General features: G+C 38.3%; 2 protein-coding genes across 7 annotated transcripts in view; one reads left to right on the top strand and one right to left on the bottom strand.

Moving 5' to 3' along the window:
- Positions 1-21,219: 21,219 nt before the first annotated feature.
- LOC121876296 (endoplasmic reticulum aminopeptidase 1-like) lies at positions 21,220-92,500 on the top strand. Of its 3 annotated transcripts, none has more exons than XM_042381344.1 (18): positions 21,220-21,607; positions 48,318-48,473; positions 49,563-49,760; positions 51,559-51,710; positions 55,731-55,864; positions 56,303-56,474; positions 56,622-56,847; positions 59,471-59,654; positions 60,982-61,201; positions 61,541-61,708; positions 62,645-62,876; positions 63,230-63,413; positions 72,219-72,245; positions 81,056-81,277; positions 82,816-82,965; positions 83,517-83,639; positions 83,760-83,982; positions 88,817-92,500. In XM_042381344.1, exons 1-18 carry the CDS (start codon positions 21,517-21,519, stop codon positions 88,994-88,996), a joined length of 3,042 nt encoding a protein of 1,013 aa, XP_042237278.1. In that variant the 5' UTR covers positions 21,220-21,516; the 3' UTR covers positions 88,997-92,500. The 3 variants fall into 3 exon arrangements, with proteins under 3 accessions (XP_042237278.1, XP_042237279.1, XP_042237280.1); XM_042381346.1 differs by lacking the exon at positions 21,220-21,607 and adding an exon at positions 35,230-35,521; XM_042381345.1 differs by lacking the exon at positions 72,219-72,245 and having other exon boundaries at positions 21,222-21,607.
- Positions 92,501-105,854: 13,354 nt separating this feature from the next.
- LOC121876155 (synaptojanin-1-like) overlaps positions 105,855-142,741 on the bottom strand; it is a 45,350-nt gene continuing 8,463 nt past the window's right edge. For 2 of the 4 annotated variants that reach the window (XM_042381092.1, XM_042381094.1), the window contains 21 exons: positions 142,718-142,732; positions 140,807-140,946; positions 139,704-139,855; positions 138,102-138,266; positions 136,862-137,015; positions 135,171-135,344; positions 132,875-133,048; positions 132,522-132,752; positions 130,994-131,150; positions 130,133-130,315; positions 127,347-127,507; positions 126,135-126,282; positions 125,137-125,282; positions 118,122-118,259; positions 115,695-115,890; positions 114,605-114,771; positions 112,381-112,395; positions 110,420-110,605; positions 109,967-110,129; positions 109,267-109,481; positions 105,855-109,085 (listed from right to left, as the gene is read on the bottom strand). In XM_042381092.1, coding sequence (XP_042237026.1) covers positions 108,312-109,085; positions 109,267-109,481; positions 109,967-110,129; positions 110,420-110,605; positions 112,381-112,395; positions 114,605-114,771; positions 115,695-115,890; positions 118,122-118,259; positions 125,137-125,282; positions 126,135-126,282; positions 127,347-127,507; positions 130,133-130,315; positions 130,994-131,150; positions 132,522-132,752; positions 132,875-133,048; positions 135,171-135,344; positions 136,862-137,015; positions 138,102-138,266; positions 139,704-139,855; positions 140,807-140,946; positions 142,718-142,732 — 3,854 coding nt within the window. In that variant the 3' untranslated portion in view covers positions 105,855-108,311. The remainder of the gene's footprint in view (positions 109,086-109,266; positions 109,482-109,966; positions 110,130-110,419; positions 110,606-112,380; positions 112,396-114,604; positions 114,772-115,694; positions 115,891-118,121; positions 118,260-125,136; positions 125,283-126,134; positions 126,283-127,346; positions 127,508-130,132; positions 130,316-130,993; positions 131,151-132,521; positions 132,753-132,874; positions 133,049-135,170; positions 135,345-136,861; positions 137,016-138,101; positions 138,267-139,703; positions 139,856-140,806; positions 140,947-142,717; positions 142,733-142,741) is intronic. The other 2 variants (XM_042381093.1, XM_042381095.1) reach the window with 2 other exon arrangements.

Below are 142,741 nucleotides of genomic sequence, written 5' to 3'. Positions count from 1 at the left end.
GAAGTTACGTATTGCTCTGTCCGTGACCCGTGGAAGGATAGCGTCTGTGACTGGGATGAATGAGACACACTGTAAAATTTAGACACTTATATTCCCTCCAACACTACAAACACAATCAAATAATGGTACACCAATATGCGCACCTCTTAACTTAAACTTTAAACACTACTCTGGGGAATAAAAGTTATACATGACATAGAAATTATTAGAAACACAGGCAACAATAAATTTGAAGTATTAAGAAATGTTGCTCGCCCACATGAACAGGCCTTAAGGCTTTCAGCAAAATAATATCACTCAACAAAATTATAGCACCCCAACAGGTGTACACTTCCTAACCTAACCTAACCACTGCTCTGGGGAACAAGGTTATACCTGAGATCAGAATTATGAAGAATTAGAGGCATTAAAAGAATCAAATCACAGTATCACTCTGGTTCCACTTAATGGCACAAACATTCAAAAAAACACTACTATCAAAATTATTTAAGAAATATTAAACTACACACGTCAAGATAATATCAGTCTGAGGAATGGTGTTAACTACACCCGTGATAAGGAAGATAAAATGTTCCTCTAGGTATCTCCTAGAGTCCTAGACTCACGGTCTCAGTGTGTGACCATTAATATACTCAGATAGCCTCAGTGTACTCCCAGTGCGTCCATGGGCAGGAAGAGAGTGAGCCAATCAGACCTTGCGCAGTTGAGAGAAACTTTAGCTTCCCGTTAGCAAGAGGGTTTCACTAGCTGCTCGGGACATGTGGGGTTGTGCACCGGAGTGGTAAGAACTGATCACCCACTGCTGATGCTGGTCCCGTGTCGTGTTAGTTGTCGGGAGCACTCGTTCACTCAAGAGATCCTTTGCTACCCCGCTAAACAGTGACAGGCCTACACTGATCGGTCCAATGGCGACAATCGCCACCCTCAATCATCAACGGCAGTCAATCTCTCGCAGTCAACTCCGGTCAACTCCAGTCAAGTGGGTTCTGACGGAAACCCTGAAATGAACTCACTGTTAGCTCTAGTTTACTTTATCACTGCCCTATCTAACCCTGTCTGAGATCGAATGAGACTTACTTGTTATACTGCAATAGCGCAGCACAGGTGACTAGGCCACGTGACTATTTCTGATGGACGCGCGGAACGTCTTGTCTGTGTGAATGCTCTCCGGGACTGGGCCTAGCCAGCGTCGCGTCTCCTCAAGGCGTTAGCTTGGTCCTACGTGATATATTTACCGCCTAACTAATAACTCCTTGGGACACCCGTAACATTATTCAGACTGCTAAACGATCTATAATAATTTCAAATTCAATAATAGTCCCTTAACTTCATGAATCGCATCATTATTAATTCGGTAAATCACATTTAATATCATATAGGCCTAGTTCCGCAGTCTCTCGCTACGAGCAGGCAGCGCTCCCTCCCCTCAGATGACCTTGAACGCTCAGTATCACTCATGGCGGGGCATTTGAAATTACTCTGAAATTTCTGGATATATATATATATATATATATATATATATATATATATATATATATATATATATATATATATATATATATATATATATATATATATATATATAAATATATATATATATATATATTATATATATATATATATATATATATATATATATATATATATATATATATTATATATTGTTACGAGTTGGGGATTTAGAATATAGTTATACGTCTACCAGATCCCAACAGGTAAATAAACAATAAAAAAACAAAGACAATCGGACTATAAAGGGTAGACAAAGGATGCGATTTTCGTTGTATATAATAGAGTACCATAAATCCCTTTAACAAAATATTCAGCTTATAAATTCTTAACCAAACTTAACCTAAACATTAACAGTATATACATATTAATACAACATAAACAATCTTGAAGCAAGTGGACGTGGGGAGTTAATACAAATACAAGTACTTAAGTGAGGAGCTGAGATATTGACGAGTAAGGCTGAGTATTGTAGCATTGGTAGTCACTGCACGTAGGTTTAGAGGATAGATGATCCTGTGGTCATCTTCCCAGAGCCAAGTCCCTCTCCTCGAATTGGAGCTCACAAAGAAGACTTGGGAGGAAGTGACGCAACAACCAGGGATATGGAGAAGGGAAACCCCCTGAGTGGTAACTAAGACAGTCATACTCGTGTCTCGTTCCTAGATGGCGTTGCTCGTGGTGCTGGGTAGGTAGATCAGGACAATAGATGGCGTGGTTCGTGTGCTGTAGGCAGATCATGACAATTGATGGCGTGGTTCGTAGTGCTGGGTGGAGGGTCGTAAAATATATATATATATATATATATATATATATATATATATATATATATACTTATATATATATACTTATATATATATATATATATATATATATATATATATATATATATTATATTATATATATATATATATATATATATATATATATATATATATATATATATATATATATATATATATATATATATATATATATATACTTATATATATATATATTATATATATATATATATATATATATATTATATATATATATATATATATTTATATGGTGTAAACACAGGAAGATAACACAGCTTTGTAATTATTTAGGTGAAGAGAGAGAGTACAAGCAGGAGATAGGACAGTAGCAGGTGATCTTGCTATGTCAGACACATGTTAAATGACCCGCCTTTCACCTGATCACAATCTTCTAATTAAAAACCAGCTATTACCAATTATGCTTGGTATGTTTAATAAGACTAGATTCTATGATGTTCTACTATCAATTGAATTACATGGTAATATTGAGGAGGTATTATCTCAGTCAATGCAATGCTGTTATCCTCAAATGAACAAACAGAGCATTGATTCTGGCCTGTCCTAACACTGTATTTGTGTTGTTTAATTCTAGTTGCAAGATTTTTACCTGTCTGGCCTAAGTAAAACATATTACATTCCTTGCAAGGAACTTTATAAATGCAACCAATTGTGTTGTTGGGGGAGTTCTTGATTAACATTTGTTTAACAGTGCATGAGTTTTTAAATGCCACATTGACGTTCCAGGTTTTTAGCTGTGCAGGAATGTGTGAGAAATTTTTGTGAAATGGTAATATTAAGATATTCTTATGGTCATGGGTGGGCTTGGGGTCAGTTCTATAAAAAGTTTTCTTAGTAATGTTTAAGCATTTGTCTATGAAAGATCTAGGGTATTTAAGGTTTGAGCCAATATTATATATATATTTGTATTCCTCATCGATGAATTCCGGACTGCAAATTCTCAAGGCACGTAAAAACATTGTTGAAAATACTGACTGTTTGACTTTATTATGTTAAACAAATGTTAATCAAGAACTCCCCCAACAACACAATTGGTTGCATTTATAAAGTTCCTTGCAAGGAATGTAATATGTTTTACTTAGGCCAGACAGGTAAAGATCTTGCAACTAGAATTAAACAACACAAATACAGTGTTAGGACAGGCCAGGAATCCAATGCTCTGTTTGTTCATTTGAGGGATAACAAGCATTGCATTGACTGGGATAATGCCTCCTCAATATTACCATGTAATTCAATTGATAGTAGGAACATCATAGAATCTAGTCTTATTAAACATACCGAAGCATCCAACATGAATTTGAGTAACGGCATGTACAAGCTGGACAATTTTGTAATTAAGAAGATTTGTGATCAGGTAAGAAGGCCGGGTCACTTGACCATCTGACCTGACCACCAACCGTTGTGTGCTATTTAAAGATTAGTAAGGTCATTACCTAATACCTGACCATTGTGGACCTGGTCTCACCCTCCTCTGTATATATACACCTTGATTTGTATTACTCTCTCTAGTCTGTACTCACCCCTGAAGATGTGAATTACACGAAAGCGCTTGGGAACTTCGTGTTTTCTTCTTTCCTTGTGGTTATCAGCATATACCTAGATCACGCGCACCTACAGTGATTTACTTGCATATATATATATATATATGTGTGTGTTTATTTTACCCTGTAGTTATATGTTGTATCAGTCACAATGTTTGTTCTGTCTGGGTTTCTTTTAAATCTCTCGGTATATACGCCATCCCGTCTCTCTCTCTCTGACATTTCTCCGCTACGTACGTCCCTTTCACTCTCTCCAGGCCCAGGGCCTTGAGTCAAATGAGTCCTCAACACAGACTAGCTACAATAGACTCTCACTAAGAGCTAACTTCATTCTTCCATTTCACCGTAACCAAATTTGTTCCTCTTCCTTAATCTACCTGACAAATTAATGTCCTCCCAATAATTTTCTTTACAACTATATCCATACACTTGACAGACAGAGAGAGGGGGGTGCGGGGACAGACACACTTACCCTCCAAAGACTCCAGTACTCTTTGTAGTGAACTCTTCCGTTAATGATATTATTTGGAGGGAGCCCATTGACGGCCTCACGCACCCTGCACCGAATATCTGAGGCAGAAGTTCAAAGCGTGTTGAAGTAAAAGTTGAAAACGTTCAAAGGTTTGCGAGACTCTTGGTGATCTTCAGACAGGCGATGAAAAGAAAATAAACAAACTGTGTTAGCTGACTCCAATTTTCTGATGTTAGGAGTAAATGTTGTTGTATAAACTGCGGCAACTGTAATCATGTTTAATGACGAAGTGTAGCAGAATTTTAGTATATTTTCGTCCCATTGTGTTAGCCGGACCACGTGAGTCTGGACGTATTCTGCAGTTTCTGGATATATATATATATATATATATATATATATATATATATATATATATATATATATATATATATATATATATATTGCTAAAATCACACGGGAAAAGGGAAACAACGGAGCACCTTAGCTTTCGTCTTTATTCAAGACATCTTCAGAGGCAACTGAAGGTGCTCCGTTGTTTCCCTTTTCCCGTGTGATTTTATCAATATTTATCTTATCCACGTTTTCATTGTAGATCTACATGATATATATATATACTGTTTATATATATATATATATATATATATATATATATATATATATATATATATATATATATATATATATATATATTAACATTTTAAGTCGTACTGATGCTTTTGAATAAACTCGTTGAGTCAGAACCAGCCCAGCATTTGCTGACTTCATACAAAATGTGAACCTAATCAACCAGTTTAATATAAAACACTTTACTGTACACTGATGTAAAGGCCTCTGAGCCGGTTGGTTAATTCCCAATTAACCAGGTTGGTTCACATATGTTATATTGGGCTTTAGTAACGAAACCCAATTGAAGTTTCTTGTTTTATTAGAAAAGTATTATGTTTATATGATTCCTAAGTGTAGATCAACCTTAAGTTCCACTATTTATGAGTGTGATGAGAAAGGACGGCGTTTATGTATATAAACGTTAATCAACGTCCGTTCGATATTAGTTGGCTGTTAGTGACTGCCTGAAGGCACAAGTCGCCTTGGTGCGCGCTTACATAGATGCTGACATATGGGCTTCTCCCTCTTGGGAAAGCTACGGTTCACGTGTTCAGTTCATGTCCTCACAGATAGTGGAAAATTACATGGATGAATCTGAATATAAATCAGACGTAAATAACCCATTTATATAATACTTCTGTTGATGAGACAGGGGCCATTACATCGCTCGGTCACCACAGGCCAAGCTCAGTGAGGCCTAAATAAGCTCACAGAGTACAGTACATCCTATACAACCCTAACCATGTTATAAACATAGGTGTAGATACTAAGCTGGGGATTCAACGACTGTAGGGGTTTTATCTACTACAGGGGCCCTATACTTTAGTCTCTTACGGGTTAAAATGTTATGTACAACTTTCATTTTGGATGACTCTGACTTATAATAACAAAACAGAAACATGATTGCCAAAATTAACATAGTAGTAGGAATTGTGAGGCCAGGTATAGCAACTTCCCGTGATAAATAAAATGGCAAATTATTATTCAAATCAGCAAATTTTGTCTCCTTCAATGCAATGACCTTTAATTTCTCTGAAAGAATCTGAATATCCTTTATAGTGAAATTCATGACAGGAAGTGGAATTAAAGCAGACTTGAGTTTTAAATTTAAGGCAAAGTGCTGATGAGTAGGCAAGGTCCGTAATGAACCACAAGTGATTTCACAATAATCCAGAGCCTTGTAATGACCTTTCACAACTAGTTGCTTAACACCATCATGGCATTTTAAAATAACAGTAGTTGTATTTGGAAAGAATGAATACTGCACATTGTGTTAGATGAGCGTGAAGCACAGTTTTGACACTAACTGGCCTATAGCTGCATTGCGCAAGTGCTGTGCATACATTGGTTTGTATGACTGCCAATTCGCATATTCCCTCTGCAGCAGGAATAAACGCCAACATATAAGCTGGACATACGTGTAGGTGTAGATATGACGACTTACACCGTGACAGTACCTCAGGATCCTCTAATGCCAATAAAGAATAATCTTCATCTATAAGGAAAAGTTCTTTAGGCCTATCCAGAGTATATAGTGTGTCGTTAACAAACCAGGGGAAGGGTTCTAAATGCCATGCATTAAACTGATGTTGCCCTCTCATAGGGATGTGGAAATCGACTCCAACAGAGGGTAATAATATTCTACCTCATTATCATTAAAAATAGGAGTTAAGTGATACTGCAACTTGGCAATCTGTAAACCATCAAGAAGCGTCTGCACAGGCACAAGCTTTGCGTCCGCACGCCCTTTCCCTGCATCTACTATGCTGTCAATTAGTTCGGTATTACAGGTAACAACCTTCTGAACTGAAATTTCCGCAGCATGCAAATATTCTGTGAAATAAAGGAGCCACTCTAACGTCGGGATTGATTTCTGTAACTTATTAACAACCCTCGATACATGGTTAGACTCCGATATTATCTCATTAACTTTTGACTCTAAAGCAGTAATCGCATGAAATGTTTGAGAGATAACGCGATTCTGCTGAGATACAGCTTGATCGACAATGTTCATTCGGTCCCCCAATTTAGCTACATCGTTGGCCGTTGCCGTGCCAAATAGAGTGCTTTGGATAAGACCCACAAAATTAAATAAACCCCTTTTTCGTCGTGTCTGAGAACGCACTTCATTTGCAAGATCAACCTCAGACGCTGGTATGCTTTTTCCAACAGCAACGAGAAGCTTGCGAAGGTTCAAGAGACGAAGGTGTACAAGTTCAATAGTTTGTGAAGCCATTGTCGATAAGTTAGTAGCTGAACTGAGACTCTGTAGGATGTCCAATGCTAATTGTAGTTGCGCATCAGGGGCGGTGCACATATGTGTGTGTGGTACACGTGTACAGCAGTAATGGCTCTACACTTGCCTCACTTGTATCCATGTATTAATTTTCCATATCAAGTCAGTGCATTTATTTTCTCACTCCCTCTCCCTTGTCTCTCTTCTCCTCCCATTCTCTCTCGTTCTCCCTCCACCTTTAAACTTGAAAAAGATGATCCTTGAAAATGGACCAAATATCTTCATTAACTGTTTATAACTTGGTTTTTTTTTCATCCAATAAGAAGAAGCCACAACAGGTGTTGAGGAATGTGAGGTGATGGCTGATTTATATATCGTAATCATTACGGTGGACAAGCCGCTGCTTCGTGTTTCTAACTCTAGACCATGCAGACCTACACGAGAAGCACATTTTTGTCCCCAAAACCGTCACGTATGTCACAAGTGCTCCGGATGAAATCGAGTTGCCAGAGTTCGTCAGTTATATTAACATTGTCAATACATTCAGAAGATTTTCTCTTCAAATCTTTTATTATAAGCATCAGTCAATAGACTTCATACAACAAGTAATAGTTCAAGTTGTTGTTTTGGGGGGAGGGTGACCTGTACTATAGTGTTTACAGACTGTACAGAGCGGCTGACATAGTAGTTCACTTACAGGCGAGACACAGGTGCGGAGACTAACGTGACGGTCCACTCAGATGTTTTGCTGCCTCAGGAGATAACACACTGGTGACTGCCGCCTGTTGAAGTGAGAAACAGACATTTACCATCTAATGAAGTGAAAACGAGAAAGTTGTGTCTTAGTGAAGTGAGAAACATTAACATCTAGTAAGGAGAAATAAATGATCCTATACAACTGACTTGATAACTTTTCACCAATAAAGATCCATTTTGATGATTCGTTTAAAGACAAGTTTATATATCGACAAATTCAAAAAGAAAGGAACTGAGGTAAGACTTTGTTTACCCAAGTCCTTCATACGACAATAATGGTCAAGTTTTATTTCGTCCATACGGTCACGAAACATTCTGGAGACATTATAAAATAAGTGTAGCGGCGACCAAGAAGGCACACGACATCGTCTCAGTGTTGAATCGATGTTAAAATGACCTGAGTGTTTTATTTCAACGTTTATTGCATGTTGAAACGACGTGGAGGGCCCGCTGAGAGGGAGCCACACACAAAGAGAAGAGATAGATGTAAAAACCTTCAGAAAACGTAACCGGAAGAGTCAGAGAGACGCAGAGAGTTACTATAGTGAATATTCAGATATTAATAAACTGTGGGTGACGAAAATGTTATCTAAACAACAGAAACATAAATAGAGAAAATTATAGTCATTAGATCAATCGACATTTAATCTATTCCAATTAAAATCTTCGGCGAAAAAAAAACATTACTGAACTATATCCATTTTTTTGTAAACATAAATCTCACGGTAACTACTAATGTGTAATAATAATAATAATAATAATAATAATAATAATAATAATAATAATAATAATAATAATAATAATAATAATAATAATAATAATAATAAACGGTTTATTAATGGAGGTGCAGCCGGTGGCTGAAAATATACAGACTTACATTTGATTTAGACATAATGATATAATATGCGTTTAATACATTTACAGGGCTGTACAGTACATAAATCAGGAGTTGTTTATTATTTTAACAATAGATGGGATGGAGCTATTCTTATATCTATCGGTGCGGGCTCTTATGGGCTGAATTTTGTTGCAGTGGCGGACTGCACGAAGTGGGTGGGGGGCTGCCGGTGGCAGGAGGTGGCGATGACGAGTGTGGTGCATTAGTTGGCTGCCAAACCTTTCCAGTGCTTGGAGGTGGAGGTCACTGAGGGATGGCATTTCCAGGGTGGAGAGAGTGTTGATGTAGCCGGAGTATTCTGCGCCGAGCATGATCCTGCAGGCTCTTTTCTGTACCTTCTCTAGCCGACGTTGTTGGAGTTGAGAGAAGACGACCAGGCTGTTGACGCATACGTTAGTTTGGGGAGAATAAAGGCGTTGTAGATAGTCCTCAGCTCAGACCTAAGTCGTTGTAGCATGTAGAGACGGTACCAGGCTGCCTTCACTGTGTTATTTACATGGGCCTTCCAGTCCAGTTTGTTGTCTATAGTTACACTCAGGAGTTTGGCAGACTGCAGCAGCTGGAGAGGATGGGCACCCACTGTGACTGCTGGGGCTTGCACTGGAGTGGTGGCGGTATTGATGGGCATGACTACGGTTTTAGTGTGGTTGATGGTGACCTTGTTCTCCGTAGTCCATGCCTGTAGCCTGTCCAGGGTGCCTTGTAGAGATGAGTAGTCTGGTGCGGTGTTGTCCACTGAAACCCCCACAGTGCAGTCATCCACGCACTTCCACCTGTGAGGAGTGTCCGATAGAGCGTCGTTGATCAAGATGAGGAAGCACAGCAGTCCCATCTTGGTCCCCTGGGGAACACCATAGGTGAGGTGTTGGAATGTGGAGACCGAGCCCTGATACCTCACTGCCTGACGACGTCCACTCAAGAAATCAGTGAGCCATGAGACCAGGTTGGTGGGCAGCCCTAGTGCAATGGCCTTGTTGATAACAGTGCAGTGATCAACAAGGTCAAAGGCCTTCCGGAAGTCAACAAGGGCAACGGCCAGTGATGTCTTACGTTTCTGCAGGTTTTTGTGCAGAAAATCCGGAAAGGTCACTAAGCAGTGTGATGTAGAGGAGGTCCTCATATTGTCAAATTGCTGTGGATCAATTGACTGATACATTCTGGCAAATGCCCACTCAAAAACAAAGTCCTCACAGAGTAGACTGGGTATGAGGGTAATGGCAACTGACCTGAGGTCGTTAGGGGACTGTGGGGCGGTGACCTTGGGGATGGGGGTGACAAATGCGGTTTTCCATTCATTATTGCATTTGCTTTGTCTGAGGGATGCATTAATAATAGAACAGAGGGGGGTGGCAAGTTCGACTGCAAACTCCTTGTATATTTTGATTGGGAGGTCAATTGGGGTCGTGGAGCGTTTGGATTTAAATTTCAGGAGTTTGTTGGCCATTTCATATGGTTGAACACTGGGAGGGGGGGAGGGGGAAGGTAAGTAAGCCGGGAGGAGAGTGAGGTCAAGACTGGGTAAGGTATGACATATGGTAGCAAAATGGTGTGTGTGTGTGTGTGTGTGTGTAAAGATGACAAATATATCAAGTCGAGGAGCTTACAAATACTGAGACAAACATACAAACAAACGGACACACTTCACACTCTACAATTGCTACTTCCTCAAAACACTTATAGAAATATTAGGAAAAAATACACGAATAACAACTAAATACGTGAATGACTATCTATATTATACACATGTGCTATATACGTGATGCACCTATTTCTATACACCTCTGGTGTACTCGTATATGTTGTGACGTATTACCCCCTATATAAGTGTTACCGGGATCAGGTTGTCCAAGTGGAATATTTACGTGTCTCGGGTAAGTGGCTTATGAAATTTACACAGTTTACACGAAACAATATTCTTTTCCTTGTTTTAACCATTTTGTTGCAAGCGAGGTCAAGTCAAACCCAAAGGCGTTTTACCGCTATGCAAAGTCGAAATTGAAAACGCGAGTAGGAGTATCAGACCTGAGGCTGGTGGATGGTAGTTATGCAGATTCTGACCAGGATAAAGCTGAGGCATTGAACAGCTTATTTTCCTCGGTGTTCACAAGAGAGGATGCAACTAACCTTCCTAGGTTTGAGGACAGACGGTTCGACACAGCACTGACCCACATTGTGTTCACAGAAGAGGGTATTAGAATTAAACTGTCCAGGCTAAAGGTCCATAAAGTCCCGGACCTGACATGGCGCATCCCAGAGTGCTAAGAGAGTTGTGCAACGAGCTTGCAGAGCCCCTGAAGATCCTGTTTTGTAAATGCCTGGATGAACAAATGGTCCCCAGCGAATGGAAAGTGGCTTATGTGAGTCCTTTCGTCACTCCACAAACAACTATAGACCGGTGAGCCTGACCAGCATAATATGTAAAGTACTTGAGAGTATTATCAGAGATGCCGCAATGGAACATCTAATACGAAACAACCTTGTAAAGGATTGCCAACACGGTTTTATGCCGGGGCGCTCCTGCTTAACACAATTGCTCAAGGTATTGGATATTTGGACCCATATTCTGGAACGGGGTGGTAATATCGACAATATTTACCTAGATTTTGCCAAGGCTTTCGACAGTGTACCCCACGAAAGGCTGAAAATCAAACTGGAAGGGTACGGAATTCGGGGAAATGTCCTAGCGTGGATAGAAGACTTTCTACATGACCGCAAGCAGTGTGTGGTGATTAATGGCACGAAATCGTCATCTGTACCTGTCACAAGTGGGGTACCACAGGGCAGTGTATTGGGCCCGCTGTTGTTTGTTTGTTTCATAAATGACATGCCTGACGTTGTACACTCCTCCATACAAATGTTTGCCGATGACGCCAAGTTATTTCTGGAAATTAAGAACCAAGCAGACTGTGAAGAGCTGCAGAAGGACCTCTGTGGGCTCCAGGAATGGTCGAAGAAATGGCTGCTGAGATTCAATGTCACGAAGTGTTAGAGGATGCACCTGGGGCGTACCAACGGTAAGGAGGCGTATCATATGTCCCAACGGGATGAAGAAACTGCACTAGTTGAGACTGTGTGTGAGAAGGACCTAGGTGTGTATGTTGACAATGAGCTGAAGTTCCGGCCATTGCGAGAAGAAGGTAAATCAGGCAAATAAATTATTGGGTCTTATAAGAAGTCGTTCAGATATCTAGACGGTCCGTCTCCAAGGATCTTCAGGAGTGGAGTTTCATCTGGAGTACTATCACCCCATCTGGTCCCCGAGATATGCTAGAGACTGTCAGTTGGTTGAAAATGTTCAAAGGAGGGCCACCAGACTGGTGCCTGCATCGGCACCTCAGCTACCCTGAGATTGGAGCGCCTGAACTTGCCTAGCTTATACTACAGACGGGCATAGGGGACCTATTGAGGTGTATAAGCATCTCAGGGGCACTACTCAGTTGAGTGTCCTTACTTGAGCTGGCGGACGCTCGCCCCACAAGGGGTCACAGCTCAAGATTGAAGAAGCCGCAAGTCCAGAAAACTGTGAGGGCAAATTTTTCGGAGTGAGGTTGTAAACTCTTGGAACAATCCACCAGAGAGTGTTGTGACGGCACCGAGTGTGAGCTCTTTCAAGACAAACTTGACCAACACTGGAGCGGGTTCAGGTACATTCAGGAGCCGGTGCATGCCCAGTATTTGCCAACAGTGCGTGACAGAGACGTGACCGATGCCCGAAGGCTAGCTAGCCGATTAGTGGCGAAGAGGATAAAAGTATAATCTATAATTCGTTTCGCTTTATAATAAAAAATGAATTATATTAGGTCCTCAGTAACTTGGAATTAGAAGGAACTAAGACGTTTAAGTTTTGATGAAGATTAAAGATATTTGGGCCATTTGCCAGGAGTTTACTCTGACCACATGATCACACCTGCCACTGTACTGAGTCAATAAAGAGATGTGTATTAGCTGTTGACCCATTACAAGATAGTGTAATGAGGTTAGTATGGTGATATGTGGTGGTGGTGGTGTGAGGGTGTGGTGGTGGTGTATCTGTGCCTTTCATCACCATGCACAGTAGGAATGTGGTGATGCTATTATGTACACCAGTGGTTCTCAACCTTGTTTGCCCCATGCACCCTTTCACCATATGTCAGAATGTCATTCCCCTTTTCCAAGATTGTCTGCCTCAAAAGTGCATTCCAATATATGCATATAATACTGAAAACCTTTATTTTTTCCATATTAGTACATATACATTTACAATTACATGGATTATTTTTATAGTGGAGTTTACAAATTAAATGCCAATTGAAATGTTGATGGATTTATAAAACTTGAATAAAAGTAAAATAGTTTATTTATAATGAATTACTTAACAGACCAAACTGAAGCATAATGCAATAAACAAAAAGTTCAATAGAATACCAGGATATTGTAAATTTGTAATTAATTTTATTCAGATGAAGATTAAATGAGAAACCTGTGATTGTTTCTTCGCCATTCTGGGATACGCGGAGGAGTGCTGAAAGGGCACAACGCAGGTCATTTTCACTCTCCAATCTACTACGTTGCTTGTTTTAATTTGCAACAGAGTTGAAAAGCCTGACTCACAAAGATATGTCGACACAAACGGAAGCAATGCACGGATAGCTCTTTCTGCCACTTTTGGGTAGGAATCGCACATCAAGGGCCAAAATTCTGTGATTGATCATCGAACATATCTCTTGCTCCGAATCAGTTCCCCTGAAAACTGAATTCTCTAATGGAATTTCCCTGATTGAGAAGCCACTGATGTACACATTTACCATGGGTGAAGCCATGTAGTGTGTGAGGTGGTGGTGGTGGTGTGTGGTGTGTGGTGGTGTGTGTGGGGTGTGGTAGTGGTGGTGTGTGGGGGTGTGGTGGTGGTGGTGTGTGGGGTGTGGTGGTGGTGGTGTGTGAGGGGTGTGGTGAGTGGTGGTGTGTGGGGTGTGGTGGTGGTGGTGTGTGTGGGGTGTGAGTGGTGGTGTGTGGGGTGTGGTGGGTGGTGTGTGGGGTGTGTGTGGTGGTGTGTGGGGTGTGGGTGGTGGTGGTGTGTGAGGGTGTGGTAGTGTGGTGTGTGAGTGTGTGGTGGTGGTGGTGTGTGGGGTGTGTGGGGGTAGTGGTGTGTGAGGGTGTGGTGGTGGTGGTGTGTGAGGGGTGTGTGGTAGTGGTGGTGTGAGGGTGTGGTGGTGGTGGTGTGTGGGGGTGTGGTGGTGGTGTGTGTGGGGTGTGGTGGTGGTGGTGTGTGGGGGTGTGGTGGTGGTGGTGTGTGAGGGGTGTGGTGGTGGTGGTGTGTGTGGGGTGTGGTGGTGGTGGTGTGTGTGGGGGTGTGGTGGTGGTGGTGTGTGGGGGTGTGGTGGTGGTGTGTGGGGGTGTGGTGGTGGTGGTGTGTGGGGTTGGTGTGGTGGTGTGTGAGGGTGTGGTGGTGGTGGTGTGTGAGGGGTGTGGTGTGGTGGTGTGTGGGGTGTGGTGGTGGTGGTGTGTGAGGGGTGTGGTGGTGGTGTGTGTGGGGTGTGTGGTGGTGGTGGTGTGTGGGGTGTGGTGGTGGTGGTGTGTGAGGGTGTGGTGGTGGTGGTGTGTGAGGGTGTGGTTGGTGGTGTGAGGGGTGTAGTGTAGTGGTGGTGTGTGGGGGTGTGGTGGTGGTGGTGTGTGGTGTGGTGATGTGTGGGGTGTGGTGGTGGTGTGTGGTGTGGTGGTGGTGGTGTGTGGGGGTGTGGTGGTGGTGGTGTGTGGGGGTGTGGTGGTGGTGGTGTGTGGGGGTGTGGTAGTGATGTGTGTGAGGGGTGTGGTAGTATGTGTGTGGGGTGTGGTGTGTGTGTGAGGGTGTGGTGTGGTGGTGTGTGAGGGGTGTGGTGGTGGTGTGTGGGGTGTGGTGTTGTGTGTGAGGGGTGTGGTGTGGTGGTGTGTAAGGGTGTGGTGATGGTGGTGTGTGAGGGGTGTGGTGGTGGTGGTGTGTGGTGTGGTGAGTGGTGGTGTGTGGGGTGGTAGTGGTGGTGTGTGAGGGTGTGGTGGTGTGTGAGGGTGTGGTGGTGGTGGTGTGTGAGGGTGTGGGTGGTGGTGTGTGAAGGTGTGGTGGTGAGTGTGTGTGAGGGTGTGGCAGTGATGTGTGAGGGGGTGTGGTGGTGATGGTGTGTGGGGTGTGGTGTGGTGTGTGTGAGGGTGTGGTGGTGGTGGTGTGTGGGGTGTGGTGGTGGTGGTGTGTGGGGTGTGTGTGGTGGTGTGTGTGTGGGGTGTGTGGTATAGTTGTGTTGAGGGGGTGTGGTGGTAGTGGTGTGTGAGGGTGTAGTGGCGGTGGTGTGTGAGGGTGTGGTGGTGGTGGTCGTGGGGGTGTGGTGGTGGTGGTGTGTGGGGTGTGGTGGTGGTGGTGTGTGAGGGTGTGGTAGTGGTGGTGTGTGGGGTGGTGATGTGTGAGGGTGTGGGTAGTGATGTGTGTGGGGTGTGTGGTGGTGGTGGCGTGTGGGGTGTGGTGAGTGTGGTGGTGTGTTGATGTTAGTGGCACTCGGCGACCTGTGGTGTAATGGTTCGATCCCCGGGCAGGTATGAAACTATGGGCAAGTTTCTTTACGCAATTTGCCTCTGTCTACCCAGCAGTAATTGGGGACCTGGATGTTAATCGATTTGCGGATCAGGTTCTGGGGTAATACTAGCCAGTGCAGTTGGCGGGTTGTCGGTCTTCAGACAATTCCTTGACACTGGGTCATGCAACTCGTTAACTTCGGGTGTGGTTGTTGTGTTCACCCTTGGGCCGGCCATCCTCGTTACACGAGGGGCAACCATTTAGTGGCACTCAGTGGCGGATCCAGGAACATCAAAAGGGGAGTTCCAAGAAGTTGTGGATGGGGGTTACATGGCGAGCATGGCAGGCTACCAACTGGGGAGGGGCTGTGGCCCACCCAGCTAGGGGAAGGGGACTGTAAGCCCCCGCAGCTAGGGAGGGAGGACTGTATGCCCCACCCAGCTAGGGGAGGGGGACTGTAAGCTCCCCACCCAGCTTGGGGGGGGGACTGCCCCTCCCCACCCAGCTAGGGAAGGAGGGCTGTAGCTCCCCCTCCCCCAGCTAGGGGAGGGGACTGTAGCTCCCGATTCTTTTTAACACTGACCAATATCATGGGCAGTTTGAGGCCATTTTGAAGCCATGTGCACTTAATATTATGAGATATTCTGAGGTCAATAGTAGTTACTTTTGTGATACAAAATCGCCTGAGTACAATATTGCATTAAAGAAAACGTATTGGAATTTTCTGAGGAAAAGGGGGGTCAGGACCCCCCCTGGATCCTCCTCTGAGTGGTGGTTGTTTTGTGAGGGTGTAGTGGTGGTGGTTGTTGAGGGTGTAGTGGTGGTGGTTGAGGTTGTGGTATTGGTGGTGGTAATGGTGGATTTGTTGAGGAGGTGTGGTGGTGGTGGTGGTTGAGGGTGTAGTGGTGAGGGTGGTTGGTGTGGTGGTGGTAGTGTTGAGGTGTAGTGGTGGTGGTTGAGGGTGTAGTGGTGGTGGTTGAGGGGTGTAGTGGTGGTGGTGGTGGTTGTTGAGGGTGTAGTGGAGGTGGTGGTTGTTGAGTGTGAGTCGTGGTGGTGGTTGAGGGGTGTAGTCGTGGTGGTGGTGGTTGTTGTGTGAGGGGTGTAGTGGTGGTGGTTGTTGGGGTGTAGTGGTGGTGGTTGGGGAGGTGTAGTGGTGGTGGTGGTGGTTGTTGAGGGTGTAGTGGTGGTTGTTGAGTGTGTAGTCGTGGTGGTGGTTGGGGGTGTAGTCGTGGTGGTGGGTGGTTGTTGTGTGAGGGAGGTGTAGTGGTGGTGGTTGTTGAGGGTGTGGTGGTGGTGGTTGAGGTGAGTGGGTGGGTGGTGGTGGTTGTTGAGTGTGTAGTGGTGGTGGTTGAGGTGTAGTGGTGGTGGTGGTGGTGGTTGTTGTGTGAGGGTGTAGTGGGGGTGGTTGTTGAGGGTGTAGTGGTGGTGGTTGAGGGTGTAGTGGTGGTGGTGGTTGGGGGTAGTCGTGAGGTGGTGGTGGTGGTGGTTGAGGTGTAGTGTGTGGTGGTGGTGGAGGTGGTTGAGGGTGTAGTGGTGGTGGTGGTGGTGGTGGTGGTTGAGGGTGTAGTGGTGTGGTGGTGGTGTGAGGAGGTGGTTGTGGGGTGTAGTGGTGGTGGTGGTTGAGGGGTGTAGTGGTGGTGGTGGTGGTTGAGGGGTGTGGTGGGTGGTGGGTGGTGGTTGAGGGGTGTAGTGGTGGTGGTGGTGGTGGTGGTTGGGGGTGTAGTGGTGGTGGTGGTAGTTGAGGGTGTAGTGGTGGGTGGTGGTTGTTGAGGGGTGTGAGGTGGTGGTGGTGGTGGTTGGGGTGTGAGTGGTGGTGGTTGAGGGGTGTAGTGGGTGGTGGTGGTGGTTGGGGTGTAGTGGTGGGTGGTGGTGTTGGTGGTTGTTGAGGGTGTAGTGGTGGTGGTGTGGTGGTTGAGGTGTAGTGGTGGTGGTGGTGGTTGAGGGTGTAGTGGTGGTGGTGGTGGTTGTTGAGGTTGTGAGTGTGGTGGTGGTGGTGGTGTGGTGGTGGTGGTGGTTGAGGGTGTAGTGTGGTGGTGGTGGTGGTGTTGAGGGTGTAGTGGTGGTGGTGGTGGTTGGGGGTGTAGTGGTGGTGAGGTGGTTGAGGGGTGTAGTGGTGGTGGTGGTTGGGGTGTAGTGGTGGTGGTGGTGGTGGTTGTTGGTGTGAGGTGGTGGTGGTGGTGGTTGGGGGGTGTAGTGGTGGGTGGTGGTGGTGGTGGTGGTGGTGGTGGTGGTGGTTGAGGGGGTGTAGTGGTGGTGGTGGTGGTTGGGGTGTAGTGGTGTGGTGGGGTGGTGGTTGAGGTGTAGTGGTGGTGGTGAGGTGGTGGTGGTGGTGGTGGTGGTGGTGGTTGAGGGTGTGAGTGGTGGTGGTGGTGGTTGAGGTGTAGTGGTGGTGGTGGTGGTGGTGGTGGTTGAGGGTGTAGTGGTGGTGGTGGTGGTGGTGGTTGAGGGTGTGAGTGGTGGTGGTGGTGGTTGAGGGTGTAGTGGTGGTGGTGGTTGAGGTGTAGTGGTGATGGTGGGTGGTTGAGGGTGTAGTGGTGGTGGTGGTGGTGGTGGTGGTGGTGGTTGAGGGTGTAGTGGTGTGGTGGTTGTGAGGTGGTGGTGGTGGTGGTTGAGGTGTAGTGGTGGTGGTGGGGGTGGTGGTGGTGGTGGTGGTGGTGGTGAGGTGGTGGTTGAGGGTGTAGTGGTGGGGGTGGTGGTTGAGGGTGTGTAGTGGTGTGGTGGTGGTTGTTGAGGGTGTAGTGGTGGTGGTGGTGGTTGAGGGTGTAGTGGTGGTGAGGTGGTGGTTGAGGGTGTAGTGGTGGTGGTGGTTGGGGTGAGTGGAGGTGGTGATGGTGGTGGTTGAGGGGTGTAGTGGTGGTGGTGGTGGTGGTGGTGGTGGTGGTTGAGGGTGTGAGTGGTGGTGGTGAGGTGGTGGTGGTGGTGGTTGAGGGGTGTAGTGGTGGTGGTGGTGGTGGTGGTGGTGGTGGGTGGGTGGTTGAGGGTGTAGTGGTGGGGGTGGTGGTTGGGGGTGTGGTGGTGGGTGGTGGTTGTTGAGGTGTAGTGGTGGTGGTGGTGTGGTTGAGGGTGTAGTGAGGTGGTGGTGGTGGTTGAGGGTGTAGTGGTGGTGGTGGTTGTTGAGGGTGTAGTGTGGTGGTGGTGGTGGTGGTTGAGGGTGTAGTGGTGGTGGTGGTTGAGGTGTAGTGGTGGGTTGGGGTTGGTGGTGGTGAGGTGGGGGTGTAGTGGTGATGGTGGTGGTTGAGGTGGTGTTGGTGTGTGGTGGTGGTGGTGGTGAGTGGTTGAGGTGTAGTGGTGGTGGTAGTGGTGGTGGTTGAGGGTGTAGTGGTGGTGGTGGTGGTGGTGGTGGTAGTGGTGGTGTTAGTTGGGGTGTAGTGGTGGTGGTGGTGGTTGAGGGTGAGTGGTGGTGGTGGTTGTTGAGGGTGTAGTGGTGGTGGTGGTGGTTGAGGGGTGTAGTGGTGGTGGTGGTGGTTGGGGTGTAGTGGTGGTGGTGGTTGTTGAGGGTGTGAGTGGTGGTGGGAGGTGGTGGTTGAGGGTGTGGTGGTGGTGGTGGTGGTTGAGGGGTGTAGTGTGGTGGTGGTGGTTGTTGGGGTGTAGTGGTGGTGGTGGTGGTGGTGGTGGTGGTGGTGGTGGTGGTTGAGGGGTGTAGTGGTGGTGGTGGTGGTTGAGGGGTGTAGTGGTGTGGTGGTGGTGGTTTGAGGGGTGTAGTGGTGGGGGTGGTGGTGGTTGAGGGTGTAGTGGTGGGTGGTGGTTGGGGGTGTGTAGTGGTGGTGGTGGTGGTTGAGGGTGTAGTGGTGGTGGTGGTGTGGTTGAGGGTGTAGTGAGGTGGTGGTGGTGGTGGTGGTTGAGGGTGTAGTGGTGGTGGAGGGTGGTTGTTGAGGGTGTAGTGGTGGTGGTGGTGGTTGAGGGTGTAGTGGTGGTGGTGGTGGTTGGGGTGTAGTGGTGGTGGTGGTGGTTGAGGGGGTGTAGTGGTGGTGGTGGTTGAGGGTGTAGTGGTGAGTAGTAGTGGTGGTGGTGGTGGTGGGTTGAGGGTGTGTGGGTGGGATGGTGGTGGTGGTGGTGGCTGAGGGTGTAGTGGTGGTGTGGTGGTGGTGGTGGTGGCTGAGGGTGTAGTGGTGGCTGAGGGTGTAGTGGTGGTGGTGGTGGTGGTTCAGAGTAAGCACGTGCCTTCACCAAACCATAACAGTTGCCTCTCACTCGTAGTAGGTACAGGGTGTTACCAACGTTCAGCTCGTCCATATGAATGTACAGTACAGTGAGTAAAATGGACTAGCTGACGACACTCTTCTCACGTCCTCAACGCCCTCGCCCCCAAATACATCAGGTCCCAAAACCCAGCGAGGGATAACAGAATGAGGTGGAGTGGAAACCTAAGATTTTAAATGGGTGAGACATCGTCCATACCAGCCGTGACCTGTGGAGCGTGAGGCTTATTGATCTAGTTACCTGGGAGACTACTTTTATGATGACGGGGTCTCTCTCTCTCTCTCTATCTTTCGCACTGTTTTCTTTGTTATGCTCACTCTTCATTTTCACTCACCACCACCAACACCACACCTTCATCCAACCACCACCACTACACCCTCATTCAACCACCACCACTACACCCTCATCCAACCACCACCACCACACCTTCATCCAACCACCACCACTACACCCTCATCCAACCACCACCACACATTCACCCAAACCTCCACCACACCCTCGCCACCAATCTCCAACACCAGTCCCAGCACCACCAACCTACGCACCAGCGACTCAAGAATACTTCTAACTTTACTCCATCCATTACTTGCTTGGCTTGTTCTCTCTGAAGACGATTTTTATAGAGCCGAAGCGTCAAGAAGAAACTCCAGCTCTAACTTATTGCCTCCATACAACCCTTCCTCACACAACCGTCTCATAAAAACACATCAATGCTTTGTGTTCCTTCGCTGTGCGTGGCCGTGGTTTTTATTCAAAAGACAACCGAAATTTGGTATGTTTATGTTATTGGGGATCGGATTCACTGAAATTTGTTATGTTTATGTACAGTCACCCAAAAAAGGCCTGTCGCGAACCACGATTTAGACTCGTGAAGCCGAAGCATTAGACACTGATACATTAGTCTGCCCATAAATGCTTCGGATTCAAGAGTCTGAATCTCGGGGTTCACGGTTCGCGACAGGACTTTTTTAGGTGACTGTACCTTCGTCAAAACAAACTCGGGCAACGTTGGGTACCCCAGGTAGTGTATTATAGTCGTAGATTAATTTATGTAACAAATACATCTAAAATATAATATTTTATGTTGGTAAGACAACAGAACATAGTACGGTAATGATAAGGTCACGATGGAATAATATGTTCAGTCTAGCTGAGAACTTGTTAAGTCGTACCTCAATTAACTGCTAGCTAGTACCTTGCTTAACTGCTAGCTAGAACCTAACTTAACTGATAGCTAGTGCCTCACTTAACTGCTAGCTAGTACCTAACTTAACTGATAGCTAGTGCCTCACTTAACTGCTAGCTAGTACCTAACTTAACTGATAGCTAGTGCCTCACTTAACTGCTCGCTTGTACCTCACCTAACTGCTAGCTAGTACCTCATTTAACTGCTAGCTAGTACCTCACTTAACTGCTAGCTAGTACCACACTTAACTGCTAGCTAGTACCTCACTTAACCTAACCTGTCCCAGATTTATTAAATTTCATAAACCGGACCTAACTATTCATAAGCAAAAGAAATCTCTCTCCACTGACACCATGTTTGACGTATATGAACGTACTCGACCAGAATGTGAACTGACCTGCTTTTGGAGACCCATATTAGCATCACTTAGGTGGGTCTGTTTACTTTCAGAGTTTGTTGGAGTGAAGAAGACACAAGTCTCCCTAAGGTTCAGACAAGTGTAACAGCTGAACCTTGTATTCGAATTTTTAAAACACTGATAAGTGGACTTGATAGACGAGTTTAAACCTATTCATGTGGACCTCGAGTTGGACAAGTGAACTGAGAAACTCAGAGCTAAACTAGTGGGAATAGTTCTTACAACAAAACCTAGAATAAATGGGCAATTATTTGATAATCCTAGGAACCTGACATTCGACCTTAGAACTTAGCATAAGATTGTGGACTCGACAAACGAGCTTAGAAAACAGAGTTGTGTGATAGAAGGAATTCAAGATGCCTGAGTCTACCGTCCTCTCCGAACTTACTCACGTTGACCCTCCCACAACTAACTACAACACCTTAAAGAATGAAGAGGAAAACTCAGGTAATTACACTATGTTTGTTTAGCCTTATGCTTAGCAGCAACAACGCCTTGCTGCTAACGCTGCTGCTTGCGCCTTATATTTCGCCTTGCGTCACAGCGAAAACGTGGATAACCACAAAGAAAGAAGAAAACACGAAGTTCCCAAGCGCTTTCGTGTAATTCACATCTTCAGGGGTGAGTACAGACTAAGGAGAAGTACAAATCAAGGTATATATATATACAGAGGAGGGTGAGATCAAGTCCACAATGGCCAGGTAATAGGTAATGACCCTACTAATCTTCAAAAAGCACCGCAGCAGTCGGTAGTCAGGTCAGAGGGTAAGCTGACCCAACCTTCTCACCTGGTTACAAATCTTCTTAAATACGAAATTATCCAGTTTGTACATACCATTACTCAAATTCATGTTGACGGATTCGGTATGTTTAATGAGACTAGATTCTATAGTGTTCCTACTGTCAATTGAATGACAAGGTAATATTGAGGAGGCATTATCACAGTCAATGCAATGCTTATTATCCCTCAAATGAACAAACAGAGCACTGGATTCCTGGCCTGTCCTAACATTATATTTATGGTGTTTAAGTCTAGTTACAAGATCTTTACCTGTCTGGCCTAAGTAAAACATATTACATTCCTTGCAAGGAACCTTATAAATGCAGCCACCTGTGTTGTTGGGGGAGTTCTTGATTAACATTTGTTTAACAGTGCATGAGATTTTAAATGCCACATTGACGTTCCAGGTTTTTAGTTGTAAAGGAATTTGAGAGAAGTTTTTGTGAAATGGTAATACTAAGAGATTCTTAGTAATGTTAAGGCATTTGTCTATGAAAGATCTAGGGTACTTAAGGTTCAGGCCAATATTATAGATATATTTATATTTCTCATCAATGAATTCCGGGCTGCAAATTCTCAAAGCACGTAAAAACATTGATGAAAATACTGACTGTTTGACTCTCATGTGGTGGGCAGAATAATAATGAATGTATGAACACACATTAGTAGGTTTCCTATAAATACTGAACTTATAGGTGTTACCTATTCTGTGGGTCAGACAGTCTAGGAAAGGCAATTTACAGTCATGCTCTAATTCCACAATGAATTTGATCGAGGGGGCTAAGTTATTAAGTTGTGGCAGGAAAGCTTTTAGGTCCATAATACATCCACTCTCGCCTGTATTAAGCAACCTTTATATGGAATTCTTTGAAAAGAAACTATTAAGTAATATTTTACCACCCTCAGCTGTCTGGTTTGGATATGTTGATGACGTATTATGTCTCTGGCCATAATATATATATATATATATATATATATATATATATATATATATATATATATATATATATATATATATATATATATATATATATATATATATATATATATATATATAAGATTGTGGAGGTGTGGCAATAAATTTATATTCAAGAGATAAGATATTTATGTGTGTTGATCCGTGGTACAAAGGAAATCAGAGTATCTTATTAAAAATTTGGACTGTGTTAAATTTTTTTGAAAAATTTGTCACTAGTACAGTTTTTATGTTGATTCTAATTCAACTCATTTTTTTCCGGAAGTAAATATTTAACATTTTATTGGCGTTTGTTTGCAGGAACATTGTCTGTTTTTGCTGTTGAATGAAAATGGTTGATAACCTACTACAGCCGAAACTTTGTTGACCCAGGCACGGGCGCAAACACCCAAAAAACTGAATCGTGGAATGCTGCCAAGCGCAAAAACAACAAACAAGCCGGTACTCATCGCCAAATGTTGGATGGGTACCTGTGCGAGTTTATGTGGCAAAGGGCAAAATTTGTCCGAGCTTATGTTACACCTGTAAGTCACAAATAAAACATTTTCGCATTTAAAATCAGTACGAAAAACTATCTTTATTGCAAGTTTCAAAAGTTGGAACACAGTCCAAATTTTTAATAAGACCCAATATTGTTTTATCTGTTCTCATTTACGAGAAATTAATAAATTACAATGAAGATATTTCAACTCAAGTTAAAATATTTTCTCTTATTACCTACGAAATTTACCGGGCACACCGAGGGAATGCTTACAATATACATATATAAAAAAACAATTTTGTTATATAAATTAGTGTTATAATTTACCCATATATAAGGATCGAGAATAAATTACAATTAAAATTTTTTAAGCCTAGTCAGAACAATGCCACCTCGCACTTCCAATCTTCTTAATAAAAATTATTTCATTTGGTCATTTTTTTAATACGTTCATGCATATGATTCATTAAAGACACTAGACCGGACAAATTTCACATGTCAGCATGGAAAAACTTAATGTTCTGCAATATTTTCTTGAGAAAATACTGCTCTCAGCGCTACGCAACAGGAAATTTGAAAATATCCTCTGAAAATTTTGTTTTAAGCTCTGCGAACTTTGGTTAGATAACCAGGAAACTATAATGGGGCCCGGTGTTGTAGCTGAGTGGACGAAAGGAAGTTTGGAAATTTTAAATACAATCGTGGCCGTGAAGTGAGAAGAGTACAGTACAGGATTAGGTGTTGGTGAATATAGAACTGTTTCAATACCTAAGATCAGGATGAACCCGGCCAGGCACCATACCCCATACCCGTGCCACTAAGGGCCTGGTCCTTCGTGACGGGAAAGGCGTTGACAAGCTCGAGAAAATGCAAAATAAAGCCCTCAGAATTATCCTAGGATGTCCCATGAGCACTAAAGTACTTAATATGAGGAAAGAACTAGGTATACCCAAAAGGAAGATAGAATAATTGAAATCAACCTCATGATAGCCCTTAGGCTTCTGCGTGGTGATCCTGATAACATTGTTTCCTTAAAATTGCTAGAATGTATGAACCATGGGACTGGTGAGTCTAAATGGTTCCAAACTACAGCTACACATATGAAGATGTTTGGACAGACCACCTGTACAAAGTTGAGACACAACAGCGCTTCCTGCCAAACTGGCGGACAGTTCCCTTCGATATCACAATACCGACGTATCCGCCTAAAAAATTAATTATACAAAGCATTTATCTCCAACACACTGCCAAATTGAGAGCTCTTGAACACATACACACTCTACAGACTGATGATAATATCACACAGACCATCTACACTGATGGATCTCTAAACACCGCCTGTGGGAGGGCTGGAAGTGCTATTGTTGTGACTCAACCTGACAGTAATATAATTGAGAAAGGAGTTAGAATTAACAACTGGGCATACACTCTGCAAACTGAATTAGTTGCCATACTCACAGCTATTAAATTCATTGAAACCACTGTTACTGACAGTCTCATCATCACTGACTCTCTATCCTCAATACTTGCCCTTGGTACCCTCGACTCAGGTTGTCACGCTCTTGTCTCTGAAGCCAGACACAAATATGCGTGCCTTGTTGACCGGGGTGTCAAGATCAAACTGCTGTGGATCCCCTCTCACATAGGCCTCATAAAACATGACAGAGTTGATGCCCTCGCCAAACTCGCGTCTAACAAAGACACCGTTGAATACAATTTGGGTCTGTCAAAAAGAACCCTTAAAACTGTAAAGAGGAAAGAACTTATTGATGAGTTTGACGCAAGTAGACTAGTGCAAACAGGCACTAGTCGATCCATAGTTTACCATGATGAGATGTATCAAGTGAAATATGTATATGGAGCAAGTAACAAGATCACTAGATTACAAGATGTTGTAACCGCTAGATTAAGGTTAGGATATAAGTACCTCTGGCAGTATGTTCCTCAAGCAGATGTAAACAAAACTAAATATAAAGTGAGTGGCCATACATATGGCCACACACCTGAACACTACGTCCTCGACTGTGTGAAGATAGAACCTTTTAGGGACAGGTCCAAGCACACTGTGTGTGAAATGGCACAACACTTCATCTTTAATGGCAAGATAGCCGACATATTAAGATTGTATCCACTTTTTTGCACTTAGTAACTATATCAGTTCTCATGTACAGAACCAAATACACAATGTGATTGAATACCTCTCACGCAAATGTGAATAACAAAGTGTGAGGCCAGACATACTGCCTCACACGCCTGTACTCACGCATTTGTGAATAAATTACCTTTTATGTATAGAACTAAACAAATAATGTAATTGAAATACTGTGTAACATTCAGTGCCATAATATCCTGACAACCGGGGTTAATTATTATGACCCGTTGTAAACTCTACTCTGTAATCCTTTTGCGCTACCGCTCACAGGATGAGTGTGGGGTGCACAATAAAGTAGCCGTTGTAAGCAGCAAAATCAAAATCAAAATCAATAAGGGCCATCTAGGCGTGAATTTGTTTAAGGTGTAGAAGCTGTCACCAACTCAACAACCACACCCTTAAGTTAACGAGATGCATGACCCAGTGTCAAGGAATAGTCCGAGAAGACCGGACAACTCGCTAACTGCACTGGCTAACCATTACCCCAGAATACGATTCGCAAATCGATTAACATCCAGGTTCCCAATGGACGAGTTGACGGTTCTGGGTAAACACAAGAAATACACTCTGCCACGTCCGTAGAGTGATACGGTATATATAATTTGTAATAAAAGTTTGAAATCCTGCTATAATAGTCGAAATAAGTTTATTTATCTAGAAACAGGACCGCCATTTGCAATAACGTCACACCCTACCCTGCAGATGACGTAGGGGTGGAGATACGAGTCAATGTAGAAGTAATGACATTGTCTGGACTTTGTTTTGAGAATGCCTGATGCTAGGTAAACATGGCAACGGTGCTGTTACTGTTTTCATGATTCACTAATGAACCACTGGTATATATCATCATATATATTAATTAATAGGAGAAATTTTACTTTAGCTACCATGAGTATTTGGATGTTTAGATTCGAGATAGGCTATATTGGGTAAATTGTAAGTTTTGGTCATCTCTGTACTGTACTTAGACATGCAGACTGGTTTTTTTTCTGATGGTAATCACTAGTTTTGAGTTACTACCACCCCCTTACCGATGTATGTTAAGCTAACCTTATAACTCATCATACCCTAACCTAACATAACCTATGATCTGTATTTTCTTAAGCAATCGAAAAATGTTTTGTGATAGAAATCATGTAGAGATAATGTGTCTTATTGTTTAAAGTACTTAATCCCATAGTTGGAATCTTAAGGTTCCCCAGATGACCCAAACCAAAATAATACCAATATTGTTTGGAATGTTTATACTTTGAAATTTGTTGTATGGTCAGTTAATATCCATTGAATTAGTTTATGTGTGTATGTATATTATGTATGCTGTATGTATATTATGTATGTTGTATGCATATTATGTATGTACTCCAGTTATATACATTATTTATTCAGCCTAGCTAGCAGCTTATGGTAATGTATTTGCCATGTCACCACACGCTTAGATAATGTGCCTGGCGACATCTGGAAGCTGCTAATGTATCACTTGCCACATGTCGCCTGAGAGAGATCAGTTGACCCATAGAGAGAGTAAGGGACGTACCGGCTCTTGTGTTGTACCTCTGTGCAGATCCAGCAAATAAAACCTACAAAAATTCTACAGGTGTTTGTGTTCGCTCCTGTAGTTAGAACTGAATGCCTAGAACATGTACAATGTGCTTAGTAATATTTATATATTTAAAAGAGTATTACTGTGTTGCACAGTAAAGCACAACTAATTATCTAATAATATTTATTTAAAGAGCCGATCAGCCGAGAGGGTTGGACAACTACATGCTAGTAAATACAGGCGATGATACTTGAACAGTAATTTATTTTAACCTAAAAATAAGGTATGCCTGTATATATCAACTTAATACTCACATCAAAATGATGTTCATAACAGTAGATGCAGTATTCTGACATGGGGAAGTGCCGTCGAGCAGCGAGCCACCATTTCTTTCTTATCTTCTTATCTTTCAGTACGGGGTGGTACTATCGACAATATATACCTAGATTTTGCCAGTGTACCCCACGAAAGGCTGAAAATCAAACTGGAAGGGTACGGAATTTGGGGAAATGTCCTAGCGTGCATAGAAGACTTTCTACATGATCACAAGCAGTGTGTGGAGATTAATGGCACGAAATCATCATCTGTACCTGTCGCAAGCGGGGTACCACAGGCCCGCTGTTGTTTGTTTGTTTCATAAATGACATGCCTGACGTTGCACACTCCTCCATACAAATGTTTGTCGATGATGCCAAGTTATTTCGGGAAATCAAGAACCATGCGGAATGTGAAGAGCTGCAGAAGGATCTCTGGGGGCTCCAAGAATGGTCGAAGAAATGGCTGCTGAGATTCAATGTCACGAAGTGTAATAGGATGCACCTGGGCCATACCAACGGTAAGAAACGAGATGAAGAAACTGCACTATTTGAGACTGAATGTGAGAAGGACCTAAGTGTGTATGTTGACAATGAGCTGAAGTTCTCGGGACATTGCGAGAAGAAGGTAAATCAGGCAAATAAATTATTGGGTCTTATAAGAAAGTCATTCAGATATCGTTCAGATATCTTCAAGAGTGAAGTGCTTCCCCATCTGGAGTACTGTCACCCCGTCTGGTCCCCGAGATATGCTAAGGACTGTCAGTTAGTTGGAAATGTTCAAATAAGGGCCACCAGACTGGTACCTGCACTTCGGCACCTCAGCTACCCTGAGAGATTGGAGCGCCTGAACTTGCCTAGCTTATACTACAGACGGGCAAGGGGCGACCTAATTGAGGTGTATAAGCATCTCAAGGGGCACTACTCAGTCGAGTGTTCTTACTTGGAGCTGGCGGACGCTCGCCCCACAAGGGGTCACAGCTCAAGATTGAAGAAGCCACAGGTCCAGAAAACTGTGAGGGCAAACTTTTTCGGAGTAAGAGTTGTGAACTCTTGGAACAATCTACCAGAAAGTGTTGTGACGGCACTGAGTTTCAACTCTTTCAAGACTAGACTTGACCAACACTGGAGCAGGCTCAGGTACATCCAGAAGCCGGTGTATGCCCAGTACTTGCCAGCATTACATAACAGAGGTGTGACCGATCGTCCAAGCGGCTAACGAGCCAATCAGAGGTGAAGAGGATAAAAGTAAGTAAAAGTGTAAGAGCGGAGGTTTCTTCTACTCACTCTGCCACCCTTATCTTACTTACTTCTCTTGTTCCTTGGTTCTTCAATTGTTCTTTCTACTTACTTCAGTTCTTTGGTTACTACATAACCTCAGTTCTTTGGTAGCATGTCGAGGGTCTAGGCACATGGGTATGGTAATTCTGATATCAAGTCACTTGGACGGAAATAAAGGTGAAATACTGCGGGAAAAATGAATACTCCTAAAATACTCAAAGAACAGGTTTATTAATATGAAATCAAAGTGGGGAAAAATATATTATTAACATATAACTCCAAGGGGCAACTCCTCGGCTTACTCAACTGCAAACTCACTATTTTCTTTACTCAACAGCAATTTACTCTTACTGCGCACAACCTTACTGGTGTTACATTACATTACATATAGTTACATGACAACTCTTGGCTTTACTTAACTGCCACTCCAAGTGGGTACTTCTACTTCACCCACATCTTCTAGTGGTACATTTCATTACAGTTACCAGGTTTTACTCATAGTTCCAAGTGGACAACTTTACTTCTCACACATTACTAGGTACTTTCCATTTCATCCAGTTATAAGACAAACTGGCATATGATACGTCACAGACTGTTGGTAGTGCATATGAGATGCACTCACAACATACACGTTAATACTGAAACCAGCAAATACATGGGTCCACTACCCAACATGGGATAATTATTTCCAGTTAATTATCCCAAACATATACAACAACATTGTGGGCCATGTAACTCCAAGGCATGTCCCAGGGTATACACTGTCGCCTACAACAACTGACGACTGCTGTTGTGGTCGGTGGAAGCCAGACACATGGCGAATCTGGGGTCTGAGGCCCACGAGGCGGACCTACCGTCTCAATCATGTCGAATCACCGACATCGGCCATATATTGATCACGCTAGACATCTACTGGCTCCGGGGCTATCGTTGGGTGTTCCAAGAGCCACCCTGGAATCTGGGAACAAAGTTGGAGAGGGCGTCACGGAGGACGCTCTCTCGAATCGAATCGAAAAATGCTAGTGACAGGGGGAAAGGAGGTTCAGGGGAAGGATAAAGGGAGGATAGAAGTGAATTCCCTCTTACCCATGGTTATATACCCTCTGTATTGCCAGCGATAGCTACTCACGCATGACAGAAATTACAAACAAACCAACTGTTGCTCATTCAAGGATGACCCTCAGTTGACAAAGGTCTGGCGAATTACTAAAGTTGAATTACACAAACTAATTCAAGATTGAGCTTGCCAGGAGAAAGTGGAATAAGAACGTAGTGACAACTGTGTTCGAAGGCGGGACTTACTGGGAGGGATCATGAGTGTAAACATCGATGGGGAAAACACTTCTCTTCTAGGGGGTAGCTAACCAGCTACCCACTCAAGTTTTGTGGGCGTGTAGTTTAATAAGAATCAGGTTCTAAAACAGACTAGCAATCAAGGTGACCATGACAAAAGTGATGAATATTTTGCCTGGTAAGGAATTGTCAGTACTCTTGCACATTGGCACGAAGCACCAACGACACTTTGTCCTTTGCTTGAACATTGTATATGGCCACAAGACCTGTATTTATGTAGGTGTAACTAACAACAAATATTCCACAGCTGGCTGAATCCCGGTCTGTGGCTCGTACTAGTATGTGACGTTACAACCAATTGCAGAGCTTTTCGCAATCACGTGACTTTTTAGCACCTTTAACCAAAGACATTATATTCTTTGTCTTTAACCCTTATTTTTTACCCATTGACCTGCCATCTTACGAAAAAATTCCGACAGTCAATTTGTCCATTACTGCTGGGTAGACAGAGGCAAGTGGCTTACAGAAACTTGCCCTTATTTTCACCTTAACCTGACCATTACATCACTGGTCACCAATATACCTGTTCATCATTGCACACACACACACACACACACACACGCCAATAACATGTTTGCTACCAGGGAATAATCCAAGTGCACCTTACTTACTCATGTTCAAAGGAAACTCAGACTAAATTCCAGGGTGCGCAAAAAAATAGACAATGCAGCGTTTTAGTCCGTGAGAGAAAACAGGAATTCACATAAACGAAATTATAAGAGACAATAAAAGTTTGAGGATCACTGAAATGGAATCACGTAAAGATGAGACACTCCAGCTTAACTCGCCGAGACTAATGTAAACAAACTTAACCAACCCTAACCTAACCTAATCTAACCCAACCTAATTTGCTTTTATCCTCTTCGCCACTGATCGGCTCATTAGCCGCTTCGGCGATCAGTCATGTCTCTGATTACTTTTCCTTTTCATTTATCTTCTTCACCAAAAGATCGGCTCGCTAACCGCCCGGGCGATCAGTCACGTCTCTGTCACGCACTGTTGGCAAATACTGGGCATGCACCGGCTCCTGAATGTACCTGAACCCGCTCCAGTGTTGGTCAAGTCTTGTCTTGAAAGAGCTCACACTCGGTGCCGTCACAACACTCTCTGGTAGATTGTTCCAAGAGTTTGCAACCCTCACTCCGAAAAAGTTTGCCCTCACAGTTTTCTGGACTTGCGGCTTCTTCAATCTTGAGCTGTGACCCCTTGTGGGGCGAGCGTCCTCCAGCTCCAATTAAGGACACTCGACTGAGTAGTGCCCCCTGAAATGCTTATACACCTCAACTAGGTACCCCCTTGCCCGTCTGTAGTATAGGCTAGGCAAGTTCAGGCACTCCAATCTCTCAGGGTAGCTGAGGTGCCGAAGTGCAAGCGCCAGTCTGGTGGCCCTCCTTTGAACATTTTCAACCAACTGACAGTCCCTAGCATTTCTCGGGGACCAGATGGGGTGACAGTACTCCAGATGGGGAAGCACTCCACTCCTGAAGATCCTTACGGGGGACGGACCGTCTAGATATCTGAACGACCTTCTTATAAGACCCAATAATTTATTTGCCTGATTTACCTTCTTCTCGCAATGGCCCGAGAACTTCAGCTCATTGTCAACATACACACCTAGGTCCTTCTCACATTCAGTCTCAACTAGTGCAGTTTCTTCATCCCGTTGGGACATATGATACGCCTCCTTACCGTTGGTACGCCCCAGGTGCATCCCCTTACACTTTGTGACATTGAATCTAAGCAGCCATTTCTTCGACCATTCCTGGAGCCTACAGAGGTCCTTCTGCAGCTCTTCACAGTCCGCTTGGTTCTTAATTTCCCGAAACAACTTGGCGTCATCGGCAAACATTTGTATGGAGGAGTGTACAACCTCAGGCATGTCATTTATGAAACAAACAAACAACAGCGGGCCCAATACACTGCCTGTGGTACCCCACTTGTGACAGGTACAGATGACGATTTCGTGCCATTCATCACCACACACTGCTTGCGGTCATGTAGAAAGTCTTCTATCCACGCTAGGACATTTCCCCGAATTTCGTACCCTTCCAGTTTGATTTTCAGCCTTTCGTGGGGTACACTGTCGAAAGCCTTGGCAAAATCTAGGTAAATATTGTCGATATTACCACCCCGTTCCAGAATATGGGTCCAAATATCCAATACCTTGAGCAATTGTGTTAAGCAGGAGCGCCCCGGCATTAAACCGTGTTGGCAATCCTTTACAAGGTTGTTTCGTATTAGATGTTCCATTGCGGCATCTCTGATAATACTCTCAAGTACTGTACATATTATGCTGGTCAGGCTCACCGGTCTATAGTTGTTCGTGGAGTGACGATCGCCCTTCTTGAAGATAGGACTCACATAAGCCACTTTCCATTCACTGGGGACCATTTGTTCATCCAGGCATTTACAAAACAGGATCTTCAGGGGCTCTGCCTGTTCGTTGCACAACTCTCTTAGCACTCTAGGATGTACTACGTCAGGGCCGGGACTCTTATGGACCTTTAGCCTGGACATTTTATTTCTAATACCCTCCTCTATGAACACAATGTGAGTCAGTGCTGTGTCGAACCGTCTGTCCTCAAACGCAGGAAGGTTAGTTGCATCCTCTCTTGTGAACACCGAGGAAAAGAAGCTGTTCAATGCCTCAGCTTTATCCAGGTCAGAATCTGCGTAACTACCATCCACCAGCCTCAGGTCTGATACTCCTAATCGCGTTTTCAATTTCGACTTTGCATAGCGGTAAAACGCCTTTGGTTTTGACTTCACCTCGCTTGCAACCATCATCTGGAACTCCTTTTCAGCCCTCCTACACTCTATCTTTGCTTGGTTTCTGGCTCTTGCATACATCCTCCTGTCTTGCTCATCGTTTGACCCAACCCACGTCATGAATTTCTGGGTTTTCTTCTTAATTTTGTCGACCGCCGCATGGTTCATGTGTCGGGGTCCCCTTGTATTCCTAGAAGCACTGGGTTTGGTTTTGGGTATATATTTATCGATCAAATGGGTCACTTTACTAGTTATGACATTCAGCGTAGTGTCTGCGTTCTTGTACCTTAATGAGTCAGGCCAGTTGATACCCCTCATTTCTTCCCTCATCCCATTGTAATTTCCCTTGTAATATTTCACCTTGGCCTGGCCTTATCCTGAACTAGGTAACAGTTAAATCTGAATGACAACACTATATGGTAATTGGTGCCAACTGGGGCAAGGTGTTCCAGTTTGGCCACCATACCCTCCTCGTTTATTATGATGAGGTCAAGTGGCTTGGGTGTTTGCTCCCCTCTGTAATGTGTCGGGTCTCGAACATATTGGAACACAAAATTATCTCTCAGAGTTTCTACAAAAAGAGTAGCAGGGTTATTCAAGTCATTCGGGGTGGACTCGTTTCTCCAGTCGATGTCGCCATAGTTAAAGTCCCCTATGATAAGGAGGTGGCTAGGGTTGAGCATTGCCGCGTTGTTTATTAAGGTTCTTAAGTTCCTTTGATTTAGTGGGCCACAGTTTGGGGATCTGTAGATACACCCGACGATAAGTAAGTCCCCTCCCTTTAATTTAATTTTACACCACTTGGACTTTTCAAAAACATCCTCTCCCTGTACCCTCGCCTAGCTGGCTCTAAGGTCTTGCCTAGCATAGATAACCACACCCCTCTTGCAAGTTTCTTGAGAAAGGTTCGTAAATGAGTCATATCCAGCAATACTGTACTCACACTCCTCTGGGTCGATTCTCCTGTTCTTGTACAACAGTTCTACAACTCCTACAATATCTGGTTGGTGTACTCTTAGTAGTGTTTCAAACTCCTCTCTCTTATCGAGAAACGTGTCAGTATTAGTGTACATGACATTCAAGCCAGAATTTTTTCTCGGTAACGTCTCTGCTCTTAGTAGTAACCCCGCTCCCCATTCTCAGAAGCTCCAGCATTTGCAAAGTACACTGTATTTTGCAGGGTGTGGTTAGAAATTAACCAACCATAACGTAACGCCAACCAAACTTAAGCTAATCAAACAATCTAACATAAGATAATAACCTAACCTAGCCTAATTTAATATTACCTAACGTAACATAACCCAAATTAACCTAATCTAAGTCAAACCTAATGCTAACCTAACACTTCCCAGCTAGCATTAGGATGTGTAAACATCAACTGAAATAAGCTGGGGGGGGGGGGATCTAATTTTCATATGATCATTAATTTTCTTCTTTTTTTAGATTTGTGTGTACAGTTGCATGGTTCTACAAAAATGGACGGATGCTATAATGGTCAGATGGATGCCTGGTAGAATGGATAGATGGATGAATTGGTGGGTGGATGGTAGAATGGGTAGATGGATGGGTGGATGTTCAGGTGGGTAGGTAGGTAAATGGATATCTTCCATTTATCTGCCTCTTTGTTCTGTAGTTTTGGCTGGACTGTTGTCCCTCTTGGTCTGAGCGATTGAAGTAGTACGGGGGTGGTTCTGAGAGGTAAAGGTCGTACAGGTGTGGCTATGAGGGGTGAAGGTCGTACAGGTGTGGCTATGAGGGGTGAAGGTCGTACAGGTGTGGCTATGAGGGGTGAAGGTCGTACAGGTGTGGCTATGAGGGGTGAAGGTCGTACAGGTGTGGTTCTGAGGGGTGAAGGTCGTACAGGTGTGGCTATGAGGGGTGAAGGTCGTACAGGTGTGGCTATGAGGGGTGGAGGTCGTACAGGTGTGGCTATGAGGGATGAAGGTCGTACAAGTGTGGTTCTGAAGGGTGAAAGTCGCACAGGAGTGGTTCTGAGGAGATCAAGGTTGTACACAGGCTGCTCTAAAAGGGGCTAACAGTTTACTTAGTTAAAATATATCACTGGAGGCCCTGAACAGATAAGTGTGGCTGGATGCAATTCAAGAAAGCTTCACCAAATGTTCCCTATAACCACCTCATCAGCCAATCATACTACAGTGGGAATATCCATACATACTTTGGTAGTGTCACTGGAATCTGAATGTTAACTCGGCTGACACAGGAATTAGAACCCGCGACGGTTATGGTGAGAGGCACGAGTTGTTCCACTTCCACTCTTTAAATGAGAGGAAGGAGGAATGGAATAGCACAAAGGGTTATATCCTTATGTACAGTAGATCCAGCACTAACAATTAAGATACAAATATCCGAAGATATTTTCGTATTTACCGCATTTTTTGGAAGTTGTTGAAGAGAGAGGAAGGTGGCGGTAGTGTAGTGTTTACGTCTAATGGCCACGGGCGGGAAGTGTCAATTATCGTCTGCTATAGGACTGTCAGTGGGCTGGCTGGCCTTACATCCTCCCACTATGTACCCCTTGTAGTACAGCTCACTCTTATCTTCCATCATATCACGCCTCTAGCACCAACAAGGACTTCAGGGTAACAAAATTTCCGTGCAATTACGTCTAGGTGGGCCCGGTCAAAGGGGAGCAACATTCTCTCGGGACCCTACCATGAGTGACCATGATGTGGACGACATTGCTTTCCTCACAGGTAAGATGAGGGAACATTAAGGTGGTCTCTGGTGTCCATTGGTGGTCGCTGGTGTCCATTGGTGGTCGCTGGTGTCCATTGGTGGTCTCTGGTGTCCATTGGTGGTCGTTGATGTCCATTAATAGTCTCTGATGTCCATTGGTGGTTGTTGATGTCCATTAATGGTCTCTGGTCACCTGTGCTAATATTAAGAATTATATCTGGGTTATATTATTATGCTATTGCCTGGCACTATGTCATCAGAACTGTGGTGTTGGTGTGAATATTTAGAATTTTTGTGACAGTCTTGTTTGCATGTCAGTTGGTTTATTATGTACGGTAGTTGATGACTTCTAACTACTTAACAGCCAGTTCAGACTTGAATATAACTAACATATCCTGTTATCTAGGTCATTGATTTTTTACTAATGTTTCTTCTTATGCCATTAGTATATGATTTAAAAGCTTATTATTCTCACTTCTTTAAAAGAGATAAAGATTTAGTTTGATTATCTATTCCTACAGTGAAATCTTTATATAACAGACCTCAATCTAATGGTTATGGTTCATTAGATGGAGGTTTCACATCTAACAGAACCTAATGCAATGGACTCCCCCACTTCATATATTCAGTTAAATGGAAGTTTCACGTCTAACAGAACCTTGATCTAACAGACTTGCTTCTCCATGAAGTCCGTTAAATGGAGGTTCCACTGTACTTGTGTCCAGCCATAAGATTTATCTTCATTCTACAAAACTTATTATTCTGTGCATCAGTTGGTATGACACAGTGGCTGTTAAACTATTACATAGGCCTACCCATAAGTCTTAGCTTAGACAGTCTGTAAACATTCTCTAGAGCTGCACTAGTCAAGAAATCAACTTTTGAAAGAAATACAAAAAAATGTATGGTAAATCTACATATTTAGCTACAGTCTGAATACTTCTTGGTTTTCAATTTATTTTTACAGGGTTACAGAATAAAATGGTGAACTTAAGTAAACACAAATAGTACTGATTAATTTCTTTAATGCAACTAACATTCACTTCATTGCTAAGTAGTGGTTGTATGAAAATTGTATACTGTACAGTACAATATATTAAGCCATTAATGAAAATAATGTACCATGAACTGAACTTACCAGACCTAACCTAATCATTTTAAATTGATTTTAGTTAGGGTAATTATTCAGTAAAAGCTCACACTGCTAAGTTTTGTAAACCTACATTTTCTAGAGTATATAACTTATCCTGTCCCACCAAGAGTGGGAAGGGCTTCGAAGCAGAGTAAGATGTGAAATTGAAAACAGAACTAAGCGAACATGACCTAATTTAGTCATTGTAATCACTTACTGGGTAACTATTCTGCAAACACTGGCATATAATTTATACTTGTTTGCCAGGTGTTTGCAGAATATTAGCCTGAGTTAGGTTCATGTAATAATTCATAAATGGTTTGGTACCATCATCTCACACTCACAACTATCATTTGTCAACAAGCCAGCTGCTGTGTGTCATCCATATAGAAACTTTAACACAGGATTTTGGGTATGTACCAATACGTTGTTGTTTGTCTTTGCGAACATCTCTACCTAGTTTTTTTACACTACAGTATAATGAAATAATGTATCGTGATTTTGTATAAAAAAACATATTGGAAAACACTAAATCTTAAGACTTGTGCAGAGAAGTAAATATGCATGAGAGAGGTAATATGACAAACAAAAGATGAACTCTACAAAATATAAGATAAGCATAATATAATGACAGCTCAAGTTCCATCGTGATAGCATATGCATTTGGTGAGGTTAGGCTAGGTGTGTTATCCTGCCTCCCATGGTTGTTTAGGTAGCTAATTAAGTAATACATTATAGTATGTAGTAACTGTTCAATAAGGGAACCACTAAATTAGCATCTATGAGAGTTTTTTTGTTTTCAAGAATATTTCTTACTTCGGTCTCCTTGTAGTTAAATGATTCAGTGCAAGAGCTGTATAAAACTTATTTGGAATTTACTCTGGAAATGAAAATCACTCTTATCAGTGGATTCACAAAAGCTATCAGTTCTGAAGTTGAGGAAGACTAAACCGTTGAGAGATAACAGTATGCTCAAGTCTGCAATACTTAGGGATTTGTTTCTGCTTAAACAAACTTATTTCTTGCTGGAACCATCAACTAACTATAAAGACTGCGCATTCAAGTAACAATTATTTTGTTCACAAAATCCGCCAACACCACTACAGTGTTTTAGTGATGCCCATGAGTTACAGTACAGTTCTGTACATGGTATATATTATTAAGACTTCAGATAGTAAAAAGTAATAAAGAAAGGTTGTATTGGCTATATACCTGTATTTTATTTCTTCAAGTTTTTAATGTGTTGATCTCTGTGGATGTTTGTCTTCCATACATAAAATGCAAATCCAGCAATAGACCAAGAAAAAAATAAACCAGTTTTAGAGACTTACATTTTGAATCGTAATAAAACCAACAGTAGTTCCTCTCTTTAGGATTATATAATATACATTGGAGTCTACAGCACCAAATTGTGATAATTTTGATTACAGTTGACACGAACCAACCAAATCCAAACCCATACTGATCCAAGGTTAGGTTAGATTTTCTTGGTGTCGTGGATTCCTATTATGTATCGTGAAAAATGGTGTAGTGCCGTAACTTTTGACTTGTTTTGGGTTGATGTGGAGATGGATTTTTGTTGTTTTGTTTTAAGGTTCATGTTCACATTTTCCTTTGATTTTCTTCCAGATTTGCATTAGGTGTTTATATATCAAGTACTGTACCAGGGGTGTTCATAAGTTACATGACCCACATTAAAACTTAATAAACCTCGTTACCTCACACAACAACCAGTGCACACATGGAAGTCTACCAAGACAAGAAATATAACTTTGGGTTTTGTGAAGTACTGTACTACTGTACTGTATAACATTAGTGTTTTCAGTGTGTATTGTTTTGAAGTTTATTAAGTTCTAAAATGGATCAGATAGTTTATGGACACCAAGTACAATACAGTGCTGAATATTAATGAAGAATCTGTAAAAAAAAAAAATACCGTACAACTGAAATAAAAGAAGATAGGTTTTGAGATGAAGATAAGAATAAAGATAACTATGGTTTAGCTACATTTTGAATCTGCCATCAATCAAATTGACCAATTTAACTGATGTGTCTTGTAGTTCAAATTATTTCTTTAATAAAAACTTTTTAAATATCATAATAAGTTCAGTTAATAACTTGATCTAAATTAATCTCTCAAGCTTATTTGTATTGCATCGTTCCATCACTCAGAGTTGCATAAGTTTGTTCCATTTTGTTAATAATTTATGGTCTGTAAGTCATGGCCTTTTTACTCCTAGTTTTTACAAGTCCTCTTTAAGCCATCTACCTAGGATGGTTTGGGTAGGTTAGGCAAGTCAAGGTACAGTTGTGGACAAAAGTTCGCTCCCTCTGGTGAAACTAAGTCACGGGAATGAATCTCCGAACTTAAGGTACTAATCCTGGCTGTAGTCTGGTGCGTGTGTGTGGTTTTATCTCACTTGGGAGTTCGATGATGCTTCTGTTTGGGAGGGAATGAACTTTTGACCCCGACTGTACATTGGTGTTAGGTTAAATTGGTTGTGATAACTAATTTGATTTACCAAATATTAAGACGTAACAGCTTGTGTAGCCGGGTACCCCAGCAAAGTTTAAATTAAAGCACTGAAGTTTGTCACAGTTTAATGTGTGACACATCTTTATCAGCAACTTAATTGAGACAATATGAAGTTAAGAGTTTAAGACTCACTGATAACAAAGAGTGATCATGGCACAACATTCTAATATTGTCTAGATTCTTTCACATGAATACTTGGGTCAGCTTGGCAAGTGTAGACAAATGTCACTTCATAATAAGTTTTGACATAATGTTCCTGGTTCTTGATTACAGTACTTTTGGTAGTCAATTCTAATGCCGTGTGATGTATATTCCTCCTTGTTTTTTATAGGTCACTTGTGACATCTTTCCATGTTACTTACCTCTGGCCTTTATCTTAAGATATAAACTTTACCAGTATAAAAAACAGACTAACATGCAATAATGCTGATGATGATAGTCACAGCTTAGGCTTACATCAGCAAGCTTTTGGCAGACAAAGAACTTCTTTGTTTCTTGAAATCAACTTCCTCATTCAGAACCTCTTAACTACAGGGTATATATATATATATATATATATATATATATATATATATATATATATATATATATATATATATATATATATATATATATATATATATATATATATATATATATATATATATATATATATATATATATATATATATATATATATATATATATATATATATATATATATATATATATATATATATATATATATATATATATATATATATATATATATATATATATATCAAATATCCTCAGTGTTGATGAACTTCACTTAAGTTTCACCAAATTTATCAGCAGCATTATCCAGCCTGATGCCCAGTTACCAGCTCATTGTGTTGGCCGAGTGGTTCCAGCATTCTGGACCTTTGTTAGATGACGTCACGTGCAACTCTTTGTAAGAGGGTTAAAGGAATTTTATTAAGCTTTATTGGGATCCACCATGATCGAGAATATTCTTTTAAGTCTTGTGCTTATATAGAATTCTGAATAAGTGCAACTATTTTACAATTACAGTAATGGGTTTTTTGTTACGTTACCGTACTTGTGCATATACAAACTTGCTATCTTTTCTTGGTGTACTGTACTGTACAGTAGCTATGTATATACTGTATTTGAGAAACAGAACAAATGCTTTAGTATAAGATTCATTTCATTATTGATTTCCTGGCTTGTGTGGATGTAGGGAACATTAGCCACCAATTTTATTGCAGAAATCAGTGACTAACCCCTTTGCTCTGTTTGTATCTTATTTTTGCATTAAAGCAGTTAGTGCTACATAGCAAAATCTGAATTTGGTAAAATTTTTACTGTATATACTGTAGAAATTTAGGTACCTGGTATTGTCCAAGTTAGGGAGGCTAGGATTTCTTGATGTTTTTGTTGGGCTCCTCCAAGATGTCTTTTAATGCCTAGAATGCAAATCTGGTGAGAAATTAAGGCAAAAATACAGTAAAGTGAACTCAACAGGAATACATGTACAGTAGTTATGGTTCCTTTATTGTTGCTGGTGAAGGGAATTCACCATTAAACTGTTTATGACAATAGATATTACAAACCAAACAAATAGCTACTCTAAACCTAATAATCTTGTTATATTTTGTTAGGTGTTGTTAGATTAGGTTGGTTCTTGTTATTCATTGTCATAAATGGTTTAGCATTATAGTCCTTTTGCCAAAGCTTATTTACCATATGGCCAGTCCAAAGTAGAGGTGGCCTGTGTAGGATCCACCCATTGGTCTCGATAGTCTTTGGAGCTTTGTTCTGTTCTGGTCTCTCTTCCATGTTCTGGTAGATTGCTCCACAAGTTTACCACCCTTTGTGTGGAGAAGTATATCCTTACATTCATCTTGCCTGACACCTTGGCGAGCTTGAAGTTGTGTCCTCCTACATAACACAAAAAAAAAAGAACTGGGTTTGTCTTCCATCCCTTCCAAGATTTTGAATATCTTTATGAGATCTGTCCTGAAGTGTCTTGACTGAAGAGTTGTTACTCCAAAGGCACCTCACTGTGCTTGGATAATCAAGGTGGTTTAGTACAGGAATGGTGTTAGTTGGTCTGTGCTGCACCTGTTCTGGGGAGGTTATACCATATTATGTCTTCCTGGAGGTATCCCGTCCATGCCTGTATGCAGTAGCCACCAGTGCTGGTGTTTAAACAGGGACTTATTAGATATTTATAAATATGAAGGAGCATTTTTTGTCTTTGTATCTGATGGTAAGAATTATAATTCCTGAAGTTTGGTTGAGTTTCTCACTTCTGGTCCCACTACTTGCACTGCCTTGCCTTCAGTGATTGGTCTGTCACAGTACTTAAATTTCTTTCCTTCTTAACTATTTCCAAGAAAGTGTTATTCACAGAATAGTTGTGACTCAGATTGTTTTGTCCCAAGTGCAGAGTTTTACGTTTTTCTGCAACCATTTGAACCGCTCTTGCAGATCTTTTTGCATGGTTGTGACATCGTGACGTGCAACCTTCTCATATATCTTCATGTTGTTCACAAACCTGATTATGTGGCTTGTTATAATTTCATTAACGTTGTTAATGTAGATCACAAACAGGGTGGTCCAAGGATAGTTCCTTGTGGTACTCCACTGAGAACCTTTTTCCTTTCTCATTGTACTGCACTCCATTTATGACCACCCTTGTTGCCTGTCTTCAATATTTTGCCCTTGATGCCATGTTCCTGGATCTTAAAGGTTGCCAGGACACCAGTTGTTTTGCAAGATTTAAAACTTAGGTTTTACAGGTTTTATGAGATAAATTATTTTTGCTTCCCTCCTTGCCAGATTTGTATTCTTCAGTAGCTCTACTTTGCCACAAACACATCAATGAAAATCTCATCCAAAAATTCCAAGAAATTTAAAAGTGAATCTTTCCTTAACTATTAACTAATTTTTATTTATTTATTTTTTCTTTATGACAATAGTGAAATCAATAAATTGGTTAGCACCTTTTAGTAAAAACATCAAACTTATCCGGCTAGCCAATGGGCCTGAATTTGTACACTCTTTACCAGCATCATTCTTTAATATAGATTTTTAAGGTTACCAAGTACAGACTTTGCTCTTTGGAGTCAGTTGTGTAGTACATCAAGGCACCTTGTTGAAGTACATGTGGTTTTTTATATATATTTATTTCCTTATAAAATATAACATTCTTGCTCATTCAAAAATAAATGGTTTATGCTGCTACTTCCTCTTCACTGCATATGTCAACCATCACCTTCAAAATTTTATTCCACAAATATTCACAGACTCAAAGCTTTATCAATTTAATATCCATAAAGGGGATAGACTATTTGATGTGGAAAGTACTATCTTACGGCTGTTAATGTTCAAAAGTAAAGTATTGTTTGCCCAGAGTTTATGTATGAGTAGCCATTAACTCGAGTATGTACACTAGATTGGGGGATACTTTTAATGCATGATTGTACAGTACAGTAGCTACACAGATTCAGTCTCCCCCTCCTAATGGAAGAACAGTCAATTAATTTATACCAATTATAACTTTATTTTTATTATGATTATATATATATATATATATATATATATATATATATATATATATATATATATATATATATATATATATATATATATATATATATATATATATATATATATATATATATATATATATATATATATATATATATATATATATATATATATATATATATATATATATATATATATATATATATATATATATATATATATATATATATATATATATATATATATATATATATATATATATATATATATATATAATAAATCACTGTAGGTGCGCGTGATCTAGGTATATGCTGATAACCACAAGGAAAGAAGAAAACACGAAGTTCCCAAGCGCTTTCGTGTAATTCACATCTTCAGGGGTGAGTACAGACTAGAGAGAGAAATACAAACCAAGGTGTATATATACAGAGGAGGGTGAGACCAGGTCCACAATGGTCAGGTATTAGGTAATGACCCTACTAATCTTTAAATAGCACACAACGGTTGGTGGTCAGGTCAGATGGTCAGGTGACCCGGCCTTCTCACCTGGTTACACGTGTTGTGGTATATATATATATATATATATATATATATATATATATATATATATATATATATATATATATATATATATATATATATATATATATATATATATATATATATATATATATATATATATATATATATATATATATATATATATATATATATATATATATATATATATATATATATATATATATATTGTACCTCTCTAGTCCGCCAACCTCGGGACCTGACCGGTGCCGGACAATGGAAATTTCCAGACTATGGAAATTCACCCTTTTCCTTAATAGATAGTGACTTGTGCTTACGCTTGGAAGCACTAGCACCACTTTCACTGCTTTGTGATCTCTTTGAAAACATGTTGAAGGGTGAAATGTTGTACAGTAGGTTCTCAAATTTCGCGAGTTTTTAATTCGACTTTTTTTATTTGGACACAAAAAAAGCACTACACAATTTAAAATTTTGACGGCGGAAACTCAAATTTCGACAGTTTTGACTGGCCCACCAACGTTCAGACGTGCATAATCGTGTAAACAGCGTCATTTCTCTTTTGTACAAAAGACTCATTATTGTTTATTACTGAATGTCTTTTTGATTGAATTAATGTTTATGTGTGAAAATGAACAATACAATTCATTAATATTACGTAGAATATTAAAACACACGAGGAGACGGCATTGTTTTCGTTGTTTACAAAACCAGTGACTGACTGGTTCTACATATAAAACTGCAAGAAAATAAGACCCTGGTTGTAGCTGTAGTAAAATTAATGTAAAAAAATTAAAATGGTTGTTTGAAGTAATGTTATTTAATGTTAATAAATGGAACAATATAAGTAGCTAACCATTAATGGTAAAGAAAAAAAGTGAGATCGCATATGTAAGTGCGCACATGTGAAAGCATATCGTCATTACTCTACATAAGAATATGAAAGCAACACTTATTTATTGTTCATATATATTTTATTTAATGTTTCTGAATTTAAAACATAAATTCTACCCACCAGTGGTGGTAAAGTTGAAAACATAAGGACAGCCAATGTTGTTGTGTGTGTTTTTACTCGGATGACGAAGTTGCCAAGTCATTAGGTTCAACTCTAACTTAAGCTGTAGAACATAAAAACTTTTTCTTTGTTGTTTTTAGTTTTTATTTAACTTTATCTGTGTTATTTTCGTTGGTTTATGAGGATGTTTCTTTATTAGAGTTAGTAATTCGCCAAAAAAGTAGGGTACATAAGGCAAAATTTAGCCAAACATCGAAAGTACCAGACTCAAATTAATTTTCTCCATGGGCAAACTAAAATCGTTCCGGACCACAGAATGACGGACTAGAGAGGCACAACCTGTATATATATATATTTTTTTTACAGTAGCAATAACGTGTGGTAAAAAAAAAATTGAAAAGCACTTTCTTAAGCACCTGCCAGTGTTTTGCCTTGTAACTGAAGAATACTTTGAAGCACTTCCAGTATTATGTAAAGTAGTTATCCTTATCTTTTTTTTTTTTTTTTATGTGGCCTGAAGTGAAAAGCTACACCCAAATTTTTATGATACTTTTCATGTCTTTATTGGCCATTACATTAGAAAATTTGTTGAAGCCGCACTGTCACATCATGTTCAGTCACAATGCTGTCAAACTGTATTCCACTGAGAAAATTTGAATCTTATATCTTAAATTAGAAATTAAGACAAAAATAATGTGTTCTGCCTAAAAATGCTTTGCTCTTTTGTTCCATACAGTACTTACAGTGTATACCTTCATACATTATACTGTACTGTGTATTAAAGAAATTTGTAGACTACAGTATACAGGGTATACAGAAATATCTCCGTTAGCCGGAACAATTGGTGCAGAACACTTCTGGTTATGAAAGTTTTCCGTGAAATGAGACGACTCTCTCAAACCCAGAAAAAATTCCCTATCCCCAGAATTTTCCAGGTACATTACTGGGTAAATTTTTTCAGAATTTCCGGAAATTGTGCATTACAATTTACATCATCTCTCAAATCCAGGAAAAAATCCTCCATCCCTGGAATTTTTCTAGCAACCAGAATTTTCTCGGAATTTTCCAGAATTATGCATTATTTCATCTCTCAAGCCCTGAAAAGGTCACCCAGCCCTGGATTTTTGCCAGAATTTTCTCAGAATTTTCCAGAAAATCAGACCCTCGGAAAATTCTGAGAAAATTTCAATTTCAGTTATCGGAGAGTTCCAGTTACGAGGGATTCTGGGTCACGGAGATATTACCGTACCGGAGAGTATTATTCTAACATGTTTGATTGTTCAAGCTCATAATGGTACTGTAGTGTAACACACTCTGCACCTTGGGGTTCATTTGGCTTTATTGTTATATTCTTTGCGAGGAATTATTTGTGTCCTTATTCCACATTGTAGAAATAGATATGGACAAACCTGTCAGGGGTCCTGGTGACTGGTCCATTGTGTTAGGCTTTATTGAGTGAAGATAATTCATAGTTTTCCTTGACCTTAAACTACACTGTTGCCACGTCACACATATGAGCCGCTCCAAAGGATCTTCCCAAATAGCTCCTGTGGAGAGAAGATAAATGTTAAATTACCTTCTTATCTAAATTGTTGTCATTGTCACTTAAGGATCTAAAGTATGGTTCAGTTAAGTACAGTATTACATAACTAGTTTGCTGCATCTGTTCTGTAAGTGAGATGCTGTACTAACTGTATATGACTTTTGGGTTGTTACTCAAGGACATTTCAGATTAGCCCAGTGAGGGTGCACCCCAGGAATTTATCTCGGGGGAACATATGATTTCCCAATCATGTACAGTAGTTGAAAACTAAGAAAAACTTTATTTCTCTTATTTATTTATACTGTACAGTAAATTTATATACAGTACGGTGAGCGACAAAACATTCTTGCCAGTTTTGTCTGATGAGGGTACAGCATCCTGTATTCTGAAATAGATTTGACAAAAAAGTTCCATTTGGGGTGTGGATGCTCATCCTCAAGATAAGTTAGAAGCCTTCTAAGGATCTCACAACTGGTTTACAAGCACCAAGTTGTTCACTGTATGCTAATGAGTTGTCTCACTGTGTCTCCAGTCAAGTCTGAGTTACCCTTCAATCAGCAGTGTCAACAGCTCCCATTTGTCTAAGATGATGCAACTTCTGTATGGGAAATTTGTGGAACTCTGTTTTTTTGTTCTTTCAAATACTGCACAGTAGTTCCATTATGCCACCAACTGCTATATGGAGGCTTTGGCTACTGCCGATGACTGTCACTAACATATGTAACAAGGATCCACATTAGCTTCAGCCTCTTCTGGAGACATCATTAAGATTAGCAACTTAGCTGTACAGTACTGTAGTTATATTCAACAAATTCTGACACACACCTCTTCTCCTGTCCTATGTCAGCTATAATTTAACCTACTTTGTAAGCTATAATTTGACCTAGGGTACTGTGTCAGCTATAATTTAACCTACTTTGTAAGCTATAATTTGACCTAGGGTACTGTGTCAGCTACAATTTGACCTCTTTTACTGTGTCAGCTATAATTTGACCTACTGTGTCAGCTACAATTTGACCTCTTCTGTGTCAGCTATAATTTGACCTACTGTGTCAGCTACAATTTGACCTCTTCTACTGTCAGCTATAATTTGACCTACTGTGTCAGCTACAATTTGACCTCTTCAACTGTGTCAGCTATAATTTGACCTCTTCAACTGTGTCAGCTATAATTTGACCTCTTCAACTGTGTCAGCTATAATGTGACCTCTCTTACTGTGTGACCTATATATATAATTTGTAGTTAGACTCAAGGATTCACACCATTAATATGTTTAAGTTTACCATTATTCAGATTCAGAATATATTTATGGGCTTAAGGAAAAAACAAAAACCATTTCATGTGTATCGTCTAGTGTCATATACTCGAGTTTTTTGGTAAAATTCTGACAACTAAGACAAAATTCAGTAGCTGGTCAATACATACTGTACTGCCGTGACTAAAGAACAAAGCATAGTACGGTTGAAGAGTTATTCAGTGTAATAATCAAGCCACATACAATAGTCAAAACCCATTATCTTGGCCTTATTCAATATGTCATTTTATTTCATCCTTTTTTTTTTTATTGAAAGTGACTGCATAGTATCCTGATAATTCAAGTAAGGGTAAGTTTTGTCTTAATCCAAGGTTACTAAAGTTAATCCTCCTTAAGATAATCACACCCAATAAATATAATTCCCCCAAATGCATAACCTGTATTGGTAAAATTTTCCAGTAAATAAATAAAGCATGAAGGATTCTTTTGTTTTAACTGACTAGAGGAAGATTCCACCATAGGACTGATAGATATGTCAGTAAATAGTAAATCTAAAACTGTTTTAGAAGCACCAAGCTTTTTTTTCCATCTCAGCCAGTCACTGCAATTTATGATATTGGCATCAACATTTTAGTTTAGTGATGCTGGCTGGCTGGATAGCATCCCTATAATTTCATTTTTATGCATTTTTATTTCCAGAATGAATGATGTATTAGTCTAGTATAGTACATGTATTGGCACATATAACTGTGATCTCTCTGTGTCCTGCAAAATTTTTAAATTCTTCAGTATAAGGTGATATGCAATTTGTTCATATGATTATATTAAATAAGCTGAACACAAGCCAATAGTTAGCCCCTGTGAGTACTGTACTGCCTAGATAAATCTTCAGTTAAGTCAACTTACTTAGTAGTTAGATCTCCCTATTCTCTAATCCATTTTTTCCTTATTTTATAGTACAGTACTTTTCTTCCCATCTCTGCGATATGTTGTGCCTTTCTCAGATTGAATATATTACTGTATTTACAAATACGTATGCAAAAACTGTGATATGAGAATACTGTACTTTTTCATGTGTTTTGAATGATAAACAAGAAATATCAGTGATGTTCCAAGTAGCTGTAAAAATATTTAGGGCTTTGCCTTGTGGAAATACGGGGTGTCCCCAGTCTCATGCAAACAAAATTTGTATTACTCACAGAACTTTTTAAATACGTTGGTGATAATAACAACATCAAACACTGCAGTATCAGTATTTCATCCTCACTCCTTTTTCCAGGATCGCCCAACGAGAGCGGCTTCATGGTCAACAAGCGTGCCATGTATGAACCCGGCGCGGTTATGGTGTGCTCTCAGAAACGAGCATGTTGTGTAGTGACGCTTGGCTTTATTGCCATCATTACTATTGCACTTATTGTTGCTTTTACAAAACCAGGTATTTATTATATGTTTTATCATCTTCAACTTTGATTATTTTGTCTATTATTCAGCATTCATTATTAATTTTTATAGCTGGTTAATCTTTTAAGACAATGAATGAATCCTCTTTTTTGGCTAATGTTATCTGCCAGGTAGTTCCTCATAATACTGTACTGTACAGACTGCCAGGTGAATAATTAAGTGTTCTCACAAGCCCCACTTATCTAGGCAGGGTTAACACAGGGTCATTTTTGTATTCGAGAACTTAAACAATTACTATATTTTAGGAATTGCAATAAACAGGAACCTAAAAATCAGTAGGAATAAAGTCTGATCATTGTGAAGAACATCAATGATCAGAAATAAAGTCAAATCATGACAAAGATTACCTTTGATCAGACTGATTTTTAGGTTCCTGTTTATTGCACGTTTTAAAATAAAGTAATCATTTTAAGGTTCTCGAATCTAAAAATGACCCTGTGTATTGACCTGAGTAGATAAAACAACTGACATTTCACTCTCCATCACATCTATTGTCTTAAAATAGTGAAGTAAGGTGCAACAGCTGTGTTCTAGAAGCATGAGGTTATATCAATACTGAAGCATGGATGATAACTACCTAAGCATCATCCAGAGTATGGTACTTAAGCTAGCCTTTGGATGACAAATATATCGTCCAAACCTTTAAAAATTCACTAAAAATCTGTCTTTGGGTTTACTGGTGCTTGTTTTAGTTTAACACCTTGTCTACGGGGTCTCTGTGCTGAATAAAATCATCTCCCGCGAGCAAAATAAATTATCAAAGGCAGCATCCCTATAGTGAAGAGGTTAAAACATGCACCAACCTTTCACACACACACATACACAAGTACAATAGAACCTCAATAATTCGGCCTCCAATAATTTGAAGTACTGTACTGTACTGTACTGGCTAATACATGGGGGTCATTTGAGGACACTGAAAGCTCCATTTTGTAGCCAATATCATGAGAAGCTCATTGTGTGTTGGCTTTACTGTACTAGGTAAAGGATTTTTATTTTTATTTAAAGTTGTCGCTAATATTCACTTGGAAAATGAGTTTAACGATAATATTTTACTCTTCAGGATGTCCAGAAGCAACTTACACTGGAGAACCATTTCCAGGACAAAGTAATCATCCCACTGTCTCTCCTCCGAGCACACCGCCAACAGCCACCAATGGAGAAGAATTTCCTTGGGCAGATGTTCGATTGCCCTTTCATGTTCGACCATTGCATTACGACATCAGTCTCCATCCCAACTTGACCACCAGACATGTTCAGGGTATGTTGATTACTGATAGATGAGTTAGCTTTCTTGGGTAGCTACACTAAAATCCTGACTTTTGCAGCCCATTGCAGTAATTGTCCTGATTAGTGAATAGTCACAACTGGATCAACTTCTATTGAAATCAAGCAGCTACAGTATTTTCCCTTAAAGAAATAGAAATAATTAAATTGTGACTCAAGTTCTCACCAGACTTATTGAGAAATGTGTGTGCGTGTGTACCCCGAGTTGGTGATGTAATTATGTACCCTCAGTGGGGTACAAAGCCACCTGCTCTAAGTCAGAGATGTAATGGTCATTGAGCCTCGATCGCCCTCCGGTTTTAGGATATTTTGTCATCAGTGCAGTGTAAATCTAACCTAACCTAACAATGGCTTCATCGCCTCCAAAATATAAGATATTATTATCTAAATTTAATACATATAACACGGTGCAGTATTTAATAGACCGGTGACGAAATGTCCGACCACCCCCTCCTCCATTTCATCCACCAACTGGATGGTTAGGGGCAACTCAGACTGCTGGAACCCCTTCCCCCCAGACACCAACACCTTCACTCTCTCTCCCTTCCTCTACCCACACATCCTTCCTCACTTGACTCCCTCTCTCCCATAATCAGACAAATCTACATTTGTTACAAGTGTATGGTATGCAGATTCAAGGCAGTGAGGAAAATATGATCATGAAATAGCTTTACAAAAGGTTTCTCGGGGATGGAACCCTTTTATGAACTGGGGAATGCCTGTACAGTAGTATGTAGCACAGTGTCAAAATGCAAACAATGATGATGAAGTTCTGATCATCACATCTGTACTGTATATATACATACATGTTTATACATTATAATATATGGGTTACTCAACAACTATATGCATGTTGGGATAAAAGGAACGCCCACTCCTATACGCCCATATGTTTGCCCGCCCAACCATTACAACTAGGGGGAATGAGAAGAAACTTGAAACTGATCCTGTGATAAACCTGTCAGATGGGTAATAGTGCCAATTTGTCTCAATTCATTTCACCCTTAACCTCAGAACAGATGCCCCATACACACCAGAGTGGGGTCAACTGTGCCCATATTGTGGACTGGCCAATTTGGTTTGGTGGGTTTTGAGGTGGAGTGGAAAAACCCTGTGATGGGCAGACAGTGGTTAAGGGCAGCGGCATAAACTTGGTTAATGTAAAGTGAAGCTTCCGTACAGTATTTAGTTAACAATAGGAAGAGGACTTAAGTAATCTCATATAATGTCCTTTTGTTTGAATGAATAAAGAAACGTAGATGTCTCTTTAAATTTCCCCTGACTCATATAATAACAATGAGTTCCCCAGCAACAGATGAATGAGTCAGTACAGAACATAGGGTAGGTAAGCACATGTTAAATAACTAAGTAAGAAATCAGTATAAGAGAGTACAGTACATGTAAGTAATAAAAAGAAAGAATAAGAGTACAGTAATTAATTATAGAATTAAAAGGAAAGAAATAAGCAAACTCCTCTTCATTCATTTACTTGTTATATATAATTTCTTCAAATAATAATAACGTTCTTACAATGTGATTAACAGAAAATAAGCTTGCTACATAAGTGTACAGTGTATGTACAGTCGCCTCTCCTCCTGAACCACGAACCCTGAGATTCAAACTCTTGAAACAAAAGCATTTATGGACAGATTAATGCATCAGTTTCTACTGCTTTGGGTTCATGTGTGTGAATCTGAGGGTTCGTGAAGCTGCAGGAGAGGTGTGGGTGACTGTACTGTCCAGCATTGTGCATTAAATATTTACATTTTCAGGAGAGATGACAATCAAGCTTACTACTATTGAAGAGACGACAGCTATAATCATCCATGGCCATGAACTGAATGTTTCACAGTATTCATTAAAAAACAAATATGGGAAACCCATTGAAATAATCAAGTTTCTTATATACCCAAGACATCAACAAGTGAGTCATTTTATAAGTAGTGTTGTCTTCTGAAACTTTTATAATGATGCCTTACCTCTTGATGTACAGTTAGCATCATTGGAAGTAAGAAAACTTGTGGCTAATGGAGACATCTGACTTCTCCTTGAGGTTATAAGTAGTATTTTCTCATGAATTAATCACTTTGTTGCATCAGGTCAGAGTGATTCATTCACGAATAAATAATACGTACTATCTTGAGGAGATGGTAGATGTCTCCTTCAGCCACAAGTTTTCTCGCTTCCTATGATGCCAACTGTACGTCTACATCTATTAAATGGACTGAGCTAACCTTACAAATATGCTGTATTTGAACTAGTAAACTGATTCCTTTGCAGGCTGAGGATGGTTCACAATTCTTGAATTTAGATTAAAAATGTGACATTGTAAATTTATTTAAATATAAAATATTATACATATTATAAGTGAAAAGAGAAAGAAATGGGTTCCCCATTTTTCAGGGGGGAGGCAATTGGTCCCCCCCCCTCCTATCCCCCAGTGGAAGCCCATGTCAACACCATCTATGAACAACAGGCTATCTAATATACTATAGGACTAGACTTGTGTCTGTCTGTCTGTCTGTCTGTGTGTGTGTCTGTTCTGGGCAGCCGAAAAGGCACAATCGTTTTTCATCAAACTTGGTGGAAAAATCGCAAAAAATTCGTAGAGTGGAACAAACCTGGTCCCATGTCGATGGTTTCTTTAGGAAGGCATTAATTAACCATTTTAATTAAGCTGGCAAAAGATGTCGCTGTACGCTGTCAGCCGGACGATTGCAGTTATCGTACGGCTCCCTCCTCCTCCCCCCATTTTTTCTCCAAGCCTACTTTTTTTTGTGTTGTTTGGATTAGTAAAGGAAGGAAGATGAGGAAATAGAAGAATAAAGAAGGGGAAACAGAAAATAGTTAGAGATATCAGGTGGGGGGAGCTGAGTTTCATCATGCGTCTGGATGCGCGGTTGCAACGTTACCAGATCATTTTCGGACCTTACGAGGCTACAGTGTACACTTATTCCTGTGGCTGACTGTACAGTAGGCTCTCGCCAATAACGACTTCCACAATAATGTTTTCGACAATAACGGTAAGTTACAATAGTTACCCATTTTCGATAAAAACGTCTGGATTCTCTTGAATAACGGAGATTTTGCGGGAAGTTGTCCGAGCGCGTCAATGATAGCGTTTGTTTGCCGCCATGTTGATGACGTAGTAGTCCGCTCCATCTCACTCTCGCTCTCACACACGCTCCGTGGAATACAGCGCTGCGCCCATGTGTGAGATTTTCGCCTCTATAACCAGTGGTTGTTAGGGTCGGTGATCAATAATGGCTTCCGCATTTTTGCCTGTGGGGGCTAGGGGAGGTGGTGGAGGGAGTGATTTGCCACCTGAATGCCCGGGAACTTTTAAAGTGAGGAAATTGAACTGTCCTGAGTCTACAGTGCGAAATTTTAAGAGGAACTTAGAGGAGACCAAGAGAAGTATTGCGCTGGCTAAAAATATTTCGGTAATGATGGAAATGTGAGGTGAGCTATGAAAGATAAAGGCGATAGAAACAGGTTGTTAGTGATACCAGAGCATTTTCTTGTGAAATGTTTAGCTTGTAGAATGAAAGACAGTGCAAGTGTATAAGCGGCCCTCAGATACGGAACAACCATCACACCAAGCACCTCAAAAACTCCCCCAAGCTAAGTGTTATATTACTCAAACTCTTTATTTTGATGATTGAATAAAAAAATTTTTTTTTCAGCGAACAAAAAGTGTTAGGAGGGCTTCAAAGGGGAAAAATGGGTGAAATTCTTGTGGCGGCGGCACCAATAAACCCTTTTTACATGTATTTTAATGTCACACAAATAACGTGTTCGCTAATAACTGTTTTCAGGCACCTATTAGACGTTATTGGTGAGAGCCTACTGTACATGGAAAAGGAGAAGAGATAAAAGATAATAACAGGAATGCATGAAGAAGATAGAAAGGGAGAAGAAGAGAGACTGAAGAATTATTATCCTTAAGAGGCGAGCAAGGAAAGGAGATGGGAGAGAGGGATAGTGAGAGGTGGAGGTATGAATGGAGGGATGTGTTTTTTAAAGTTCCCAGAATACCATATTAAAATCACCTATTTAATAAGGGAGAAAAAGTGCTAAATATGATGAGTAGTGTAATGGAGAGACATAGAGATATACTGTATAAATAAAGATAGAGATAGTACGGATAAAAATGGAGAGAGAGACAAGCAGACAAACAAAAGACATAGACATAATACAGACAGATTCAAGGACACGCAGAAAGACAGACAGATAGACAGACTTATGAAAGACAATGACAACATATAAGACAGACACATACATACAGACAGACAGACATGACTACAATAGACACAGGGTGAATATAGACAGTGAAACAGACAGGAGGTTGACAAAAAATAGACAGATTCATACATGCACAAATAGACAATATGCCAACTAACATGACAGACTGACAGGTTGACAGCTGACTGACTGGTTCACATTAGACAAACAGGCAGACACACGCCAACAACGGATAAGACAGACAGATTTGACGACACAAGGAGTACAGACGGGCTTACAGTCAAACACCACGCAGACGAACAGACAGTTGGGATGGCAATAGACAGGAGGGATAGACTTGAGACAGATTAGAAGGCATTTATCAACAAGAATAACACCAAATTGACCATAGCTGCATCAGTGAGGGTAGCTGGTCTTACATCCACCAGCGTAAATAATAAGACGCATTGAAAACTAACACCCTCGCCCGGAAAGAACATCGATGGTCGGTCAGTCATGTGAGATGGGCCTAAAACTCACTAACATAGATGATGACTATGATGACTTAACACAGGTGATGACTTAAGCAGATGGTGACTAATCTAACCAATATCAAGGTCATTTTCTTTTCATAATATAATTTATCTCGGAATGATCATCAGTGATTCATAATAATTTTTTGGGGGGGGATTTTAACCTCGCCTTACGACTAATATTTCTTTAACTAATTATTCTAACCTTTATTCTATTCCTACCTATAGTATACTAGCTACTTACAGTATCCGTAAGACATTAGCTATTGGAAATGTGATTAAATATTTTGTTATTAATCCAGTGTGAAATGTATCGGTATTGGTGGTACAATCCTAATGGCCTCTAATCCTGTTGATAAGGTGAGGTTAATCTGGGTTTATTGAGATTGAAGATAAGGTGTGGGGTTTATTCTACCTGTGTTAGTCTCAGGTACGACCCATATTGTAACAATCATGACCATGATTATAACAATCACGACCATGATTATAACAACCACGACCATGATTATAACAACCACAACCATGATTATAACAACCACGACCATCTGGAAAACGATGCCGCTGTACACTGTCAGCCGGACAACGGTTGCGCGCTAGCCAAGCACGAGCGTTCGAACTTTCACGCCTTGGTAAGCTGTACCACCGGACTCGCCAGCGGGCACGAAGGGCCCACGATCACTTGTACTGTACTACTTACTGTAGGGGCAACACTGCCTACATAAAGGTGTCAACTCTGTAAACATATACAGTAGATCTCTTTAGACCGTTGAATCTATTGGCATCATTTGTTCAAAATTAGATAAATAAGCAAGTTATATATTAGACTTTCCTTTTATGACTGTACATGAGGACTTGTCAACAGTGTAGTTTCTCAATGCTAACTCATTTATGATTTTTTTTTTGACAAGTATAATATTTTTATAATATGCAGAGTAGCAGTTTGTAGTGCAGAGATTACTTGTTTCAATTTAGTCATCTAGGAATATGTGACATGTTTAAACATAGAATTTACAGAAATAGAACTTGTGTAATTCAAGGTTTAACTTCACTATTATCTCAAGTCCATGTGCTACCGCATAATTTTAAACATTCACCCACATAACTTTCCATCTTTGTTATAGTTTTTTCACTGTGTTTTACTATTAATGTACAGAAAGCACCATTCAGTAAATTCTTCCTCCTTACAGTTGTATCTCGGGTTAGATGAGATCTTGAGGCGTGGAAGTAACTACACTCTCAAGATGAGTTTTGAAACCACATTGAAGGAAGAACTTGATGGATTCTACTTGTCATCTTATATCAATGGTGATGGAGAAAAAAGGTAAGTGAAGCTGCTTGTTACATACAGTTGCTTATTCAAAACTAATCCAAAAAGAATTAATTGTGCCCCCTACTTTGTCAGATCCCATTTTTTGTGGGTTAATAATGTCATGGAGAAGTACAGACTGTGCTGTGTAAACCCAGATGAAACATTTTTTCACATGCAGTAACATACAACTGGTGCAAAATTATGTTCTTTTTGAAATTCATTGGTCCCCTCCAAGAAGATACTTTCTGGAGTAAGTTTACATAGTTATATAAATTTGCTGCCTCTCTTTTAGCTATCACTTTAGGTCATGGGCTAGTTGGCATATTCAGAAATCCAGCTCTTCTCAGGCAACAGGAAAATACTGTAGCCTGGGTGTTCCTGCCATCTCTCTGTGCCTGGTTGTATTCATATACCTGTTAGAAAAGTGATATTGCTTCATTTTTTTTGTAGGTACATTGCCACCACTCACTTTGAGCCTACATCTGCCCGCTCTGCCTTCCCATGCTTTGATGAGCCTCACCTAAAAGCCAAGTTTCACTTAAGTATTTACCGAGATTCACAGCACTTTACCCTCTTCAATATGCCTCAACAAACAACAGTACCGGTCGAAGGCTCTGATCTGGTAAGAAATGACCACTGTGTGTTTTTATAAGGTAATCCTTGTTTGTTTTAATGTTAATCTGGTTTACATGGTTTTATTTTTAACTTTCCAATACTGAAGATACACTTTTTAAAAGTCTCTAAAAAATAATTTTTTTCCACCTTTCAGTTCCTCGATGAATTTCAAGAGAGCGTGGAAATGAGCACGTACTTGGTGGCGTTTATCGTGTGTGATTACGACCTCGTGTATAATTTTACAGAGCACAATGTCAAAGTGTCGGTCTATGCTCCACCAAATATGATAAACCAAGCTAACTATTCATTACGTATAGCATCTCACATACTTGACTATTATGATAAATTCTTTGGTGTGGCATATCCATTGCCAAAACAAGGTAAAACATTATCTTTTACTACATTACTATACTGTATATTATATTCTAGTTGCTTGTATTATATGGAAATACAGGTAGTTCTGCTATAACGCAATAATTGTGTTCTTGTAAAATATCGTGTTATAGAAAATCGCGTAATAGAAATAACAGGGCTTATGGAGAAAATAGGGTTAGGTGCAGATTACTCGAAATCGAAAAAATGTAGTAGTTAGCCTAACACAAAGGATAGCACAGTCTAAATAAATGTTACATTCATATGTAATAATGAAATCTTACAGTAAATGTAACACTTTACCTTGAAAAAATATGAATGTAACTTGATGGGGGAGAAGGGTGATTTTGAGGTTGATAAAATCGAGCTTCTCTTCAAGTGTTATATCCTTTCTTTTACGATCATCACCGGGAATTCTATCACCAGAACGCTTCTTGGAGATATTCTTCTTTACCATATTCACAGTTAATACCACAAAATTGGAGAAATAGTAAGCAAAAATCGAGTTATAGCAAACAAGCGTTCGCGTTATACAAATATCGTTCCTAATTCAAAAATCGCGTTAGAGCAAATTCGCGTTATCAAAACACGCGTTATAGCAGAACTCACTGTAGGAGTTGTTGTTGAGTGAAAGCAATGCTCGCCTCCTGTTCCATGGGTTGGTGGTTCAGTCCCCTGGCAGTCCCAGTTCATCCAGCTGTAATTCGGTACCTGAAATTACAACTTTTGGAAGTGAATTTGGTTGAGTGCAGTACTGGCCATCCTGCCTCCTTGTGTACCAAAGACTTAGTATACAGTGTGCTGTATCCACACTGTCCCTAATGGGCAGTCATGCCTATGGGACACACTTTCTTATTAAAAAATAAATTAAAAAATAATTATCATGCAGTTCTTCATCTTTTATTTTGTTATTTTCTCTTATTATTTTCTTACTACTTGTAAACCTTTTTTTGTTGTTCATCATTTCACTTAATACATTTATTATAAATGACTTAAAAGATACAGTACTGTATATGGTTTTCTTGGCATTGTGGGATATTTATCAATACAGTATAGTATTTAAATGTTCTTTCATCTTATATCATGCACTTATATTCTCTCTCTCGTTCATGGGAGAGAGAGAGAGAGGGATGTTTTCAGAGACCTATCCATACATTTTGATGGCCCTCTAAACAATGAAGAGTCAAATAGTTTTGAAATGCTTTTCATATTTTACAGTTGGTTTGCCACCCAAATTATTGTAGAAATTTGCATAATGGTTGTTAATTAGAATTTTTTTTACTTTTTTTTTTTACATTTGTATACAGGGTCTCAGAGCTGAATAAAATGCTAAAAGTGACATCTCTGTAGTGAAAGGATTAACAGTGTATTTTTAGCTTGTCACTCACTCACTCTTAAGTCAGGCAATGTGGGTAAATCTGTTAATCACTTGAATAATACTTCTGTTCTCCTCTGTGATATCAGCCTCTGTAGGGGACATGGTGTGGCAGTAATTTAAAAGAAAAGAATATCTAATTAGAACTGTGACTGCTCAGCCAGCCCCCACTCGTAGTCCTGCACTCTGTCAATCCCCCACTCATAGTCCTGCACTCTGTCAATCCCCCACTCATAGTCCTGCACTCTGTCAATCCCCCACTCATAGTCCTGCACTCTGTCAATCCCCCACATAAACTTGAGCTGATATAATCAACCACAGGCAGAAAAAAGTTACATAATTGTTGGCTATTCCTTGATAGGTTTTTCCTTAAATGCTAAGTATTGTACCCCATTTGTGGATACTAAAGGATCCATCAGCTGCTTGCTTACTTCAGGTGTAGGTGTTATATTGTATAGTATAGTAAAATTAATATTTTATCTTGTATATTATGTCACATTGACTTGTAAGGAGAGTTAACATTTTTCCCACCCTTTCTGAGTCTCTAAAGTTGTCTCAGTTTGTGGCTTTCCTGAACACAGGAGTTTGATGACGACCCTTTTACTCACAAACCATGTGGCCTGATAGGTTACATATTTTTATACATTATCCAGGCTAATTGCTTATAATCAGCCAAACTGGGTTAAGCAGATCCAAAAGTTACATTCCATGAGAATATACCATCCTTACCATTGAGTGTCAAGGGCTCTGTCACCACATGTAGAAAGACTTGGGATCAAACTATCATATGGGAGGCCCACAGTATACCGTATTTTGATGAATATAAGCCGCCCCCAATTCTAAATCGCAGGGTGAGTTATAAACAGAATTCGTGCAAAAAAGCTTGGCCTTCGATTCTTAGAGAACATATGTATTCAAACCACCTTATGAAGGACAGCTGTCATTACACCCTGTTTTAGCTGGATGAGAATGCAGATAATTCCATGAACAAGGTAAACTCTGTAGGGAATGTTCTCATGTTAATAGTTTCACAGGTCATCTGTCTCTTTCCCTTTGCCATAAAATGGAATCTCATGCTTTAATCATTCAAGGTTATTTTAAATGTATTTTTATTGCATTTATCCCAGAACTTCAATACTGTGTAGCTAAATTATACTGTACTTAACTTAATTTTCCTTATCATACTTTGTGTGATTATTTTATGCACTTTATAAAGTTCTTAATCAAAATATTCTAATTTAGCATTTTGTTTTCAGATTTAATTGCAATCCCGGACTTTGGAGCTGGAGCGATGGAGAACTGGGGTCTGATTACATACAGAGAGACAGCTCTTATGTTTGACAAGAATAACACATCCTCAAGGTCACAACAGAGGGTAGCTGTTGCCATAGCCCATGAGTTAGCTCATCAGTGGTTTGGCAATCTTGTCACAATGTCATGGTTAGTTAAGAACAGTATATTTTTCTAGTCTTCGCAGTTTGTGCTCCTACATGAAGTAAAACCAACAGTAAAGGGAAAATGCAACTTATACCTTTGTACAATGCCTTTGTGAGTATAGACAATGCTTTTATGAGTAAAATTTAGACATGACACATAGTTATGTTGAAGCATAGCATGAAAGGAACTGTACTATGTAGGAGCCAAGCAAACTTCACTTACCTTATACGGTACAGTGAGTCTTGAGAAATGAAGGACTGTGCCCAGAATCCCATTTAATGAGAGAGTTGGGAACTACATGTATGTGGCTCGTGAATTATCATCATGGTACTTGAGATACAAAGCTGGGCCTAACTTTTAGGCAGCATACACTGGGACTAGTTCATGAAATATTGTAGTTACTCTTCCCTACCACAACCAACACCCAAAAAGGACCTTGATAGACAAGGGAAAACTAAAAAATTTTCCACACAAAAGTTTGATTCTTTCCAAACTGAAGCAGTATCGACCCTGAATGAGATAAAACAACACACCTGCACCAGATGACAGTCGGGTAAGTCAGTTCGGAGACTCATTCCCGTGACTCAGTTTCACCACAGGGAGAGAACCTTTGTCCCTGACTGTACACGGGGAGTTATGCAGAAACTATCAGCATTACTCCAACCTGCACAAGTATGTTCAGGCAAAGGATCCCTCTGGGGCTATGCCTGAAGCAGTCTTCTTCTGCGCAGGATCACAAGTCTCAGCGTGTTAGACATGTGGGTAAATTTGATAACTTTGGTGTAATTCAGAAATTTGGGTATCAGTCTCAATAAATTACTGAGTAATTCAACATTACCAGAAATGTCTGAATTATCTTGAAATATGAATTGAAAGTTAAATCAGAGGTGTTTGAGTGAAAGAAAGAAGTGTAGCAGCTATTTTGCTCATGAATGTTAAATTTATACAAGGTACTGTATAGGAATTACTATAGTTCAGTAAAGATTATGTACTGTATAATAGAATATAACCCTATTACAGGTGTACTGTATGTTAGTAATTCACTGGAGTGCAGCGATCGAGTGGATACAGTGCTCTCCTCATGTTCCTAGGATTGGTGGTTCAATCCTTGTGTACTCCCACTCCACCCAGCTGTAAATGGGTACCTAAGTTTACATCTTGCGGAAGTGAATGTGGTCTAGTGCAGTAACCGGCCATGCTGCCTCCTTGTGTACTGAAGGCTTAGTATACGGTGTGCTGTATCCACACTGTCCCTAATAGGCAGTCATGCCTATGGTACCCACTTTTACTTTTTCAGTAACTCACAATGATGTTCTGTATTATTTAACAGGTGGAGTGACTTGTGGTTAAACGAAGGCTTTGCGAGCTTCATGGAGAATATTGGTGCTGCAGTGGCTGAGCCGGGCTGGGCCATGGAGGAACAATTTATAGTAGAGAAGATGCACCCGGCTCTCTCACTGGATGCTCTTCTGGCCTCCCACCCTATATCTACACCAGTGACCGACCCTGCACAGATTGAATCTATATTTGATACAATATCCTACAAAAAGGTTTGCATTGATTTCTCATTTTTTCCTCTTAACCCCTTGTGTAAGGGCTCCCTCTGAGCCAAATAAAATTGTCTGGAATTCGCCAATTAAAATATTAAAAGTGATATCCTCATAGTGAAGGGGTTAAATATTCTTCATATAATGTATTGGAGTCAACTGTGTATTCTAAGAACCAAGAGATTTTTCAGTTCACTACAGTAAATGTCTATGGTATGCTTAGAGCAGTTGTATAAGGAAAAGAGGATCAACAAGGTTGATTATGGGTAAGAATGACAGGTACTGTACAGTATCATCTGATAGGGTATAAGACAAGTCATGTAAAAAAAATTTTATTTTCAGGGAGCATCTATCATTAGCATGCTTGAGTCCTTCATTGGTCGTAACATGCTACAAGAGGGCCTCAGACTATACCTAGATTCCCATCGATATGGTAATGCAGCTACAGATGATTTATGGGAGGCACTAACAACAGTCACAAAGAAACATGGTAAAGAGTTAGATATAAAGGTGGGTATTAACATAACACTACTGTATTATATTCTCACTGGAAAAGACTTGATGGACTTGAGAAAATAAAAGTATACCTCTACTTCTTTCCAGCACTTTTCCACTTAATGCAGGGTGGTCAAAAATGAAAGCAAATACACACACGCGCGCACACACACACACACACACACACACACACACACACACACACACACACACACACATATTTCTTTTTCCTCCATTCTTTGTTGCCATTCAGTTTTCTTACTTTATTAAAAGATGTGTTATTCTACGGTACTCACCCCACCCCCCCACAACACTACCCCAATTCTAGTGTATTCATCACTTCACATAAGCTTGGATTACTTATCATCAGTGTGTTGTATCCCAAAAGTTAATACTTTGCTGTTTGCTTCTTCTTGTGCATCTCTCACCTTATTCTTTCATCTCCTTCCTCATACCATCCACCTCCATATTATCCTCCTTACACCTAGTTAGTATCTCACTTAACTGCTATCTAGTACCTCACTTAACTGGTAGCTAGTACCTCACTTAACTGCTTGCTATTACCTCACTAACCTAACTTGACCAAACCAAACTGCTGTTTCAAAATACAGTATACCAGGCTGCAGTATTCTAAAGTGTGAATAACAGAGGCTCTTCTGTGTTTGGGATACAGCCTCACATATACGAGTATTGTCTAGGGATCTTTGAGGTCGCTCATTTCTTGCCTTAGCCATCAATGGGATTTCTTACTTCAATCCCTTGTTTCTGTTATCATATTCTCATTTAGATCTAGTGCACAAACAGCATGTGTATATTTTTGTTATGGTTAAATCCTGCACTAGTGTGTTATATGATGGTTAGATCACTGTTTAAGTATATTAATTCATTCATTCAGTATTATGCACATAGACTTGTTATCCATAATGACATATATCTTAATCTCCACTTCAGGGCATTATGGACACATGGACACTGCAGGCTGGTTTTCCTCTCATTTCTGTTAGCCTACAAGATGGTCACGTGACAGCCAGTCAAGCACGATTTTTGGTGTGTGAAGAAAATGTGACAGACCCAAATGAACCCCTAAATACAACACTGGGGTACAGATGGCATGTGCCATTGACTTACATCACTAGTGGCAATCCTCATAACCAGACAATGCACTGGATGAATCTAACAGATGGTAGGCCATTTACTGTGTCATCACTTAAATAGGGATGAGTGAGTTGTTTCACATTCTTAACTTTTGTCTTGTCTTGTCTTGTCTTGTCGTGTCTTCATTCAGTTTGGCTCAGTTTACCTTCTAAATAATTTCCTGGTTTTCATTTCATCACTTCCCAAAGGTTTTCTGTTAACAGAAAATTCTTAATTGTATTGTAGTCATAATTGTTCTCTACATTAAAAAAAGATCTTTGTTCTCTAAAGTAAAAAAAATATCTTAAATTGTTCTCTTTTTAAAAAAAAAATCTTTGATTGTTCTCTAAATTAAAAATGTCTCCTAGTCAGATGTCTCATATGTTTCCTCAAATTCTGCAGTTGATTTTGATGTGGCCAGGGACACAAAGTGGATCAAAGTCAACGTCGGTCAGAGAGGCTTTTACCGAGTCAGCTACGACATGGCTGGCTGGGAGGCTCTTAACAATGTTCTACAGACAAACATTGATACACTCTCTCCCGCAGACAGAGCATCATTAATTGATGATGTTTTTACACTTGTCAAGTAAGTTCCTATCAGTGGGTGTAATGTGGTGATTTACTGTAGTGTGAATAGTAAGGGAGTTCCTACAGCAGTTATTATTTAGGAGGGACCAGCTCATGGAGTATTGTACAGTATAGTAGTTAGCAGAAATTTTAGATTATATTATTTTTTTTTTTTTAGTATTTCAGCATCAGTTAGTTTACTCAGTAGAGCTAAATAATATTTAATAGAGGTACAGTCGCCTGCACTTGTACCTGGTACAATGGCTGGCGGATTTTGTGAGATGTGGCAACAATGTGTTTGTTTACATTGCATTAAAACTCCCATAATGGCCTTAACGAACCTCGCAATAGTAACCAGACTAAGGATGGTTTTCAACGTCTCACTAAATTCGCCAGCCACAGTACCAGGTATAAGTGCAGTGGACTGTACATAGTAGCATAATATATATTATTTATTTAATTATAAAGGTTATTACACTCTTAACTTGCCTAGTAATGGAGGAGTGGAATGAATGGTTTACAAACAACTTTAATGCCCCCCCCCCCATGTTACTTAATCATGAATCTCATATAAAAATATAGAAGTTTCACAGGAATATAGACAGATAGACTTAATATAGATGAATTGAAAGAGTAATATTTTGTAATTGATATCAGGTTTCCAATTGCAAACTTTAAAGTGCCCTTTTTTTTCTAATGGTACACAACTTTAAGTAGACACTATGGAATAATGGTATTGTATATGGAACCCATTCATAAACATTTTCTTAAGACACGGCCGGTGTATCCTGGTCCCAGAGTTTTATTAAGAGGAATTAAATGTTACTTCAAATGGATTATCATTTATGATAAATTTAGAAATACAAAAAAGGAAAAGGTAGTACTGTACATTTTAATGGTGAGGTCGTGGTGGGTGTGAGTCAGCAGCTATGTTGGTGAGGTAGTGAGGTTGTGGTGGGTGTGAGTCAGCAGTTATGGTGAGGTAGTGAGGTCGTGGTGGGTGTGAGTCAGCAGCTATGTTGGTGAGGTAGTGAGGTTGTGGTGGGTGTGAGTCAGCAGTTATGGTGAGGTAGTGAGGTCGTGGTGGGTGTGAGTCAGCAGCTATGTTGGTGAGGTAGTGAGGTCGTGGTGGGTGTGAGTCAGCAGTTATGGTGAGGTAGTGAGGTTGTGGTGGGTGTGAGTCAGCAGCTATGGCTGGTGAGGTAGTAAGGTTGTGGTGGGTGAGAGTGGCAGCAGCTATGGCTGGTGAGGTAGTAAGTGGGTGGAGTAGCTGGTGAGGTAGTAAGGGGTGGTGTGAGTCAGCAGCTATGGTTGGTGAGGTAGTAAGGTTGTGGTGGGTGTGAGTCAGCAGCTATGGTTGGTGAGGTAGTAAGGTTGTGGTGGGTGTGAGTCAGCAGCTATGGTTGGTGAGGTAGTAAGGTTGTGGTGGGTGTGAGTCAGCAGCTATGGTTGGCCTGTGTTGGTACAAAAGAAATATGGTCCTGCAAGAGTGTTGAGATGTATACAAAGATGATGTATCTTGTACTATAATTTTCTTTGTATTTATTGCAGACAGAGTACAGTATTTTTTAATTGCTAATAACACTACACTTGATGAAACAATTCGTACACCTTTGTTGATCTTTAAAAATAAACAAATTTGCCTTGTTTTCATAATATTCATATAGTTTAAATATATAAACAAAATACATTCTTTTATGGCTGTATTGAACATCTGTGCTCCAGTATATATATTCACTACAGTACACTTCTTTGATTTAGTTATGATTTTCATTTTTGGCATCATAGCCACAGGCTAACACCAAATGGTTGACCAATCAATCTTTGTTTTTGAAGTATTTTTGTGTGTGTGTGTGTGATGCTCCTCCAAATTGAGAGTAACACAGTTTATTGATATGATTGTCTGACACTTATTAATCTTGCTTACCTCATGGCCACTTACTAGGGAAGGATGTCATGTATAAAGTACTGTACTGTGAAAACTGAGGCAGTTCTGAGGTGTCACTTATCTCTGGATCAAAGGGGTTTAGTCTCACCAGCTGATTAAACCTTGTCCAAATCCTAATGTAATTCTTGCTGCGACATTGAGACACAGATTGGAAGAGGGTGAGAACTTGTACCTTGTCCTTAGTTCTGTAGGGACCCATTCTACTGGTCCAAGTTGAGTCCCATGATGCACTGAGTAGCTACAGTAGTTTCCACAACAACTCTTTAATTTTTGGACAACTGGTATTTGGACTTGTAAGTTGTATGTAACCTTCGCAATTTTGTGGTTGGGGTAAATTTTCCATAAGATGCAGTTGCTTCACTTAGTGTTAAGATGTCTGGAGTGGTTTTCTTGGTTTTATCATATATAAGTCATTGAGTTTATTTATTTATATCGTGTTTTGTATACATTTAGAGTACTGTACTGTGATATCCCCGTTAGCCGGAACAATTGGTGCAGAGCACTAGCGGGAATGAGAGATTTCTGTGTAACAAGACTACTCTATCAAAGCCAGAAAAATCTCCCATCCCCGGAATTTTCAGGGTAACGGAGAAATGTTCTCTGGATTTTCCGGAAAATGTGCCCCTCGGAAAATCGTTCCCAAAGTCGTAATTTTCGGGAAAATTCTGGCTTTGGGAACGATTTTCCGAGAAAATTTCAATTCCGGCTATCAGAGAGTTGCGGATTTGAGGGATTCCGGGTAATGGAGATATTAGTGTACTGTATATGACTCCACCTGTCTAGCATACAGGAAGTGGCTAGCTATAGCACCAGAGTACAATACTGTGCATAATTTTCTCATGAAATAATATTCAGTAAGATAATGCTTAATGAGCGAAAATATTCGTCAAAAAGTGCTCATTAGGTCTTGTTTAATAGGACTCATTTTCCCTTTGCATCCCAAGTTAAAAGCTGAGGTTTGTTTAAAGCTAAATTTTTCAGATCAAAACCCACATGGTATGAATTTAGATGTGCTAAAATCCATTTTTTTTTAAATTTAAACCTTAATTTAACAAGATTAAACATTGTTTTAATATAACTATACCTAACAGATCTGAAGGTGATCATTACTTGTGTTGGCATAGCATTGTTGGTTGAAGGTGTAGAGGACATGATGCTCACAAGTTACAGATTAGGATTGGTTAAAGTTACTTGTTTCCCCAGTGAACTAGTACAGCAGATGTTGTTTAGGTAACTTCGTTTTCTTGTTGACCCCTTGTGTATGGGCTCCCCTCTGTGCTGAATAAAACCATCTGGCATTAGCCAAATAAAATTTTAAAAGTGGCGTCCCCATAGTGAAGGGGTTAAGGGTTGGATCGTTCTTTGGTTTTTGTGGGGGAACGTTGGTAGTGTTTTTCTCTCTTCCTTAATTTACCTGCATCAGTGGATATGGTTTATGTTGGATGCATGTCATCAACTGTTTACTAGGGCTATAGATCCTAAAGGATGAACTTGTCAGAGGGATCCATAACACCAGATCTCTTTGGTAAGTGTTGTTTTGGCCTGTGGGTAGATTGTATCAACTTTCACCCTGGGGGATTGTGTCTTTACAGTCCTGGAGGTCTCATGGCACCTCCTTTTTTCTGTTTTAGTGAGTTTTGAATTACTAGAGTTGTATTGGCAGATTGATCCTCAACCCCCCTTTTTTTCTGGCAAAATCCATAGCCATGTGACTTGAATTTTTTTTTTTTTTTTACTTTCCCAGGGGTTTGTGTCTGTCACCTGGAATTAATGTATTTATGATGTACAAATCTGTGTTCATATGATTAATAAATAGAGGATAGAGCCTGTGGTTTGGTGCATTGATTGATGATTCATTACACTCCAGCTGTAAACAAACTACAGTCATGCGCCGGTTAACGTCCTAGATACGTTCTTGGAAACGTGATGTTAACCGAAATGGACGTTGTCCGAAATTACATAAACCTATCGGATTTATTCTAATGAGGGTTCCAGGCACCCAACCCCAAGTTTCCCATTTTACAACCATTTAGACCCACTAAATATATATATACTGTATAATGTTATGGTAAATATCATAAACACACACAGGCATGGCTAGGTTTATTACAAAGTGATGAAAAGTATAATGTAAAGTGGGTAGTCCACAAAACATGTAGCTATGTCTCTCTTTATTTGAGTGCCCCGTCAAAGAAGTCAGTTTTCTCTCACTTCAGGACGCCTGAGTCGTCCGTTTTCTCTTAATCTTAGAGTGCAGTACACCAGACTTATTTATTCCTTAGTAATGACACAGAATTTGAAATTGCAACTGGGATTGCAATTGTTGAGGCAACTTAGATATTTCTGATTACAGTTGGAATATTCAAGATCCATTGTGAGTGATATTTAAAGCTTCAACTGTCTTTATGGTTGGTAAAACTTGTCAAGTCTGTCAGTCTGAGTGGCATGTGTGAGGCCTTGTGTTTGTACAACCGCTAAATATATAAATATATAATGTTATGGTAATTATCAGAAACACACATAGGCATGACGAGGTTTATTACAAAGTGATGAAAAATATACCATCAATTCTGTACAGTGGGTAGTCCACAAAACATGTAGCCATGTCTCTTTATTTGAGTGCCCCGTCATAGGAGTCCGTTTTCTCTCACTTCAGGACGCCTGAGTCGTCCGTTTTCTCTTAATCTTAGAGTGCAGTACACCAGATACTTCTTTATTCCGTAGTAATGACACAGAATTTGAAATTGCAACCCCAATTGCAATTGGAGTTGCAATTGTTGAGGCAACTAGATGTGTCTGATTACAGAAAATGTGTTATTGTCAATTTGTGGGTGAAAGATTTTATCTTCAATAGATGTAGGTTAACATTACACCTGCAGGCAAATGTTTAAAAAAAGCCAAATCAAGGAAGCATATTCCTTTAACACATAATATCTGACCAGTATGGGGAGGATCATCGTGTCTCCGTCAGGGGGTCGTGGAGTGGTGGTCCAGCAGGCGTCACGGATTTTTTTTTGGGGGCGGGGGGGCCACGGACGTATATGCGATCGGACGTTGTTCGGTCGGACATTAACCGGCGCATGACTGTACAGTAATAGGTTTCTCCGCTTCCTTCCTTCCGAGTGAACGATCTCCACACACACACACACACACACACAAACTGGTGGCTGGGCAGTTAGATATTAGCCCAATCAACCAAAGGGCTCTTATTAACAGAGATATCTGGCTGTGGGCTCAGCCAGAAAAAAGGATTTATGATCAATCGCCAATTTTTAGATTCAAGCAAAATTAACGAAAACTGTAAGCAGTTTTTATGCAGGTGAATGATAGGGAAGTATGAGAATCCATTGATTTATAAAGACCAGACATAGATGGCATACAAGATCAAACAGCACTCTGGGCATTGTGAAATACAATCCTGGATCACACGAGTTTCTTGTTTTATTTATTCAAGGTGTTGTTATATGGTTATATCTTTGATGTGCATATCTTATGACATATAACCAATATATTCTGTATGACACTTCTGTAACAGTGACAAAAATGTGAGTTTATTGCCTGATGTATATAATATCTATATTTGGTACTAGAGTAATGTGCAATAGATTAGGGTATTCCTAAATAGTGAATTTATCATGCACAGGAGTTTACTGTTTCCAGTTAAGATTATATAATAATTATTTTCCCATAATATTAACTCAAACTTACCAAATATTTATTCTTGGTGTTTAAATCACTCCCCAGAATGGATATAAAGATAATCAGACATGTTACTTTATATGTGTCATCCTCAACATAAAGATGTCACAAAAAAATTGGAATTAAAAATGTGATCTTTATGTTGATATGATATAAGTGGAGCAATGTATTGTATTTCCCAGGTTTTTTTTTATAGCTAAACCTATGTGCCCATTGTTCCTTCCCTGACCCTAACTTCAAACTCTCCACAGTCCTTCACCAGTGTCTTGCATCATAGTGTGTTCCTGAAAGAATTTAAGAATCTGGTACCCTTCCTACTTTTCTGCTGTACCATAGAAATAATAAAAAAAATTCTCTTATCTCAGCTTAAATTTCAAGATACCTGTATCTGAATTTTATAAACAGCCTCCAGTAAGTCCAAACTGTTTACTTACTCTAGGACTGTATTCGAATTTCCTTCTTTATTGATCAAGTCAAAAGTGTAGGTATCTCATCTCTTCACCTATATTAAATAGAACCTGATCCTTTTTATTGTACTGTACCAATATTGGAACCTTCCCAGTCTTAACCCCAACCTCAGCCTTCCTCCGACCAAGTTGGCCTACCCTCGCCTAGCCCTAGGTGGTACCGGATTCATAACTTCTGCCGTTTTCATCCTTTAGGGGTCGTCTTTATGACAGTCCCACCCTCGTGCAGTAAGATTTCTCCCCCTCCTGCCTTACTTTTGAGTTCAGTTTTCTTTTATCCAGCATTTTCAGAGATCCCAGAAGGTTTAATGGTCATGCTCAGGTTTATGCCTTGCTTACTGGGTTTTTATTTTATTATTATCATTATTTTTTTATTGCATGTTAAGCTGTTGGAATTTTCATGAGTAAATAATTATGTTATATGACAAGATGATTTTGATTTCAATATATTGTATTTTATTAAATATTTAGTTCTTAGTTTCAATAATCTACTCTTTTGTGCAGTAAAATTTCAAGTCTATCTTTTATAACTTTTAAGTTTGGTGTATGATATATCATCATACCTGTATCTTTGCTTATTCTTGAGTCTTTACCAAATTTTTCATTCTCTATCTTCATAAGAGTTTGTTGTCTATGGCTGTTATAAGAAATATAATGCTAAATTGTTTTAGATTAGAGTAGGGACGTCATAGAACAAAAAATCCAGAAATTTATTACAAACTTTAATGAAGTTTTGGTGACATGTTTTGAGATTATGATAAAGTCCACTTTTTAAGGTTTTGAAACCTGAAATATAAGAACATTATTTAAGAAAATAAAAGGAGGAAACTCTGAATTTGCTACATCCATTGTTTGGGACGAACCCAAATTAATACCTAATATTTGTGATTTATTTTATCAGTTTAGTCTTTGAGCTAACCAGAAAGTTGCTATTAAAGATAAGATCAACGTGACTTCTCCTTATTTCATATTGGCGATCATTTTGATGAAAACTGAATCACAGTTCTGAAGTAAAGAGCTGTGTCTGGCTGTATACTGTACTTCAAATTAACTAACACTGTGAACACTTACCTTACACTGTATATGTGTGGAATTTTCAGTAGCCAGCAAGATACAAGAGAATGATTCCTTTGTTACCAAAGGGATACCAAAATGTAGTGAGAAAAGAAAGTAAAGTACTGTAGTGTACATACAATCCAATTCTTGGATAAGTCATCAAAAGTATTACCAGAATGTTCCCAAATGTGCCATATCATTAAACTTTTCTGTGCAGGATAAACCCCCAGACCCTTATTATGGAGTGTCCATTATTCTGGAAAATTTCAGATTTGTCAAAACTGATCTTAAACCTACCATTTTAATATTTATTAAAACTTGAGCAACTCCCAATGAATATTTAAATGTAAGAAAGATGCTTATTTTAAGTATATTGGTTTGCTGTCAGTTTATATATTATATTAACCATATTCCAATACAAAGTAAATGGACTTAAACTGGATCGCAAAGTTTCATAAGGAAAAGATGTACAGTATGTAGTTTAATAGAAAAGAAAAGATGTATTAAATCAGGGCTTTCACATTTCCTGAGTACTTCACATCCAATGTATTTAAGTCACAAAGCTGATTTATGAGTGATATTTTTATCTCCATTCTCTCTTCTACTTTAATACATAATACTTTTCATTTGTGTACAACCTCTTACCACTTCCCATGGACATTTCCCCAGCCTATAATAACTGATTCTAACTTAAGCCATCTCCTATGTGGTCTGCAGTAGCTTCCCCTTTCATGCCTTCCTTAAGTAAAATATCTTGACCAGCCCATCGCTCACCATACACTCCATGTGCCAATACCATCTCAGTATGCTATCGTCCATGAGTCATTCCAAATACTCATTCTCCCCTCATGTAATTCTAAATAATTTCATATGTTTTCTTAACTAATGTAAAAGAAATGTGTATTTCAAATAATCTAACATCATTAGTTACAGTGTAGTTAACTCAAACTTGTTGAGAATTATCTCAAAGACTAAGACCAAAAATTATAATTTGAGGCTGGGATACGATATAAATATACTGTAGTTAGCTTGATTCGGTTCTAAAAGTACTTCACAATTTTCTGTACTGTATATGATGATGGTTTTGAAAGACTAGTACAGTATGAGGCTTTACTGTACTATGTGAGATAACTACAAAATATTTGTCAAGGTTCTAATGAATATAAAGAAGACAATTACTTAAGAATGGTGAAGAACTGTTGCTGCTCAGAATAATATTTTATATCATTTACAGCTAGGAAGACATCCTCAGTTTAATAAGAGTACAGTATATATCTCCACATTAACTCACTACTTGTTCATTCTAGAGTTCTTACCAACTGACCAAGAAGGATGTCATCCCGTAGGAAATATTTGATATCTTAAGGAATTGATATACAAAATTTTAACCTTTACAAGTGATGTTGAGATTTACTATAAATCCATAATTCATGAGACTGTACTGTAAATTTTACTGCAGGAAAAGATAATTTTTATACACATTTTTAGAATTTTTATAAATAATTTTTTAAATCTTCTGGGTTCTTCAAGGCCACCTGTGCAGTTATTTTATTCATATCGGAGAAAAATACAGTGTCAGAATGCTTGCTTGGCTTATTCCAGATACTATGTTTATATTGGCCCCAAATGTAAGCCCTCTACTTTTTTTTCCCAGTCCATTCTGCACTACCATTCAGAACTGGTGAGAAGTTGATATATATATATTCATTTATCCCACATGTATCTTTATTCATATATTTTTGCTTTTTTTTTTTAACTCCCCCATATATGTGTGTGTGTGATACTGATGAGGTTAGCCATTTATGAGTTAGAGACTGTCTATTGATGATCATAATACTCATTACTTGTATTGATATAATTAGCAGCCACGATCTTTACTAAGACTCATTGCCTGGTATCAGAGTCCTGGAAACAGTAATTGATTTATGACAGCTACTGCCTTGATAATCTATATCTAAACATTTTAATTCTTGGCAAGATTGGAGTTAGCTGTCATAAATTGTGTGTGAAGTTTTATTGATTGAATTTCATATTATTGGCTCACAAATTTGGGAACCAGTTTCTTTATAGCGGTAACTGGAAGACACTTCTGTTCATTCTCAACTGTAAAGTAGATTTAGCTCTATATTGTATAGTTGTAAATCATATAGTACTGTACTGTACTGTACTGTATTGTAAGATTTTTATTCTATTATCATCTCAAACTCATGAATGGTAATCTGTATCGTAATGCCTTACATTAATAAAAATGCATGAAAGCATATTTACTTCCATTGTTTAAAATCAGAATTGTATATACCCGGTACCTATAAATATATACAGTATATATACCATATATATTGTATATGTATGTACAGTATATATATACGCTCTGAGGTATGGTGGTACAGTAAGTCCTGCCTAATCTGCAGGGTTACATTCAGAAGAACCAGATGGATTTTAAACCTCATGAATTACACATTGTACCTGTGAAAGATTTGGGGTTATTTTTTGGGCCTCAAAGTAATTTCCCAAAATTTTTAATTTTCACTTAATACATTAAGTTAACCTGGAAAATATTAAATTTGGAAATACACTGGTGACAAAAAAGAAGAATGTCTATTCATGATTTGATATAATTGTATAGATTCCACTTTGATTGTTTACATTACACATCCCCGACCTGACCTCTGAACTACAAGCACCACCTATCCCATGCATTTCCTGATGGATTAGCATAGTTGTCATATGTATGTTTATATGACCAACCAACACAACTCTAAACTATACTTTTCTGAGAGGGAGAAAGAGAGAGACTTCCTTTTCTCCTCCTCCTCTCTCTTTCTCTTTTTGTCCTCCCTTTTTTCCCTCCTTGTAGAATGAGGATGATAAGAAAGAGGGAGGAATAAGATGTGAAACTTTATTCCTCTTTCTTAAGGAAAAGAAAAATAAAGGGAGAGAGAAAATGATGCAGTGAGAATGTTGTGTCCATCCCAATTTTTACGTCTCAATACAATTTTATTCCTAAAATTCTTGGTTACTTATCAGAAAAAATGTAAATAAGTTCATACACAATTCTGTATATTGTTAGTATCTGTATACAGTACTGTATAAAGGATTTTCCGTACATTGCACACAGTGGTCAGCTGTTTTTATTTATTTTTTAATTAATTTCCACCACTCATAAGCTTCATAGCCATTTGGGCAGTCATTCTGTTCTTTGTTATGACCTCCATTGTCCGGTGTTAGTACAGGCAGAAACTGGAGTACAGTACCCAGAGAAAGCCTGCTGTGTTTGGTAGTGAGGGTCACCCTAGATAACACCCTTTCTCACATCTGACCCAGGCCAGGGATTTGAATCTGTGACACATTAGTGAGGGGCAAGTGTGTTACTCCTGTTCCACCAACACGCTGTTGATGGTTGTAAACAATGCATTACTCAACAGATATTACAACTAAATTTTCATGGTTGCTTTACTTTTAACAACATAATGAAGCCATGTTTTATTCATTATGTAGTGTAAACTTGAATATCTTCTACCTATTACTGTTATGATTTCCCAATGAAAATATTTTCCAGAGTATTTTATAGGTATTTTCCAGTGTATCATACTTCATGTTTTGTAGCACAGTTGAGTGAGCCACAGATGGGAGACTCACAAATAAAATATCTGCGGATTGGGTGGGACCCACCATGTATTGTTTTTACAGTCTTGTATGTCTAAAATAACTTAAGTTGTGTAAATTCAAAATGGAACATGGTATATTTATCAAATACAAGTAAATAGTGCACTAGCATATTGTAGAACATTTTGGGGTGTTGGAAGTTTTATTATTTAAGGCCTTAGGGAGCCTCAGAAGAGACTTATGAGATGTAACAGTAGCAAGTACCTCATAGGCAGAACCTGCCATATCCTGCAAGATATATAATACCTGACACAGTAATGGACAAAATACTGTTGCAAGCAGTGAATGCATTGCAGCCTTATTCACTGTCAGATTCAAATGAATGTGTTTATATCCCATTCAGGTACTGTGCTGGTAGGGATAGTCAAATTAGTCTCAACTTTTCATTTTATTTGTTCAAAATTTACTAATCGCATTAAATCTGCTCGAGCTCTCAGTTCCCTGCTGTCAGCTTGATTATAGTCTGGTGGGTCTAATTAAAAGCATAAATTTTATCATAATATTTTCCAGTTTTGTCACTTGCTGTTACAGTCATTTGGGAAATTGTGATACTGTACCAGTATTTGGGCATTTATTTATGTTCAGTATCCATTGTTACATTCTTTGTATAGTCACCTGTCCTGTTGTAAATTGAGTTTATATTTTTATAACCTAAGCCAGCCTTGAACAGCTCCTGAATACGCTCACTGAATATTTGAGGGCTAAGGACCTTGGGAGGTCATAACCTAAATACATTACAGGTACACAATACATGTAGACAGAGCCAAAGTGTGTCTCACTGTACTGAAAGTGAAACGGGCCAATCACCTGTTACTTAACGATGAGAGCAATGTACATATTGTACAATGAAATACTTGGCTATCCATTGCGGTACAGTCGCCTTTCATTTATACAGTACCTGGCACAGTGACTGGCACAATTTTTTGAGATGTGGCAACTCTTTGTTTGTTTGCATCATATTAAAATGTCCAGAATGGTCCTAAGGACCTCAGAATAATAGCCAAACTAAGGATGGTAGATAAACATTTCACAAAGTTGTCACATCTCACAAAACACACCAGCCACTGTACCAGGTAAGAGTGCAGGTGACTGTACCTTCCAGGGAATATTGAAGTCTTAGAGCTATTGATATCTGTAGAACCTTTATTTAGAGGTTGGTGGGTGTGGAGGGGTGGGTAGCCTATATTTGGGGATAAGCAGGACTTATTTGTATACCACATTGTCCTCTGCTACAACCTGTCTTGAGATGGCCAGTTATCAAGCCCTCCTCACCATATAGGGATCTTGCTTGTCCTCTGCAGTAGAAGAGAGAAAAATATACAGTAGCGCCTCAAAATAAGACCTTACATACAGGACTGACCAACTCCTAGTGCAAAAATCATGGGGATGAATCAAGGGCAATACTTGTTCAGCTACACTACTCAGGCTTTAAAACTGTTTCCTTCTTTCTGGAAAGTGAAAATTTTGGGGTTAAAAATAAGCTCTAAGAGTTCAAGGAATTCAGCCTTTACACTAATTCAGTACACACTAAGGTTTCTCAAGAACATAACTCCATTGTCTTACTGTACTTGTCTTCTATCTCAGGAGTTATGCTTCTGAGTTTGGGTTATACTAAAGACAATCATTTGATGTATTACCTCCTCCCCTCTATTATCCTAAGCTAGTATTTCTCAAGTTTTTCACCAGGCCTTATAAGCCATAGATGGAAGTTTGGAGAATGAAATCCAATTTTATGCATGAGGAGATAAGTGAAAGATCAGAATTCTCTCCTCCCTTTTCCTGTAGATACTATAACTCCCAAATTTTTAAGGAACTAAAAGCTGCAGATTTCTTTTTCTTCATGTAGCCAGAATCTGTACAGTATACAGTATTACCCCGCTTTACCCGGTTTCACTTTCCGCGATTTCTCATTTACGCGGTACCTTGCCAGAACCGGACTTTCACAGACTCACTTTCCGCGGTGCATCTACTCATATACACGGTGAAGTATTATTTTTATTTTTTTTTTTTTTAGCTCATAAAATTCATACAAATTACTCGGCCAGAATATAATTTACATTGCTGGAATTCTTACAATATGATGATCATTTTGAATATAAACATCAAGGATTTTGCATTAGACATACAAATTTTAGATCTAATGTAATAATTTGGTTTACACAAAGCAAATATTTTATCGTTTGTGCAAAATATATGAAGTTTACATTCAAAATATTCCCTGACCTGCAAGGAATCCAGAAACGTCAATTATATTATCCTAACTTTAGTCTGAGGTATTATTTATTACTAAACGTTAAAATCTAGTGTTTTCACCCAAACATTTCTCTGGTAGGGAGGGGGGTGGGGGGGGAGGGTTGGGACCGACTGACCCAGATGGCGTGAGTGTGAGGAGGGGGGGGAGAGGCAAGGTGGGGTACTTTGATTGACAGATAGTGTCCTTGAAGAATATTTCTTTGTTTATTTACTGAAGATATTTGTTTTAGCTCATAAAATTCATACAAATTACCCGGCCAGAATATAATTTACATTGCTGGAATTCTTAAAATATGATGATCATTTTGAATATAAACATCATGAATTTTGCATTAGACATACAAATTTTAGATCTAATGTAATAATTTGGTTTACACAAAGCAAATATTTTATCTTTTGTGCAAAATATATGAAGTTTACATTCAAAATATTCCCTGACCTGCAAGGAATCCAGAAATGTCAATTATATTATCCTAACTTTAGTCTGAGGTATTATTTATTACTATACGTTAAAATCTAGTGGTTTCACCCAAACATTTCTCAGAGAGGTAGGAGCTAGTGAGCTGGGAAGAGGGGGGGGGGTGGGATTTGAGTCCATTATTTGAATGGACATTAACCTGGAGACTGTATTTCTCTTAAATATTAATTGTGTGAGCATACTATCATGAAATTAAGATGTTATTTTTACTACAACATAGGTATTGTGTCAGAAAAAGGGGAGTTTGGGGGTCGGGCCAGTCTCTATTGGAATTAATGCCATATGTTCTGTTGTTCACTTTACGCGGTTTTTCACTTTCCTTTCACTTTCCGCTGTACCCCGTGGGTTCAATTGACCGTGTAAATGGGGGTACTACTGTCTATGGTATCTCTTGATTTCCTTTTTCTAACTTTTCTTCTCGTGGTCACTATGATGGTCACAGTCAGTACAGTACATGCAGTCCTTGTTATTCATGTCTTCTGTATTCTCTATTCCCCATTTCATCATCGTAAAAAATATATAAGTAAAAGAAAAAAATACTGTACAGTATAGTGATAAAGAATATTTCACTCATTTTATACGGTACAAATACTGTATGTAAAAATAATTGTTTTTAAAAACATGCACAAAACCTACAAAGCAAATGATGTAATTAAACTTTATGGTGCAAGAAGTTACTGTATACACAAATAAAGAGTGTGTATTGGAAGAGCCAGGGATATACTGTATGTGTTAATTCATAAAATGTCCATCGGAAAATGATCGGTAAGTTACCAGCAAGTGACAGTTGTTCTTGCTCGAGAAGAAACTAGGCAGTAAAAAGAAAATTGTGTAAATGTTTATCTGATACAGTACTACCAAAGCTGGCATAAACTAGGATGATCGTTACTTTAATACTGTAGCAGTGTAGAACCTGGGAAGGATAGGGGCTATTTTCAAGGTAAGAAACAACAAAAACTTTCTGGAATAACCAGTTCAGTTCTTAATTTGGTAAAATATTACCTTGCACTCTTATCAAGCACATGCAGGCAATGACAAGCAAGTTCCACATATGAGGTGCTTAATAGTAGTATTGTACCGTACATCTCACAAGTCTCAGTCATCTTCTTGACTATAAAACAGGTTTTCTTTCTTCAGTCCTCCATTTCGTAAAAGTATATTCATTGTGATTCTTTATCATTTTATGAATTGCTCTTTATTGTAAAACATTGGTACTGTAATGAGCACAGTTGTCCAGGATAAACTTTTACAGTATTATACAATATTGGTTTGTAGTCAATAAATAATAGTATGATTTTCAATTTAACAACAGCAGATCAGCCCATACTCAGGTTTGCACTAGTAATGTAGTTTATTAATTTATTGTTTCCTGTGTTCCATTTTTCTGTAAAGTTGATGATCTTAATATGTTGAGTCACTTACTTGAGGGACATAAATGGTTAGATAAGTTTCTTGGGTACAGAAGTGTATTCTTAAGATATTATCTGGACACTATTGGATCAGGATAACAGACACTGTTCTGTCTCTTATGAACCAGAAACCTTAATTTAGTTTGTATGCACAGTTTCATATTTATTTAAGGTGACAGAAAAATATTTGATCATCAACTTCCTTTTAATTGCATGTGATTCTTTGAGATTTACCAAAAGTAAATTTGTTTAATAAGAAAGTAATATTGGTCTGGTAGCACTCACAGATGATGTAATCATTTCATCAACAGAGAATAGTATACTTAATTATACATGATTTTTTTGTACAATAAAGCTTCATTAATCTGAACTTATCAGGAGCTAAGATAATCATGAATTATTACAGTAGATACAGTGCTGGATGTCACCAATCCCTGAACACGTGTGAGAAATATCATTCCTGTAAAACAAATTTCCATATTTTTTAAGAGAGCATTAACTTGATACAATAGAGTCAGACAAACAACCACTTCTTCAATAACATTAGAATATGATAAAGTATAGCATCTGGACACACACACAACCACAACATATGCTGCCGATATATCTCAGATTGTGGACTGATTTATCGACAACAGTATAGTACTATATTTTGTTTTTGTATTGACAGGTTAATGTCATTCTTTAGCTTTTTATTATTTTTTAAAGATCATAGTATGGATGTAGGTTAATATTGTGAGTGCTCCAGCCTGCAGGTACTGTATATCAGATTGCCATTTTAGAGTCAGGTGCTTCAGATATCTTTTTGTAGAGTCAGGTGCATTAGATATATTTTTGTAGAGTCGGGTGCATTAGATACGGTATCTATTATGTAGTCAGGTGCATTAGATATATTTTTGTAGAGTTGGGTGCATTAGATATATTTTTGTAGAGTCAAGTGCATCAGATATCTTTTTGTAGAGTCTGTAGGAAATCTGACTGTCTAAGTGCAATGAAAGAAAGGTGAATAAAGGTAATAAATCACTTGAAACTGATTGAAAAAATTGATAATTTCTTTCATTGAAGTTAGATAATGAGACACTCCTTTCATTATCCATCAGAACAGGTAAATAGTGGGATGAACATAGTAGATGAAAATATGGAAAAAAAAAATCTTCCTGAAAATTCATAAGGTGTGTGCGACTTATATTTTGTCGTGATTAGTTAATGAACACAAAATATCCTTATAATGTACAGGTATACCCAAAGTTCAGTGAATCATTTGAAATTTCATGATTTGCAATAGTTTCTTGAGTTGAAGAGAGTTAGGAATTCCTGTTGAAAATGGACTTACAGAAATACAGGTATTAGATTGTTGTTTTGATACCGTATAGGTGGTACTCTTGACTACCACATAGTACACACACACATACAGACACACAAACCAGCCTGACTCATTATTTTGTGCCACTCGTGGTACTCACACTCAGAACACATACAACACTCTAGTTTAACATACCCTAGAATTTCCACATGAATTGACCAATGCAGATACTGTAGGTGTTTTAGGAATGGTACAAGATAGACCAATTGGGTAAAGTGCCTGTTTTCAGTCTGTGGTTTTCCTTCTCTCATGGCAAGTTCTTGGTTTTGTCTTCAATTCATTATCAAAAATACTCAAGCTTGAATGAATAATATTTCCTAAATTTTAATATTTTCACCACTTAAGCATCTTCTTCGTGTATGAATATGAAATTATATAATATAAATTGTTAATAAGTTACTTTTCATTATAAAATATATATATATATATATATAATATTCTGTATATATGTATTTTTATAATGATACTGCATATATTGTTGGGTGGATAAATATTAAGTATTTTATATTAAATTTCTTACGATTTGGGTTCGGGTAACAATATATACTTGATGGTATTTAAGATAAGCAATTTTCACTTTATATACTGTATAGGAGGACCATGTGCAAATGTTGGCCCAAAACAAATCCTGTAAATATTGTGTTGACGTGTTGTAGCGGTGGAGACTGACCAGGCACTCAGTCTTTCACAGATGTTTCATATTTTTCCTTTACTTTTTATGGTACATTTACAGGCTATATTATATACATCTCTTCTAACTGCAATTACAGTATAATTTCTTTCTATGTGCATGTAAGATTTTTTTTTAATTAGTCTTTTTCTATCTTTACTATATATTTCTATTTGCTTTATTTATTTCTATGATGGATTGAGAGTTACTTAGCCTAAATAGCCTTGGTGGGGTACAACAAGGGGATAGACAGTATATAATTTCAGTGTGTAAATTGCTTCCAGTTTGTGCATGGTCCTCTTGTTTCTTTCCCAAATTATTTACATTTGCAATTATTTATTCCTTAATCCCCCAAAAGATTATAAAGATCAAATTTGAGTTTCATTTTTTAGAATTATAAATATCTATTATATGATTATTATTATTATTATTATTATAGTTGAATGTAGAATGATAAAAGTCTATATATAGTCACAGATTTTGTTTAGTGTTTTTAATAGTACGTATTTCATGATGTTTATTGTTTGAGTACAGGTTAATTAAATTGTTGCATTATCAGTACCAGTGTGTAAAGCTAAAAGATATAATACAGGTACTGTACTTGTTATAAGGTAGATGTGGTACAGGTGATGATCTCGCTCTTAATTATTAGGGCCGGCACCGTCAGTGCTACGGTTGCACTGGATCTGAGTCTGTACCTGAAGAAGGAAACAAAATACATCCCCTGGCACACAGCTCTTGGACACTTGTTCAAATGGGTCAGGCTCATATTTAATTATCCAGCGCATACCCTGATGCTCGACTACATACACACACTCGTCAGACCTCACTATGAGACGATAGGTTGGAATGACACCGGTACTCATCTAGAGAGGTAAGAATTACTATATTCATGGATTTTAACCTAATCTCACAGAATTTGTCTAGTTCCCTGATTGCCAGTTGAGAAAAAAACATAGTACAGTATTCAAATTTGTATCCATGCAGGAGTATGTACAGGAAAAAAATCCAGTGAGTCCTCCATCCCATCCCTGAACCCTGAGACTTGTGAACCTGAGACATTACACAATCTATCGGTCTAATAATGAGTGATGTCTTGGGTTCAGGGATGGGACAGACAAGTGACAATTTTTTTTCTTGAATGTACATCCATTACAGTTTTGTTTCTGGTCCTTGAAATTAAAAAGTACAATTCAAAATATTGTCATGAAACTTCTTATGCATCTGTGTCATATATATATTGTAATGAAACTTCTTATGCAGCTGTGTCATATACTGTATATGTTTGTTGTGAAGGTCACAATTTAGGGTTAAAATATTGACAGTCAAGATTTTGGATACAACAGAAAGATTGATGTGAAAGGGTATCTACAAAATATATTGATCCCATTTAAGTACAGTAATTACAGATATTTTTATGCTCACATGAGCCCGATTACTGTCTGCGAAGTTGAATTAGGTACAGAAATTTTCATTTGCCAACCCACTGGTGCCTTGGACCCCTTTGCAAGTGATTCCTGCATGGCCAGTTTGCTGAGCTCTATCTTGGGACAGTTGGATCAGTTTCAGTTGCATATGATGACAGGAAAAACACACATTTGCCATACTAGCCCAAATGTTTCCTCTCATGGCAGTCACCAAAGGTTCCAAGAACATTTCTGGAGGTGGGGGAAGGTTCACATGCTTGTCCCATTAGGAGAAATAGTTCCTCTGATGGAAATACAGTATGGGACAAGGCACAGCAGCAGTTAAGACTGAAATGCACAACACACAAGTCTTCCTGCCAATTCTATTCCACCTCAGGGATTGTTCCCTGCGAGGCGCAGAAAGACCTCCATAACAGATAAAGAATCCAGCTACTGTATATCTGCAACAGAGATGAAGACAGCCCATCACAACCTCCTTCAAGACATGTTAATGAACAATTCAACACCAACTGCTAAAGAAGTCAAACATGCCATCTCATCATACCTCCAAGAACAACTCCTCACAAAGCATATGCAAGAATTTTTGAGTGCTGGAGTGGCCTGGGAACTCACTGGATCTGAACTTCATAGAGAATAAGTGGAATCAGCTGAAACACAAGCTGTCAACACAGAACACTTCATCAGAACCTCGCCTACAGAAAGATCAAGCAAATCTGGACAATAGAGATGATTTGTGATCTATTGCAAATTGACTGGTGTTAAAATATAAAGGAAACATGATAAAATAATATATTATAAATATTTATATACTGTATGTTTTATTGCATTTAAGTTATCGCTAAGGTATTTTTTTTGTTTAAAGTCATATAGAAAGGTTACAAGGATCCATATTTTTTGGGGGGAAAATGTAGAGTATTTGTGAGCCTCAGTTCAAAGCCTGTCATAACTCAAGGTCAGTTAACATTATAACTATAATATTTCTCAGATTGCTGCGGTCAGAGGTGTTATGGGCAGCTGTCCAGTGTGGTAACTCTCATGCCATACAGGAAGCACAACAGCGGTTCTCCAGCTGGCGCACCAATAATGACTCAATCCCTCCTAATCTCCGATCTGTTGTCTACAGTACCGGAGTGAGGTTTGTGGTAATTTATGTTTTCCTTTTAGATTTTAGTTGTGACAGATGAAATGAGCTGCACAGCACCTCTTTGTCCATATTTCAAATAGTGGAAGTGGGACCTATAAATGGCAGTGCAAAATATAACACATTGTTGAATGAGTCTTTATTTCAGTACATAAGGAGGCCGTTTGGCCAACACTATACTGTATTCACATCCCAGCTGTAAAGTTAAACACACACTCACATTTTGGTGAATTTGGGATTTCAAATACAGTTGGTAAATGGCAAAGGTATATTCATCCAAAGGTCCAGAACATTGAGTCGAGAGATCGAGTAAAGGGGGTACAGTGGTCAGGCAGCAAGCAGGCAGGCGCAGGTCAGGTCCTCGAGCTTATTCTCCCATGTCCAGCTTCATAATAATATATACTGTACACTGTAGTCAAATTAAAAGAATTATTTAAACAAATTTTAGACTTTCCTCTTTTACTTATGTATTTCTTTTGTGATATATGGAAGACAGAGTTTAACTTTTGTTTTAGCATTTCTTAACAATACAGTATATCCTTCAGATATGGCACAGAGGAAGACTGGCGGCACTGTTGGCAAGTCTATAACTCCTCCTCAATCCCAAGTGAGAAAGGGCTCATGTTGAAGGCCATGGCTCAGACTCGGGATCCTTGGCTCATGCAGCAGTAAGTATACATTATTATGTTATTGAGAAGGTTTACTGGAAATAGTGCCAACTGTACATTGTTTTCCATTTATGAGGATGATAATATTTCTAATGATGACAACTCTATTCCTGTGACCAGATACTTAGAGTACACATTAGATGCCACAAAGATCCGGCCTCAAGACGTGATGACGGTTCTAAAGCAAGTCAGCAAAAACCCAGGTGGAAGGCTGTCAGCGTGGCGAATGGTCCGCCAACACTGGTCACAGATCTCGCAGCTCTTTGGTCACGGGTCATTTACCATGGGGGCAATCATCAAGGCCGTGACTTCTCCTTTCACTTCATCGTTTGATCTGGGAGAGGTTAGTGCATTATTTCCAATAATTCATAATCTTTTGACAACTGCTGTATAACTCTAGTAGTACTTGTGTTACTGAAGATAGTTCCTCGTATGAATTTGCCCCTCTTTAGGTTTAACCCCTTTGCTACATGATGCTACTTCTAATAGTTTATCTGGCCAATGCCAGATGATTTTATTCAACAAAGAGGGGAACTCATACACATGGAGTTAATCAGTTAATGACAAATCAAAATACAATACAAACAGCTTGGAGTGCAAGTTTCTACACCATGATCTACTTCATCACTGCCATTTCTCACAATTTTATTTCAAACTCTACATAGCTAAATACTGTACCGTACATCATAATCAAGAGAGGAAGGCACCAACTTCTCCACACTTGTGTCCTCGCTCTCTGGGGGTATTTAAAATCACAAGTTTATTCTATGAAGATAACAGATTTGAAACATCTCAAATGGCAAATTCAAGAAAATGTCTGCTCCACCAGGCCTGAAATGTTAAAGGAACATTCAAAGAAACTATATATTTTTTTATAAATATGTTTTGAGATTGGTGGAAAACATTTTGTACAAATTTTCCTGTGATATGTGACTGTATGGACACCCTGTGTGTAGTGTATGTTTGCGATCTGTAAGTTTTCAAGTCGAATCTGTCTGATTTTTAATGCACTAGTTTATAGTAATAACAAGGTTTAGTTATAATGACACACATTTTTTAATACAAACTTTATTTTGAAAATAAATCAACATATCACATAAATCAAAGCTTAGCTCTGTGATCAACGATAGAGAAATAAAATTTTATGAAAAAAAAATGTAATGTGTGTGTTATTCAAAGCTAGTTAACCTACAATTACAGAAATAATATTAACAACTACAGAAAATAGCATTTCTTTGTAGCTAGGAAGTTCTTTACTTGAGGCAGACATTATCTTTGAAATTACAACTGAGGTAAATTTTCCTGCCTGCTTTAGTGTCTGGTGTTAGAAATGCTCCTCATATGAGGCTCTTCCATACATTAAGCATAGTGCTCTTTTAAACAGTTTTCTATTTGTGGCTATTCCTGTTGCTGGGCCATTCAGCTTTATGAAGGTCAACATTTCTATGGTGTCAGCAGTTGTGGTGTCTTGTTCTTTAATTCTAGATTTATTTCTGATGAGTCTATCTACTACTGACCCCCAGGACTCAACAATAGCTTCAGATATGGGAAAGGAAACGACTGAAGATAAATCCTTAACAGACTGTAACAACTGATAGTTATTTCCCCACACAAACTGATCCATCACATTATGAAACAGTTTTGTAGCATAATTAAGAACCTCCATAATTTTACTGTCTTTTTTGATGAGCTCAGTCCTGTGCCTGGGATCCCAACACAAATTTACAGCTTTACTAAGTTCTTCAGACATATGTTTATCAATATGCAAACAGGTATACTGGCCATCCATGGCCATTCCACTCAAATGGTTTCTTATATAAGGCAAAGTAAACCCCACACTCTTCAAACAATCTAACATATGACTAGTCATAGACTTCCCTGTTCCTTCACCAATAGCCATATGTTGCAAGTATACATCTTTATTGATATTGGTATTATTGATGTCCCAAATGGGTATTCTGATGCCCATAACGTGTCTCTTTCTGTGAGACGCTGTCATCTTATCTGCTATCAAACCAAATGTTAAGGAAGATTCAGTCACAAATGATACAAAAGTATTTTTAACAACCTCATACACAAGACTTAAGAATAACCTAGGAAACTCATGAGAGTGATTCTTAACACCAACATTACCACCAGCGGCATATATTTCAGTAATGAGTCCTTCATAATACCGATATGAATTACCATTTTTGTATGTAAAATAAGCTGCTGATGCACAATTTAAACCACATTCTTGTGCCTGTTTTTTAATAATTTTCTCTTCAATATGTACTGTATTTTACAAGTTAAAACAGTGTTTTTCTCATGACTTTTAGCAGTTACGTCTAAGTGATTCTTTCAGATGGGAAAATGAAGATGGAATCTCATTCATCAGTGTAAATTTAGTGCCATTATTAAAATCAAAGAGAATTATAGATTTACACGTACTGCACTGTAGTCCAGTTTCATCTGGTGTTACTGTACAACAAAACACGGTAGAAGAGAGAAAATTGTGTCAATTGATCTAGCAGCTGGTAACAACTCAGATATCTGTGTGGACATAAGTCTAGGTAGCTCTTCTTTACCCGGCTGTAGAGACAATTTTGTATGATCAGTACGACGAGGTTCATCTTTTTGAGATTTTGAATCAATCAAGGAACTAATTTTACTATCCAAACTGATCAGCATAGTCTTTAAATTATCTTGCTCAGCACTTTCATGAACTGTTGTTAATTTCTTGCTAGCACTGGCACCGAAAGATAACCGAGATGAGTCTTCAGATGAATGACGCTTTACTCGGTGACCTGTATCACTACTAGCATCCTTAAGCCCTGTCTCCATATGCTGTATTTTCTCCGATTTAATGGTTTTGACAGAAAACAAATTTCCAATGTCCTGACTAGTTGCAGATGAGCATTTCAATGCATTGGTATCGTGCGCACGTTTTATGTGTTGGTCCAGGTTTTTCCTCGGTAAGGTTTTTGAACAGTAATTGCAAACCACTTTTTCTGTCCATGATGATAATGCCATTGATGTTTTTTTAATACAGGCACCCCCCACGTTACGGAAAGGTTCCGTTCCCGGAAAATTGACCGTATCGCGAAACCTATTTCCCATTGACTTCCATTATAAAACTGGAGATGCGTCCCTAAGGAATTTTTTCGGCCCCAAAAAAGTAATTCAAGCACTTTTATTAATGAAAATAAACATTTATAAACACATACAATACAGTACATTAAATAATTTATGATATACCTTCTTAAAACACCAATTCAGGGGTTAATATTGCATAATATTGCATTATACAGCTATGTGTATGTTTATGTGAGTGCCCCGTCATTGGAGTCTGTTTTCTCTCACTTCAGCACTCCTGAGTCATCCGTTTTCTCTTAATCTTAGAGTACACCAGATACTTTGTTATTTCTCAGTAGTGACAGAATTTGATATTGCAACTGGGGTTGCAATTGTTGAGGCAACTTAGGTATGTCTGATTACAGTTGGAATATTCAAGATCCATTGTGAGTGATGTTTAAAGCTTCAACTGTCTTTATGGTTGGTAAAACTTGTCAAGTCTGTCAGTCTGAATGGTATGTGTGAGGCCTTGTGTTTGTTAAAATTTACCCCAATTTCCGTAAGGGCGGATTTACGGGCCGTAACGTGAAATTATTGGTCATACAGGTTGTTCTGCTATAATGCGATAATTGTGTTCTTGTAAAATATCGTGTTATAGAAAATCGCGTAATAGAAATAACAGGGCTTATGGAGAAAATAGGGTTAGATGCAGATTACTCGAAATCGAAAAAATTTAGTAGTTAGCCTAACACAAAGGATAGCACAGTCTAAATAAATGTTACATTCATATCTAATAATGAAATCATACAGTAAATGTAACACTTTACTTGATGGGGGAGAAGGGTGATTTTGAGGTTGATAAAATCGAGCTTCTCTTCAAGTGTTATATCCTTTCTTTTACGATCATCACCGGGAATTCTATCACCAGAACGCTTCTTGTTGATATTCTTCTTTACTATATTCACAGTTAATACCACAAAATTGGAGAAATAGTAAGCAAAAATCGCGTTATAGCAAACAAGCGTTCGCGTTATACAAATATCGTTCCTAATTCATAAATCGTGTTGGAGCAAATTCGCGTTATCAAAACACGCGTTATAGCAGAACTCACTGTAATTTACAAATTCCGTAAGAGGGAAATTCCCTAACCTGAGCTTCCGTAACGCGGGGGATGCCTGTAGTCCTTTTGGGGACATTTGTGTAAAACATTCACAAATCAAATAATTAATGATGTGTAATCACAGTCGGTCTTCAGGAGCCACTGTGGTGCTGCTGTATGGCTGGGATGGGGCGCAATAATAACTGGTGGACAGGCAAGTAGGTGGATGACTGGGTCACTTGACGTGCTAGTCGGTACTGGACAGGTATATGTCTTGTTTATTCACGAGGTATGATCAGCGGTACGGTACTAAACGGTAGTCATCAGGAACACTGTATGACCTAGGAAAAACATTGAAGCCTGGCTCAAGTTTAGCGACGTACTAGATTAATCATATTCATTTTAGTTTCTTGTTTTGTGAATAATACAAGTTACAACCTGGACAGTCTGCCACTAGGTTCTTATTGTATATGAGTGATGTTCAAAGTGAAATGATATTGAAAATGATGCAGAATTTCAAAATATACCGAGAGAATGATGGTGACGAGAAGCATTACTCTAGGGAAAAAAATCCACAATCCTTGTCAGTGCCCGCCTGCCTAGCCTGCCTGCTAGTTTTTTTGTTTGTTTTTTATTCCTTCTTGGTCATTGTGTCTTCCTGTTATTAAATCCAGGCTTCCCATATGTATTTTCCAGTCTTGACACAAAAGTCAGTAACAAATAAAACTCATCTCTCTGAATTCAATGTAAAAAGTCAAAAAATTAAAACTTGCGTCATTTCATCTTCAAAAATTTGTCTGATTTCCTCTCAGATTTGTGTGCGAGTATATTGCAGATCGCAGGCATTTCTGTCAGTGGAAGAACACTACTCAAATAAAAATACAAATGGATCAAAGAAAGAAGTTTATAGATAATGGAAGACTATGCAGTTCTGGTACATTATATAATACTGTATATATTTTTTCTTTTTTTGTGACTATTTCATGGGATAGGTTATTTACCAAGTGTATCTCCTACTTTCTAGGTTGAGGCATTCTTCAAGGATGTTGATGTCGGACCCGGAGAGAGGGCTCTGGCGCAGGCATTGGAAACCATCCGCTTGCATATTCAGTGGCACGAACACAACTTAGATTCTTTAACAAGTTGGTTACATCAGCATCTCTCTCACTCACAAACTGTAAAGGGCAGTGGTGACTCTGCCTAGTGGAATTATTTCTTCCAGTTTGACTTAGCTGTAGGATTATTGAGACAAATTTTTAAAATCTCACAGCACAAGAGAAATACAGGTATAGTAAATATGACGAATGTATGTGAAGAATTTTTTTTGTGTATCATGTGTCGTTAATTGTGGTTAATGATGCAGATATGACTGTGAAACTACAAAATATTTTAAGTAACTAATGACTTTAATCAAACATAAGTACTGGTCATAATTTGTAATTAGCTATATGAATATGAACACTGAATAGAACAAAGTTTGACTGATCTAGCTGAGCTGGCAGTCTTTTAAGGAACTTCACTTTGTAAGGTAAAGTTTAATTAATAGATAAAATAACTGAATGAAATATATATATATATTTTTTTTAATATTGTAGTTGATGAGTCTTTAAGAATCTCTCAGAAATATATGTTACATATGTGTAGTTCTCTGTATCTTGGAGACTCGAAAGCACAATTATGTAATGGTTGAGTATTCCTTAGTGATTGAACATTGAAAAGACAGATTTTTTGTTTTATACTGTATGGTCATTTTTTACTGGTGACATCACAATAACTGTTCTCTCTGTGATGCAAAAACAAAGCACAATTGTAATATTAAAAATAAACATGTCTTAGTTGATATTTACATTCATTGTATTATGACTTGTACAGTTTTGGAAATATCATCATGACATGCACTTAATCTTAAATCTGAAAGTGTATGAATAATTATCTGAGAATATTGGAATTTGGGGCATAACTAGGAGCTTCTTTGGTGATGGAAACACATGGGGCAGTAATATGCTAGTTAGTGATTATCTTGGTAAGACTGTTTATTGTTTAGCTCGTGATTTTCTCTTTCAGTGGCATTTATGTTGAGTCTACCGCTTCATCAATTGGTATTTTTATTTTCCTAGTTGTACTTAGGTTTTCTCTTAAATTTTTCAGGCAACACTTTTTGGATTCACGGGCTTCATTAATTGGTATTTTTTCTAGTCGTAATTTAGTTTTCTGGTAAAATATTTGGGCAGCACTTTCTATGCTAAAAGCAAGAATTATATTTTTTCTTAGCTTCCCGCCTAGACATTTTTTTGGCAAACATTGAGAAAAGTCAAAGACCATGTTCAATAGTATTCATGAATCAATTCACTACAGTTAAGTAGCACATCTAAAGAGTTAATGTTGTAGTAGCATATACTGTACAGTACAGTATAGATAATTAAATGTGTCCCCTCATCCTTTACTGATTCAGGTGATGCTGGTGCTATGATCTGATATTTGAGGCAAAATCCTAACCCAAAGTTGTAAGAAAAAAAAGTTGCCTTAGCCCATTGATTGTTAATTGAAATGATACCCTTAGCCATAACTCGTAACCATAACTGAGATGGCATTATGTGTTATAAATTATTAGAAGAGTTATCATTATCTCATTAAACTAATGATTGAGTTAATACCAAAAACCTAGAGGTTGTGAGAAGTGTTGTCATTAATTATGTAATCTGATCTGAGGTGACACTAAAGCACACGTTATCAGGTACAGTAAGTTATAAGTTGCCAGTACTGTAGTTAGCCACTCCTCATTCAGGGGCTGATGTAGTTCATTTTAATTAATAATTAGATATCATCATGAATCTTATCAGTTAAGTCATATCTTAGCCTACTTGTATGGTACTGTATTTTCATTTATACAAGAAAACTACAACTACTGTATCTTGATTTCTTAAGTTATAGTTTTTTCAGATAAACTTACATATGCTTATTGTTTGTTTGTTGTTATATAATATATATTTTTCTTATTTTTCAAAGCACTTTAACGTTATTTAATATAGTATAAGTCTCACCCACAGTTGGCTTCAGGCTTCCTTACCTTATCCCACAAAACCACACTTTCCATAATCAACAACAAATCATTATCTTAATTTTTTTTTTACAAATAAAATTAAAGTAAAACCAACAAAGTTAAATTTATTTTAATAAAAATAGGATTTTAAGGGACCCTGGAACTGTTGAGGTCAAAACTTGAGCTTTATAACTTTTTAAGATTTTTAGCTTCAGAAAAGCTGCTTACCTGTACTGTTTTCATTGATGGCATTAGCAAATGATAATCTCTCATGTTAATAAGTTTTCATTTAGTAGTACAGTAGTTTTATATCCCTCCCTAGTTAGTTTTATATTTGAAATGTAACATTGTCTTTGTGCATGTACTGTACCTAAGTTGTGTTGTCTTCTAACAGAACTTGTTAATTCAATTTTTTTTTCATTCAACAGAATATCTTAAAAATTTTTGAGTTACTGAGTTCTGTTCTATTAGTATACTGTATTCATGATAGAGATGGCTTGGTAGAGTCTGTTTACCTTCCACAATCTTCAGAAAGTTTGAAGGGCAAGTGAAAAGAGTTGAGAACACATACTAACTTTTATGTGCTAGTACAGTATTTGAAAGACCAGATAGTATTTGGATGTCAGTCAAATATTATTGATTAGCAATACTGTATAAGCTTTTTATATATAGTACGCTTATGTATATATTTTTAGTTTTTTTAAAGGAAGAAAATAAAGGTGTTTGGGTGCTACTATAGCATGTGCTCTTCAAAGATATCTTAAGCACCTGCGGTCTACGATGACATGACCTGACCTAACTAACCTCATCTAGCCTAAAAATACTAAATCACAAAATAAATATTGATAGTATTGCAGTTTGTAATGTAAATAAGTTGTAGACTGCACGCTATAATGTAAATATCTTTGTAGACTGCGCACTATAGTAACACCGGTGTTTGTATACTTCTTGATCACCAGGCTGCTTTTACACTCGCACACTTTTGTTCAAATATTTGACCCCTCGTAATCAAGTCACTGGCACAAGATAGCTAGTTTATGCACTCAACTCTTAATATTTGTCCTCCTTTTGTCCAAGCCATACCTACAGTAGGTTTGCTGATGGTGGTTAACAGCTATAAAATAAATCCATCTTGAAAACAATGATATGGTTGTTACAAATAAGAGCAAAGCAGAACACGAAAGACATGTTGCACTATATAATAAATTGAATGACTGAAAATATTGATGAACTAATAAAGAACATGAGTACTCTATTGCAGTAGGTCAGTGATCTCATATTTGGATCTCTCCCATTTTGGACTCTAAGGCTCCAGTCATAGTTCTCTAATCTTTTTCTTGGTTTTATCTAAACTTTTCAGGGTATGAGAAGCATATGTATTGATTTTCAATATAATAAAAAGTGAAATTCAAAGTTTAAATTATCTTAAAATCTGTCAAATGTCGTTGGAAATATCTCTCTTAAAAATATATTTAATAAAATTTAAGTTACTGTTTTAAATATTATTAAATCCATTCCACAACTACTGAACAGTTCAAGATTCAAAACTTATGCCATATTTTGTTAAACAAATCTCATGTACTGTATTGTATAGTGTAGTTCTGAGTGAGGTAGAATTAACATTAATTGTATATATAGATGCTGAGAAAAGACATGTGTGATAACATCTCTCATAAATTTTTTTATCCAAGACATTATACATTTTTAAGATTGAACTATAATTCTCTTTGGTGATAACTAGAGGTTTGTTTATGTGTTAATATCTTAGTAAGGTATATACTGTACAGTATTTATACTGTATATTGTAGCAGTTGGTTAGCAAGATAAAATAGTATTAATTACATACTTCACTTAGTTTATGATGTACAGGTCCTCATGCAAGATCTTCCACCATTAGGCAACACCTGGCAAGCTCACCATTGATTATTTAACTGCAGGAAGCATTATTTACTCAGTGTCTTATACTACAAACAGCCTTCTCACCCAATAGAATCATCATCATTTTATGACCAGTTTCCACGCTTGCCTGTCTTAACAGTGATTACCCGATGGTCTGTTGGGTAAAACCAGAATGGGATATCCTGCTCCGGCTCACCACCACAAATCTGTAAAAAGCAGCAGACACCAGGGTTTGGGCACAACTCTGGTGACTCCCCGATTGCCATCAGACATGTTGAAGCAAAGTTTTATGGTTGAATACCCTTCCAAATGCCAACCCACAGGGTGGGAACAGCTGGCAAGGCAGGGTCACAACTCCCTAAGGTAAATAGACTAAATTACTGAAATGATATTTGGATCATGGAACAATAACAAAACTCACTAAGTTCATGTATTTAGAACTGCCACGATTATAAAAGCGTTCACACTACACAAAGTCTAGGTGTCAATCCTGCCTTCTTTGGAAACAGGGGAACAGGTCTTGATTGCATTTATTAGCAATGTGTGTAAATACTTGTACATTTATTGTGCAAGTACAAGCCGGAATGGGAACGAGTAGGTTTTGGCACAAGTTAACCTGTTACCAGGAATCTGGGATAGGGAAAGATGTCAGGTTGGGCAAAGCTGATCGGCATATTTTGCCCCCTTCTCTCTTAGGTTATGGTGAGGTTTTGGCCACCTCCATGACCCTTATCAGTTTTCTACAGCAGCCATAAGGTGAAGGTTCTGTACTCTCCAGCAAACTGTATATAGTACTACCTTAAGTTGTACTGTATATACTAAACAGTAGTTTTTGTAGAAGTATTTATGAAATATAAGGACAATTTAATTTATGGCACATCAGCAATGAAAATACGTACTGTACTGTAGTGATATCTCCGTTAGCCAGAACAATTGGTGCAGAGCACTTCCGAGAATGAGAGATTTCTGGGTAACGAGACGACTCTGTCAAAGCTGGAAAAATCCTTCATCCCCGGAATTTTCCGGTTAACAGAAATTTCGTTAACTGAAACCATTGTTTCAATGGGATTTTGGGTAATTGGTTCCAGCTCACCGAAAATTACATACAAACTAAAAAAAAAATGCAGTTAAGTACACTTACTTTGAGGTGTGTATGTAGAAGGCTCCTGGTTGATGATGATGGGAATTAGAAGTGGGGGTGGAGGAGAAGGGAGAAGAAAAGGAAGTGGGGTGGAAGAGAAATCACCCCATGCTTGATGCCGTCATTTCACCCATAAAATTTTAAGTTCACTAGGTCTAATTCAAGATTATTTTCTTTAAATCAACACTGCACTGCACTATATATTGTCAATATGTTAAATAAATTTCAGAATGACCAATAATTGTACTGTAAAAACATAAAAATACTCTGTGTTCAAGAGACCCACAAGCAAGATGTTTCCTCCACTGAACAGAGAAACAAACTGATGCCTTGGTGGGTGAGTGAAGTGGCTGATGGGTGCACCAAAAACAAGTTCCCTGTACTGCAATTATGTTAAATAAGTGTTAAAATGACTAATAATTTTAATATAAAACTTGGAAAATTATTGAATAGTACAACCTTCTTGATATTTACTCCAATTTTAACGAATGTAAGCCCTAGAACCAATTTCTGAATTGGCGGACTAATCTTCCAGCTGGTGAGCAAGCCAAAGCATGTCGAAACATTTTCGTAAGAATTTCGTTAACCAAATTTTTGTTCTTTAACCGAAATGAAGATTCTTATGGAAGGTAATTTGTTAACCGAGGGACCACTGTATACTAAATCGCGATATATAATTACATGTAATCAATGGGGGAAAATAGGGTTAGGTTCTGGAAGCCCCAAAAAAGTGACTAAACTTAACTTTGAGTTCATTTTCTTACTAACTAAAGCACCAAGGAACACTTGACTTGGGAACAACAGGCTATTTCATTGTCAGTATCAATATCAAGGAACACCAGACTCAGCAGCTGACGCACCATACTGGGAACACCAGACTGCAGTAGACGCTACACTGCCACCTTCACTTGACAATCCCACACCTACATAAATGAACACCAAAAGTATTAGCTACAGTATTAAATCTTTTCCATTAAGCTTTCCATTTCCTTCACTTCACTTTTCACGTCACTAGCAACCCATTTACACTCGCCTTACAAGTCGTAATCTGCAGCAGAGTCAGCTGCTTTCTCGTCACACTCACTCAGAAAGACTGAGTGGGTGAGTGTGAATGCATGAGTGAGCAGCCACGGTGGCACCTCTGGTGAGCAAATAATGCATTTGTTTGCCATGGAGGTACATTTGAAATATTTCCTGCCCAATTTCCCTCGCGAAATTAAAAAATTATTGCTATATACAGGAAAATTTTGATAATTTTGGTAGCCGCAATATAAAAAATCATTATATAAAGTCGCGATATATCTCGACCCTACTGTTCATCATCTCTCAAACCCAGAAAAAATTCTCCCATTCCAGGAATTTTCCAGAAAATGTCCCTCGGAAAATCATTCCCAAAACTGGAAAATTCCGGCTTTGCGAACGATTTTCCGAGAAAATTTCAATTCCTGCTATTGTAGAGTTCTGGGTTTGAGGGATTCTGGCTAATGGAGATATTTTAGACTCGAGTACAGCCTCTTGTACTTGAATTCAACCCAACTGTAATTCCATCTGGTTCCCAAGATATGCTAGAGACTGTCAATTAATTGAAAATGTCCAAGAGGGGGCCACCAGATTTGCGCTTTCATTCCGGCACCTCAGCTATCCAGAAAGATTAGAACGTCTGCAGTTACCTAGCTTATACTATAAACAAGTAAGGAGTGACTTAATATAAGTTTATAAGCACCTGAGAGGACATTACTCAGTCAAGTGTTCATAACTGAAATTAGCAGATGCCCACCCCACTAGAGATCACAGCCTCAGGTTGAAGAAGCCACAAGTTCAGGAAATTGTAAGGGCAAATTTTTATGGAGCGAGTTGTGAACTCTTAGAATAATCTGCCAGTGTCGTGGTGGCACCAAGTTTGAGCTCATTCAAGACCAGACTTGACCAACACTGGTACAGGTACAAATACATTCTAGAGCCAGTACAGGTACTTGCCAATGGTGTGTAACAGACGTAACCCAAGTGGCTAGCATACGTACTGTTGGCGAAGAGGATATATTAAAGATAAAGTTGTACTAATAGCTTCTTTAACTTGGGGCTGTTATGTTTAGTGGGGCAGTCATCCACCAACTTCAGATATGTACCCTTTAAGGTGCGTATGAACTTCTAATGAAAATCATCCCCATGCCCTTCTAATGTATAAGTTAGGCAATTTAAAAAAGTTCTTATCTATACAGTATAGGTAATGAGGTGTCCGAGTGCCTTGGGTGTGTCTCGTAGATCAAATAGTATCTTTTGCTATAAGGACATTCGCTTGTACAATTTTTTATTCTTACTATACAAAAGCTAATGACAGTCCCAGCAAAAATTTAAATTGTGCAGGCCAGACACATCCCCTCCCTCGAGTTGACTCGCCACTATTTGCTTTTTGTACAGTGGAAGTGTCTGTGTGTGTACAGTATACATTTGTTCCATCCTTTCGTGAATCTTTCCACAATGGCATCCAAGAGTTATGTTGATACTCTGGCTACACCCACCACCCCCAAGAAGCCAAGTAAGATAGAATAATTGTAAACAAGCTGCAACTAAGGAGTCATTTCCAGCAAGATTGGCAGAGATCCTTCACATAATGTATTGTATCAATCATGCAGTATATTCTGCATATTGTATTTAGTTTATAATTTTTTAGGCTTTTTTTTTTTCCAGGAACCAGATTAATGTTAATAGGGACAATGATGATGATGATGATGATGATGATGATTATTATTATTATTATTTTTTTTTTTTTTTGTGCGCGCGCGCGTAGCTTATCACCATCCCTCCTTCACATTACTCTGACTGTCTGGCAGTGGCAGCCATATTCCCTTTGTGTTAAGTTCAGATCAGTGCTCTCTCTCTATCCATGTGTATTTGTGCCACCCTTTCACAAATCTTTTTGCAATGGCATTCATGTATTGTACTGATTCCTTGGGTACTCTCACCATTGTTGAAACTGTGAAAGCCTTTGATAATTGAAAATAAGCTTGAAATTATAACACCAAGTCAGAAAACCCCATAAGTCTGAGAAGCTCTGGGTTCCTGTGGTTTGGCAGTTGAGAGAGGAATCAGTTCCCACATGTTTTTGTCCTAAGCAAGTTAAGACAAAACAACTCCAAAGAAAAGGAATGGTGCTCAGAATTCTACTAATTGAAAAGAAACTGAAGTGAGTACTAGATAGAAGTGTAATTAAATATAAGTGAATACTGTACTGTACTGTATACATCTTGTTAGTGTAAGCAGCTCCCCATTGTCCTCTACCTCAAGATTCATCTGCTACAATAAAATTAAGTGCAGAGCAAATGTATACAGTACTTTTAACTTTAATATTGTTTTGGGAGGGATTTTTCAGCAAAATGATGGTAGAAAGCACAAAGTAGGGATGTTACACGTAACTGACCGCCTCGAGCCTCCTATACAGTAGTCCGAGTTAGGGAGGCCTTACTGTATTCGGGTTTTTCTTGTCATTGGGAAAATTAAGCCAATTTTCTCATGTTATTTGCAAAACAAAAATTCACTTAACTATTGGTTTTCAAGGAATCTTACCCTTTCGTATAGCAAGGGATACCTGTACAATAGTACAAGTGAGGGAGCAGTACATTTATGAAAATTTAATAGACATTGACCTAAATGTGTGTAGGATCTCCATATACAGTGATTATACCAGTGGTCTGTTGCATGGGCTTTATAATGTACCAGAACATGTATCAATATTGGTCAAGTCACTCATTAAATGAGCTTATACAGTACTGTGCCTGCAAAACATTCTTTGCCAGGTTATACCAAGAGTTCTTAACTTTTACTTCAAAGACATTAGCTCTAGACAACTTTCTGTACTTATGACTTCATTAACCCTCTGGTAGTCCTGGCCATGGTTGGAAATCTCGACCCCTCATGGTATTTCAACACAAATAGCGCAGTTTACAATCTCGCCCCCTCGCTGTCTTTCGACGCAGATTGCGTTAGAACAAGAATGGTTTTCCATTTTAGTAAATATTGGGTAGTGATCCAGACCCAAATTGCACCCCTAGACACACATTTGCCAGCCCACAAGGCTAGTGGAAGGAACTTAGGTGTTATCAGTGAGATACACTACAGCTGAGAGGGAGAGGTTGGGCCAGCATGGGAGCATTTTTGCTACATAATTTGCATCAAAAGACATATGAACACAGTAATTTCCTTTGAGGTGCTTATAAACTTGTATTGAATCACCCCTTGCCTAAGAAGTTGAAGGTTTATCTTATTTTAGTATGTGAGGTGCAGGCATCAGTCTGGTTGCCCTCTTTTGGACATTCTCAATCTACTAGCAATCTTTAATATATCTCAGGGAACAAACAAAATGGCAGTCTTCCAAGTGGGGGAGTATCACACTATTAAAGAGCCTTACACGATGTCGAGCAGTGTGGTGGAGGATGTAGCTGAAATTTTTTAATCCTTTTCTTCTCTATATTTGTTACCAGAGTATTTCACATGCTAATTTTTGCCTCCCCAAGTCCAAAAATCATTATGTATCAACACAGAAAAGTTATTATCCCTTAAATATCAGAATACAAATACAATATATTAAAACTAAAGAATTGTATTGCCTCGTGTGTCTGTCCACCAGCCAATCAGCTGCCTTGCTACAAACTGACTAAGCTTCAGTTGCAAAGTTCAAGTGAACAGACTATAAGCGATTAGTAGCATCACAAATAAATAACGGTTTAATTTGATTCGTCTACTTATGTGAGTTTCAAGATAAAGTACAAGTTACTCCCTTAATCATTTTTTTTTTTTTTTACATATCTACAAACTACTTACATCACAACAATAATAGCAATCAACATAATCATTACATTGTATCACTATATAAATGAACTACACCCAAAGCATTCAGATTGTATAGTATAGGCTTCTGAAAATTACAAAATCTTGTTATAAACCAGGACAAAATTCTTTTAAACCATGTAAATGTTCAAATCAAAAGAAAGACAGCATATACAATTTGTTACATCGATGCCTAAATAAAAATACATACGGTAATATCTCCATTAGCCGGAATCCCGCTAAACAGGAACTCTCCGATAGCCAGAACTGAAGTTTTCTTGGAAAATCGTTACCAAAACCATAATTTTCCGGAAAATTCCATCTTTGAGAACGATTTTCCGAGGGCCACATTTTCTGAGATAATTTTCCCAGTACCCAGAAAACTCCAAGGACGAGGGAGTTTTTTCAGGGTTTGAGAGATGAAAATCAGGCGCATTTTAGGGAAATTACGATAAAATTTTCCCGTAAGTGTAAAATTCCGGGGATGCGGGATATTTTTCTGGGTTTGAGAGATGATGTATTGCGCAATTTCTGGAACTACAGGTTGACAATCCTTTATCCGAAATCCTTGGGGCCAGAGGCATTTCGGTTTTCGGAATTTTTCGGTTTTCAGAATGGTTACCGTAGGTTTTTTTTTTTTTTTGTATTAGCCCACCCGGGCATAGATCACTGACCCACATTGGGGCCTGGGGGTCTAAAATATAATAAAAATTATAATAATAATAATAATAATAATTCATAGGTCTAGGTCGTGTTTCTCACTTTTGATCTTTTATTCATTCTTGGATTTCTTTACTGTATTATTATTTTATTATTACAGTATTATTGTTATTATTATTATTATTATTAAATTTATTATTATATTTTATTATTATTTATATTATTATTATTATTATTATTATTATTATTGTAATCATTATTATTTTATTTTGGTGTATAATTATTAAAAATTTTATTAACTAGTTATAATTATTATTATTATAATTATTATTACTATTACATTTTGCCCCCCAGGCCCCGATGTGGGTCAGTGATCTGTGCCTGGCTGGGCTAATAATCCCTGTAAAAAAAAAAAAAAAAAAAAAAAAAAAAAAAAAAAAAAAAAAAAAAAAGCCTCACAAAAAACTTTCGGTTTTTACAGCTTTTCGGTTTTCGGATAAAAGGTTGTCAACCTGTACCAAGGGCACTTTTCAGTTACCTGAAAAATTCCGGGGATGAGGGTTTTTTCGGCTTTGAGAGTCATCTCGTTACCTGGAAATCTCTCATTCCCGAAAGTGCTCTGCACCAATTGTTCCGGCTAATGGAGGTACCTCTGGTATATTTTAAATTTTTTTATTCTTGTTCCCCATTTCTACAATACAATGAAATCCATGTCGGCCAGCTAACAAAATATCTTACATAGAGATTACTGTGAGCAACAGGGACAGACAGACTCAAATATGTTCATGATGTTAAGTATTTAATAGGCTGGCTTGACATAAAATTAATACTATTGTTTACTTTGCCCACTAAATGGTAATGCCTCACATTCTTCACACACTGTTATTTTACATTTATCCATCTTCATATTGCTTCCCCTTTATTATATTTTCTTTATCCCTATTCAACAGCCAGTATGAATTTCTTGTGAGAAAAAAAAATATTCCATGCATAGATAAGTGCCAACTGTTTGTCTAATAATCAAACTAAACATAGATTTCTGAAGGAAATGCTTGGAATGTTGTTTATGGAATCTTTACAGCTTAAGGTTAATACTATGAGTAAATTATACTAATTGAAATGCTATCTGCTTTACACTTTTGATGTAATTCATTTTTATATATGTACCATACAATTGTCTTTTAATCAGTTACACATATTATCACCTTTGATATTTAAATTCACACCAGACATTGCACTTCACATCCATATAAGTCTTCACAAAGGAATGACTACTATTAAACTTTTACCAATGTCAACAATATATTCAACATTTTTACTTAATATACATAAGACTATCAATGAATCAAAAACAGTAAAGAATAAATTAACTAAAAAAAAATAAATAACAAGCACAGAATATAACATATTCTAAGTTCATTGCTGTTTAGTACAGCATCCAATAACAGGACAACAATTACAAATTAATCATTACTTCTCAAGTATGTGTCAAGATTAGCACAGGTGAGCAAAATTGCCTTGTTTAATAATTTTACAGAAATCGTTTGAAATTTCGTTAGAAGTATTCCAGGTAGCTCTCCAGCTTCAAAGGTTACAAGCCATTTCTAGCTGTAATTAGGATTAATGTATCTTACACAGACATAATAAAATTATAGTTATTACAATCATGACAACAAATAGAAAAACACATCATATACATTATCAAATGGCCTTGGTTCATTAAGTACTTTGCTGATATTCAAGAAGTTTGTGAGGATTATGGTTACATAGTACAGAATTCATTTCACAATAAATACAAGTTCTTGCACAATATAATTTGGTTAAAATATTAGTAAAAATGTATGTTTCTTTATAAATACAAACAATAATTACCAGTACACGTGACCACTCTGATACACTAGTACAGTTTTAAAAAATCTGAAGTTGTATTTAACCCATTTTAACAAGTAATAACCACTGATAGGCATAATAAATTTACATCCACATATTATCTGACTACTGTATCACCGACAACATTCAGCAAAAGTATGCCACAAATTAATGCAGGAGGCAGCAATACTTGGTGTCATACAAAATGCATTCCTTAATAAGCTACAGTATTTTTCAATGAATGCATCAAACACTGGATAATATATGTACGTGTTACATTTATATTTCAGTTTTCAATATCTAACATCATAAAAAGTTAAACTCCAACTATACTATATATAAATTTGTGAATCTTTTCAACTCAAGTGAATACAATTCAGTACTGTTCATATAATGTAGAGAGAATCTTAAATTATTATAATGTAGATCACAGTACAACAGATCAGAGTATTATGCAGCAAACACACACAAAACTTTGGAAAACTGGCATTATTTTATACACACAAACATGCAAGTACATCTCATTATTTATATTAGTGTCTTCATAGGTACATTTAAAAGTGACAGTACAGGTAGCTGCATAGTCCATTATATGAACTTCAGGGTAGTATAATTCGTGATGACATTCTTTTGATATATAGTACAGTATGGTGCTACCATATAAAGAATGTTGATTTTCTAAGGTAATGCCTATCTAATCACATAATTCCTCTAAAACACTGAAGTTTAGTACAGTATATTGAAAACTTGGTTTATTTTACAGTACAATGATACCAATATAGTATATTCAACATTACATTTTTAAAATTTGGAAACCACTGAGATGACATTCAATAAAATGTAATTTGGTTAATTACATTTCTAGAATGTTTAATATAATAATAATCAGCACCTATTTTTAATACTAAATAAATCTGAGGAAAGATGGAAATTTTCCCTTAAATCATGTAAAACACTGATGACATTTACCACTTCACAAAAAGGTCATTTATCTGAATTCATCTTAGTACATATGCTATTTCATCAATGATACTTTTCATGAACTACTGTATAAATAGATCATGTTAATTTCAAATGAGAGAAAATGGATTATCTTGTATATGAAAAGAGTTGATTAGACCAGGACTCATGTTAGTTGTTAATTCTCTGCATTCTGAACACACAGTACATACTGTACAATAAAGCTAAAAACAAAAGCTTTACTCCAAACTTCCTTCCTAAATCTTTAATAGATGAGTTATATGAAATAAATACAAAGAACAAAATCAATGATTGTTATTTGTTTTTCCCATTAAAAACAGCCTCTCACTGATAGCATCACTTGTTACTTAGTCTAGTGCTCACACATGACTGGTTATCAACAGTGTTAATAGAGCAAAATATATCTTATAATTTTCATTAATAGTCAATTTTGTCCAACTGTCTTGTACACACACATGCATCACACAGCTCTGTATTTTGTCAACTTTTAGTCCTCTGCTAGATATACTTTACCTACCATGAGAGTCATTCTATACTATACCCAGTACTTCTAATCTGTGAAGTTATCTTAATGGGAAATTTTACCAATGTAAACAAAAACAAAATGCACAGGGTTCAAATACTAACCACAGAACCCAATTATGCAAGGTCAGGTTTGAAAATTTTCACAATTGACCATCCCACTTGGAAAAGATGTCAACCAATCAGTCTTAATTACAAATTTATGTACAGTATATTTAAAAGCAAAAAATTATATTACTTTCTGAGTTATTCATTGTTCAAGGTGGTACAAGGAAGACCACAAACATTGTTCTGAAGCATGAAAGATGCATTTCTTCTTGGTTGAACTTGTTTAACTACAATAGATACCAAAGTCATCTATCTGCCATCTGTCTGGACACATTCAGTCAATAGCTTGGAAAGAAAACTTGGTTATTTGAGAGACACTAGGCTTTGGATGTACATTCGCCTTCACTTATACCTGGTATAGTAGCTGGTACATTTTGTGAGACATGGCAACTTGTGTTTGTTTACATCATATTAAAACTCCTGGAATGGCCCTAAGTTGAACATTACAAAAGTAGTTACACTAAGAATGCCACTCTTATAAAATCTACCAGCCACTGTACCAGATATAAGTGCAGGTGATTGTACATGACAGGCTCCAGTGTATGTGAGCTTTCTCAAATCTGGGGTAAATTAAGAATTAGGGGGAAAGTAAGGCACTTTCATTCTATCTTATCCTCTAACATGGAAGGAGAAAGAATATTTTTTATACAGTAGTATACTGATTAGAGGAACCTCGTCTATCAGCACCTAATGAATTATGCAACCACACCATGTAACAAGTACTAGACATTACCTTGATTGATCTAGGTAGTCACTGGAAGGTTCAGTGATGGGAACAAATAGTGTAGCATACCCAATACTCTCAACTTGCCCTCAGAAAGGCAGACTACTACTATTCTTTTCTCTATATCAACCCACCCCCCCAAAAAAAGAAGTAAAAGTGGCCTGCTTGCATGGACTCCTGATGGTATCACCGAAGAAAAAAAGTTGTGTGCATGACAAAGTATTTGAGATATATGTGATGTGCTTTAAAAAAGGTATTAGGTACTGTACCTGAAGAACATACTATTTGTATTATGTAATATTCAATTACTGTAGTTTACTGATTTAAGTAACATTTATTATGTACAGTATTATGAATGAAAACTCTCGTGATTTAAAATGTGCCTCATCTTGCATAACGTTATTTTGCCTTAATTAATCATTAAACATAATACGTTACAGCTTATAACGTGATGCTATTATTTCAAGAACATAATCTGAAAAGCTTCTGAAACAAAGGTTTTCATTACATATTTTAGAAGGAACACCTGTATAAGGAAGATAATGTTTGAGCATTACACATCAATAAAAAGAACAACTGCTGAATATAAATGGAATTAATGGAATGTACAGTATATTTAGTATTAAAATGAAAGTACAAAATCTGAACCTGGAGTATCACAAAATACATCATTTTATTCTACAAAAATTATGTACATGTACTTAGTACTGTACTCGAAAATGAGGTATGGAAAGATTAGTGTGTTTAAAGTACTGTAGTTGTTTGGCCCATTGCCCATTTGCCCCCTGCCAATTTGCCACATAAGAATGGAGAAAACTAAAGTGTGCCTGTTGGCCCATACTGGGCAGTCCTATTTACACCGAACCCCTATTGCTCATATATCCATCCAACCTATGTTTGAAGCTATCCAGCGTATTCAAGTTAATGATGATATTTGGTAACTTGTTCCACTCATCCACTACTCTATTTCCAAACCAGTGTTTACCTATTTCGCACCTAAATCTAAATTTTTCTAATTTAAAACCATTGTTACGAGTTTGCTCCTGGTTGGATAGTTTGAGTACCTTTGTAATGTCCCCTTTGTTTTGCCGACTTCCATTTATACACCTCTATCATATCACCCCTCACTCTACGTCTCTCGAGGGAGTGGAAGTTAAGATGCTTTAACCTGTCTTTATACTCAAGGTTCCTAATGCCTGGAATTAGTCTTGTCATTCTCCTCTGAATTCTTTCTAGGGATTTTATATCCATTCTGTAATACGGTGACCAGAACTGAACTGCGTAATCCAAGTGAGGTCTCACAAGGGCAAGATATAGTTTTAGGACAACCTCTCTAGTCTTGTAACTAACACTCCTTTGTATGAACCCAAGTACTTTATTCACCTTGTTTCGAGCAAATACACATTGTTTACTTGGCTTAAGATTCCTACTTATCCTTACTCCTAAATCTTTCTCACATTCGGATTTCTCTATGACATCGTTGTTCATCTGATATCTGGTTTCTCTGTTTACATCTAGACTAAGAACTTTACATTTGTCCACATTGAATTTCAGTTGCCATTTTTCAGACCATTCTAAAAATGTTTACCCGGTAGATCTTCCTGTAATTTTGCAGAGTCCTCTTCAGATTTAATTACACGCCCTATTTTTGTGTCATCAGCAAATTTACTTATGTTGCTGTCTACGCCGATGTCTATGTCGTTTATGTATATAATAAATAATAATGGTCCAAGTACTGATCCTTGGGGTACTCCACTAGTGATGTTACCCCAATCGGATTTAGTACCGTTACTGCTCACCTGCTGTTTCCTGTCCTGTAACCACGCACTAATCAGTTTTAGAATATCTCCTCCAATGCCATGAGCCTCCACTTTTCTTATTAGTCTTTCATGGGGGACTTTGTCGAAGGCTTTGCTAAAGTCTAGATATACCAAATCATAGTCGTACCCCTCATCCACTGATTCGAAAACAGCTTCTCCAGGTAATTTTGAATTGTTTGAAATTATTGTTTTCAGCAATTTGCCTGCAATTGATGTTAAACTGATTGGACGGTAGTCAGAGGATAGTGATCTATCTCCCTTCTTGAAAATCAGTATTACATTCGCTATCCTCCAGGATTCTGGTACTACACTCGTTTTTAAGGACATGTTAAACAAATTTGCTAAAGGCATACTAAGCTCTTCCTTACATTCCTTTAATACTCTGGCAAATCTCTCTTCGGGACCTGGCAACTTATTAGGCTTTAGTTTGTCTATTTGCTTACTAACATCATTACTAGTCACTACTATCTCGCTTAATCTATTTTCTTCACTATCTCTGTATATAGTCGGTGCCTCGAATATCATGTTTAAATTTTCGGTGGTGAAAACTGTTGAAAAATATTTATTCAGATTATTGCTCATTTCTCCGTCATTATGTTAGCTCGCTGGTACCTGACTGTATTGGTCTAATCTTTTCTCGTGTTTTAGTTTGATTCATTAGAAAGAATCCGTTGGGGTTTGACTTCGCCTCCCTTGCTGCCTTCAGTTCATTATTCCTCTTTGCTTTTCTTATCTCGGTCTTAACCCTACTGGCCAATAGACTTATAATAATCTCGGAGGTAAATTTCACCACGATTTATTCTTTTACCGATAGCCTTCCTTTGTCCAATAATAGTCTTTAAATAATTATTTATCCCCTGACAATTTGTGTCTCTTGTAATCCATGTAGAGGTGAGATTAGGTTAGGTTAGGTAAGGTAAAGTAAGGTAAAATTAGAGATTGCCAGATAGAGGCTCCTTGCTAGTATTGGCATTTATCGGTAGTTATAAAAGTACAGCTGCCACCATTGATTAAGATAACTGCATGTAATAATAAAATGCCAGAGGGCAAACAAGTAGTGGGGGGGGGGGGGGTTGGCAAAGGGTGAATAGGTGACAGGGCAAAACAACTGTAAACATATGACCTCCTACATTCCTTCTCTTGTTGGTTTTGCGTCTCCAAAATCATGTGAAACATGGCCCTTTGGCTAATAAACAAATATCTTAACTCAGAAATCCTAACCTAACCTAAGAGAAGAATAAATTGATTTGGAATCTCTCCCACCACCCCTGATGGGGTTTGTATTGTGGAAAAATATGAGTATTGAACTTCAGAGATCTTCGGGTCTGAGTCAACTGAACTAGCTCTAGGGATTTGTTCCAGTGACTGTTCAACTAACACACAATTTGAGGTTCTACCTTCACTAACTAGGGATTCAACAAACAAGTGGCTGTTTGTGTAGCCTTGGCAGTGATCTGCATATGATAGAATCTTTGTCTCAGAATGCAGTCAGCCCCCTGTACAAGGCAGGCTCTGCCAAGGTGTGTCCAGCAGATGGGAATGACCTATAAATCATAAAAGAATTTTCAGCTATAGGTAAGCCTTGGCTCAACATGTTTAACAATGTCTTCCTACTTAGTTTTATTTACTTACAGATGATCAGCAGACTTTGGAAAAAATATTTCATTCTCAATAGGTAATCTTTATAAATAGTATAGTATCGACACTTTGTCTGTCATTACCAACAATTCAAGAACTGAATATACACGTCAGATAGGAACAAGACTACCTCAATACCGAACACGGTACAAGCATGGAAGCATTTTTCTTTGGATCAAATTTGAACCTAATGTACATTTATTCTACACCTAAATAACTCTTACTCTTATTTCTTCCCATTTATAAGTGTATGTTATCATTCATTGAACAAAACTGCAAAAAGCTGACATTTGATAAAGCTGTTTTTTGGGAAGTTGAAAAGAAATTTTGAAGTGGAAGAATTGATTTAAATGAAAGTGTAACACATGAATATAAGTAGATTTGCGTTGAGTATTAACATAAATAAACCTGCATCTCAAATTGTGAAAAAAGTGAAAGAACCCTGCATAAATGTTTTACACAAACACACACACACACAGTGGCCCCTTGAATTTTGAGGGGGTTATACTCTTTAAAAATTCAATACTGTAAACTGGTTCTCATTATTACACTCATTTCATTTCTGTATTTACTTTTGGTATTTAAAAAATTACCCATTTTTTACTCTTGCAAGCCTGGTTAAAGCTCAGAAAGCATAAAAGAAAAAAAACTAAAGGAATAGGATTAAAGTTACTTTACTAAAGTTGTAGCTTTGTGCATAAATTCTCTCCCAGAGCTTCATCATTTCTAGCCAGCTGATTAAATTATGATAGCGTGGGTACACTGACTCACACCACTGCTCAAAAATATTTCTTGCCCATTTATCCAACAATTTTGTAGACTTTCCCCCTCTTTCGATCTTAGTGACCACTCAACTTATCTGTCTTGTTTGTTAGTTGGTTGTCCCAGTGTATCAACAAATTTTTGAACCAAAAAGCTGAAATTTGGACACAATAGACCAGGTGGTTTGGCAAAAATGTCCAGTCATTGAAATAATGATAAGAGTACAGTACTGCATTTTGTCCTGATAGTCACATAGTTTTTTCATAACTGTACAGTATCCAGTTTCCAAACAATGAGTATGCTGAAGTAATGAGTTTACTGTAACTATACAATCAAAACCTATGTGATATAGAACTACGGTCATGCATTTCAAATGTCTAGTCTAAAAGTATGTGAATACTATACAGAAATCAAATTGATAAAACTCATGCAATTCAAGGCTCTACTGCACTTTGTGTGTGTGTTTGTAAAACACTCTTCCATAGGCTACTTTGTGACTAGGCCAGTAAGGGTATTTTTCGAAATTAAGACTTACTTCCTAGGTGGTACACGAGGGAGGTTACGAGCTGGGACTGGTGGTAAATTTCTGGAAGGGATGGGTGGTGGTGCACCAGTACTAGTTCTATTTGGTACTGGTGGAAGGGAGCGGGCTGGTATACTAGGGGGTGTGTCCTTTGGTGGGACTGATGGACCATTACTTGGTAGTGCAGGGGGTGGACCAGGGGGTGGGCCTGGAGGTGGGCCAGAGGGTGGATCAGATGATGGTGAATCTGTCGATGGGCCATTAGCTGGTATACATGGTGCCTGACCCAATGAAAAGTTAGTTGGTACTTGTGGAGGACTACTGAAAGGGGAACTAGAAGTTCTCTCTAAGGCAGACTGAGACGAAGTAGAGCCTTCTGGAGGGCAGTTGTTAGGTAGAGGGGGAGGTGCACCAAAAGGAGACACAAAAGGCTTCTCATCAGTTACATTTGGGTAGCTGGCTGGTAGAGGGGGAGGTGCACCAAAAGGAGACACAAAAGGCTTCTCATCAGCTACACTTGGACAGCTGGCTGGTACAGAGGGAGGCACACCAAACAAAGAACTTGTGACAGGAACTTCAGTTGGGTGTGAAGTTTTAACTGGACTCTCCCGAGATGGAGTGCGGGGAAGTGTAGCTGGTTTGGATGGCTGTGAAGTCCTCTGTGGTGGACTGCTAACTTCTTCTGCTTGATGATCCACAACATTTGTCGTATTTTGTGATACTGAGGCAATGATGACCCGTTGCAATTGTGATGGACGAACTGGTTTGGTTATAACCTTTACCTATAATCAAAGAATTGTAGTGTTACCCAATGGGAGGAAGGAGGGTAACCTAGTTACTTGACCCTGGTTAAATTTACAAATGAAATTTCATAATCAGTTCATCACTTAAGACTTAAAAATTTGTCCACCATCAAGAAATTTCTTAGTCATCATCCCTTATTTTGGTAAATAAAATACCTACCTTTGGCCCTTGTGGCTGGGGACGGGATGGGGCTGGTGAACTGGGAGCCGACCCTGGAGGTGTGGGTCGTGGAGGAGGAGGCCTTGAGGGGGTAGGTCTTGATGGTGGTGGCCTGGACTGCTGCAACGGAGCATGCTGCTGTTCCACCACTTCACTACATTCTGTGCCATAATCATCCTCCCTGGCCTGAGACTGATACAGCTCCTCTAGAGCTCCTGTATAAGTAAGGAAATAAGTTTTAACATATTTGAATATTATTAACCTTACAATCACTTTATAAACTATGTGAAAAACTGTTCATCTGATTAGAATTTAGCAATAATTACATCCAATGACTTCTTGACTGATTTATTCAAACAATAATGGTTTATAATTCTTGTCAATACCGAGACATTTTAAAAACATTGACACTTCCCTACATCAGACCACTCCAGGTGGGAGGGGCAGTCCAGTAAATCCATTTTCCTGATATTCCCAAAACTGGACCTTTTACTGGACAGAGTATATAAAAAAAAAAAAAACAGAGATGATTGTCTGAAGTAAACCAATACCAAATATCACTGGACTAATGTATCCAAATGGAGAAAATTATAAAACATCAAGCTGCGTTCTGGGGTCGTAGGTGGGGCCCCCAAAAGCTGAGGCATTCTACACCACCAACTACATTTATCAACCTTCACTAGTAAAAATATCTGCTTACCTTCTATATTCCTGATGCTAAAGGATGCATCGTCGCTCTCGGTGATGTTGAGAGACTCCTCTGTCAGTGGAACCGTTGTGTCACCACACAGCGCTAGCTCCTCTTCTAGTTGTTCTCGCCAAGCCTCAGTTTTCAATTTAACATCCAGTTCGTGACCTTTAATCTATAACCATCATCATCATCATCGATAAGTAAAAACCACATTATTGTATTTTCTATTATTATTTACAGGTACAATATTTATTGGAGTCTTTGTACTTAAGCATTTACCATTTTCTTCCCTTTATGTTCAGTCATACCAGGAACCTAACTTCTTCATACTATGATGCATTTGGAAGTTTATAACAAAAAATCTCATACTGTATCTAAATTGGCCAATGTATGAAAATTAAATGTAAAAATAAATCTGTAAAGACATTACAAGAAAAATATTAATATTTATACATTACATACTTTTAGTGGACTACAACCAATGGCCTTCAGTGCCGTCTGTGAATCACCGAAGGTAAACCAGATTTTGTTATCAACAAAGCGCACTAGAACAACTGATCCAACAGTCCCCATGGCTTCTTGGACAGCTTCCAATGTTTCGTCGTCGAATACTGAATCCGCAACAACTCCAGCAGGCAAATTTTGTACCTAAGGAACAAATAATTGTCTTGAGATGTAATGTAAACAACAGAAAGAGAGAGATAATTATTTAATGACATGCCCAAAAGCATTCTTTCAGTGAAAGGACTGAGGATACCAGTACAGTATGTCAATCTTAAGTAATGCAAGATATATACTGTAGATACTGTATCTCTATAATAAGTATGAAAAATACACATAATTTTGTAATGAAACTTGAGAAAAATATTTATTTTATAATCATTACACAATCTTAATACGAAGCTCAATCCACAAGAGATATTAAAAGATATGAAGATATAAAAAATTCATAAAGCACTCAAATTCTAAGTACAGTATACTGCATTGAAATAGTTCTTGTTGCAAATAAAATATATGCTATTCATTAAAATAAAAATAAATATCTCTTCTGAAAGTTCTAGTAAAATGCAACTGCAATAAAAACTATTTACTGACATGCAATGCTAATATAAACTTTCTGAAACTTCCAAGAACTGAAACAATAATGAAAGTTGGATCCAAAAAAATCTGTTTCAGAAATGAGTCACAAAGGAATAACTCATATAATATGACACTGAAGCAGGGTGGGTCTGGCCTAGGTAACCTTCAAACTGATTCAGCCGGGGTTAACTTAAGTGATTCACCCCTTCACTATGGGATGCCTCTTTAAATATTTCATTTGATTTATGTCACAAGATTTCATTTGGTTCAAAGGGGACCCTGTACACAAGGTGTTAGTGGACTATCTCTACTAACACCTTCACTACTGAACGCCTCTTTTAATATTTCATTCGGCTAATGCCAGACAATTTTATTCAGCACAGAGAGACCCCTCATACCCAAAGGGTTTAACAGTCTCCCCTGTATCTTATGGGGAACTTTTAATATTTCACTAAACACAATCATAATAAATAAAAACAATTTTAGACAGTTTCTAGAGGTTTTAGAACATTGAGAAATATAAACATGGATGGGAGCACAGCTACACTAATACTGCATCAGGTAAAAGTTGAGTTGGCCCTTTCATAAACTGTTGTACCAATATTTTATTTTAATTTATTTCTAAAACTGATTATATGGCATTTTGTATATTTATACAGGAGTGGGGATAAACTTACAGTATTTACATGTTTCAATCTTTTGATATTTTACACCAATATGTTTAAAGTAAATTCTTATTCATACCTCTCACATAGTCTCATCTTTTCAGCTGTCAAATTTTCAATACAGTATCTATCTACCGTAAGTAAAAACAAAAGCTTTCATATTATCTCAATATTGTGGTAATTATTATTTTTTTTTAAATGTTGATTAGAGCAGTAATTAAGCAAGGACTACCTGTATATGCAAGATAGCACATACATTAAATTTAATGCAAGGTTCTGGAAAAACAAAGAAGAAAGGGGGGAAAAGAGAAGGGTAAAAATTAATACTTTTCCAGGGGGACTTGTAACTTAGGGCTACAGTACAGTACATGTGTTGTAATGGGGTTAGGTACAAGATGCAATTTTGTTACTAAACTATTCACTTATGGTTTTATATAAGACATCATGCAGGGAAAATATATCAGTCTCAGAACTAAGTACAAAAAAATGTACAGTATAGTAAAAGTGATTTTCTACAGATTCTGACTTTGTGAGCACATTCAAAATTAAACATTAATTCATTTTTAAACTTTGAAGTAACAATATTGTACAAATAACATATATTACTAATGCATAGATCCAGTGTATAGTGTGCTAATATTTACTACATTCCCACATGCCTAATTACACTGAATTTACCTCTTCTTCTGATGGCTATACAGCACCAAAGATAAAGTTATTTAAAGTTTGCATTTCCTTAAATCAATTTGCAGGCATCTAATATACATAAAATACATCAGTTACCGGCCTATACAGGAACATGAAGTTAATATATCATTACAAGACCAGAAGCTTAATATTCAGTATCACTAACATTGTAAAGTATATATCCCCAAGATGCATTAATTATCTGCTATTTACAATAATTCTATAAACAAAATATCGACCAAATTAACAACTCTTGTCTATGGGTCATCAACCATACACTCCCTCAATTCTGGCTGCCTCTTTCAATCATTGTTTGTCAATTTTTATGCATGCACACATGTGTTACCTTCCATTTACCTTTTGTAATCACTGATGAAGAGTCTGTAGAGTCAGTATTAAAGGTGCACTGGAAGTAACATTCATAACTATTTATGGGTTAAATTTTCAAACCCAAATGGTCTTTTCTCCATTTATTAAGAAAATAAACTATTACACAATAACTAGGTTATCACCGTAATAACGCTATGAGCCGCGAGTGTTAAAAAGGGACGAAGCGTATGTATAACAAGCTTCGTGAACAGACGTCTTACGTGGGTGAGAGACGGGATACAGACTGCCATAAGGCGGCTACTTATTGATGATTCCGCAGTCAAGATGTGGGGCAGACAGTGGAAAACACTGTCACATGTACCACTGTCTAGCTACCGTGGGTGATGGAATTATATAAACATAATATATGCAAGTAAATCATTAGGTGCTGATTCCAGGTCAGGTATTAGGTAATGACCCTACAAATCTTCAAAAAGCACCGCAGCAGTCGGTAGTCAGGTCAGAGGGTAAGCTGACCCAACCTTCTCACCTGGTTACAAATCTTCTTAATTACAAAATTATCCAGTTTGTACATACCATTACTCAAATTCATGTTAGGTTAGGTTAGGTGCTTTTTGAAGATTAGTAGGGTCTTTACCTAATACCTGACCATTGTGGACCTGGTCTCACCCTCCTCTGTATATATATACCTTGTTTTGTACTTCTCCTTAGTCTGTACTCACCCCTGAAGATGTGAATTACACAAAAGCGCTTGGGAACTTCGTGTTTTCTTCTTTCCTTGTGGTTATCAGCATAAGCATAATATATGTAGCCCACATTTGTATAAGTATTACTGTCTGTTTGACAGGGGCTTATACGCACGCACACACAAATGAACCAACCTTCTCCCATATACAGTGAACCCTCACTTTACGCGGTCAATTGAACCCACAGAGGCCCACGTAAAGCAAGAAACGCGTAAAGTGAACAACATAACATATGGGATTAAATGAAATAGAGACCGGCTGACCCCCAAACTCCACTTTTTCCGACACAATACCTATGTTCTAGTAAAAATAACATCTTAATTTTATGATGGTACATGCACACAATTAATACTTAAGAGAAATAGAGAAATACAGTTGCCAAGTTAATGTCCATTCAAATAATGCACTCAACTCCCTCCCCCTCTTCTCACACTCCTCTTCACACACTCGCTGGCTCTTCCCTCTCTGAGAAATGTTTGGGGGAAAACCACTAGATTTTAAGGTATAGTAATAAATAATACCTCAAACTAAAGTTAGGATAATATAATTGACATTGCTGGATCCCTTGTAAGACCAGGAATATTTTGAATATAAATGTCATATATTTTGCACAAAAGATAACATATTTACTCAGAGTAAACAAAATACTTAAAGTAGATCTAAAATTTGTATGTCTAATGCAAAATCTATGATGTTTATATTCAAAATGATCATCAAATTGTAAGAATTCCAGCAATGTAAATTATATTCTGGCCGGATAATTTGTATGAATTTTATGAGCTAAATAAAAAAATTATACTTCACCCGCGTATATGAGTAGATGCACCGCGTAAGGTGGGAATTCCAGTTCTGGCAGGGTACCGCGTAAATGTAGAAACGCGTAAAGTGAAACCACGTAAAGCAAGGGTTCACTGTAAGTCAAAAAATAAACTATGATTGACACCTGCATTAATGCTCATGCCCATAAAAAATCAACAGCACATCAACTTGACCCTTAACTAAACACCTTTGGTTCCTTGTCTTTTGTCTCAGTCCAACAGCCCGACATATTTAAAATTCTCGTAAACTTTATAATCCACAGATCTAAGTGGAAGATTTACCTGCTATGAAAAGTTATGTAGTTCTAATTCATTTCATACCTGCACGACTACTGTACAGTCTGAGGGTCCCAGAGAGGCTACCACAGACTCATAGATGTTGGTAAGCTTGCTGTCAATTACTCTGCAGCCCTCGACATCAAATACCGCCAAGACTGGTCTGTGGTCACTTTGCTTCAGTTCTGCACGACCATAGTGGATAATCCGGCCTGAAAATATATTTTCAAATTAAAGAGGTTAAATAATTAACTTGGGGGTGTAAAAGCCAAAAGATAAAATAAAACTGAGTAGGTAACAAACAACATTTATTCTATTATATAAAGTGTTAAATGCTGGAGTTAAGGAGCACAAGGAAGGAAAACTATTATCTAACCTAACCGAACATTTTGACTTGTCTCTTATCATTGTTAATGCTGAACACTTAAAATATTGTACAAAAACAATTGGTAAAAATACAATTATTTCTGGAAACCTCACCTAACGTACTGTTGTAAACAAAGTTCCCTGAACACTTAGTAGTACTGTATCTAAGTACTTGAGGATCATTAGGTGAAGAGGATTGGAATTTTTATGTATTTTGTCAAATTTGTCTTTGTATTAAGGTCTGTGACAAAAAGCAGCATTCTTAGGTAGATATAAACCAATACAGGTACATATATGACCCACAAGTAGATGCCAGATATTGCCAAATGTTCAGGGAGTTTTGTCTACAACTGTACCTTAATGGCTGATATATAGTCTCTAACGTCATGAAATTTTAATCCCCCCCGGAAGAAATATGAGAAAGAATTATTAACTTTCTTTTAGCTTCAACTGAGGCAATGCTAGCCCATAAACTTTGGGGCACTGAGGTTTTGCAGCATTGCCATGTTATTTAATTATAAAAAACTCTCTTTCTCTTGCAAAAAAAAAAAAAAAAACAGCTACCAGCCTCCCTCCCATTTCTTACTGGCCACTCCCTCAATTGGACGTTTTAGATTGCCATTTTCAAAACCACTCACAGCATACAGAGACTTTCAAGACAACTGTGGGCAACATATTCCACCAGATCTGAAGCCTTTAATCAGATGTTCAAAAGTAATACCATGCATTTCTTCAGACACATCTTATAGAATAATTTCTGCTGTGTTACCTGGGATCCAATTTGGGTCATTCTTGTCCTTTGGGTACTGTCTCCTCCAGAAGAGTACTCGGTCCGTCCAGGCAGGTATACGCAGCTTGTCGCTGGTGTCATAATCATCAGAAAATAGATCGTATTTGTAGGTTGGAGCAAAATCAATGTCCCCTTCTACAAAACCCTTGAAACACTTGCCTTCTGCAAAACTTTGCTGCAATAAGAAATACAGTGTTAAGCAATACTTGTGCACTTAGAAAACTGATCAGTGAATAAATCAGGGCATATGGAGACACATTATACACTACAATAATATTTATTAGGTGCTGATAAATACGCTATAATATTATTGACTAAGTGCTGAAGACAGATCCTGTGGTAAGCACCAACCCTCTTGAGCAGTGACAACATGGTGCTTGAGAGAGGGCGAGTGCTGGCAAAATAATAACATTGTTAGGAAGGGCGAGAATAATCAGCTGTTCCTGTTCTGTAAATAAGAGATTGGGAATATACAGTAAAAAGACACAATAACTCATCTAGGGTCAAGTGAGGGATTTTTGAGGGAAACTAGATTATTTTATGATTGTGTTTTATTAACCCAAATGAACCTAAATAATATGGGAATTATGATAAAATTGCATACTGTTGTTACAAAGGAATTGCGGGCTGATGAGCGTAGGAGAGAATTGTCCCTTCAGTCCGGCCAGCACCCAGGTGTATTTTTTTTCCACTCTATATGCAAACCCTCCATTGTATACGAACTGAATAAGGTTTACTAAACTTTAATTTTTTGGTGTTGGAACACTTGTGTGATTTAAATGTCCATGAAGAAGTAGTATACAGTAGTCTGCTACTCTCAGATACACTCCCTCTCCCCAACAGAATGTACCCCTTATCTCTTAATTATTCTTTTATACTGTATCTTTATATTTATATTTCTGTACAGTATACATTATTTCCTTTATTCAATAGGCACACCAGTGCATTGAGGTGAATTTTCTGCAAATTCTGTGGTTATTTAAATATAACAACAGCATTAGCACATAGGCACGACAGAGGTGACTGACGTATTTTGGCGCAGTAGAAACTAAACACTTGTAGGGCACTTTTATAACTTAATATGGTAATTTTCACATTGAATTAACATTTTTAACACTATTTATACATAATATTTGGATACACACACACACACTTCTTATACAACAGTGGATGATGCAGACGACATATATGTGAAACAAATGACAATGAAAATGTCTTTAAATATTTTGGCAACGTATTTGTGAAATGAAATATATCAATGCAACATATATCAAGGACCCCTCCTACCTGTATGTACAAGAGTTTCCCAGGAAAACTGTGAAGCTCTAAATATATACTACAGTGACTCCTCGTTTAACGAACGCCTCGGTTAACGAAATTTCGGTTAACGAACTGCCTTCCATAAGGATCTTCAATTCGGTTAACGAACAAAAATTCGGTTAACGAATTTCTTACGAACCGACCTCAACATGTTTTCGCTTGCACTGGCCGGGCAACCAGCTTTAGTATCAGTCAGCCAATACATTAATCGGTTCTAGGGCTTAAATTCCTAACTATTTTAGTAAATATCAAGAAGTTTATACTATTCAATAATTTTAAAAGTTTAATATTCAATTTTTTAGTCATTTTAACAATTATTGAACATAATTGAAGGTAAAGTGACTAGTTTAAAGCACAGCATCCAGCCTCTTAACACAGCAAACAGGCGTTAGTCTCTCTCTGTTTACACTGGAGGTAACATCTTGCTTGAGACTCTCTTCAACTAAACGCTTTTTTTCTGTGTTTCCAAGCAAATTATTGGTCATTTTGAAATATATTTTACATATTGACAATATATAATGCAGTGTAGTGTTGATTTAAAGAAAATAATCTTGAAATACACCAAGAGAACTAAAATTTTATGGGTGAAATGGTGCCATGGGGTGACTTCTCTTCCACCCCAATGCCTTCTCTTCTTCCTTCTCCTCCACCCCCATTGTAATTCCCATCATCATCATCATCATCATCCAGGAGCCTTCTACATACACACCTCAAAGTAAGTGAACGTTTCTACCATTTTTGTTGAATTTAGGAAATTTTCGGTGAGCTGGAACCAATTACCCAAAAACCCATTGAAACAATGGTTTCGGTTAACGAACTTTTCGGTTAACGAACGACCTTCTGGAACGGATTGAGTTCGTTAACCGAGGGGTCACTGTATTCACTCAGACCCTTTCTCCTTAACTTTCACAAAAAATCATATCAAAATCTTTCTTTAGCAGATATAACACACTGTACATATAATTATTAGATCAGTTGCAATAAAAAATATATACTGTACTTGATATGATGAGATACTATGATACTCCATACCACATAGTAGTATTTCAATCAAGAAAAAGTGGACAGTATAACAAGCAGGAATACCTTGAGTTGGTCGTGCTCCAGGAGGACATTCCATTCCTGGCGCTGTACATAATCGATCACTTCATCTCGAGTTAGGTTGATACGGTAATTGAAGTCTCCGCACCAGAACACGTAGTCATGTGCCCAGAGAGGCATACCCTGGTAAAAAAAAGACATGAGGTTATGAAGAAAATTAATAACATAAGAACATAAGAAGGAAGGAAACTGCAGCGGGCCTATTGACCCATACTGGGCAGTCCTGTTTATAGCCAACCCCTATTGCTCATATAAGCATCCAACCTATGTTTGAAGCTCCAGCGTATTCAAGTTAATGATGATATTTGGTAACTTGTTCCATTCATCCACTACTCTGTTTCCAAACCAGTGTTTACCTATTTCACGCCGAAATCTAAATTTGTCTAATTTAAAACCATTGTTACGAGTTCGCTCTTGGTTGGATAGTTTGAGTACCTTTGTAATGTCCCCTTTGTTTAACCCTGACTTCCATTTATACACCTCTATCATGTCTCCCCTCACTCTACGTCTCTCGAGGGAGTGCAAATTAAGATGCTTTAACCTGTCTCTGTATTCACGGTTCCTAATGCCTGGGAATAGTCTTGTCATTCTCCTCTGGATTCTTTCCAAGGATTCTATATCCATTCTGTAATACGGTGACCAGAACTGAACTGCGTAATCCAGGTGAGGTCTCACAAGCGCTAGATATAATTTTAAGATGACCTCGCAAGTCTTGAAACTAACACTCCTTTGTATGAACCCCAAGTACTTTATAAGCCTTGTTACGAGCAAAAACACATTGTTTACTTGGCTTAAGATTCCTACTTATCATTACAGTGGGGTATGCTATAACGAACGGATCCTACTACTAATATTCCTATAACGAACGGTTTTACCTATAAAATTGAGAATGCTATAATGAACGCAACTCCTACAACGAACGCGGATGAATACCGGACTATTTCGCCTGGCGCATGAATATTGTTGTACCGCGACCCACAACAAGAGCGTCAGGCGCCATCTTTGTCTCATTGTGTAGCCAGTGCACCACTGTTATTGTTGAAATTTCGTCTTTTGATGTGGAAATAGAGTTATTTGTATAAATATTTTGTTATACAAGTGTACAATTGTGACGATGAATCGTCCAAAGCGAGTGAGAAAGCTCATAACTCTTGAAACTAAGAAAGAAATCATAAAGAAACGTGAGGATGGAACAAGCATTGCGAAACTTAGTGATGTATGGGATGGCTAAATCGACTATATGTACGATTTTAAAGAATAAAGAGGAGTTGAAAACAGTGCAAGTGGCTAAGGGAATCTCTAGACTTAGCAAAGCAAGGTGTAATGTGAGTGAGGAGATGGAAAATTTACTCTTAGTGTGGATAAAGGAGAAAGAAATGGCAGGTGATAGCATTAGTGAAGTTATAATTTGTGAGAAGGCCAGACAATTGTTTGAGGACCTTAAAGCCAAGACTCCCAGTGCAAGTGATAGTGATGTGCCAGTGTTTATGGGTACCAAGGGGTGGTTTACTGGTTTCAGGAGAAATAAAATACATAGTGTTGTGAGACATGGTGATGCTGCTAGTGCAGATAAGGAAGCAGCTAAGGAACACCATGACATTTTTTTGAATATTATTAAAGAGGGAGGCTTTGTTTCTCAGCAGTTATTCAACTGTGATGAAACCGGACTTTTTGGGAAAAAAATGCCTCGCCGTACATACATTACCAAGGAGGAAACTTCTGTCCCTGGCCATAAGCCAATGAAAGACAGGCTTACCCTCCTTCTTTGTGCTGATGCTTCTGGTGACTGCAAAATAAAGCCACTCCTTGTGTACCATGCAGAAAACCCCAGAGCTTTAACCCTTTGGATGCGACATGCGGGTAAACCCGCCCAAAATATTATATTAATTAAATGCGACAAGCGGGGATATCCCACGGCCTTGAAAAAACTTCCCCAAATGAGAAGACATGCGGACATATTATGTATTGAGGTATAGGAGTATTTCCTGAATGCAATATAGCTTATTTTTGTACTATTTTGTTTGATATTATCTGAATATGTAATACATATCTAAATTTGCTGTTTAGTACCCAAATTGATTAAATTTATTTGGCATATACCAGACATTGATTTATACCAATTTCCTGCATTTTTGGGTATAAATGTCATTTTTTCTCTAAAATTTGCACACATATGTGAATTTTTGTTCCAGATTTGGAAAATATACTAAAAGTTCTCTAGGAAAAACATATAGAAAATGTGATTATATGAAATTCATTTTTGGCAGGATAATTGACACTTTTCAGGAACCGGCGCGAAATTTAATTACGCACCTAAAGAGTTAAAAAACACTAGGAAGACCCGCCTTGGTGTTATGTGGCGGTCAAACCCAAAGGCTTGGGTGACCAGGAATTTATTCTCTGAGTGGGTGATTGAGGTGTTTGGACCCAGTGTTCGGGAATACCTCAGGGAGAATAATCTTCCACTGAAAGCTTTGTTGGTGATGGACAATGCACCAGCCCACCCTCCTAATTTGATGGTTGAATTGCCAGAGGAGTTGAACTTCATCACTGTGCACTTCTTGCCACCCAACACAACACCTCTCATCCAGCCCATGGATCAACAGGTAATTTCTAACTTTAAGAAGCTGTACACAAAGGCACTGTTTAGAAAATGTTTTGCGTCCACTTCTTCCAGTGATGTTAGCTTGAAGGAATTTTGGAAGAGTCACTTCAATATAGCAGATGCTGTATTTTTAATTACCTCAGCCTGGAAAGAGGTTACTGTGAGGTGTCTTTGTGCTGCTTGGAGGCCATTGTGGCCTGAATGTGTCCTTCAAAGAGACTTTGAAGGCTTCGAAGAGTTAGAAGAAGAGGCTGTTGTTCATGAAATTGTGGCTCTGGGCAATTCCATGGGCCTGGAAGTGGATGATGATGATGTTGAGGAGTTGGTGGAAGAGCACAGTAAGGAATTGTCCACTGAGGAGCTGCTTGAGCTTCACAAAGAGGAAAACGAGACACTGAAGCGGAGCTTAACTTCTGAGGAGTCAGGGGAGGAGGAGGAAAGCCGCATCATTCCAGCCAAAGATCTCAAGGATGCGTTCTTTTGCTGGAGCAAACTGTCCAAGCTTGCTGAGGATTATCATCCTGATGTTGGTTCTGTGCAAAAGACCATCAGTGTGTTCAATGACAATGTTATGAACTACTTTTGGAATGTCCAGAAATCAAGGTTGAAGCAGCCAACCCTGGATTCCTTCTTTACAAAGATAACAAAAGAACCTACAAACAAAGTGCCTGTGAGACAGACACCAAAGAGGGCTAGGAAGGATGACTCCTCTCCTTCCACCTCTTCTCAATAATTCTCTCCTCCCCCCTCCCCCTCTGCCTCCTGTCCTGCATGCTGAACAACACTAAGGTAAGATAAAGTACCGTATTTTTTACATTTTCCACAGAATTTTTTCAGTGTTAAGTGGTTGTATTTGGGGGCCTGGAACGGATTAATCCTATAACGAACGAATGCTACAACGAACGAGGTTCTGGAACCAATTACGTTCGTTATAGCATACCCCACTGTACTCCTAAATCTCTCTAACAGTCGGATTCCACAATGGCATCGTTGTTCATCTGGTAACTGGTTTCCCTGTTTACATCTCCTATACTGAGTACTTTACATTTGTCCACATTGAATTTCATCTGCCATTTTTCCGACCATTCGAAAAATTTGTTTAGATCTTCCTGTAGTTTTGCAGAGTCCTCGTCAGATTTAATTACACGTCCTATTTTAGTGTCATTAGCAAATTTACTTATGTTGCTGTCTATGCCGATATCTATGTCGTTTATGTATATAATAAATAATAATGGTCCAAGTACTGAGCCTTGGGGAACTCCACTAGTGATGTTGCTCCAATGCGATTTAGTGCCGTTTATGCTCACTCGCTGTTTCCTGTCCCATAACCATGCCCTAATCCATTTAAGGATATTACCTTTGATGCCATGCGCTTCTACATTTCTAATTACTCATTCGTGGGGGACTCTGTCGAAGGCTTTGCTAAAGTCGAGATATACCACATCATAATTGTGCCCCTCGTCCACCGATTCGAAAACTGATGAAAAGAATGTTAATAGATTAGTTAGACATGAACGCCCGCTTGTGAAGCCATGTTGGGAATCATTGATCAACTTGTGCTTCTCCAGGAGGTTTCGAATATAGTATGAAATAATTGATTCTAGTAATTTACCTACTATTGATGTTAGACTGATTGGGCGGTAGTTAGAGGATAGTGATCTATCCCCCTTCTCGAAAATCGGTATTACATCCGCTATCCTCCAGCATTCTGGTACTACACCTGTTTTTAATGACATGTTAAACAACTTTGCTAAGGGCATACTAAGCTCTTCCTTACATTCCTTTAATACTCTGGCAAATATCTCATCGGGACCAGGTGACTTATTAGGCTTCAGTTTGTCTATTTGCTTATTAACATTGTTACTAGTCACTACATTCTCACTTAATTTGTTTTCTTCACTATCTCTGAATAGAGTCGGTGCCTCGGGTATCATGTTTAAATTTTCGGTGGTGAAAACTGTTGAAAAATATTTATTCAGATTATTGCTCATTTCTCCGTCGTTATCAGTTAGCTGTCTGGTATCTGAACGTATTGGTCCAATCTTGCCTCTTGTTTTAGTTTGATACATTTGGTAGAATCCTTTGGGGTTTGTTTTTGCCTACCCTGCTATCTTCAGTTCATAATTCCTCTTCGATTTTCTTATCTCAGTCTTAACCCTACCGGCCAGTACCTTATAATACTCCCGGAGGTAAATTTCGCCACGATTTATCCTTCTACCTATAGCCTTCCTTTGTCCAATAATGTTCTTTAAATAATTATTTGTCCATTTAGGGTCATTGTTGTCTGATCTGAGTTTTTTGTATGGTATGTTCTGCCTTTGTGCATTAAGTAACTCATTTTAATTGTAGTGGAACTCAGCAATCTCAGATCTCGTTATCAGGTCGGTGTCATCTGTCAGGCTCGCACCCAATCGCGACACCCCCTCCCTCAGCTGCCTCTTTAAACTATCAAAGTCTGCCCTTCTGAAATCTGGGACTTTAATGGAATTCTCCTTACGTCTGACCTGAAAATCTAACTGGAATCTAATTTCTTTGTGATCGCTGTTTGCAAGTTCGTTCCCTTCCTCGACATTGCTAATGAGGTTTTCTCTGTTCGACAGAACTAAATCAAGTATATTATTACCCAGGGTGGGTTCGGTTATATGTTGACTTATGAAACAGTCCTGGATCGTTTCGAGGAAATCCTCTGATACTGAGTTACCCGTAAGGTCAGTCTAATCTATTTGGCCAAGGTTAAAATCGCCTACTATACAGACTTTGTTGTGTATGGAAGCCCTGCGCATTTCATCCCAGATAAGTCGCTCATTAACTCTATCAAGATTGGGAGGTCTATATATTACTCCTATGATTAATTTTTCCCTACCGTCAATTAATTCTATCCAAATTGTTTCTGTATTCAGCTCAGTTTTTATTTCCTTATTTATTTCGCAATTCAGATTATCCCTGACATAGATGGCTACTCCGCCTCCTTTCCTGGACGGCCTATCAGTATGGAACAATTTGTAATCCGCAATTTGGTATTCGACAGGTAACTCACGTGAGTCTAGGTTGATCCATGTTTCAGTGAATGCTATTATATCGATTTTTTCGGTACATACCAAGGCCCTAATATCATCCATTTTGTTTCTCATACTTCTACTGTTTGCGTAGTAGACATTTAAGTTGATCGTGTTCTGAGTCCTCCCTTTACCGCGTTTAGGTTTAAACTCCCTGTCTAATGTAGTTCTGTCATCATTCCTAACACTATTTCCCTGTAATCTTTCACTTTGTTTACCCGCTCCCACTGCAGTCTCCTCCATCCCCGTGCCCATATGTTCCCCTAGCAGTTTAAAGACTTCGATATCTTTTGAACTGCCCCCTCTAGAGACCCAGCCAGGGTTGCCACCCTATCCTGAGACAGGTGTACCCCATCCCTAGCATAAAGGTCCCTTCTGCTGTAGAAGTTGTCCCAGTTGTCAACGAATGGGACTGATATTGACTTGCAATATCCGTCAAGACGGCCGTTGACACCAACTGCCCTTGACAACCATTCATTGCCAACTCTCCTTCTAGGCAGAACACCACATATGATAGGGATCTCTCCCTTAGTCCTAATACGATCTATATCTTTCCTTAGTTAAAAGGAAACAGGTTTAATCTTTATCTTTCGTGTATCATTCTGATTTACTTAAGACAAATATTCCTTTTTTCTTAAATGAATGTTCTGTCAAAAAATATTCTTACTTAGTCTGTTACCTGTCAACACCACACACACTACAAGAACAGATTGTTACCTGTCAACACCACACACACTTCAAGGACAGATTGTTACCTGTCAACACCACAAGGACAGATTGTTTCCATGTCAACACTCATGCACGCTCGCTCGCTCTCTCTCTCTCTCTCTCTCTCTCTCTCTCTCTCTCTCTCTCTCTCGCTCTACAAGGACAGATTGTTTCCTGATAACAAAGTAATTGTCTTTCATACATTACAATCGTTTTTTTCTATACAATACAGTTCTTTATTTCTATGAATGTCTGACTTTTGGTGGATTCATTGGCATTACTCTGAACAGTACAAAACTATTTCATAAACACAACCACAATATAAAAATTACAATTTTGAACAGTTTCCAGAGTTACTGTGTATAGAAAACTACAGATTTGTGAGATAATTCTGAGGTATTTTTATTTGGTTGGAGTAATTCTATATTTTTGACTACCGGGTAACTCAGTTGACCCAGAGCTCCAACGATATTCAATTAGCAAAGGGTTCACTGTATTTCTGTCTGTCCCTGTACTGTATATAGTATGGTTAAATTATTACCTCAGAAAAATACACAGGATTTAAAATGAATTTCATGCATCATTACTCTTCATTTAAAAACAAAACAAAAAACATAAGTACTGTACTTACAAGAGGGAAAATAAGCTTTCTGGCAATGCTGTCATAATCATTATTTCGCTCATTAACCTCCTTTTGGCCAGCAGCAAAATGAGAGCAGACAAATGCCATTGATGTGTTTCGAACCACCAATCTGATGCCCACACCACCTTTGTTTCCTGAGTAATGAAAAAAAAAAGTGCAATTAATCTCATTTCTTTCTCAATAAAATCATGAAAAACACACACAATAACTACCAGGAAATATTTATGTCCTTGTAATCCTTATTCTGCCATATACAAGGCATCTCCTAAAGCAGGGGCATAAGTGCCAATCTGACGTTTTGAGATATTGGCAATTTTGAGGCACTTTTGGCCCTGTGAGGACTTGGGGAAATTTTTTTTCAAGCCTAGCACCAACACGCTGCGAGTAAGATATGGTATCTGGAAATACTATTGTTACCGAGTAGAAATGAGTCTTTGGTAATAATTATGGCAGGTAAACAATGATTGAAAATGGCCTTATCAAACTCAGCCTTACGATTAACTCCTTCACTATGGGGATGCCACTTTTCAATAGAGTATTCTATTTGGCTAATGCCAGACAATTTTATTCAGCTCAGATGGGGCCCCATATACAAGTGGTTAGTAGACTATCTGCACTAACTCCTTCACTAGGTGGATACCACTTTTAACATTCTATTTGGCATCTATCTCAAAGTGTCCCATACCAGACCTGGCCAGTTTATAGACAATTAAACCCCCAAAACATGCAGTACTACCAGTATACTGTATTTGTGGAGTTGTACGCAGTGCGAGGTAGATTTGGTTGTATTTTGGGGCCTTGTTGTGGATGAGGAATCCAATAGTACAGTAAAACACTACATTACTGGGAATGAATAACAGCAAATAAGGGATGAGTCTACGCCACTTTATGCAAGAGTGGAAACTATCTGTTAACACACAGTACCAGTAACTCTTCTTTGTTATTCTACGAAGAATATATTTATGAATTTGCAACAATTAACTCACCTGTTGCCCCTTGCATTCCGGTCTTGACACTCTCAACAGATACATGGCGCACGTGGCTGGCGTGTTTCTCATTGACAAACACAAATAATGCCACACCAACGAGCTGTGACCACGTTACCATTACAAACTTTTCATCTCTGGATATAACCTGTGGAGACAAAAGGTATCTTAACCTCCAATATGATATTGCAGATTTACAGATAAAATTAATTTGTAGTTTACAGTGGTGGAAGATAATGTATATCTGCCAAGAAAACAAAATCTAACTACAGTTTGTTCGTTATGGAAATGTCACACTCGGCTCTCACCACCCACCTATATGACATACAGTTTTGTGATTGGATAATGTGGCAGTATCCTCCGTGGAAGCAAATTTTAGTCAATCTACAGCACTTCATTAATTATGTGCATTCTAAATGACCAATCACAAGCCAAGACAAGAGAAAGAGCATATGGAAGCCATGGTTACAAGACAGTTAATGCAGAGAAGTATGGGTATCCCAGAATAAAGGATGAATGTAGTATAGTACCTAGTGAAGGAAAAGAAGATTCCAAATCAAGAAATGAAGTTCACAGACATAAGTAGTGTTACAAATAAGGTAAAAACACATAAATACAGCTCCTGCAGTAAAAGAAGCCATCACAGGTTCACACTTTGGAAGCTCTGCATCCCTTTCATAGTTCTAAACATCAATTAACAAACTAGCATGATAATATCAATATACTGTATGAGGTATTGTACATACAAGAGTCAAGTTTAATAAGAGAAAATGATTGTAAATAAGAAATACTTCATATCTATTTATGAGTTATTAATGTTGGTTTCCAGGTGTCATTAATTTCATATTACTTTTCAACAAATACTATTTAACATTCTATAAGTAAGGGGGACAAAATTCCCTTATTATGCTACAGCCCCACTTGGGTTGAATGTAAACATTTACAAAAAATGCACTTTTTAATATCTCCTCTGTTTCCAATTTAATAATTACCTGAATACAGTACACAAAGTCCTTGATTTACAAAAAGGATCCATTCTCGAAAAACATTTTGAAAATACCAGTACGTACAATAAAACTCCAGGTAACTGGCAACGTCAACCAAGTGGCACCAAAATGAAATGATAATAATAATAAATGAACAGGTAGATGGGCATTTCTATAATGATGACAACAAATGCAAGTCTCAAACCTCTCAGGACTCAGTTATTACCTTCTGCAGTTCCTTTCCCCAAGATGCAGCATTTTCAGACCACTGAGTATTTTGGACAATGTTTGTGGCACTTAGATCCACAATTTCTTCAAAGCCTATCGCAAATACATCAGGAGCTCTAGTATCTCTTACTTCATCCTCAGGCGTAGTGTCCACAAGGGCTGAAAACAACACAAATAAATACAGTATACATCTACATCAGTTAGACAGCTCCTCCCTGACTTTCGACCTACTCGACTTACGACCACCCGGACATACGACAGCTTCAGTCGTACGAAAATTTTGTCAAATTACGTATTTTCGAGTCCCAATGTCAGTGATTGCACTGTGTACTGACAAAATTTTCGTTTGTAATTCATTTTAAAATGGCTGGCAAGCGTAAAGGGAGAGTTTTGTGGTGCTGAGAAGAAAAAGAGACACCCATTTTAGATTTTCTATGTATTATTTAAGCATTTTCGCCTTACGACCATTTCGACTTACAACCTGCATTTGGGTCCCTAACCCCATCGTAAGTCGGCGAGGAACTGTATACTGTATTAACTTTGACTTCTACTTCATGTTATTCAAGGGAGGATATTATTGGTTACACTCTAAGTGTGAATCAGCATCTCTGTCAGAGGTGACCACCATCACAAGGATGGGTCGGGTGGGGCGAGGTCAGGTGCTGTCATGTGCATTGTATATAAGGAACTTGTGTAGTGATGAATGTGCCAGTCCTTGTCTGTAGCTTGACTCTCCAGCCCTCTGTCATTGCATTGTTTAATTCATAAATTCTCAGATAATGAAAGTCCAGCAAATGTTTCAACCAAATAAGTGGCACAAAATATGTAGGTGTTTATTGTAACTTTATTAAAGGTGTATGACTAATGAAATGTGTTCTTTTGTATTGTCTTTATGGTATTGTATTTATTTTATTGCATTGCAACTACAGTATACAGTCAACCCTCACTTTACGCGGTCCCACATTCCACGTTTCCACGTTTACGCGGTACCCTGCCGGAACCCGGGATGCTCACATTCCGTGGTGCGTGTACCCCTTTATGCGGAGAGCGGCTGGCGAGCCACGCCATTTTTGGATCCATCTCTCCCGCCATCCGCCATGTTGTGTAAGCGGCGCGACCAGGGTGCGCACAAGGTCGCCCAGTCATCAAAACATTACCGAGTTCTTCACCTGCCACCCACCACAACCGGCCCAAGTCAGTGATAGTGATAATTATAGTGAGGATATGGACTTATATGGACTTTGAGGGGCTTGACAAAGAGGCCCTGCAAGCCTCTGTGGTGGATAGTGATACAATTGATACAAGTGATACAGGTGAGGGCCAATAATCTGCCCTCTGCCTCGGAACCAACCCCCCATCCCCGTGTGCCCAGCCATCTTTTCTACTAATGTAAGTGTTAAAAAACCTACTATTATTGATATTTCTCTTAATTATTAATTGTGTGTGCATACCATCATAAAATTAAGAAGTTATTTTTACTACAGCATAGTTGTGTGTCGTCAAAAAGTGGAGTTTGGGGGTCGGCCCGGTCTCTATTTCAATTAATCCCATATGTTATGTTGTTCACTTTACACGTTTCTCACTTTCCGCGGTACCCTGTGGGTGGTATTAACCGCGTAAAGTGAGGGTTGACTGTACTGTATATTGTGTATACAGTATATAATAAGATATGTAGTGAAAGCTGCTGGCTGGGAACACATCCCCCTCCTAATTACATTGATTCTTATGGGGAAAATTGCCCTGATATTCATAAATTTGTTATATAAATTAACTTTTAAGGACGTATCCTTTGCGATAACCAGGATATTACTGTACGGTACAATAAAAAACACATAATATGAAATAATAGCGACTCTAGCCCTTACGAATTATGAGATTTTACTATATATGAGGGACACCTTATCCCAAGGGGGAGAAAAAAGAAGGTATTTTTCCGTATCTGTCGCAATCAAAATTTAAATGTTTCTAAGTACAGTACAGTACCAGATTTAGGGTTATCAAATACAATGGCTCAACCACTGGGCAATGATGGAGAAACAAGTGGGATAAGCTTGCGCAGTTTACCGTAGATGTAGACTCCACAACTGACCAACGTGAACCGACCGTGAGTGACGGGCGTGATGCGTATCGTACTTGTTTACACTGAAGCAGGCGGTCAGTGGTCGTATCCCAGGGCGACATGTGCATCATATACTGTACAGTATATTCGTACATGTCTCTTTTAATCCGAAATTTTATCAAATATTACGAAATTTGTAATATATATTTTATAATTGCAAAACATCATGAAATATGAGTGGTTTTGAATTACAGGGGTAAAAATCATGGAGGTTTTACTGTATACTAAGCCATAACATGAATATAATATATAGTAGGTATTGTAGAATCATATTATTTTACATTAGAAAAGAATAAATTACAGGTGCTCCTCTACTTATGAACGAGTTTTGTTCCTGAGGCTTGATCATCAGCCTATTTGTTCCTTAGTTCAACTTTGTTCTTGAAGACACTGAACATACAGTATTGTAAAAAATTACAATACAGTAATAACAGATTTACAGTACATCTATACCTGAATAATAAATTCAACACATTACAGTATATTTTACCAGCCTTTACCAGTATTTTGATGTATAAATAGCGTACACTAATTTTGTAGGCAAATATGTCACCTGCAAATGTGGACAGGTTTGTTCATATCTCTGAATGAGTGTCAGTAGAGGACCGCCTGTACACAACCTAACCATAACAAATGCATTAACCTTGAAAACAAAAAAGACATACAACTCTGAACAGCATTCTTCTTGGAGTCCAGTAGCCAGTCATCCAGCGACAGGTGTTTGTATGCCAGACTTCGGAAATGTTTCCCTCCATTAACATTGTACGTCCCAACAGCGACTCGTAGAGGAATTGATGATGTATATTCTGTGCTGCGTTGACACAACTGACGCAGCACACTGATGGGAGCTGTGGGAAATTTTTATTATATTTATGGATATACTGTATTCAATACAGTATTACTATTACATTATGATAGTGAATGAGTGAATTGTGTGACGAAGGAAAATGTTAATATTGAACAAGAACGAAAATGATGAAAGGAGACAAAAAGAAATGGTCTGAATGGAGATAGAATGGTTAATATAAGGTGTTGTGGACAAGTGTTGACCTCAATACCTTCCAAGTCTGTAGAAGAGAATGAACAAAATCACAATAATGGTTGAAATCTGCACAAATAATAGTGTGTATGAAGCACAGTTTTTAAAATGATGTTTGTTGGTTACCAGTTGTGAGAGAGAATAAAAGGAGGTGTGGCTGTGATATGGGGACCACGCATGGTGCTGACTGGTCCACCAAGCTGCCCAGGTCGTTATAGATGGCGATGTGTAAGGCAAGAATTAGGTGATCATGCACAACAAAGCACATCATACTGTACCTGAATACCCTAACAAACACTTATTAAAAAACAATCTCATATATTAAAACCTAAAAAGAATCTGAACATAATTTCACACCACCATTAATGGAATAACTGAAGGTAATATAATATAGCTAAATGTATAATTACTTAAAGAAGAAAAACTAAAACACATGGAAATGCAAAGTTTGTCAAAATCATATTAATAATCTTTAAGTTTGTCTTACCATAGAGGTAGCTTGATGGTAGCAGAGATCTGGAGAGAGCTGCTAGGTAGTTATTAAGGAGGTTCCCATGCAAGAGAATATTAATGGCTTCTTGTTTGCTACTGTCCAAAAGGTTGTTTTGAAATGTTCTTGCAGCTGATCTTGCCCCATCAATCAACTGAAGAGAACCATACCATTTAGAGAGTTTCCTTTATGTACAGTCCCACCCCCTCACTAGTGCATTTAAAGGGGCTCATCATATAAACATTCCACATATTACATTGGGATATTTGTTTTAATATTGTTATACTTTAATTCCATGGTAGGTTTGCTATTGCGAATTTCCTTCTATCGAATGTAAACAAACACGGGGCTGCCACACTGAACAAAACCTGACGAGCCCCTGTAAACTCATTAGTGAAGGGGACTGTACAACTGTGGACAAAAAGATTTTGACAGGCAGGAAGAGAGGGAGGTGATGTATGGGAGGGTAGGGATGTAGGTGGAGACTTGGCAACGTCACATAGTGGTGACGAATAAAAGTCTGTGTGTTTCTCTTTCCACATCACAAACTAAATTTTTTACTTTAATTATGAGGCAGACGCAGCTTACACTCCCTCCCTGCTGAAGTCTCTTTATCCACAACTGTACAATTTACAAGAGGGTAAAGGTTATGTTAAATACCAACTAACTCACTCACCTGAAACAGAAGTAACAGTAAATGAATCCCAACACATGAGGAGAGGATATCTGTATTGATCTTTTTCTTTCTCTCCACCTTTCTTTACACCAGAAAAGTCTAAAGTGAATGAAATGATCTAGTGACTTGTACACTCAACTCAGCTTATACAAACCGGAGGACAAAACCATGAACTTCAAGCATTAATGCAACTTGTACCTTTTATCCCAAGAAGCAGGGAGAATAACACTACTGTACAGGGTCCTAGGTGTCAAGCAATCCAGTGGTGATACACTATAGGATTTTTTCAGGTATCCAAACACAAGCATCTTCCCATATGTCAATAGTCTTCTCAAGATGAAATGATTTTGGAGGAATATACAAAATGCCAAGCTATTGTGCAAGCATGGGATGTAAACCAGATGAGTACTGTACAGTACAGCATTACCCCTCTAAGCTCCACATAAAGACCCACACACATGCAACTGTGAATTGCTTTACCATATAAAGAGACTGAAGGTATCTATGTCCAGTTTCTGTAGCTAAACATTAACCCATTGACTCTGGTCAATGTGTCCCCTGAGATGACACCCATATGATGGAACTTTTCAAAGATTACCTCAATGACTAATGACCCCGCCCAGCTAGCTGTTTGCACCGCAAAATTAAATAAAAAATCTTCATATTTCTTGTCCATGATGCACAAGACAAGTGTCCCATGAATATTTTCACTTGTGAGTCATGTTGTCCTTCAAATGAAACACTATCGTGTGTACTTCCCCGAGTCTATTGCACAGTTAAGAAAAAATAAATAAAAATTTAATTCATCACTTCTTTATGTTACACAAGTCACTTAATATCATGACTTACCTTTGAGCCTTGTAAAGCCCCAGTTCCAGCATATATTTGACTGATGCGGTTACCATTGTCCTTCCACATCTCCTCCAATTTGGATGTGAATCGCTGAACAATAATTCCATTGTTTGACACTCCAAGATCCTCTAACATTTTGTTTAGGGAATCTAAGCCAAAATAAGTTTGAACTCTGTTCGTTCTGTCAAGGCAATCCAAGCAGTTTGTCCTCATAGTGCCGCGTTGTAACTGTGGATATTGGAAAAATTAACTAAATAACATGCAATTACAGAACTTAAATTTTGTATACATTTCAATTACTGTAAAGTTTTGATATCTGGTATAGGCAAGGCACAGGAGGAGGTACTTACTGACTGCACCTGACCTTTCCTGAGGCAGAAGTAACCATATGTTTCCATCTCTTCCTTTATTCGAGGCTGCAGCTTTTTACCCAAATTTTCTATGTGTCCACCTTTACACTCTTGATGAAAGTCGAAAACGATGTGAGGCGAGTCCTTGCTCCAGGGGCAATTAATGTGTTGAATCTGCAAATCATCATAAATCAATTTTATGGTGTATAATGTAATAGGCTGCTGAGTGAATCATAGATAAAGGAAAATGGTGAAGTGAGATCTCAGGCCCAGGCTGATGTTAGGTACAGTACAACTCCCTGCAGGTAGGGATGATGATGATGATGATGATGATGATGATGTCTACATCTGAGGGAAATGTAAGGAAAGAGAGTAAAGTGTATGGAAGAAATAAACTATTTTTGGGGGTGAGAGGGAGGAAATTATGTGGGGAAAAGGAATATAGTGTGCGGGAGAGGGAATATAATGTGTGGGTGAGGGAATATAGTGTGCGGGAGAGGGAATATAGTGTGTGGGAGAGGGAATATAGTGTGCGGGAGAGGGAATATAGTGTGTGGGAGAGGGAATATAGTGTGTGGGAGAGGGAATATAGTGTGTGGGAGAGGGAATATAGTGTGTGGGAGAGGGAATATAGTGTGTGGGAGAGGGAATATAGTGTGTGGAGAGGGAGTATAGTGTGGAGGAGAATATAATGTGTGGGAGAGGAATATAGTGTGCAGAGGGAATATAGTGTGGAATATAGAGGAATATAGTGTGTGAGAGAGAATATAGTGTGTGGGAGAGGGAATATAGTGTGGGGGAGAGGGAGAGGGAATATAGTGTGTGGGGAGAGGGAATATAGTGTGTGGGAGAGGGAATATAGTGTGTGGGAGAGGGAATATAGTGTGTGGGAGAGGGAATATAGTGTGTGGGAGAGGGAATATAGTGTGTGGGAGAGGAATAGAGAGAATATAGTGTGGGAGAGGGAATATAGTGTGGGAGAGGAATATAGTGTCGGGAGAGGGAATATAGTGTGGGAGAGGGAATATAGTGTGAGAGGGAATATAGTGTGGGAGAGGGAATATAGTGTGCGGGAGAGGGAATAGTGTCGGGAGAGGATATAGTGCGGGAGAGGGAATATAGTGTGTGGGAGAGGGAATATAGTGTGCGGGAGAGGGAATATAGTGTGCGGGAGAGGGAATATAGTGTGCGGGAGAGGGAATATAGTGTGTGGGAGAGGGAATATAGTGTGTGGGAGAGGGAATATAGTGTGTGGGAGAGGGAATTTAGTGTGTGGGAGAGGGAATATAGTGTGTGGGAGAGGGAATTTAGTGTGTGGGAGAGGGAATATAGTGTGTGGGAGAGGGAATATAGTGTGTGGAATGAGAAGGAATGAAATATGTGGTGAAGGAGTAAAGTGGGTTGGAGGAAGGATGTAAAGTGTATGGAGAAAGTAAATAATATAAACATAAGAGAGAGAGAGATTTTGCAAATTAACCCATGAATGTCAACATACCTCATATGAGCTCACTTACACAACTGTGACGGGCCTCACATAAGAACAGCCATAATTTTAAGTCAAATTTTGTATTTATAAACCACTTCAAGTGTTCCAGTAGGCCTGTTCAGTCTACCCACACCTCAAAAGGGCTCTCAGTTGCCTCTGTCATTGTGGAAGACACAAGTTCATCGTCAATAGTTACTGTCTGCCCTCTGCTTCCCCCCACCTTTGTCACTCTACCCCCAGACACTCCCTTCCACACTGTGAAAGTGGGTCCCATAGGCATGACTGCCCATTAGGTACAGTGTGGATACTGCCCACTGTTTACTAAACCTTCAGTACACAAGGAGGCAGCATGGCCGGTACTGCACTCGACCACATTCACTTCCCCAAGTTGCTAACTTAGGTACCCATTTACAGCTGGGTGAAGTGGGAGTGCCTGGGAATCGAACCACGGTGACCGGGTACTCTCTCACACTAACATTCATTTTTTATTCAAATTCTAGACTAACAAGTGAAAACTAAAACTGGTTTAAAATTTCAATAAAGTTATTCATACAAGAAGTGAGGCATATAAAGTAGCAAGGGCATATGTCTGAATACCTCAGCTCAGCTCAATTTCCAGGCTGTACTGCATGTTTTCTGCCTTTGTTTTTAGATGGGGTTTGTACCATACTGGAGGGGTATCCATCCACGTTGCCTGACATCATTATCTGATAGAGGAACACTGGGGCTAGGGACTGGCATAGAAAATGGGAACTTGAGAAACCCAATGGTAGGCACATGCTATTGTACCTGCCTCTATAGTCCACTTACTTGGAACACATGAGAGAGTGCTGCCTCTCCCTGACTTCGTCCAGTAACACCTGTGCCCAAGAGGTTGATGACCACCTGCTGACCATAACGCTCCCTTAAGAACCGCATGTGCTTTTGGAAGGCTTGAACAGACACTTCTGGTTCTCGAGACATCCTTACCTTGTGTGAGCCGACCTGAAATGTACATGTTAAAGAACTAATATCAAATAATCCTGCACAAAATAACATAAGCTACAACTGACATAAGAGTTAGGGAAAAAAAAATTTCGATGAATGGTTATATTATAATGGACCAATTAGTGATGAACTAAACCTCTGAGCAGTGAAGAGAAAGAAAGTTATTTACTGAGAGATAGAAATCCATATCAAAGGAAGTATAGACAGGGATGTACGGCAGAATCACCGAGCCAACAACACTATTATAAGTGAGTGAACAACGGACTCTGGATGCAAGAGGATGGAGTTAATTAGATTCAACAGAAATGATTACTGGGTGAATATTATGCAGAGAAAGTGCAGCTACAGTGGCTGACCCTGTCTCTGTCATCCCTCTCATTGTTAAACTTCTTGTTTGGCCTGGCCATAAGTGTCATATAACTCACACTAGTAAAAACAACAGAGCTGCTGTACACACAAGAACATATACAAAATAGAACTGCAAACTCCCTGAACCTCAAGAACAATTCCTAAATACTGTACAAGAAGCTGGGAAATGCCATACAATCTCTGCACTCATTTATGTAACTATACAAGGGTTATTCATTCTAAAACGACCCCAGAACCACACCTTGTTCAGACCAGTCAAGGCAACGATGATGACTGACTATGAACTCATTATTTGGTAGAGGCAATACAAGTATCTTTAGGTCATCGTACCCACATGCTGGTTCAACTTAGGTTGTTAGCAAACTTAAAATGCTCTTGCAACATGAAAGCAAGATATGCATATACGCTTTCCATATTATACTACAGTACTAAGGACTGTGTGAAATTCAACCAATAATTATTTAAGTACCAAGAAACAAAGGCAACATGCACTTAGCTCCTTCTATGAGATATGAAAAATAAGGAGGAATCTGCTCAATAAGAAATAACATCTGGAACAAGGGAAATGACTGCTTATGGCTGAGCCTCAAGTGATGGGCATGGTAAGCAAAGCAAGTGTGATTTCATGAGGCATCAGTCTCAAACTGGATGTGGTGATTTTCACTTCTAATTATTCCTTCTTAACCCCTTCACTACAGGGATACTATTTTTAATATTTTATTTGGGTAGCGGCAGATTTTATTCAGCCCAGAGGGAAACCCGTAAACAAGGTGTTAAAAGGATATGGTTACAATGTGGGGCGACAACTAATCAATGGTATATTCCCAGGCATTGTCAATAGTTCACCAGGGTTGTCCATCCATAAACTTAAAAGAGGTTAATTCAATGAGTCATCTGGTAAAGGTACAATGTCATAATAATATCCTTTACTAGATGACAGAGTAAACTAAGTTGTGATGTTTAAGAGGACTGGTTGGACCTCGTAATGTTACAATGGGTGGAAGCCAAATGAGATGTCTGGTTTAATATTAAATGAATTAAAAAAAGGAACAACAAATGATCCAGAAAATTCTAGGGCGGCCTCACATAAGACCTTTAGAGTGACCATTCTACATACAGGAGAGAAAAACTCACACTCAACTTACATTAAGTCCAGGTTGTTCCCAGAATAAAGGTACAGTTCCACGAGTCTGGATATATGACAACACCACATCATCCATCGTGTCAATGTGAATCATCTGTTCTGTTTCAACAAAGTTTGCGACGTGTCCTCCATCATTGACACCTCGCACCATGAACCTGGAAAAAATAATATGAAAACTCGCTGACTCTGGATAGAACAGAATAATAGCATACGTCTACCAAACTATCAATCTCTTTAATCTATTGTCCTTAACATTACTCCTATTGAAATCAGTGGATTTAGGTGCACCAAGTCTCCTAGGTTGACGAGTGAAGCAATTCTCTAATTTTAGGACCGAGGAAAAACTCAAGAGACCGAAGGTACAGACCACCATTGAGTGTTTCTGGGCAGTCTGACACTACCCTAAAAAAACATGTACAGTAATGTTCAAATTTAAGACATGTTACATATTTACACATTTACATTCTTTTACTGCAATCAAGAAATCTGTAGGCTTGTCACCATGTTGGATCCAGATATAAATAGATTCAGTAGCGGTTCCAAACAAGAGGGTCACATTCAGACACTCAGGTTCACTTGCCAACAATACCAACTTGACCAAATGAGATATTTAAACTATTTATAAATCTCCTTTGTCTTAGCTTCCTCTCTTAAATGACTACAGATTTATGCTGCACAGTATTGGCAATTAACAATAATAATCTAGTTCAGCTAATGAGGTTTCAAGATTTAATTGCATTTTATCAATTATTTTTGTACAGTATCTTAGTGTTTAACAACAATGATGTACCGTAAATCAGCCAATAAGGAACTTTAGGTTAACCTACATGTGATATGCAATTTCTGTTAGCTACATGTAAGGACCCTTCTTCTCCCAGAAATTCATTATGTGGGGGTTAGATAAATTCAGTGCCATGGACACTTCCTGCCTCTTAGTGCTGTACAGTTATATCTCATCAAATGTGAATCTTAGTAAGATTAACCTACATACATGGTAAATTTATCTCATATTAATCTGCCCATCACAGAGGCAGGTCCACCTACACATGCGTTGTCACATGGTTGACTTTTAAATTGAGAGCGTGCAAAGCTTCCTTCACACAGCCTGACACTAACCATCAGAGAGCAACAACCTATCTAGATATTCCACAGATATATCTATAAATATTTACCTATCTGATGGACTTGGCTACTATTAAATGGTACAGTTTCTCAAAGTTAAATTATAGCATCAAACCCACCTTGTTCCAGCTCTCTCACAGCTGAGTCTTGAAATTATGAGAATCTTGGGTGTATGATTGTTCATGTAAATGGAGGAAAACTCAACACTGCCACACATGACCTTAATCAACCACTGTTGGCAGTCCACACCAAATCGCTTTAAGTGCAGGTGAAGCATTCGATTCCTGAAAATAAACTTACATCATGGATTCTGACTGACTATTTTATGTCTTAATATGTACACTACAGTTCACTTTTATTTATAACACATCATAGTCTTAAATTTTTACTTTTCTGTTTCAGTCGATCTTAAAGTTATTCATATTTTTTTTTAAGTCTTGAAAACTGGGCTGGAGGTACATCAAATATATAACAAATGAATTTTAACTCCTTGTGTACAGGCTTCCCCCTGAGCTGAATAAAATTGTCTGTCATTAGCCATATAAAGTATTAAAAGTACCGTCACCATAGTGAAGGGAAGACAAATAATTGTAAGGGAATGTGGAAATTATTTTGTATAATTCCACGTAATAATCTTAAATTGTAAATAAAACCTTCGTAGTAACTTGCCCTGCAGAGCCCTAAAGCACCTACAGATGTTTAGGTACCTGTAGTGGTTTTGTGTGAATTTTACTTGAAATAAGCTTTTTAGTTGGGTAATCCATGGATTTCTTACAATAATTTGTGTAATCCATGATTCATGTGTATAAAAACATGATTATTGGTGAGGGTTTATTATTTTCATAAGTAATTAGTCTGATGAGCGGGGTTGAAACGAGTTGACTATTCTCATCATTTACTTTAAATCTAGTAAATTAATTTATATAAATACACTAATAATTAATCAATTACCACTGTATTTTAACAATTAATATGAATTAACAGAGTTAAATGCATATACATTAAACTACTGTAATAAGTTAGTTAAGTGTAATGTGTCAAATGGGGATTAGTTCCCATGCTTTATGTCTAGATGTTGGCTTCAGGCCTGGAACACACCTAGAGCTGTATTCATACCCAGAGAGAGAACAAGTACAGTACACATCCAACAAGAATCAATATATTGTGAGTTTACTTATACATTCTGTTTTAAGTACCTCAATGCTTCAACAAACAGCTGGTTGAAGTATTCATAGAAATTCATTAAAGACTCGGAAACCCTTCCTACGATGAGCTAAGTATCTGAGAGTACTGTCAAGAAAAAGGTGAATTGTGGGATAGGGTGTAGGAGGTGGTAAGTCACCATTTTTTATTTTTAAAAATTAATTAATAATTGTGTGTGTAAGCAATACTTACCACAGGGAATGCCAAATTCAATAAAATTAATAATGAAGACATAATTCTTATGTTAAACCATTGGACATAAACCTTTGATATTGATATTGATATTGAAACCCTTTATTTAGCCAGATAAATACAGATACAGAGTCAATAATAATAACAATATTGGCATGGCTGAGCCAATTGAGAGCCTGAGCTCTCTTAATGGCGTTCATATTCTAATCTAATTCATCGGACCCCCCGTGAAGATACTATAAGCCAGTTAACTGGAAGCCAAATAGAAATATAATCCTATAGTAACAATTAATATAACACTGCTAACCAAAAGAAACACTGCTAACCAAAAGAATCTGTTGTCCGTGCGACTGGTCTTGGCCCGACGTTGTGCACACAGAGTAAGGTCCATGGCTTCAGTACCCGCAGTGCTGGTACTAAAATAAAAACTTTCATTTCCCAACAATTTCTTCATTTCTCTTATCCATGATTCTTCTTCCTAGAAATAAAGGAACTGTGATATAAAATACTCACTTTTTAATTAAATATACAGTACAGTATATATATATATATATATATATATATATATATATATATATATATATATATATATATATATATATATATATATATATATATATATATATATATATATATATATATATATATATATATATATATATATATATATATATATATATATATATATACAGTATATATATATATATTTGCAAAATGGCTGGCTGTGATATAGCTAAGAAAATTTAGTTGCTACTAGGAAACATTTTTGGGAAACTATTCATAAAGGAACTAAGGCTGAGGAAGGGTCCTTACTATAAAATATTCCCAGCCCTGAGCTCAGGGCCAAGACTGCATCACTTCTATAATATCAGTGGAAAAGCTCTGGCTGCCCAATATATGTGAAGAACTCCCTGGTACAGTATTCACATGGGCCACTGCTGCTGTACTGTACTGTCCATAAAGAACACAATCCTCTTGTCCCTAAATGCTTTCCCTACATATTACAGACAAAAATTTATACCAAAACTCTTTGTGCCAAGGCCAATAAAGGACTTTGTAATGAAGCCTTCTGTGCGTTACACTGACAGTCAGACTTAATTCATAACTGGACAAACAGCACAGACCCCCGAGTCACACTTGGAAGTTTTGGGGAAGCTTGAGGAATGAAAATGTTAGCAGCCATGTAATATATATTTGACCAAACCAAAATATCAGGAGGGATACAACAGCCTTATGGGAATTAGGACATATCAATAATAAAAATGGCAATTTAAGCCCTTGGAAGTCTCCATTATGATCACCAGTCTTTCAAGTTTTATCAAGAAAGCATAATATTACTTGTGAATTAACAACCCTCAAGGCAGGAATCCTGGTATAAATATTTACCATAAAATGGTGAAAAATAAATAAATAAATGCACTCAACTAACCTGAGCCTTAAAACTTGGTTGTCTCATGGAATAAAGCGAGATGATGTCAATGTCTTGTATTTTGTAGATGGCAGTATTCTGGATGTTGCATACCCGGACACACTTGGTAACCAAGACCAGATACAATTGTGTGTTTTCTCCTAAAACAAAGAGTATCAATTCAGTTGCTGTGTAATGACTGATATACAAAAAAGGAACTACACCCTGTATAGTACTGTCAAACACATGATATGTCTAGTTTTCTCAAGACTTTGTGACTGACTGATGAAGTTTCTCATTTTGAAAATACAGGTACAGTACTACTTATATCTATATTGTACAGTACTGGTACTACTGGGTGTCTGTCAATATCTAAATACAGTACCTATAAAGCTCTATAGTACTATACAGTGTATTCATTTAATTGTAGAGACATATAGTAATGATTTTTCACAATGAGCAGGTCTTTAAGTGACTGACTGAATTAGTGTAGAAATGGGGGAGATAGAGAAGTTATACCTTACAGCTACACAGAAAAAGGAGGTTGGAAAGGTAGAGAATAAATAAAAAACAAGGAGGCTACTTAATAGACATAACATTATGCTAATTCGAAAGACTGCAAGTAAGATAAAGCCTAGAGTATAACAAAATTAAGGGTTGTAGATGTGTGCATTTCCATTTGGGCCTGGGCTAGTTTGACCTTTGTTGTTTGTGGCTTTCAGACAAAATTCTGTGGGTTCAGAACTGTGCAGAATAACAGGCAGGAATGTACAGTACTGAGAGGCCTTTTCTTGTTCTCTTGCAAGTCAATTTGAACAATATTACTGTACTGTATACAATTTGACACATGACTGTGTATAATGCACTTAAGGTTTTAAGTGATTGGTACGTTCACCTGATGATGTACTTGTGCTAGTGAACCCAGTTATATCAAGAGCTTGTTTAACCATGCCAGACAAAGTACTGTAGTACTGTAACTAAACTTTGATGTTCAGTAAGCTGAACTACTTATTTTTGTCACTTTTCATTATGCTTACAGGTACAGTACCATATTCCTTTAATACTTACTTTCATTTTAATACACATATCATGTGTACAGTATCATTAGTAGTGCTATTACCAACACTTAATGAAGTTCTCATATGTACTGTACTGTATTGCAAATAGAAAAAAAAATAGTACTGTTAGTAAGTACATCTCTACTGGAACCATGTTATGCTGAAAACTATATTCTTCAGGTAACATTTTTCATACACTTGAAGTTTGAAATATTGGCTAAACTATATACAGTGTAATTTTCCCAGGATATTGAAAAATGTTTTTAATGATACCATCATCTTCTGGGAGGATACTGCCAACCCCTGCCCCTAGTCCACTTACATGCAAACTTGCTTCTCCAAAATTGCAAAAATAAAATAAAATAAATAAAATTAAAAAAGTAAACTTTATCTGGCCCTTCTTTAGAAAACACAAATTAAAATCAATAAATCTTTAAATTTCCACCCCAGAAAAACTCCTTCAACCATATGATCATCATTAACTTAAAGCAGTCTACCATCCCAAGTTGTTAACAGTCTAATTGTAAAAACACTAGGTCTAGTTGAACAAACAGTGCATAGTCCAGCCCACAAAACTCTATTACAGAACTAATATCACAGTGACCCCCAAATACTCAAAATAGAAGACTACACATCTAGTTACATAGGCCAGTATCATCTATTGGGCCCACAGGTTCCACACACATCTGAGCCACCCTACGGATTATAAGAGAAGGTTTTCTAGAAGAACACAAAAACTAGCTTTAAAACTTCTTAATTAAATTAAAAGGAAATATTGTCATAAACAAGAAGATTTAGTCTCTATTCTTAATTACGACAGCAAATACTTTTGCATACCACAACTAAATTCTCAAAACATTGTAAACATCATTACCTTCCCATGATATCCCTGGAAGCA

This window comes from Homarus americanus, unplaced genomic scaffold (assembly GCF_018991925.1).
Source record: "Homarus americanus isolate GMGI-L3 unplaced genomic scaffold, GMGI_Hamer_2.0 scaffold34921, whole genome shotgun sequence".
Taxonomy (NCBI): domain Eukaryota; kingdom Metazoa; phylum Arthropoda; class Malacostraca; order Decapoda; family Nephropidae; genus Homarus; species Homarus americanus.
The sequence above is the reverse complement of the archived record's forward strand: the minus strand, read 5'-3'. Positions and strand labels throughout refer to the sequence as shown.

Excerpts from the sequence above, each read along its gene's own strand:
- LOC121876296 (XM_042381344.1), top strand. The coding sequence starts at position 21,517 with ATGCCTGAGTCTACCGTCCTCTCCGAACTTACTCACGTTGACCCTCCC. Across the intron at positions 51,711-55,730 it reads TATACCCAAGACATCAACAA|TTGTATCTCGGGTTAGATGA; the intron begins GTGAGTCATTTT and ends TCCTCCTTACAG. Across the intron at positions 61,709-62,644 it reads GTAAAGAGTTAGATATAAAG|GGCATTATGGACACATGGAC; the intron begins GTGGGTATTAAC and ends TCTCCACTTCAG.